The 144,179-nt window shown below is 37.0% G+C and overlaps 1 pseudogene; it reads left to right on the plus strand.

Moving 5' to 3' along the window:
• Window positions 1–636: 636 nt before the first annotated feature.
• LOC118836106 lies at window positions 637–117,463 on the plus strand (annotated as a pseudogene).
• Window positions 117,464–144,179: the final 26,716 nt, after the last annotated feature.

Here is a 144,179-nt window from a genome sequence, read left to right on the forward strand (position 1 = left end):
TGACTGTATAAGGATAACAGACTTTCTTGAAACAGTCTTTAAAAAAAGTTACATTTGAAAACAATGAAATGAAATAGAAGTATAAAGCCTGTTAGTTTCCATCTTTTAGGAGAAACATATATATACAAAGGTGGAAAATTATTGGACTCCGGAAATAGGCAAAAAATAGGGTCATTCAAAAGAATTTTTTTCTAATGTGATGGTGAACTAAATTTTTTTTTACATGCCAGGGAATTTAAAATTGTATTATTTAAAATTGTATTTAAAATAGTAGTTATTTATCCAAAGATAAATACATATCCTTTAACTAAAACTAATAGTAATACTACCAGTAAGCATAGCCTTCCTCATGACAGTGGAGCTTCCTAGGCTTTTTCAACACTAAAATAACCCTCCCTGTCAAGTCCTCCCCCCCCTCCATATTTGCATAGTATTTTCTGATTGGTGTATAACTTTCCCTTGCCTTTTAGGGAGTATTCCTGGTCAACTTAAAGAGATTTGGATGGGGTCTAATGCAATGTCTGCAATTACCAACCAATCATATATTTGCTCAAATGATTCCCCAAAGACTCCTTAGCCAATGAAGGGGAAAGCCCTAAATGCCTATACTTGTAAGAGACAGATTTTCTTACGGTGAAAGGGGAGGGAGCAGCTGCTGCTTTTAGCAGCTCACTTCTAACTTGCCTAGTGACTTTTGTTTCACTGAGTATTTTAGAGGGAGATTCTTCTTTCTGACTGTCAAAATGGTTATCAAAGTTTTTGTTGCTACATCTTCTGGGTCTATAGCGGTGAGTGTTTGATGGCATTTATGAAACTTTCTTCTTATGTTTACTGACTGTACTCACAGAAGGGAGTTTGAAGTTAAGAGGCAGTGGGTATGAGGAGACTGGATTTGGGTTAGGTTCATGCTTCAGCTGTGTTAGGAAAAGGGGTGAATAAGGCTCAGGGGCTCTGCATTTGGGCTGTATTTCTATTTTATTTTGCTAGACTTTGGAGGAGAAATGTGTGCAATATGTAATCTCAGGTAACTTTATATGAAAGGAAACTTTGAGAAAAGATTTGCTGATGAAGAATTTCCTACATTTAGTGTGATTAGCTTATTGTATTTTCTGTTGTATTTCTGTCATTGATTTTTCAAGGATTAAACACGTTCAAAATTGCAAATCACACTTGTTATAAAATATTTGAAGCAGGCTATTACAGTGAATCCTGGGTATAATTTCTTCTTCACACAAAGAAATTGAAATGTGTCACTGTTGTGTCATATAATTGTTCATATGTCATATAGAAAGGAGCAAAAACCTAAAACCTAGTTCTCATAATTTCAAATACTTGAGTAATTCAAGTCAAAACAAATATCATTGTAATAATTTTGCTTAATGTACTTTCAGAAAGGCTTGAATTACAGAGCCCTAATGGCAATTTTTCACTTTCCATTTAAAATAATTTAGAATTTTGGTTTTAATCTTGAAACTGTGACATTGTCAGACAGGCACTCCAAAAGAAGTTAGAAGTACTGTGAATATAAAACAGGGTTGCAAGTTCAGAGGATTTAAGAGCTGAGAGGAGATTGTTTCTTTTTATATCCAGTGCCTTGATGATCTCAGATTGCAACTCTGCTCAACAGTCAGCCATGACTCTGGCTTAACAAACTGCTTGCTTTGTGTATGTGATTCTTAACTATAAACATTGAAAACCTCTACTTCCACCTCCTGAAAATTCAAGTAATTTCTAGAGTGAGAAAGATGAAGCAAAAGAAACTAGGTTTATATACTTTTTAGAACAGTGGTCTCCAAAATGGGGCCATGGTCTTACCTCAGGAGTTATCAACAAACTTCAAGGGATGTGTGATAAACCAATCAGAAGATGGGAAGATCTATATCATAGGGCTAATATCCCACACAAGCATACTTACTCTTATTCCCCAACCCTCCCCACTCTACCTTCTTCCCTACTATGGAAGCCCTCAACCTCTCTTAACAAAGACTCAACATATTTATGCCACTTGTGGGCCTCTCAGGGTAGCTAGGCTACAGAGGTCGTGTTGTAAAAATTCTGTCCTCTTCACCTCTAAGATCATGGAATATGCCCAAGATGGGCCCTGTGCTTAGGGATAGTGACCAGCGATGAAGAGGTCCGCCTCCTCCCTTTTCATTTTGGCTGGGACACCATGAGTTACATAGAATGGGCAGACATGGATTGATTGTAATCTGCATTGCAGAACTCATTACATTCATTATTTTTCCTTCAAAACACGCTTCTCTACCAAAATTTCTCTTACCATTAAAGGCGTGGCCATCCTTCCATTTACCCAGATTTTGACAACCTGTTTCATCTTTGACTCTTCACTTTTCCCCAACTTATATGTTCAATTAGTTGCCAAATCTTGTGGTTTCTGCCTCTTACATCCTCGATATTAGTCCTCTTTGCTCTGTTCATAAAGCTACCCATTACATTCAGTCTCTCATCATCTCTCCCTTGGATTGTTGCAGTAGCCTTCTAATTGGTCTCCCTTCTTCCAGTCTCTCTCTTTTCTAAACCTTCCTCCAAACAGTTGCTAAATGATTTTCTTGTTAATTCTTACCTAGCCTTAATCACTGAATGGGCATTGCCTTAGTCAAACTGAGACCTGGGAAAGACCTTAGTTTAAAAAGGCCAAGGTCTCCTACTGCATCTGGGGCCATCTCTAGTCATCCTGATTGATATCTTGTCACTGGACCCAGATGGCTCCAGAAGAGAAAGTGAGGCTGGTGACTTTGCACAGCTCTCCCTCACTTAAATCCATTTCACTTGCACTTCACCTTCCTGATGCCACGGTCCTCTTCGAGAACGAAAGACAACAACAACAACAACAAATGATTTTCCTAAAAGGCAGGTCTGACTGTGTCACTCCCCTACTTTGCTAGAGAGGGGGTGAAATTCTGAAAAGAAATAGGTGCTTCCTGGAGGTATCATTGGCGCCGCATCTAGCAGGGCAGCTAGCTCTGTCAATCCTCCCCCTATTCTCAGAATACCCATTCCCACTGACAGTGTTAGCCCAAGTCGCAACTGTCCCTGACCTCTTGCTCAGATTTCAGCAGTTGATCTGCACACACTTGTATATTTGTGTGGTGGAAGAGATAGCTAAAGTCTGAAGTCATTCTGGTTGAGGCTCCACCCTCAAGGAGGGATCTAATGGTCCCTGAGACAGACTGGCCATGAGGAGTAGCAGGCTGTGTAGGATAGGAGTGGGGGTAGAAGGGAGGGGGTAAATCCAATGTTTTATAACCATTTCTTTTGGAACTTCATCCCTTCCCTAGCAGATCCCCAGGGGGTGTTGGCTGCAATGCAAATTCATCTTTATGGGATCGAGTATGAATAACTGCCTATCTCAGCCATCTAAAAAGGGCTCGCTGTCTGGAGCCTTTAATAGATTTAGCTGACTCTGTAACAGTAAATCCTCAGATAGTTCCCCAGACCTTTGGAACTCAGTTGTGGAGAGCATCTCAGCATTGGATCCATTAGGCCATGTCCTCAGGAGCCATTATTCCAGTGATTCATCAGGTTTCTGTTTGGACTTCTCATACAGCCTTTCCAGTTCCTTGATGGTAAAGACCCTTGAACCCCCTGCTCCCTCATGGGAGGAAGTAATCTTCCTTTGAGGAGTAGTAATCTGGGGTCCTCTGAATGAATTTCATTATTACTTTTTGAATTCTAGGAATTATTCCTTTGACAATTTGGTGTAGCATTAAAGTTGTTAATTAACTTTGTTAGTGTTGTCATTTTTATGCCCAGAATGAGCATTGAATGTTCTCATAGCTGTTTGAGTTTCTTATTATTTCTTTTTTGAAAACCTTTTCTTTTTAAATTTAATTTATTTTTTGTTACATTAAATATATATTTATATATAATATTTTATTTTTCCCAACTACATGTAAAAACAATTTTTAACATTCATTTTTTAAAAAAAAATTTTGAGTTCCAAATTCTCTTCTTCCCTCCCCTCTCCCTGTACTTTGTTATTGTGTACAATGATCTTCTGGCTCTGCTCACTGTACTTTGCATCAGTTTATATAAATCTTCCCAGGTTTTTCTGAAATTATCCTGCTTGTCATTTCTTATAGCACAATAGTATTCCATCACAATCATATGCCACAACTTGTTCAGCCATTTCCCAATTGATGGGTATACCTTCAGTTTCCAATTTATGGTGGCACCATAAAAAAGAACTGTTATAAACATTTTTGTATATGTAAGACTTTTCCCTTTTTTCTTTGATCTCTTTGAAATACAGACCTAGTAGTGGTATTGCTGGGTCAAAGGGTATGCATAGTTCCAAATTGCTCTCTAGAATGGTTGAATGAGTTCACAACTCCACTAACAATACATTAGTGTCTCAGTTTTCTCACATCCCTTTCAACATTTGTCATTTTCTTTTTCTGTTACCTGTACCTCAGAGTTATTTTAATTTGTATTTCTCTAATCAATAAGTGATTTGTAGCATTTTATATGACAGTAGATAGCTTTGATTTCTTCTTAAAACTACTTGTTCATATCCTTTGACCATTTATTAATTGGGGAATGACTCGTATTCTTATAAATTTGACTCATTTCTCTGTATATTTCAAAAATGAGGCCTTTATCAGATAAACTTTCTGTAAATTTTTCCCCCCAGTTTCTCCCAGGAACATTTTAGCCAAAATACTGAGATTTCAGATTAAAAAAAATACTACTAGCATCTAGAAAGAATTCAAGTGCAGAGGAGCCACAGAAGGTGAAAGATATACAGCCAAGAATAATGTACTCAGCAAAACTGGGTATAATACCACAGGGGAATAGATAGCTTTTAAATTAAACAGAGGACTTCTAGATGTTCCTGATGAAACGACCAAAACTGTGTAGAAATTTCAAATTTCAACATAGTAGCTAAGAGAAACACAAAAACGTAAATATTAAAGAACAACAACAGTAAAGGACTAAAAAAAGTATAAACTATTTACATTCAAATATAGAGAGATGATACAGTGTACCCTCTGAATCCTATCATCAACAGAAGTCATAGGGGGTATGTAATTAGACAAGACCTAGCAGTAATTCTGTTATGTCTTGATCTAAAGAGAAGAATAGAAAGAGAGGGGCAGAGTAATCCACAATGGGAAGGAGGAGAAAGAAATGAAGGTGAGGGAAAATTATCTCATAGAATCAGGGTACACAGCTAAACATCAGGACAAACAAGAAGGAGGGGGTGGAGGGAGTTATTGACACTTGAACCACACTCTCATCTGAACTGGTCAAAAGAAGGAAGAATATACATACAAAGTTGGTACAGAAAAATATCTCTCTAAGCAGGGAAATAGCAGGGGAAAGGAGAGAAGGAAGAAGAGGGACTAGGGAGGGATCAGTACTAATTAAAATTCTAAGGATATACAAAAATACAGCTTTTTTGAGGTAGCAAAGAATGACCATCTGAGGGGGTGCCCATAAATTAGGTAATGGCTGAAGAAGTTGTATCAGAGAAATATGATGGAATATTATTCTTATATAAGAGTCGATGAAGAGGATGGTATCAGAGAAACCTGGGAAGATTCTTGTGAACTGATATGGAGTGATGTAAACAGTTAGGAGAGCAATTTACACTTTCTTTTTTTATCCTTTTATTCTCTTCTTTGCTATCCTCTCTCTAAATTGAGAGTGTTTTGCTTATGCCTAATCCCTCCCTGAATCTATCCTTTTTCTTCTACTACATTTTCCCCTTTTCCTATTTCTATTTGTGTCACTGTTGGAGTGAATGTATTCCTATGCCAAACTCTGTGTGTACCCTCTTTTGACCAGTGTAGATGAAAGTGAAGTTCAAACGATGCCTGTTTTCCCTATTCCTTCCATGTCGCTATATTGTATCCCCGCTCTTTGCTCCTATTTCCCCCAATTATATCTTTTCTATCCCCAACCTTTGGCTTTTTTCTTACAGTATCTTCAAAACATAAAAAAAAAAACTGTTTATAAGTCTTCTGTCTTGATTATCTCTGTGACCCTTTGTGACATTCTGGTTCTAAAAGAATCCTTTTAGCATCCCTCTTCCCCAACTTAGAATGTAAACAGTTCATCTTTATGAAGTCCTTGTGTTCTTTTATTTTTCTCTTGATTTCTATATTTATATTTCAGAGTTCCTTTTCAACCTTGGTTTTTTTCCATTAGGAATGTTTGAAAGATCTGTATTTCATTGAAGGTCCATTCCCTCCCCCCTTTAGTATGATAGTCAGTTTTACTGGGTAAATTATTCTTGGCTCTAAGCCTATATCATTTGTCTTCTGGAATATCACATTCCATGTTCTTTGGTCCTTTATAATGGTTTCTAAGTGTTCTTTGATCTGGATTGTGTTTCCTTGATACTTGAATTCTTCCTTTATGGCTGTTGGCAGTATTTTTAATTTTATATTGAAACTCTGTATTTTGGTAATGCTTTTCTTGAAAGTCTTTGTTTTGAGGTTTTTTTTTTCAGGAGTCGAATAGTGGATTCTTTGTATTTTCATGTCTGAACAATTTTCTGTAATGACTTCTTAAAATACTGTATCCAGATTCTCTTTTTGGTTCTGGATTTCAGATAATTTTGTTATTCTTGAGTTTTTCTCCTTGATTAGTTTTCCAGGTCAGTTTTTAAAATACAAGGTATCTTACATTTTCTTCTATTTTCTCAATACTTTGATTAAATTGTGTTTATAGATTCTTGTTTTCTTCGGGAGTCATTGTTTTCCACGTTGTCCATTATAATTTTTAGGCAGTTTGTTATTAGAGCAAAGTTTTCTTTAACCTCTTCTTTAGCTATTAATCCATGCCTCTCTTTAATTTCTTTTATAATTTTTTAAACTCTTGCATCATTTCTTTGAAGAATTCTAATTGTTCTTGGGGGAAAGCTGTTTTTCTTTGAAGATTTGATTATAGAAGTTTTTGAATCATTGCCTCCTCAGTTTGTATCTTAGTCATCTCTGGCAGCATAAATGTCCATTGAAAAAACAACAACAACTCATTTTTGTTTTCTTCTTTCCAAGGAAACTGAGCTCAACATTGATATGGGGCCCTTCACAATAACTGTCCTGCCCTTGAGAGAGATGTCAGCATTTTCTGGGATGTCAACAGTCTGATTGCTAGAATGGTCTTCATTCTCATCATGGACAGGCCAAGGAACAAAAAGTTTGTTTTTAAAAGCTATTTTTTGGGACAAAGGAAGGATCAAAAAAGGGTTAGACTGTTTCTTGAGGTGGATGAATCATTGAGACCTAAACGATGGATAGAAGGCACCATGGCTTGACTGTCATTTGTATTTTCTCTGCCAAGGAGAATGATCTTTGGATTTAAGAGAAAAGACTAGAAATGGAATAAAAGGGAGTTGATACAGAATATAAAAAAGGAAATAGCTAACATGCACCTATCAGTAAATTCAAGGTACTGATTCATAAATACTTAAAGAACTGGCAGGTGTTGAACCACTATTAGTGATCCTTAAAAGCTCATGAGAAGGCACTTTGGTTTAGAAAAGGCCAAATCCTGTTCTACATTTAAAAAAAATAGTAAGAGCATGGATGACATTTGAAAAGTGTAAGCCAATACAGTCTACTTAGATTCCTGGCAGATTTCTAGAACATCTTAGTAAAGTAAACAAGCATGTAGACAAGGACGAGGTTATTACAGAGACCTAGCATAGCTTCATTAAGAACAGATCATGCCAGAATAATCTTTCCCTTTTATCAGGGTTACTAGATTGGTAGACATAAGTAAATGCTGTAGGTGTAATTTATCCACATTTTATTTTTTAAAAATAAGGTTTATTGATGTTTTTATTTTTATATCACAGTCATTTCTGGATATTGCCCCTTCTCCTACTTCTCCATTCCTCCTACCTCCTCTCCCTAGCATTGAGCCCTCCTTTGTAACAAATAAAAATAACTGATAGTGACAACATATGCAATGTCTGCTTCTGTAGATCTCCACCTCTCTTCTGAAGTGGGAGGTCAGTTTTTTTATCTGTTCTCGGGACCAAGATTGGTCATTACAACTACCTAGAGTTTGATTTCTTTTTGCTTTTTATTCTGTCTACATTCTTTTCCTGGTTCTGCTTTCTTTACTCTTTATCAGTTCATAGAAGTCTTTTCATATTCTTCTGCATTCCTTGTATTCACCATTCCTTTCTGTCCATCATTCCTAATGTTCAGCCATTCTCCAAGCAGTAGGTATCAACTTTGTTTTCAGTTCTTTGGTATCACAAAAATAATATTTAGATATACATTAGGGCTTTATTTCTGTCTTTGACTTCTTTTAGAACATATGCCCAATAGTGGGATAGGTAGGTCAAAGAGTGTGAACAGCTTAGTAACTTTTCTATCATAATTGCAAATTGTTTTCTAAAATTGTTGGACCAATTACAGTTTTCCAATAGTGTATTAGTGTGCCGGTCATTCAATACTACCCCTCTCCCAAGCTGGTTAATTTGTTTTTTGTTAGCTTTGCCAATTTGCTAACTGCGAGATGAAACCTCAAACTGTTTTAACTTGTATTTTTTCCATAATATTAATGATTTTGCATACCTTTTTCTCATGGTTATTGATAGCGTGCAGTTCTTGATTTTAATTATTTTTTCATATGCTGTGGTCACTAATCTATTGGGAAACGGTCCCTGGTCTAATGTAATTGTGTTAACTCTGTACATATCTTATTTACCCAGGTTTTAGCAAAGCATTTGACAAAAATCTCTAATGCTATTCTTGGGAACAAGATGGAGAAATGTGGATTTAGAACCATTGTAACATGAACGATGTCTATTTGAAGTGGGGGTGGGGGACCCTGGGGAATTGTCAAGTTCTGTGGGTTGATTTGTGTATCCCTGCCAGAATGCAGTGGCTGATAGCTATAGGGATTCTGAGTGAGCACGTTTGGGATTATGGATTAGTCTTCTCGGTTGTTAGTTCATTTAAAAGACAGTTCCTGCCTTTGTCTATTTGGAGATATATGCAAAGAAATATATACCAAACAAGCTATACACAGGATAAATAGGAAATAATTTAACAGAGGAAGGCACTAGAATTAAGACAGATCGGGAAAGGATTAACGTAAAAGATGAAATTTCAGTTGGGACTTAATGGAAGCCAGGGAAATCAGTAGACAGAATTGAGGATTGAGAGCACTTTAGACATGGGGGATAGTCAGAAAAAATGCCCTTAGCAGAGAGATGGGGTGTCTTGCTTGTGGAACAGCAAAGAGGCAAGTGTTACTGAATTGGGTACATGTCAGGGAGTGCAGGTATAAGACGAATGCAAAGGTAGCAAGGGGCTAGGTTATGAAGGTGTTTGAATGCCAAACAGACCATTTAGCATTTGCTCCTGGAGGCAATAGGAAGCACTGGGGTTTATTGACGTGTGTGTGTGTGTGTGTGTGTGTGTGTGTGTGTGTGTGAGAGATCATCAGACCTGTATTTTAGGGAAATCATTCTAGTGCCTGAATGGAGAATGAATTGGAGTGGAGAGAGGCAGGCAGACTTACCAGCAGGCTATTTCAATAATCCAAGCCTGAGGTGATGAGGGCCTGTGATAGAATGGTGGCAGTATCAGAGAAAAGGGGCATATACAAGAGATATTACAGAGGTGAAATCAGCAAGCCTTAGCAACAGCTTGGATGTAGGGGTTAAGAGATAGTGAGGAGTAGAGGATAACTCCTAAATTAAGAACCTGAGGGACTGACTGGGAGGATAGTGTTGCACTCTATGGTAATAGAGAAGGTAGGAGGCAGGGAGGGTTTAGGGAGAAAGATAATGAGTTCTGTTTTGGACATGTTTAGCTTAATGTGTGTATCATATGTCTAGTTTGGGATGTCTGAAAGGCAGTTGGAGATGCAAGATAAATAATGCTTTGTGCTTAAAAGAGTAGGACTAATGAAGGTGGATGATAGGCCTTTCTACAGTGGTGGTCAGAGTCTCCCTGTAGCTGAGTCTGAAAGGCAGTTGGAGATGCGAGATAAATAATGCTTTATGCTTAAAAGAGTAGGACTAATGAAGGTGGATGATAGGCCTTTCTACAGTGGTGGTCAGAGTCTCCCTGTAGCTGAGTCCCAGTTGATCACCCTCACTCTCTGAGGGAAACAGATTTTGGCCAACCATAGTGGTCTGAGAAAACAGAGCAACGAGCAACAAAGAAAGACTTAGGGAAGGGATTCTGAACCTTTTGACTATGTTTCTTTGTGTTTTTATAGTTTCTAATGATAAAAAAATTATTTAAAAAATAAATCATTGGTAGCTTTGGAGAGAGTAATTTCATTTGAGCTGTGAGATTAGAAGTCAGATGGCAAAGAGTTGAAGAGTGAGAGGAATGGAAGTATAGAGAATGAGCGCAGACAACTTTTTCCAAGAGTTTGGTAAGCAAAGGAGATTTAAAGCTATCCTGAGCAAATGGCAAGGCCTAGTGAAGTTATTTTTTCAATAGATCATAGTTTTGAGGAGAGGATAGCATAGTTTCAAAAAAGGATCAGGAAAAGAGGGAAGAGAAATAGAACAGGATTAAGATCCCTGGCCTAGGGTTGTAGAATGTTTTCCATTGGACCCCTCTAGCATCATTTTACACCAGCATTCCTGGGAATAGATTCTAGGGAATCCTAGAAGGGGTAAGGACACAGTCCTTTAGTGGAGAAGCTACTAAGTCTTGTGTTATCCTCTATATTAAAGGATCAGAGGGCTTGGAATATGATATTCCGGAGGGCAAAGGAAATAGGATTACAACCAAGAATCACCTACCTCGAGAAACAATATAATTCTTCAGGGGAAAAATAGATATTCAATGAAATAGAGGACTTTCAAGAATTCCTGATGAAAAGGCTAGAGCTGAATAGAGAATTTACTTTCAAATACAAGACTCAAGAAAAGCATAAAAAGATAAACAGGAAAGGGAAATCAGAAGGGACTCAGTAAGGTTAAACTGTTTAAATTCCTACATGGGAAGATGACACTTGTAACTCATAAGAACTTTCTCATTGTTAGAGCAGTTAGACAGAGAGCACAGGTGTGAGTTGAATATGATGGGATGATATATAAAAAATAAAATGAAGGAGTGAGAAAGAGGAATGCATTGGGAGAAAAGAAAAGGGGGAGATAGAATGGGATAAACTGTCTCACATAAAAGAGGCAAGATAGAACTTTTACAGTGAAGGGTAAGATGGAGGTGGCAGGGAATGCTTGAACTTTACTCTCATCTAAATTGGCTCAAAGAGGTAATAATATACAAACTCGTTTGGGTGTAGGAATCTGTCTTGCCCAACAGGAAAGTGGGAGGGGGAGGAGATTAGAGAAGGGGGCAGCAGGACTCATAGAAGGGAGAGTGGATTGGAGGACAGTCAGAAGCAAAACACTTTTGAGGAAGGACAGGGTGAAAGGAGATAGAGAATAGAATAAATGGAGGAAATGGGATGGAAGGAAATACAGTAATCATAATGTGAAAAATATTTTAAGGCAGTTTCTCTGATAAAGGCCTCATCTCTTAAATATAAAGAGAAATATTCAAATTTATAAAAATCAGAACCATTCTCTGGTTGAAAAATGATAAAAAATATGAACAAGCAGTTTTCAGATGAAGTAATCAAGACTATATATATCCATATAAAAAATGTTCTAAATCACTATTTATTGGAGAAATACAAATGAAAGTATTTTGAGGTACTACCTCACACCTGTTAGATTGCCTAAAAGGACAGAAAAAGAAAATGACAAATATTGGAGGAGAAGTGGGAAAATTGAAACGCTAATGCATTGCTGGTGGAATTGTCGACTGATTCAGCCATTCTGCGGAGCGATTTGGAACAATGCTCAAAGGCAAAACCATGCATATTCAAAACCTAGCAATACCACTACTAGGTCTGTATCCCCAAAGAGATAAAAAACAATGAGGAAAAGCTCCTATCTGTACAAAAATATTTATAGCAGCACTTTTAGTCTTGGCAAAGAATTGGATATTGAGGGGATTTCCATCAGTTGGGAAATGGCTAAATGATTTGTGGCATATGGTTGTGATGGAATACTATTGTACTATAAGAAATGATGAGCTAGACACTCTCAGAAAAACCTGGAAAGATTTACGTGAACTGATGCAAAGTGAATGAGTAGAACCAGGAGAATATTTTACACAGTAACAGCAATATTGTAAGATGATCAACTGTGAAAGACTCATCTATTCTCAGCAATACAATGATCCAAGAGAACGCTGAAGAACTTATCATGAAAAATGCTGTCTATCCCCAGAGAAAAACTGATGGGGTCTGAATACAGATTAAAGCATACTTTTAAAAAAAACTTTATTTTTCTTGTTTTTTAAATTTTGATCTATTTTTTTTACACCATAACTAATATGGAAATGTTTTGCATGATGACATATGTATAACCTATATCATATTGCTTGCCTTCTCAATGAGGGGGATGGGGCAGGAGGGAGGGAGAGAATTTGGAACTCAATTTTTAAAAAAATGTTGAAAATTGTTTTTATATGTAATTGAGGAAAAATAGAATACTAAATAAAAAAAATAAAAATCTTGTGTTATCCTGACTGTGGCTCCATGATATTTGAATTGTTTCCTTCTGGCTATTTGAAATATTTTCTCCTTGATCTGGGAGCTCTGGAATTTGGCAATAATATTCCTTTAGGGCTCTCTTTTAGGAGGTGATTCATGGATTTTTTCAATTTCAATTTTACCATCTGGTTCTAGGATATCAGGGCAGTTTTCCTTGATAATTTCTTGAAAGATGATGTCTATTCAAGTAGTCCATTAATTCTTAAATTATCTCTCCTGAATTTATTTTCCAGGACAGTTGTATTTCCTATGAGATAGTTCATGTATTCTTCAATTTTTTCATTCTTTGATTTTGTTTTATTGTTTCCTGATCTCTCATAGTCATTAGCTTCCACTTGCTCAATACTAATTTTTATGGATTTTCTTCAGTGAGCTTTTGTACTTGCTTTTCCATTTGGCCAGTCTTTGAGGAGTTCTTTTCTTCAGTGAATTTTTGTACCTCTTTTTCCAATTGGCCTATTCTGTTTTTTAAGGTGTTGTTTTTCCTCAGTATTTTTGTGCCTTTTTTACTCTTTCTTCATGATTTCCTTGCATCACTGTCATTTCTTTTCCTAATTTTTCCTCTACCTCCCTTATTTGATTTCTAAAATCCTTTTTGAGCTCTTCCAGGAATTATATTAAAGTTGGGTTCTGTTCCTGGAATGGAGAGGGCACTGTCCCAACCTTCAGGTTTTTTTGTGCAGCTAGGTCTGTAAACTCTCAGCTCTTCCAAGGTGGTATGATCTAAGGAGAGGTGTGTTCATTACTCTCCTGGCCTGTGCTCTGGGCTGTGAGTGACCACAAGCAGTCTTTTTTGCCCTGGAACTGTGACCAGAGAACCAGCTCCCCTAGAATCACAAATTTTGGTGTGTTAATGTTCCTTCTCACCCAGATTCAAATACTGTATGAGCAACAGAGTCCTGTACCCAATGCTATCAAAAAGACCTCTGTAATCTCCTTCTGACCAGTTGTCTAACCCTTTCTACCATCTGTTGACTGAGAGTTCTGGAAGTAGCCACTACCACTGTTGATTCAGTAACTCTCAAGGCCTGCTGCTGGTTTGCTTGTGAGCCTGCACTCCGCTCTCACCCTGGTGTGATAGACTTTTCCTGCTCACCTTCTAAGTTGTCTTGGGCTGGAAAATTGTTTTACTCTGTTCTTTTGTAGGTTCTGCCACTCGAGAATTTTTTTGAAGTCTTATTTAAAGTTGTTTGGAGGGGAGAGCTCAGGTGAGTCGCTGCTTTTTCTCTGCCATTTTGGCTTTGCTCCTCAGAAAGAAAGACTTAAGAAAAAGTTGACATGTCAATAGGTTACCTTGATTATATCCCAAGCCCCAGCTTAGAACATTTGAGACTTATCAAATTCTTCCTTGGGAGAAATGCTAGGCTCTTTCTCTTGGTTGAGCTAAGTTATCTGGTAACCAATGGGAGAGCTCATTCACTTTCTATGTTGTCTGGTATATTCTCATCTTTATTACTTCTCTGATTTCTATTTGCTATAGGCTTGGAAAAATGGATTTATTTGCTATTATGTTCTTTGTGGAGCTGGCATTTAGAGGGAAGAGAGTTAAGCCCTGGATATGTAGTTTTGGGGTCCACCTTCCCTCTTAAGGGCTAGCAATCAGAAGCTAGGTTCGAACCTAAAAATTATTTCCCATAGACTAAAAATATTTAGGAGGGCAGATAGATATATAATTCCAATCTGGTACACTTTTTCTCTTTGAGGATTGTGGAGAGGCCAACCACATGGCTATAACATTCTGCTTCCCTTCCTGGCAGAAATCAGTCTCCCTTGGAGAATGATAGCCAGAGGAGACTCTAGAGATAACTGGTCATGTCTTCCTTTGAGCCATATCTAGAAAGACCCATATAAACATACATAACCTACAAAGGCAGCACATAGCACATATATACCACATTCATGGTATTCATAAAAAGCCAAAACAAACAAAAAAGCAAGAAGAAACAATAATAAAAACAATTATATACAGAAAACATAAAAAATATGGGCATCGAACTATGAAAGAAGACATTTATGTACAATTATTTATATTTATTGATATGTTTTTCCTGAATTATATATTTTTTCTCTTTATTTTTTGTTACATTTTAAGTTCTGAACTCTCTCCTTCCTCCCCCATCCCTCATCCCACACTAGAGAAGGCCACCATTTGACACAGACGTATAAATATATGTAAAGCCATACTGTGTATAGTTCTGTTAATCAGTTCTTTCTCTGGAGATTATAGCATCTTCCTTCATAGGTCCTTTATTTATAATACTCTGAATAACTTGGTTGTTCACAGTTCTTCTTGTAACAATACTGTTACTATATGCAACATTCTCCTGGTTCTGCTCACTTTACTTTTCCTTATTTCATGCAAATCTTTCTGTTTTTCTAAAATCAACCAGCTTATCATTTCTTACAGCACAGTAGTATTCCATCGCAATCATATACCGCAACTTGTTCAGCCATTCCCCAGGTGCTGGGCATCCCCTCAATTTCCAGTTCTTTTCTACCACAAAGAGAGCTACTATAAATATTTTAGAACATATTGATTCTTTTCCTTTTCTCCTGATCACTTTGAGAAATAGACCTAATAGGGGCATTTCTGATTTAAAGAGTCTACACAGTTTTATAATTCTTTGGGAATAATTCCAGATTGATATCCAAAATGTTTTAATCAGCTCACAGTTCCACTAACAGTGTGTTAAGATCTCAATTTTTCCACATCCCCTTCAACATTTGTAATTTTTCTATCATGTTAGCCAGTCTGATAGATGTGAGATCATATCTCAAAGTTGTTTTAATTTGCATTTCTCTAGTCAATAATGATTTAGAGCATTTTTCATATCACTACATAACATAGTTTTGATTTCTTTTTCCCAAAAACTGCCGTTCGTGTCCTTTGACCATTTATCTATCAATTGGGGAATGACTCATGTTCTTACAAATTTGACAAAGTTATCCATATATTTGAGATATGAGGCCTTTATCTGAGAAGCTTTGTAAGATATGTTTCCCCCCAAAATGGATTTTGAATGAAATAGAGGACTTTCAAGCATTCTTAATGAAAAGACCAGAGCTGAATAGAAAATTTGACTTTCAAATACAAGAATCAAGAGAAGCATGAAAAGGTAAACAAGAAAGAGAAATAATAAGGGACTTATTAAAGTTGAACTGTTTGCATTCCTGCATGGAAAGATGATATTTGTAACTCATGAGACCTTTCTCAGTATTAGGGTAGTTGTAGGGAATATATGTATATAGACAGAGGGCACAGGGTGAGTTGAATATGAAGGGATGATATCGAAAAAATAAAATTAAGAGGTGAGAGAGGAATATATTGGGAGAAGGAGAAAGGGAGAGATAGAATAGGGTTAATTATCTCACATAAAAGAGGCAAGAAGAAGCTGTTATAATGGAAGGGAAGAGGAGGGAGGTGAAAAGGAATGAGTGAACCTTAGTCTCATTAGATTTAGCTTAAGGAAGGAATGACATACACACTCAATTGGGTATTTTACCCTACAGGAAAGTAGAGGGGAAGGAGATAAGGGGGTGATGATAGAAGGGAGGACAGATTGGGGGAGGGGGTAGTCAGAAGCAAACACTTTTGAAAAGGGACAGGGCCAAAGGAGAAAACTGAATATGTGGGGATAGGATGGAGGGAAATATAGTTAATCTTTCACAACATGACTATTATGGAAGTGTTTTGCATAACGATACATGTATAACCTATATTGAATTGCTTACCTTTTCAAGGAGGGTGGGTGGGAAGGGAAGAAGGGAGAGAATTTGGAACTCAAAGTTCTAAAAACAAATGTTAAAAACTGTTTTTACATGCAACTGGGAAATAAGATATACAGGCAATGGGGTATAGAAATTTATCTTGCCCCACAAGAAAGGGAAAAGAGGATAAGGGGCAGGGGAGTGGGGTGATAGAAGAGAGGGCAGACTGGGGAAAGGGGCAATCAGAATACATGCCATCTTGAGGTGGGGGGAGGAGAGAGATGGGGAGAAAATTTGTAACTCAAAATCTTGTGGAAATGAATGTTGAAAACTAAAAATAAATAAATCTTTTAAAAAAGTTTCCTTCCAATTTTCTGCTTTCCTCCTAATCTTGGCTGCATTAGTTTTATTTGTACAAAACCTTTGTAATTTAATGTAAGCAAAATTATCCATTTTACATCTTGCAATGCTATCTCTTGTTTATTTATAAATTCTTCCATATATCTGATAGGTAATGTGTTCCATGTTCTTCTAGTTTTCTTATATCTCTTTACATCTAGGTCATGTATCCATTTTGACTTTATGTTGGTATTTGATGTAAGATATTCATCTATACCCAATTTCTACCAGACTGCTTTCCAATTTCCCCAACAATAGTTATCAAATAGTATATTCTTATTCCAAAAGCTTATTTACTTTTGTCAGACACAAGGTAGCTATAAACATTTAATACTATATATGTATGTCTACTCTGTTCTACAGATCAACTTTTCTTTTTCTTAACCAATACCAGATAGTTTTGATAATTGCTGCCTTATAATAGTTTAAGATATGGTACTGTTAGACCTCCTTCCTTTTCCCTTTTTTTCATCAATTTCTTTTATATTCCTGGCCTTCGGTTCTTCCAGTTGAATTTTGTTATTATTATTTCTAGCTTAATACATTTTTTTTGGTTATTTAATTGGGATGGGATTGAATAGGTGGATTAGTTTAGGTAGAATTGTCATTTTTATTATATTGGCTCTGCCCAACCATGAATAATTAATATTTCTCCTATTATTTAAATCTGAATTGTTTGTATAAAAAGTGTTTTATAATTATTTTCATGTAGTTCCTAGGTTTATCTTGGCAAGTAGACTCCCGGTGTTTTATGCTCTCTATGGTTGTTTAAATGAGATCTTTCTTGCAGGTACTTTATTTTGGTGATATATAGAAATGCTGAGGATTTGTATAGGTTTATTTTATATTCTGCTACTTTGCTAAAATTATTGTTTCAACTAACTTTTTAGTAGGCTCTCTAGGATTTTCCAAGTATATCATCATATTGTCTGCAAAGAGAAATAGTTTTTATTACTTCATTGGCCATTCTGATTCCTTTAGTTTATTTTTCTTCTCTTATTACTATTGCTAATATTTCTAACACAACATTGAATAATATTAGTGATAATGGGCATCCTTGTTTCATTCCTGATCTTATTGGGAAGGCTTCTAGCTCATCCCCAATTCAAATAATGCTTGCTGATGGTTTTAGGTAGATGTTTCTTATCATTTAAAGGAAAAATCCATTTATACCTGTGCTTTTGAGTGTTTTTTTTAAATAGAAATGAGTGTTGTATTTTATCAGTAGCTTTTCCTGCATCTATTGATATAATCATATGATTTTTATTACTTTTGCTATTGATATAATCAATTGTGTTAATAGTTTTCCTTATGTTCAGCCATTCATGGATTCCTAATATAAAACCAACTTGGGCACAATGTATAATCTTAGTCATATGTTGTCCATAGTCTCCTACCTAGTATTTTATTAAGAATTTTTGCATCCATATTTATTGGTGAAATTGGTCTATAATTTTCTTTCTCTGATTTTGCTCTTCCTGGTTTAGGAGTCAATACCACATTTGTTTCATAAAATGAGTTTGGTGGGATTCCTTCTTTGCCTATTATTTTGAATTATTTAACATTTGAAACAGCTAATGTTTAAATATTTGGTGGAATTCACTTCTTAATCTGCACAACATTGGAAGTGTCCTTCTCTTATCTTATCCCCTTGCCCTCCTATTTCTCTGTAAGTTAAGAAGATTTTTGTACCCTTCTAGATGCATATGTTATTCCTTTTTAACCCGATTCTGATGAGAATAAGTTTGTAGCACTACTAGCCCTCCACCCCGTCCTACCCTCCACTATAAAGTTATTACGTTTATGCCTTGTTTGGATGATGTAATTGCTCTATTTTCCCTCTCCCTACCCAATTTTATTCTTTAAATTCATCCCGTCATACTCAACTGAATCCCAAGTCTTCTATCTATATATGCTCTTTCAAACTACCCTAGTAAGGATAACATTCTTAAGAGTTACAGATATTTTCCCATATAAGTATCTGTCTTTTAAAAAAAAATCTGTCTTAAATCTGTCTTTCATGTTTATCTTCTTATATTTCCCCTGATTCCTGTAGGTTCAATTTTCTGCTCAGTTCTGGTCTTTTCTTCACAAATGCCTGAAAATCCTTTAATTCATTACAGATCCATTTTTTTTTTCCTTTCAGGAATACATTTAGCTTTGTTGGAAACCCAGTTTCTTGTGCTCTTCATAATATGTTCCATGACCTTTGGTCTTTTCATGTAGAAGCTGCTAAATGTTGGGTTGTCCTGACTGTTGCTCTACAATATTTAAATTATTTTTTTCTAGTTGCTTGTATTTTCTCCCTGAAGTGGGAGCTAAGAAACTTAGCTGTAAAGTTCCTATGAGTGTTCTTCATGGTGACTCTTTCATGTAGTGATCAATGGATTTTTTTTTTCAATTTCTCTTTTGCCCTCTAGTTTTAAAAGTCCAGGGCAATTTTCCTTACTAGCCTCTTGAAGTATAATGTCTAGACTGTTTTTTTGATCATAACTTTCAGGTAGTCCAACAATTCTTATATTGTCTCTCCTCAATTTGTTTTCCAGGTTGGTTGTTTTTATAATGAGATAGTTTACATTCTCTTCTACTTTTTCATTCTTTTGATTTTGTTTTATTATTTCTCAATGCCTTGTAAAGTCATTAGCTTCCCCTTGCCTAATTCTAACTTTAAAGGAGTTATTTTCTTTCATAAGATTTTTGATCTCTTTTTCCAGTTGCTTGACTTTCTTTTCATAATTTTTTTGATTTTCTTGCCATTACTCTTATTTTTTTCCTAATTTTTCCTCAACTTTACTTCTTTGATTTTGAAAGTTCTTTTTAAGTTCTAAGAACTTTTTTAGGACTTGTGACCATTTTTACAATTCTCTTTAAAGCTTTAGAAGTGGCTGTTTTGACTTAATTGTCTTCTGGGTTTGAACCCTGATCTCTCTTGCCACAGTAGCTATCTGTTGTCAGGTTCTCTCTCTGTTTTGCTTAGTCATTATTTTTTCTTAGCGGCTAATTCTTGGCCATTAACTTCATATTAGAGTCAGGCTCTAATCCTGAGGCATTGAGGATAATGTCTCAGACTTCAGGTTTTTTTTCCTGTTTTTTTTTTTTTCTGAGTTCTATCTGGGGGCTTGACCTCAGGTACTCCTTGCTGCCCTTGAGCAGAGACCAGGGCCCTCAGCAATGCTGTCACCACAAACACTGTTACTCTCTGTAATCCCTCTAGTGGCTACAAGCTTCATTTTACCCCTCTGCCCTGGAACTGAAACCTGGGACTCTGCTTTCCTGCAAGTGTCCATAGCCGGCAGCACCCCTGCCGCTCTGAGATCACACCCTCTAGTCTGTTCTTGCTCCTTCTTGCCCGCAGCCACAGCCTGGGACCACATCTGGTCAGTACACTTGGGCACCATGTCCAGTGCCAGCCAGTGGAGAGCCTTGCAATCTTGCCCTGATCAAACACCTAATCCCCACACTGTCTGGGGCAAAAATTCTGAAAACTGAGGCTGCTACCACACAGCTGCCTCCAGTGCTTGCTGTTTGTTGATTTGGTGGTATTCATCTAGATGTGTCTGCACTTCAGTTAGTCCAGACCACCATCTGGGAATTCAGGTCTTTCTTAACATCCTCCCAAGTTGTCTTAGGCTAGATGACTGCTTTAACCTGACTTTATTTCTGCCACTCTAAAGTACACTTTGAGGCATTATTTTAAATTGTATGGGAATTTGGGAGAGCCAGGTAATTCCCTGCCTTATTCCCCTGTCTTCCTAGAATCCTCTTCCTTCATCATTTCTTTCAACACAATAGTATCCTATCATATTCATAGGCTATAATTTGTTCAATTATTTCCCAATTACTGCACATCCAGTCAGAATCTGCAAAAAATGGTATTATAACTAATTTTGTATATATGAGTCAGTTTTGTCTTTCTATGAACTCCAGGGATATAGACCTAGTAGTGACATTGCTAAGTCAAAGGCTATTCACAGTTAGTAGCTTTTTGGGTATAGTTTCAAATTGCTTTCCAGAATTACTAGATGAATTCACAGTTCCACAGACCATTTGGTATTTTCTTTTTCTTGTCAACTTTGCCCTATCTGATGAGTGTGAAGTACTTCCTCAGAGTTGTCTTAATTTTCATTGCTCTAATTATTAATGATTTATAACATTTTTTCATATGACCTCTTCCTCTGAAAACTTTGCCATTTATGGAATGGCTCTTTTTCTTATAACTTTGACTCAATTCCCTGTATATCTTAGAAATGAGACCTTTAAGGGCAGTTAGGTAGCATAGTAGATAGAGCACCAACCCTGGAGTCAAGAGGACCTGAGTTCAAATCTAGCCACAGATACTGTATGACCCTGGGTAAGTCACTAAACCCCGAGTGACTGCCAAAAAAACCAAAAAAATAAAACAAAACAAACAAACACAAAAGAAATGAGACATTTATCAGAGAAAATTACTGCAAAGATTTTCCCTCTCAATTTCCTCTTTCTCTCCTAACTTTAGCTGAATAGTTCTTGTTAGGGGGAAAAACCCTCTAATTTTATATAATAAGAATTGTCCAGGTACTTTCTTTAATGCTCCTCTAATTTCTTTATGAAGTAGCTCCTTGTGTCTAAATCATGTATCCATTTTAAATGAGCTTATGTTGGTATTTTTTGTGAGATATTGTTGTGAGATAGTTTCTGCTAGTCTCTTTTCCAGTTTTCCCAACAGCTTTTGTCAAATAATGAGTTCTTGCTTCAGTAGCTGAGATTTTTTCTTTATCAAACACTAGTTAATACGTTCATTTGTCTTTATATAATGTGTATCAGTTTTGTTCCACTGATCAACGTCTTTTATTACTTATACATTATCAAACAGTTTTGATAATTACTGCTTTGTAATATAGTTCTAGATCTAATACTGCTAGATTCCCTTCCCTTTTGATGTTTTCATTAATCCTTTAATATTTTTACTCTTTTTTCTCTCCAGATAGATTTTTTCTCATTTTTTTCTATCTCCATAAAGTAACATTTTTGGTTTGATTGGCATTGAATAATTGAATTAACTAGGGTAGTATTGATATTTTTGTCATTTTGGCTTAGTATTTATCTGTGAGCAATTAATATTTTTCCAGTTCCATTTATCTATCTTTTTGTATAAAAATCTTTTGTGATTGTGTTCATATAGTTTTTGTATATGTTTTGGCAAGTACTCTCTCAGGTATTCTATGTACCATTATATAACTATGTTTATATGCTATCTGTATTTATATTTATATAAATTTATTTTTCTATACTATTTATATACTCTAGATATTTTAAATGGAATTTCTTTTCCTTTTTTCCTTCTGGATTTTTATAGTACAATACAAAAAAACTAATGATTTGTGTGGGATTATTTTATATTTTGAAATTTTGCTGAAGTTGTTAATTGTTTCAGTGTGTTTTCTGGTTGATTTTCTAGGATTCTCTAAGTAAACTATCATGTTGTGCAAAGAGTGATAATTTTGTTTTCTATGCTTATTTCTTTGGTTTCTTTTTCTTGTTTTATTGCAATAGCTAACATTTCCAGCACTATTATTGAGTAGTAATGCTGATAATGGACATTTTTGCTTTACCCTTAATTTTATTGTAATGACCTCTAACTTGTCCCCATTTGTTGATTTTAGATAGATACCACTTACCATTTTAAGGAAAGTTTCATTTATTCCTGTGTTTTCTACTTAGAGAAGTCACACAAATTAAGTGCTCACATGGACATCAGAAGAAGCGATACTAGGACACTCTCAAGGTCTCTCTGAAGAACTTTGGAAATTGATTGTGAGACATGGAGGATGCTGGCACATGTCTGCCCAGCATGATGTGCCCACATGAAAGAAGCTACTGTGTCCTATGAGCAAAGCAGAATTGCAGTAGCTTGAAATGTGAGATGTTTAGAGACATCTCTACTTCAAATGTTCATGTGGACTATTTGTGCCCAGTCTGTTTTGGAGCCTTCTGTGCTTGTTATTGGTCTGATCAGCCACAGTTGGACACACTGTACCTTGGCCTAAGCATACTGAGGTCATTTTGACCCTCTTCAGGCACGAAGGACAACAGCCAACCAACTGTTTTTTAACAGGAATAATTTTTCATCTTGTCATAAGCCTTTTCTGCATCTATTGATATGATTATATAATTTCTCTTATTTTTGTTATGATATGGTCAATTATGTTTATTGTTTTACTGATATTGAACCAGCCCTCTATTCCTGGTAAAAATTCAGTCTGGTCTTCGTGTATAATCTTTCTGATATATTGTTGTAGTATCTTTGCTAATATTTTAATTATCATTTTTTTGCATCATTATTCCTTAATGATACTGGTTTATATTTTTCTTTCTCAGTTAGATTGTCAGTTTTCTTGGCAGATAACTGGGTGAAATAGCCCTGAATGCTTTCTTTTATTTCTTCTTTATTGGTCGTGAATTTGTATTTTTAATTTTTGATAGTGATAGTTTGAATTTTAAAAAAAATCAACTAATGGCTTATGTATTTTATTAGTTTTAAAAAATAGCTCCTACTTTTATTTACTATCTCAATTTTGATTTTTGCTTTCAAAAATTTTGTTAATCTATTTTTTGCTTTGCAGGATTTTTATTTTGGTGTTTAATTTAGAGTTTTTCATTTGTTGTTTTTCTGTTTTTTTTTAAGTTGTCTGCACAGTTCATTGATTTTCTCTTTCTATCTTTTATTTGCGAAAGATAGTATTTAGAGACATTGATGTAACTCTAAATTCGGTATGCTGTGTTATTGTTGTCATTATCTCCAATGACATTATTGTTTCTATAATTTGTTCTTCGTCCTACCCATTCTTTAGGATTAAATTAGTTGGACAGTCAATAAGCATTTATTAAAGTCCTACTATGTGCCAGGCACTGTGCTACATGCTAAGGATACAAAGAAAGGTAAATGACAGTCCTTGTCCTCAAGAAGATTAATGGAGGAGACAATAAGTGAACAAATATGTACAGATTAGTTATGTATTGGATAAATAAGACATAACAGAGGGAAGGCACTAAAATTAAGATTGGGAATGGCTTCCCTTAGAAGATGGAATTTTAGTTGGGACTTGAAGGAAGCCAGGAAAGCTAGGCAGCTGAGATGATGAGAGAGAACATTCCACACATAGGGGACAGCCAGAGAAAATAGATGGAGCCAAGAGATAGAGTATCTTATTTGTGGAATAGCCAGAAGTCCAGTGTTACTTCATTTAATAGAACATGGGGCTGAGAGGCATATGGGGAAGCATAAGGTATAAGAAAACTGGAAAGGTAGGAAGGTCCTATGTTATGGCGAATTTAGGATGTTGTATTTGGTCCTAGAGGTGACAGGGGGCTACTGGAGTATATACATGAGTATATCATGATATGACTGGACTTAGGCTTTAAGAAAATCACTTTTTTTTTTTGAGGATGGATTGGAGTGGGGCTAGACTTGTGGCAGGCAGACCAACCAGCAAGCCACTTCAGTAGCATAAGTATGAAGTGATACACCAATGTGGTGACAGTATCAGAGGAGAGAAGGGGATGTATTTGAGAGCTGTTGCAAAGGTCATATTGCCAGACTTTGGGAACCAATTAGGCATGGGGGGTATATGTGAGAGATAATGAGGCATTGAGGATGACACCTAGGTTGCAAGCCTGGGTTATTAGGAGGGTCCTAGTATCTTCATCAGTAATAGGAAAGTTTGGAATGGGGGAAAGCTTGGGTTGAAGCATAGGAAGTTCAGTTTTGTACATGTTGAATTTAAAATGTCTGCTAGACATCCAGATGGTGATGTCTAAAAGGCAGTTGGATATATAAGACTGGATGTCAGCAGAGAGGTTTAGGCTGGATCAGTAAATTTGAGAATCATCTCAGAGATATAATTAAATCCATGGGAGTGGATAAGATCACTGAATGAAGTGGTATAGATGGAGAAGAGAAGAGAGTCCAGGACAGAGCCCTGTGGGACACCCATAGTTAGTGGGAGCAACCTGGATGAGGATCCAGTAAAGAAGACTGAGTACGAGGGGTTAAATAGATAGGAGGAGAACCAGGAGAGAATAATGTCCTGAAGACCTCAAGAAAAGAGAGTATCAAGGAGAAAAAGATGATTAGCAGTGTCAGAAATTGAAGAGAGGTTAAGAAGAATAAGGCCTGAGAAAAGTTCATCGGATTTTATGATTAGGAGATCTTTAGTACCTTTGTAGAGTTTTAGTTGAATTATGAAGTAAGAAGCCACATTTTAGAAGGTTAAATGAGAGAATGAGGAGAGGAAGTAGAAGGACATTGTAGATTGCCTTTTCAAGGAGTTTTGCCTCTAAGGGAAGAAGAAATATCATGTGACAGTGGAAATAGAAGGATCCAATGAAAACTTTTTGAAGATGGGGAGACATAGGCATGTTTATGTGCAGTAGCAAAGGAGCTAGTAGACGGAAAGAGGTTAAAGATAAGTCAGAGTGGGGATGGCAGAAGGGGCAATCTATTAGGGGAGGTGGCATGGAATTAAATCACTTGTGTAGGTAGAGACATTTACCTTGGTGAGTAGGACTGTCACCTCTTCATATGAGACAAAGGTGAAGGAGGAGTTCACTGGCAGAAGGCATCTGAGCAATATGAGATGAAGAGAGAAAAAAAACAGTGTTCTCAGTGAATGGCCTCAATTTTTTTTCTCTAAAATGATTTTTAAAATTTATGATGAAATTATTTAGTTTCCCCTTAATTTTTAATGTTTTCTTTAGAGGTCCTTTATTAAATGTAATTTTCATTGCATCATGGTCAGTAAAATAGGCATTTAACATTTCTACTGTGTTGCAACTGTGAGATTTTTAGTTCCTAATACATTATCAGTTTTTGTAAAGGTGGACTATACAGCTAAGAAATATGTATACTCCTTTCTTTTCTCATTTGTTACTTTCCAGAAGTCTCTTATTTCTAATTATTCTAAACCTCTATTCATGTACTTAATTCTTTTTTATGTATGTTTTCATTAGATTTATCTAGGTCTGAGAGGGTAAGTTGGGGTATGCCTGTAATAGTTTTACTATTTCCTTCTGTAAATCATTTAACTTTTCCTTTAAGATTTTAGATGCTGTGCCAGTAGGTACATATATGACTAGTAATGATATTAATTCATTGCCTATGATATTTTTCAGTAAAATATAATTTCCTTATTAATCTCTTTTACTTAGGTCTGTTTTTTGCTATTACTTTGAGATCATGATTGCTACCCTTATTTTTTTTTTACTTCAGTTGAAGCACTCCAATACTGTATTTTAACTCTGTGTGTATTTTTCTGTTTCAAGTGTGTTTCTTGTTATCAACATATTGCTGGATTCTTGTTTCTATTCCATCTGTTATCTTTTATGAGTGAGTTCATCCTATTCATTTTCACAATTATGATTGTTAATTGTGTATTTTTCTTCATCTCATTCTCTTATACTTTTCCTTCTCTTTGTTTCCTGCCTTATTTTTAAAGAGTTTGTTTCTTGACTAATCCCCACCTTAACTTACCAGTAAGTTGGTGCAATGGCTACAGGCCTAAACCTGAAGTCAGGAAGACTTGAGTTCAGATCCACCCTCAAAAACATGCTACTGATCCTGGGCAAATCACTTAACTTCTGTCTTCCTCAATTTCCTCAATTGTAGAATGGGGTTAATAATAGCATCTACTTCACAGGGTTGAAGTCCTTTATTGTCAAATTTATTGTCAAATTTTCTACTCAGCTTGGGTCTTTTCATCAAGAAGGCTTAAAAGTCTTCTATTTCATTAAAAATCCATTTCCCCCTTGCAAGATTATATTCAGTTTTGCTGGATAAATTATTTTTAGTTGTAAGTCTAGATTCTTATATAAGATATATACTGAATTGGTAATTTTCTTTCCATATCTTTCTCCCATAACTTATTTATTTTCCCATTTTCCTCTGTTCTCAGTTTGATTCTAAAATAATTTTTTAGTTTAAAAGAGCCCCCAAAAGTATTGTCTCTTTTAGAAATTCTCTTTGGACTTGTGGCCAAACTTTATTTTTCTTTGAGACTTTTCTTTTCAATGTTTTAGATTTATTTTCCTCTTGTCTTAAGATTTCCTGTTACCATTATGTTGGGACTTTTTTTTTTAACTTGCTCATTCTTCCATTCTACTTCTTGATTTTGAACTTACATTATGGCTGGGCTCAGCACACTCCTGGGCTGTATGTCTGGGCTGAGCTTTTGCATTCTAGGTTCTTCTATTGCTTCCTTTGGGGTATTAAGTGGTGTGTTATTCTAGGATCTCAGGGATAGCTCAGCCTGGGCACCTGCAAGATGTTAGATACAAGAGTGATGTATGTGATCCAGGGCAAAGTCTTATTGCCCTACCCCTCTTCTCTTCTTGACTCATATTTGAGTTTGAGCAAGACCTCTATCATCTCTATCATGGTTGGAAGTTTAAGTAGACTGCTGTTAGATTCAGCCACAGTTAGCCCCTAGAGATTTTGCAGGTTCATAGTGCCTGAATTGCAGGCTCCCCTATATTTGTGTTTCTTGCTCTGTTTATTCCATTGTACGCTTTAGCCTGGGCTGAAGGTTTTAACTGAGCCCCTGCTCTGCTTCTGGGGCCAGAGCCACACAATTGCTGTTTGGTTCTGAGCTTTTTCCTCCCTCAGTACACAGCTAGGGCCCATGACTGTAACTACTCCTCTCCTTTTGCCAACTTGGGCTGGAAAAATGACACGTGGTTTTTTCTTGGATTTCCCAATCGTGATTCAATCTGGTGTATTTTCTAGATCTTTGTAAAGGAGGAGTGATGGGGATCCTGACTACTTCTCTGCCATCTTGACTCTTCCTTGTTCCATACATTTTAAAGGGAGTTGCCAGGGGCCCTTATGCATTAAACGATTTGTGTGAGATCACTAATTAGAGGCCTGATTTGAATCTAGAGTTTTCTGACACCGAGTCCAGAGTTGTATTCACCACATCATCTATCTTATAACATATACGCAGATAAATAAATATTCTGTAATTTCAGGAAGAAAAGGAAATTAATATCTTTGGGGGTCAAGATGTTAAATGATTTGTCTACTGACTTTCAGTCAGCTTCCACTATATTATGCTGCCTATAGGCCAGTTTTTCAATCCATTAAAATTTTGTCCCTTTGGAATTTAGAGACATTTATCTTAATCCCTATGGGCCAAAAGGAATTACATTTTTATTCTGATAAATGGTCCCTTTTAAATCATGTTTATAATGGGCAACTGTAGGGGTGGGAGACTGGAGTGGGAAAGAGAGTTTTTTTTTATTTCAAGCTATGTCATGGCAAATTTTAAAGATTGCATTAATTTGGTTTCATATATTGTTTTGTGTTAGGGTATCCTCTGTAAAATAAATTATCTTTATTTTACTTTGGTACAGAATTATGTGTGTGCATTTTATCTTAGTCACATTTTATCAGCATTTCAGAAAGGTGTCCAGTGGACTTTATAAAGAAGATTTTGTGTGAAAATGTTGTCTTCAGGATTTCAGTAAACAGGTTTTGCATTTTATTTCTTGTTGACCTAGGAGGAGTTATTTCCTAGAATGTCTCCTTCACTAAGTGGCATTTATGAATCAACTGGTCATAGGAAGTAAATTTGAAATAAATGTTAAATTATAGCTATTGGAATAATGGGATAAAATAACTGGAACATTAATTAATTCTTCTAATAGTTTTTAAGTATCTACTAAATCAATGAACCTTTATTAAATGCCTCCTATGCATTCTGCCAGGGCCTAATGGTGCAAAAATAAATATGAAATTGTCCCTTTATTCAAGGACCTTACATTCCACGTGTGAAGGTAACATGTATACGTGGAAGCATATAGCAATAGGAAGCTAATGGTGTTTATTGAAAAAGGGGATGACATAGTGAGGCCCTAAGGAAGGTCAGATCTTTAGGAAGATCAATTAGACAGCTGAGTGAAATAAAGACCAACCAGAAGACTATTACAGTAGTTTAGCAAAAGGACATAGATCAAAGAGATCTTGTGTAGACAGAATTGACAAGATTTGGCTACTGACTAGTCAGTCAGCTGCCTCATGTATGATGAGGAAAGAGTGATGAGTAAAGGATGAGTCTAAGTTTGCAAATTCATATGATTGGAATTATTATGATGTACTTGACAGAGACATGGGAAGTTCAGAAGAGAGTATTGTTTATGAGAGGACAAGGTACAATGAGTTGCTCTGTACATGTTGAGCTTGAGATTCCTAAGGGACATATCCAGGCAGAAATGTCTCTACTAGGAAGTTGCTGATGTGGGACTGAAGCTCAGGAGAGAAACCAGCATTGTATATACAGAGCTTGAGGTCATGTGCAAAGAGATATTTGAACCTATAGGAGATGAAGAGACCACCAAGAAAGAGTCTGTGGATGGAAAGTGAAAAGGACCTGGGATGGAGTTTTAGGGTACACCCTAAAGGGTAAGGGCGTGGATACCAATAAAGGAAACTGAGGAGTGTTCAGATAGGTAGGTGAATCAGAGTACACTGTAATGAAAATGAAGAAAGGAAAAAAGGTAGACCAAACATTTGGATGATTTTCCATTTTAATTTAGGTGTTTTGAAAGTAGAGGCATGTAAACATGCTCTATTCAGATCTTTTTCCTGTTTTATATTTTATAGCACTAATATCTATAATGAACATAGTCCCCTTTATCCAAAGAGACTATATCATCCAGCTGAGATGGATGCCTACAATACAGAAGGGAAATCATCATCATATTCTGATCCATGGACTGCTGGGGGCTCTAATTACCCCAATGAAAAGATAGTCTCCTTCTCCCCTTGTCCATGAAGGAGGAGGTCTGTATAACTTCGCATTGAACTTATTTACACACTAGTCAAGTCGTGAAGAATTATGACCAATGGAATGAATCATGAGAAAGAAGAAACAGAACCAAAAAACCCCCAAAAACAAAAACAAAAGAGAGAAAAAAAAGTCAGGCATAAAGTGTGCCTCAATCTGCATTCATACTTCATAGTTCTTTCTCTGGATGTAGATAGCATTCTCCATCGTGAGTCCTTTGGAGTTGTGCCTGCACCTTGTGTTACTGAGAAGAGCGAAGTCTGTCAGGGTTGATCCTCACGGAATCCATACATCTGTGGTTGTGTACAGTGTTCTCCTGGCTCTGCTCCGCTCACTCAGCATTATAGCGTGTAGGTTTTTCCAAGCTGTTATGAAGTCCGTATCATCCCCATTTCTTATAGCGTGATAGCATTCCATTAACTTCATATACCACAACTTGTTTAGCCATTCCCCAATTGATGGGCATCCCCTTGATTTCCAATTCTTAGCTACTACAAAAAGAGCCGCTATAAATATTTTTGTACATATGGGTCCTTTTCCCACTTGTGTGATCTCTTTGGGATACAATCCTAGAAGTGGTATTGCTGGGTCAAAGGGTATGCACATTTGTATAGCCCTTTGGGCAAAGTTCCAAATTGCTCTCCAGAATGGCTGGATCAGTTTACAACTCCACCAGCAATGTAACACTGTTCCAATTTTCCCACAACCTCTCCAGCACTTATCATTTTCCTGTTTTGTCATTTTAGCCAATCTGACAGGAGAGATGTGGTACCTAAGAGTTGTTTTGATTTGCATTTCTCTAATCAGTAGTGATTTAGAGCATTTTTTCATATGCCTATAGATATCTTTAATTTCTTCCTCTGAAAACTGCCCATTCATATCCTTTGACCATTTCTCAATTGGAGAGTGACTTGTATTCCTATATATTTGGTTCAGTTCCCTGTATATTTTAAAGATGAGGCCTTTATCAGAGACACTGGTTGTAAAGATTTTCTCCCAATTTTCTGCTTCCCTCCTAATCTTTGTTGCATTGGCTTTTTTTTTTATACAAAAGCATTTCAATTTAACATAATCAAAATTATCCATTTTGCATTTTGTAATGCTCTCTATCTCTTGTTGTGTCAGGAATTCTTTTCTTTTCCATAAATCTGATAGGTAAACTATTCCTTGCTCTCCCAAATTGCTTATAGTATCAGCCTTTATTCCTTTTTTTTTAAAATTTATTTTTATTTTTAGTTTACAACAGACGGTTCTACATAATTTTGAGTTCCAGATTTTTTCCCCTCCCTCCCCCCTCCCTCCCCAAGATGGCATGGAATCTCATATAACTACCACGAATGACTTCGTATTGAATTAATTTATACACTAGTCAAGTTGCGGAGAAGAATTACGACCAATGGAATGAATAATGAGAAAGAAGAAACAGAACCAAAAAAAAAACAAAACAACCCAAAAACAAAAACAAAAGAGAAGCGAAAAAGGCGAGCATGAAGTGTGCCTCAATCTGCATTCAAACTTCATAGTTCTTTCTCTGGATGTAGATAGCATTCTCCATCGTGAGTCCTTTGGAGTTGTGCCTGCACCTTGTGTTACTGAGAAGAGCGAAGTCTGTCAGGGTTGATCCTCACGGAATCCATACACCTGTGGTTGTGTACAGTGTTCTCCTGGCTCTGCTCCGCTCACTCAGCATTATGTCATGTAGGTTTTTCCAGGTTGTTATGAAGTCCGTATCATCCCCATTTCTTATGGCACAGTAATATTCCATTACCTTCATATACCACAACTTGTTCAGCCATTCCCCAATTGATGGGCATCCCTTTGATTTCCAATTCTTGGCTACCACAAAAAGAGCCGCTATAAATATCCTAGTACATACGGGTCCTTTTCCCGCTTGTGTGATTTCTTTGGGATAGAACCCTAAAAGTGGTATTGCTGGGTCAAAGGGTATGGACATTTTTATAGCCCTTTGGGCATAGTTCCAAATTGCTCTCCAAAATGGCTGGATCAGCTCACAACTCCACCAGCAATGTAACAATGTTCCAATTTTCCCACATCCTTTCCAGCATTTATCATTTTCCTGTTTTGTTATTTTAGGGAATCTGACAGGAGAGATGTGGTATCTAAGAGTTGCTTTGATTTGCATTTCTCTAATCAGCAGTGATTTAGAGCATTTTTTCATATGCCTATAGATAGCTTTAATTTCTTCCTCTGAAAACTGCCTGTTCATATCCTTTGACCATTTCTCAATTGGGGAATATCAGCCTTTATTCCTAAATCATGAACCCATTTTGACTTTATTTTGGTATATGGTGTAAGATATTGGCTTATGCCCAGTTTCTGCCCTACCATTTTCCAATTTTCCCAGCAGTTTTTGTGAAATAGTGAATTCTTGGCCCAGAAGCTGGATTCTTTGGGTTTATCAAAGAGTAAATTGCTATAGTCATTGACTTCTCCATCTTGTGTACCTATCCTATTCCACTGATCCACGACTCTGTTTCTTAGCCAGTACCAAGTAGTTTTGATGACTGCTGCTTTATAGTACAGTTTAATATCTGGTATAGCTAGGCCACCTTCCCTAGCATTTCTTTTCATTAATACCCTAGATATTGTAGACCTCTTGTTCTTCCAGATGAATTTTGTTTTTATTTTATCCAACTCTGTAAAATAATATTTTGGTAGTTCGATTGGTATGGCACTGAATAGATAGATTAATTTAGGTAAAATTGTCATTTTTATTATATTAGCTCAGCCTAACTATGAGCAACTGATATTTTTCCATTTATTTAGATCTGACTTTATTTGCGTGAAAACTGTTTCATAATTATGTTCATATAGTCCCTGGGTCTGCCTTGGCAGATAGACTCCCAAATATTTTATAGTGTCTACAGTAACTTTGAATGGAATTTCTCTTTCTATCTCTTGCTATTGGGCTTTGTTAGTAATATATAGCAATGCCGAGGATTTATGTGGGTTTATTTTATAACCTGCAACTTTGCTAAAGTTGTTTATTATTTCAAGTAGTTTTTTACTTGATCCTCTAGGATTCTATAAGTAAATCATCAAATCGTCTGCAAAAAGTGATAATTTAGCTGCCTGAAGTCTCCTCTTCCCCTGGGGCTGCTCTCCAGCACTGTTGCTCTTCAGCAATGGTCTCAGCTATTTGTTGTTTGTGCTGGTGTCTGGCACCCCTGGGGGTGCAAGGGCTCCTGGTGTTGAGCCCTGCTGGTTCTGCCCCTCTGGGACTCAGGAACTCCCACTGCTTGGCCACTGAAGCCCCACTTCTGTCTCCTCTATTCCAGCATTTTTTCCCAAGGAATTCTCTGGGTCGGGGGGAGGGATTAGAGCCATTTACTTGGCCATTATGTCTCCTGGAAGTTTAAGAAGACGCATTTCAGGAGTTGATGCCTCACTGCCGGTGGCATTGTGCTGCTGCCGCTCATAGGTTCCACAGACTGCTGTCCTGTGTTGGGAGGCCTGGGGATCTCCACCAGTTTCAGGTGCCCAGCTTTCTCCCAGCCTGTCTCGCACATTGGTTTCCGCAGCTGCTTCCATTTTGGTGCTGTCTGGAGCAGCTCCGCATGCCGAGTGCTCTCCCAGCCTACAGATTTGTCCTGTTGGCCTTTTGGACTCTCCTGGCTTGGAAATTTGCCTCACTCAGACTGCTCCTGGTTTCTAACTCTCTCAACTCTGCTCAGATTCACTTTTTTAATAGGAATCTGACAGAACTTGTGAGAGAGCTCTGGTAAGACACTATTTTCACGTGGCCATTTTGGCTCCTATCCTTTTCTTTACAAAGAAGAAATCATGTAAAGAAAAAAAAGAGTTGAATGAGTACTAATAATCTGTAAATTAAATGATTTGCTTCCATTCCAGTGTTTCTCTTCATTTTACCTCATCAAGACCTTAGCCCTTGGTTCTTGCATTTCTTCTAATCATCCCTTTTTATGATTCAGGTCCTGAATTTTACAAAAGAAATTATATCTTTTTTTTATAGCACCTAAATTTTTCCTTGTATTTCTTTTCCTCCTCTCTTCTTGACGTCTTTGGGGCATATGCCCAGTAGTAGAATCTCTGAGTTGAAGAACAGAGATATTTTAGTCACTTTATTTATTCTAGATTGCTTTCAAAAATGGTTGTATTAATGCACAACTTTTTAACAGTTTACTAATGTACATATCTTTCTACAACCATTCCAACATTGACTGTTCCCATTTTTTGGTCATATTTGCCAATTTGATGCCACCCTCTAAAATTGAAGTTTGTTTTCCTTGTAGCTGTTCACTCTACAACTCTCCCCTTCTCTTGACTCCTGTGTTTCCATTTCAGAATTTCAGCCCAACTCTGATGTTTCATCAGGAATATTTCAATGTCTTTTATTCTATTTAAGGACCATTCTTTTCCTCAAGTAGCATTTTACTTAGTAGTGCAGGATAAGTTTTGCATGTTTATAAGGCTTTATCTTTTGCCTTTTGAAATATCATATTCGAAGACTTTTCTCTTGTTTATTTTAGTTGCTGGTTTTTTTTTGTTTGGGTTTTTTTTTTGTAATCCTAGTTATGGTTTCCTTGGCACTTGAATTATTTCTATCTGGTTAGTTTTGGTATTTTTTCATTGACTTGGAAGATCTGGATTTTGGCTATAACACTTTAATGTGTTTTCATTTTGAGATTTCTTTCAGGTGGATTATTTCTAACTTTATCTTCTGGTTATACAGATCTGGGAAGTTTTATGGTTTGTTTGGTTATGTTTTTTTGGGATGGTTCCTAAATTATTTCCTCTTCTAGCGCACTTGTTTTTCATCTAATATCATCTGTTTTTTCAACCTTTTGAAACAGCTGGTCCTGCCTATGAAAGAGAGGAAGGCAGGGAAAATAGGAGAGGAAGGGAGGGAGGTGAAACAGAAAGGAGGAAACCGTAGAAACTACTTGCTTATTACTGTGTTAGTCTTTAGGTGCTTCTTTATACATTTTTCCCTTTCTTGTAATCTGATCTGTCGTCTTTCTCTTTCCCTTTATACACATACCTTCAGCCAGTTTTCAGTTCACATGATTTGAGTTCCTATTCCAAGTTCTTTCCAGAAGAACATTTCCATGTTATGTGGAATTGGTGTTTGATGGCTTCATTACATCAATTTAAAAAAAATTCTTTCCTCTAATCCTTCTTTCACATTTCTCCAGACTTTACTGCTAATATAACCTTTAGTTTCTACCGATGCGTATCCAAACGTTAAAAATATTTTGAGCTTCACAAATATAAGGTTCTGTGAATTTGACCCATAAAGTACAAAGTATTATACTGTATTCATTATTAAGTGATTTTTAAAAATTGCATCAGTTCAGTTCAACTCAACAAAGTTTTATTAAATACCTACAATGTGCTTAAAAATTCAGAGGTTAAGGTATTACCGTGCTAAAGCCTCTGATAAGGGTAAAATATTATTTCAGTATTTTACGCATTAAAAATTAGACAATTTTAGGAGAGGCGCAGCCAAGATGGGAGAGTAAAGGCAGGGACTTGCTTGAGCTTTCCTCCAAACTCCCTACATACCTTTAAATAATGACTCTAAACAAATTCTAGACAGGCAGAACCCACAGAAAGATGGAGTGAAACAATGAAGGTCAACAGGAAAGGTCTGTTGTACCAGAGTGGGAGTGGCAGGCGGACTGGACCCCGGGAAACCAGGAGCAGGCCTTGGGGCGCCTGAATCAGTGGCAACAGGGGCGGCTTCCAGACCTCTCAGCCCACAGATAGTGAGGAGATCAGACAACAGGCCGGAAGGAGATTTACAGGTGTCCCTTTCCTGGCACCAGAGGCAGGACTCTGTTGAATTGCCTATACTTGGCTCTGGATTGCAGTCCTGGGTCTTAGTCCCAGTACGAGGAGATGCCTAGCAGAGCTTGAAGCCCCAGGGGAACAGGGACCCTGGTCACAGTTCCAGGATGGAAAAGAGTGCTTGTGGTCACTCACAAACCAATGCGTAGTACAGGAGAGTGTAAACACACCTCTCCCTAGATCATACTACCTTGAAAGAGCCAAAAACTTACAAGTCTCCGGGATTACCTCTGAAAACAGCTGTACAAAAACCCTGAAGCATGGGACAGTGCCCCCTCTACTAGGGAAGCATAGTACATAGCATAAAAGTGAAGAAATAGGCTAGAAAATGAGTAAACAAGGAAAAAAAATTCTGACCGTAGAAAGTTACTATGGTGACAAGGAAGGTCAAAACACATACTCAGAAGAAGACACGAGGTCTGAACTCCTGCATCCAGAGTCTCAAAGAAAAATATGAATTGTTCTCAGGCCATGGAAGAACTCAAAAAGGATTATAAAAATCAAATAAGAGAGGCAGAGGAAAAATTGGGAAGGGGAATGAGAATGATTCAAGAAAATCATGAAAAAGAGTCAACATCTTGGTAAATGAGGCATAGAAAAATACTGAAGAAAATAATATCTTAAAAAACAGAATAGGCCAAATAGTAAAAGAGGTCCAAAAAGCCAACAAAGAAAAGAATGCCTTGAAAAGCAGAATTGGCCAAATGGAAAAAGATGCAAAAATTCACTGAAGAGAACTCCTTAAAAAGTAGCATTAGCCAAAGGGAAAAAGAGGTAAAAAAGCTCACTGAAGAAAATAATTCCTTAAAAGTTAGAATCGGGCAAGTGGAAGCTAATGACTTCTTGAGAAATCAAGAAACAATCAAACAAAATTTAAAAAATGAGAAAATAGAAGACTGTGAAATATCACATTGGAAAAAATAACTGGCCTGGAAAACAGTCCAGGAGAGATAATTTTAAAATTATTGGACTACCTGAAAATCATGATTAAAAAAAGAGCCTAAACATCATCTTTTAAGAAATTATCAAGGAAAACTGCCCTGATATTCTAGAACTGGAGGGTAAAATAGAAACTGAAAGAATCCACTTATCACCTCCTGAAAGACATACCAAAATGAAAACGACCAGGATTATTATAGCTAAATTTCAGCCTTCCCGGATCAAGGAGAAAATATTGCAAGCAGCCAAAAAGAAACAATTAGAATATCATGGAGCTACAGTCAGGATAACACAAGATTTAGCAGCTTCTACATTAAATGGTTGGAGGGCTTGTAATATGATATTCCAGAAGGCAAAAGAACTAGGATTACAATAAAAAATCACCTACCCAGCATAACTTCAGGTGAAAAAGTGAACATTTAATGACATAGGGAACTTTCAAGCATTCCTGATGAAAAAAAAAACCAGAGCTGAATAGAAAATTTGACTTTCAAATACAAGATGCAAAAGAAGCATAAGAAGGTAAACAGGAAAGAGAAATTATAAGGGATTCAATAAGATTAGTATTTATATTCCAAAATGGGAAAATGGTATTTATAAATCTGAAAAACTTTCTCATTATTAGGGCAGTTAGAAGGAGTGGACATAGACAGAAAGCAGAGGTGTGAGTTGAATGTGATGGTATAATTATCTAAAAAAAATTAAGGGAGAGGAAGAAGAATGCACTAGAAGAAGGGGGAAGGGGGAAGTAAAATGGGGAAAATCATCTGACATAAAAGAGGACTGAAAGAGATTTTGCAGTGGAGGAGAAAATGGGGGGAGTGGGGAGTAAGTGAACCTTACTCTCATTGGAATTGGCTCAAAAAGGGAATAATATTCACACTCACGTGCACAAATCTATCTTGCCATACAAGATAGTAGGAAGGGAAGTGGATAAGAGAAGGGCAGGATGGGGGGAGCTGATAGAAGGGAGGGCTGTTTGAAGGAGGTTAAAAGGGGGAAGCAAAACACTTTTGAGAATGGACAGGGTAAAAGGAGAGAGAGAGAGAGACTAGGATAAACAGGATGGAGAGAAAAACATAGTTGGTAATCATTATTGTGAAAACTTTTTTAAAATGAGTTACTCTGATAAAAACTTTATTTCTCAAACATATAGAAAATTGAGTCAATTTTATAGAAAGAATAGACATTCCTCAATTGATATATGGTCAATGGATATGAACAGACAAAGTAATCAAAGCTATCTATAATCATATTTAAAAATGCTCTAAATCACTATTTATGACAGAAATACAAATTTAAACAATGCTGAGCTACTACCTCACACCTGTTAGATTGGCTGATATGATAGAAAAGGAAAATGACATGTTTTGGAGGGGATGTGTGAAAAGTGAGACATTAATGCACTATTGGTGGAGTTGTGAATGTATTCAACTATTCTGTAGAGCAATTTGGAACTATGCTCAAAGGGCTATAAAATCATGCAAAGCCTTCGATCAAGCAAGACCACTAGTAGGTCTGTATCCTACAGAGATAAAAAACAAAAAGGAAAAGGACCTATGTGTACAAAAATATTTATAGCAGCTCTTTTATTTTTAAAATAATATTTTTCTCCCAATTCCATGTCAAGACAATTTTTAGTATTCATTTTTATAAGATTTTGAATTCCAAATTTTTCTCCCTTTCTTCCTGTCCTCCCCTAAGTGATAGGTAATTTGATATAGGTTATGCATGTGTTATAATGTAAAACATATTTCCATATTAGTCACAGTTGTGAAAGAAGAAACAGATCAAAAGGAAAAAACATGAAAAAGAATAAAGTAACTGAAAAAATATGCTTTGATCTGTATTCAGAGTTCATCAGTTCTTTATCTGTATGTGTATAGCATTTTCTGTGAGTCCTTTGTACTTGTCTTAGATCATTGTATTGCTGAGAAGAGCTGAATCATTCACAGTTGGTCCTCACACAATGTTGCTGACAATGTGGACAATGTTTTCCTCATTCTGCTCATTTCACTTTGCTCCAGTTCATACAAATATTTCCAGGTTTTTCTGAAATTTGCATGTTTATTATTTCTCATTGCACAATAATATTCCATTATATTCATATGCCACAGCTTCTTCAGCCATTCCCCAATTGATGGGCATCCCTTCAATTTTCAATTGTTTGCCATCACAAAGAAAGCTGTTATAAGTACTTTTTTACATGTAGTTTCTTTTCCCTTTTTTAATGATCTCTTTGGGATATAGACTTAGTAATGGTATTGCTGGATCAAAGAGTATGCATAATTTGGTTGCCCTTTGGGCATAGTTCCAAATTACTCTCCAGAATGGTTGCATCAGTTCACAATTCCACTCACAGAGCATTAGTGTCCCAGTTTTCCCACATCTTTTCCAACATTTACCATTTTCCTTTTTTGTCATATTAGCCAATCTCATGGGTGTGAGGTGGTACCTCAGAGTTGTTTAATTTGCATTTCTCTAATCATTAGTGATTTAGAGCACTTCTTCATACGCATATAGATAACTTTGATTTCTCCATCTGAAAACTGCCTGTTTTCCTTTGACCATTTACCATTTGGAGAATGGCTTGTACTCTTATAAATTTGACTCAGTTCTCTATATATTTGAGCAATGAGGCCGTTATCAGAGATACGTGCTATAAAGATTGTTTCCCAAGATGGCAGCTGGAAAGCAGGAACTTGCCTAAAGCTCTCCCCCAGAACACTCCAAACCCCTATAAAAATGGCTCTGAACAAATTCTAGAACTGCAGAACCCACGAAAGAGCAGAGGGAAGCAGGGCTCCAGCCCAGGACAACCTGGATGGTCGCTTTTCTCCCCATTTCTATCCTCCAGCCCACTCCAAGACGGCATATATTCTGGTTGCCCCGTTCCCCAGTCAACCCTCCCATCTGTCACCCCACTCCCCTCCCATCCCCCTTTCCTTTCTTCTCTTGTAGGGCAAGATAAATTTCTATGTCCCATTGCCTGTGTATCTTATTTCCTAGTTGCATGCAAAAACTTTTTTTTGTTGTTGTTTTTGAACGTCTGTTTTTAAAACTTTGAGTTGCAAATTCTCTCCCCTCTTCCCTCCCTGCCCACCCTCCCTAGGAAGGCAAGCAATTCAACATAGGCCACATGGGCATCATTATGTAAAACCCTTCCACAATACTCATGTTGTGAAAGATTAATTATGTTTTGCTCCTTCCTAACCTATTCCCCTTTATTGAATTTTCTCCCTTGACCCTGTCCCTTTTTGAAAGTGTTTGTTTTTGATTACCTCCTCTCCCTGTCTGCCCTCCCTTCTATCATCCCCCCTTTTTATCTTCTTCCTCCTTCTTTCCTGTGGGGTAAAATACCCAACTGAGTGTGTATGGTATTCCCTCCTCAGGTCAAATCTGATGAGAGCAAGATTCACTCATTCCCCCTCACCTGCCCCCTCTTCCCTTCCTAGAGAACTGCTTTTTCTTGCCACTTTTATGCGAGATCATTTACCCCATTCTATTATCTCTCCCTTTCTCCCTCTCTCAATATATTCCTCTCTTATCCCTTAATTTGATTTTTTTTTTAGATATCATCCCTTCATATTCAACTCACCCTGTCCCTTCTGTCTGCCTGTCTGTCTGTCTGTCTCTCTATGTATATACACACACACACACACCCCTACATATATACATACATTGATACACACATATGTATATATATGCATACACACACACACATATATATTACATATATATGCATATTCCTTTTGCCTACTATGATACTGAGGTCTCATGAATCATACACATCACCTTTCCATGTAGGAATGTAAACAAAACAGTTCAACTTTAAGTCAACATAAGTCCCTTATGATTTCTCTTTCTTGTTTACCTATTCATGCTTCTCTTGATTCTTGTGTTTGAAAGTCAAATTTTCTATTCAGCTCTGGTCTTTTCACTGAGAAAGCCTGAAAGTCCTCTATTTTATTGAAAGTCCATATTTTGCCTTGGAGCATGATACTCAGTTTTGCTGGGTAGGTGATTCTTGGTTTTAATCCTAGCTTCACTGACCTCCGGAAAATTGTATTCCAAGCCCTTCGATCCCTTAATGTAGAAGCTGATAGATCCTGTGTTATCATGTTTGGTTTTCCACAGTACTCAAATTGTTTCTTTCTGGCTGCTTGCAGTATTTTCTCCTTGATTTGGGAGCTCTGGAATTTGGCAACAATGTTCCTAGGAGTTTTCTTTTTGGGATCTATTTAAGGAGATGATCTGTGGATTCTTTCAATTTCTATTTTACCCTCTGGCTCTAGAATATCAGGACAATTCTCCTTGATAATTTCTTGAAAGATGATATCTAGGCTCTTTTTTTGATCATGGCTTTCAGGTAGTCCAATAATTTTTAAATTATCTCTCCTGGGTCTATTTTCCAGGTCAGTGGTTTTTCCAATGAGATATTTCACATTGTCTTCCAGTTTTTCATTCCTTTGGTACTGTTTTATAATATCTTGATTTCTCATCAAGTCACTAGCTTCCACTTGCTCCAATCTAATTTTTAAGGTAGTATTTTCTTCAGTGGTCTTTGGGACCTCCTTTTCCATTTGGCTAATTCTGTCTTTCAAGACATTCTTCTAATCATTGGCTTTTTGGAGCTCTTTTGCCATTTGAGTTAGTCTATTTTTTAAGGTGTTGTTTTCTTCAATATTTTTTCCAGTATTTTTTGGGATCTCCTTTAGCAAGTCATTGACTTGTTTTTCATGGTTTTCTTGCATCATTCTCATTTCTCTTCCCACTTTTTCCTCTACTTCTCTAACTTGCTTTTCCAAATCCTTTTTGAGCTCTTCCATGGCCTGAGCCCAGTTCATGTTTTTCTTGGAGGCTTTTGATGTAGGCTCTTTGACTTTATTGACTTCTTCTGGGTGTATGTTTTGGTCTTCTTTGTCACCAGAAAAAGATTCCAAAGTCTGAGCCTGAATCTGAGTGCATTTTTGCTACCTGGCCATGTTCCCAGCCAACTTACTTGAGCCTTGAGTTTTTCATTGGAGTATGACTGCTTGTAGAGCAAAGAGTACTTTGTTCCAAGCTTGGGGGGATGCGCCATTGATTTCAGAGCTATTTCTATACAGCCAACTCTGCCACACCAGCACTCCTGCTTCCCCAAGAACCATCAACCGGACTTGACACAAATCTTAAGCAGGCTCTGCACTCCTGCTCTGATCTGTGGCCACTTAATTCCTCCCACCAGGTGGGCCTGGGGCAGGAAGTAACTGCAGCTGTAGTTCTGTAGCTGCATCATCCCCGCTGCCCCTGGGGCGGTGGCCAAACTGCAAACTCTGTCCCCTGCAGCTTTTCCCACTAACCTTCTATGTTGTCTTTGGTGTTTGTGGGTTGAGAAGTCTGGTAACTGCCATAGCTCACTGATTCAGGGCGCTAGGGCCTGTCCCGCCTGGCTCCTGGTCTGGTTGGTCCTGCCGCCACCCACTCTGAGCTCCGCTTCCCTCTGCTCTGTGCACAGTAGGCCTCATCCAGTGACCATCCAGGCTGTCCTGGGCTGAATCCCTGCTTCCCTCTGCTATTTTGTGGGTTCTGCAGTTCTAGAATTTGTTCAGAGCCATTTTTTATAGGTTTTTGGAGGGACCTGGCAGGGAGCTCATGGAAGTCCCTGCTTTCCAGCTGCCATCTTGGCTCCACCCTGTCTTTCTGTTTGTTTGTTTTTTTCTTTAATTCCCTTGATATTCTTGACCTTTTTTCCTTCCAGATGAATTTTACTGTTATTTTTTCTAGCTCTATCAAATAATTTTTTGGTAGTTTGATTGGTATGGCTGAATAACTAAATTAGTTTAGGTAGAATTATCATTTTTATTATATTGATTAGTCCTACCCATGAGCAATCGATATTTTTCCAATTGTTTAGATCTGACTTTATTTGTTTGAAAAGTGTTTTGTAATTGTGTTCATACAGTTCTTGGGTTTGTCTCAGCAGGTAGATTCCCACATATTTTATATTGTTTACAGTTATTTTAAATGGAATTTCTCTTTCTGTCTCTTGCTGCTCGGCTTTGTCGATCATATAAAGAAATGCTGTTGATTTATATGGGTTTATCATAAGATAAACCATAAGATAAATCCTACAACCTTGCTAAAATTTTTAATTATTTCAAGTAGTTTTTTAGTTGATTGTCTACGGTTCTCTACGTATACCATGATATCACCTCCAAAGAGTTTCCTCATTGCCTATTATAATTCCTTCAATTTCTTTTTCTTTTCTTGTTGCTACAGCTAAAATTTCTAGTACTGTATTCAATAATAGTGGTGATATTAGGCATCCTTGCTTCACCCCTGATCTTATTGGTAATGCTTCTACCTTATCCCTATTACAGATAATGCTTGCTGATGGTTTTTGATAGATACTGCTTATCATTTTAAGGAATGCTTTTATTCCTAAGCTGTCTAGTGTTTTTATTAGAAATTGATGCTGTGTTATGTCAAAAGCTTTTTTTTTCCATGTAGGGTAATTGGGGTTAAGTGACTTGTCCAAGATCACACAGCTAGTATATGTGTCAAGTGTCTGAGGTCAGATTTGAACTCAGGTCCTCCTAACTCCAGAGCCAGTGCTCTACTCACTGTGCCACCTAGCTGCCCCATCAAAAGCTTTTCCAGTGTCTATTGAGATAATCATATGATTTTTATTGGTTTTGTTATTGATATGGTCAGTTCTCTTGATAGTTTTCCTAATATTGAACCAACCCTGCATTCTTGATATAAATACCACCTGGTCATAGTGTATTATCCTGTTGATATATTGATGTAATCACCTTCTAGTATTTTGTTCAAAATTTTTGCATCGATATTCATTAGGGAAATTGGTCTATAATTTTCTTTCTCAGTTTTAGGTCTTCCTGTTTTAGGTATCAGCACCATATTTGTGTCATAAAAGGAATTTGGTAGAACTTCTTCTTTGCCTATTTTCCCAAATAGCTTATATAGTAGTGGAATTAATTTTTCTTTAAATGTTTGGTAGAATCCACTTGTGAACCCATCTGGCCCTGGGGAATTTTTCTTAGGGAGTTCAATAATCACTTGTTCAATTTCTTTTTCTAAGATGGGGCTATTTAGGCATTCTATTTCCTGATGTCTTAAGCTGGGTAATTTATATTTTTAAAAATACTCATTTCACTGAGATTATCAGGTTTATTGGAATATAATTGGGCAAAATATTTCCTGATGATTGCTTTATTTTTTTCCATTGGTAATTTCACCCTTTTCATTTTTGATACTGGGGATTTTTTTTCTTCTTCTTTTTTCTTTTAAAAATGAAATTAACCAATGGCTTATCTATCTTACTGGTTTTTTCATATAACCAGCTCCTAGGTTTATTTATTAGCTCAATAGTTTTTTTTACATTCAATCTTATTAATCTCACCTTTGATTTTCAAGATTTCCAATTTGGTGATCAACTGGGAATTTTTAATTTGTTTTTTTTCTAGTTTTTTTTAGTTGCATGCCCAATTCATTGATCTGTTCTTTTTTTATTTTGTTGATAGATATTTTTGTTGTAAGAATTTAGAGAAATAAAATTTCCCCTAAATACTACTTTGACTGCATCCCATGCTATGTTGTTTTATTGTTGTCATTCTCTTTAATGAAATTATTGATTATTTCTATGATTTGTTCTTTGACTCACTTATTCTTTAGGATTAGTTTAATTTCCAATGAATTTTAAATGTCTTTCCACTGTCTTTTGCTGAATGTTATTTTTATTGCATTATGATCTGAAAAGAATATATTTACTATTTCTGTCTTTCTACATGTGATTTTGAAGTTTTTGTGCCCTAATACATGGTCAATTTTTGTGTAGGTGCCATGTGCTGCTGAGAAAAGGTATATTCCTTTCTGTTTCTATTCAGTTTTCTCCAAAGGTCTGTCATATCTAACTTTTCTAATATTCTATTTACCTCCTTAGTTTCTTTCTTGTTTAGTTTTTTTGGTTGGATTTATTGAATTCTGAGAAGGGACAGTTGAGGTCCCCCACTGGTATAGTTTTGCTGTCTATTTCTTCCCGTAACTCACTTAACTTCTCCTTTAAGAATTTGGATACTATACTACTTGGCGCCTACAAGTTTAGTATTGATATTGCTTCATTGTCTATGATACCTTTTAGGAAGATGTAGTTTCCTTCCTTATCTCTTTTAATTAGATCTATTTTTGCTTTTACTTTGTCTAAGATCAGGGATTGCTTCCCCTGTTTCTTTTTACTGCAGCTGAAGCATAATATATTCTGCTCCAGCCCCTTTCCTTTACTTTGTGTGTGCCTCTCTGCTTCAAGCGTATTTCCTATAAACAACATATTATAGGATTCTAGTTTTTGATCCACTCTACTATCTGCTTTTGTTTTATGAGAGAGTTCATTCCATTCACATCCACAGTTATGATTACTAACTGTATTTCCCTACATCTTATTTTTCCTCCTGTCCATCCTTTCTCTCCTTTGACCCTTTCCCTCCTCATCAGTGTTTTACTTCTGTCTACCCACTGCTCCCATCTGCCCTCCCTTCTGTCAGCCCCACTCCAACCTTTTACTTAATCTCCTCCCCTCCTACTTCTCTGTCTGGTAAGATTGATTTCCATAGTCAACTGATTGTGTATATGATTCCCTCTTTGAGCCAATACTGATGAGGGTAAAGTTCAAGTGATTCCCATTTCCTACCCTCCCATCTTCCCCTCCAGTGTAATAGGTCTTTTATGCCTCTTCATGTTAAATAATTTACCCCATTCTGCTTCTCCCTTCCTTCTGCATCCAGTGAACTCCTCTTTCTCATCCCTTAATTATTTTTTATGCCATTCCCTCAAATTCATGCTATACTCGTACCCTCTGTCCATGTATGTTCCTTCTAGCTGTACTATTAGTGATACACTCTTTTAAGAATTACAAGTATCCCCTTCCCATTTAGGGATGTAAATAGTTTAGCTCTATTGAATCTCTTATGTTTTCTTTTCTTTTTTTTAACTGGTTTATGCTTCTCTTGGGTCTTGATGTTGGAAATCAAATTTTTTATTTAATTCTGGCCTTCTCCTTATGAAAGCTTGAAATCCTTCCATTTCATTCAATGACCATTTCCCCCCTTGATGTATTATGCCTAATTTTGCTGGGTAAATGATTCTTGGTTGTAGTCCTAGCTCCTTTGCCTTCCTGAATATCATGTTCTATGACCTTGGATCATTTAATGTTGCGATTGTTAAGTCCTGTGTGATCCTGATTTAGGATTTGATATTTGAATTGTTTCTTTGTGACCCCTTGCAGTAATTTTTCCTTGACCTGATAGTTCTGAAATTTGGCTATAATGTTCTTTCTACTTTTTTATTTTGGCATCTCTTTCCTGAGGCGATTGGTGGGTCCTTTCAATGATTATTTTGCCCTCTGCTTCCAGGACATCAGGGCAGTTTTCCTTGATAATTTCTTGCAAGATGCTGTCCAGATCCTCCTTTTGTGGTTGTCCAATTATTCTGACATTGTCTCTCCTGGATCTATTTTCCAAGTCATTTATTTTTCCCATGAGGTAGTTTATATTTTCTTCTATTTTTTCCATTCTTTTGAATTTGTTTGATTGATTCTTGATATCTCATAGAATCATTAGCTTTCACTTGCCCAATTCTAACTTTTAAGGAGCTGTTTTTCTCAATTAGCTTTTGTACTTTCTTTTCTATTTGGCCAGTTGTACTTTTTAAGGAATTGTTTTCTTCATTGGGTTTTTGTATCTCTTTTTCTATTGGGCAATTCTACTTTTTAAGCAATTGTTTTCTTTTTCCAAGTTGTTGACTCCTTTTTCCCTGAATTCTCTTAGATCATTCTCATTCCCCTCCCTCCCCACCAATTTTTGTTCTACCTCTCTTATATGATTTTAAGCTGCTTTTTGAGGTCTTTCATGAGTTCTTTCTGGGCTTGAGACCCCTTCTCCTTTTCCTTGAGGTTTTGCCCATAGATGTTTTGACATTGTTGTCATCTTCTGAGTTTGTATCTTGATCTTCACTGTCACCATAATAACTTTTTATGGTCAGATTCTTTTTTTGTTGTTTTTGCTTATGGTTTTTTTTGGCCTTTTTCCTTTCTTTTTAATTTGAACTCTGCTCCTGGGGGTGGAAAGGGCACTGTCTCCAGCTCCTTGTGCCAGGGCCTTCAGTTTACCTGGCCGTTTACCTTGTCCTGCACTGATATTGCCTTGAGGCCCATGGGGGACCCTCGTGTTAGGTACTGTGCTAAGGTGGTAGGGTGGGGGGTAATTGGCACTGCTAGAGGCCCTAGGAGTCTGGCAGCTTACCTGGTGCTAAATTTGAGTCATAGTGGTGGTGTCTTCTGGTGTGTGTTGAGCCTGGTGGGTGTTTCTGAGTTTCCCTAGGGATACACTGAAGCATGTGGGCATCTAGTCAGTGGAGGCCGCCTGTTTGCCCAGGCTTAGGACTTGTGATGAAAGATACTGACCATATCCAGAGAAAGAACTGGTAGAGCCTGAATGCAGATCAAAGATACCTTTACTTTCTTTATTTTTCTTGTTTTGTTCCTGTGTTTTCTTTCACAGAATGACTTACATGGAAATGTGTTTTGCATGTGTAACCTATGTCAAATTGCTTGCCTTTTCAATGGGGGGGGGGCGGGAGGAGGGACAGAGAGAATTTGGAATTCAAAATTTGAAAAAAAATGTTAAAATTGTTTTTACATGAAATAGGGAAAAATAAAATACTAAATAAAATTAAAAAAATTATTGTTTGCATGTAATTTTAAAAAATTAAATGAAAAAAATTAAAACTTAGACAATTTTATATGACTGCTATATAAAGCCAGCATAATGCTTATCATCTCCTCCCTGCTTTTAAGCAGATTAGGAAGAAACAGCAAGAAGTAGTGGGCTTTTTGGAAGCCAATAAGATTGACTTTAAGGAACTTGATATTGCCGGTGATGAAGACAACAGGAGATGGATGAGAGAGAATGTACCCGGAGAGAAAAAACCACAAAATGGAATTCCTCTTCCTCCACAGATCTTTAATGAAGAACAATATTGTGGGGTAAGAAGTCATTTTTACCATTTGAAGGATAAAAATATTCATGAAGTTCAAAATTCTGATGCATGAAAATTAGTCATCACCTAAAACTAATATATTTAGTAATACCAGTTTAAAATGCTTTGTATTTCTATTGATGGTTTCAAGAGATGTTTCTATAGAAGTCAAAATAAAATACATAGTAATTTGTTAGCATAATAGAATCTTGTTTATATTTATATTTAACAAATATATGTATGTATATACATATGTGTATATTTTATATATATATATACATACAGATTTGAGCACTGAGGAAGATTAAATGATTAATAAATAAGACATGAGTTCTTATAAGAGCTTGACTTGGTGATGTATTGACAGTGATAAATAATTACTAATCTGATAAAAGGATAATTAAAATATAGATTTTTTTTGCATTTTGAGAACTTTACATTTAAAATAGTTCATTTATACATTTTATACATAAAGATTAGACAAGTTTATATGACTGCTTTATAAAACCAGCATAATGCTTATCTTTCCTTCTCTCCCCTCTAACCAGATTAGGAAGAAGCAACAAGAAGTAATGGGCTTTTTATTGCCCTTTTTATAGTGAGTTTTTATTGCAGTACAGTAGGGGAAAATGAAGGGGTTTGACTAGATGATCTTTAAATTGCCCTTCAGCTCTAATATTCTGTGCATCTGAAGAGTTCATGACCAAACAAGGATAGAGAAGATCACAGGAGATAAAGTCTGATTACATAAAATCAAAAAGATTTTGCACAAACAAAACCAACAGTTAAAATTAGAAGACAAATAGTTAACTGGGGAAAAAATCTTTGATATCCAAGGTAGACAAAGAGCTAATTCAAATATATAAAAACAAGAGCCATTCCCCAATAGATAATTGATCAAAGGATATGAACTGGCCGTTCTCAAAAGAAGAAATCCAAGCTATCAACAGCCATATAAAAAAAGTACCAAATAACTAATATTTAAGGAAATGAAAATTGACAGTTCTGAAGTTCTATCTCACATTCACCAGATTGACCAAAGATAACCAAAAATGGAAAATGACGATTGTTGGAGTTGTTATAGGAAAACAAGCACACTGTTGGTATATCTGTGAATTTGTCCCAGACTTTCTGAAAAGCAATTAGAAATATTTCCACTAAGTCGCTAAAATGCATATCCTGTATGACCTAGTAATAATACTGTTAGGCTTATATGCCAGAGATAAAAGAGGAAATAGACCCATGTATACAAACATTTATAGAAGCTTTTTTCTTATTGCAAAGAACTGGAAACAAAGGGGAAATACTTACCAATTGGGGAATATGTGAAAAAGCAGTATGAGGAAAATTAATATCGTACAGTATCATTTCATATTTAATATTAATCTGTAATGTACCCTTTTCTATCAAAACCCCCATCTTTTTGCCTAGCTCTTTTAGCCTAGCTTTCCCAAACTAGCTGAGGAACATAATTACTTCTAGCCCCCAAAACTTCAACCTGGCACAAGTGGTAGGTGAATATAATGGAATATTATTGAGCTGTAAGAAATGATAAGAAGAATGGTTTTAGAGAAACTTGGGAAGGTTTGCACAAACTAATGTAGAACCAGGAGAATAACTTATAAAATGACTACAACACCACAGAAAAGACTATCATAAAAGACTTTAGAACTCTAAAAAAGGAAATGGCAAACCTGAGGGCAGATGTTGGAGCATCTACTCGTCTCCTGACAGAGGGGTGATAGGCTCAGATGATGGAATTAGTCATACGTATGGGCACTGTGGACATTTGTTTTGCTTGACTACCTATATATTTATGACAATTTTTTTCTTCTTGCTTTTCAGTTGGGGAAGGCAGGTGGGAAGGAGGTGGGAGCTAGAGATAGGATGCCCAAAAGAAAGAGAAAAAGCTCATTGAAGCTTTTGAAAAAAAATGCACAGAAGAGAACAGAAAGCAAGACAGAAACATGAACAAGCAGGGCAGCTTTGAAAATTGTATGTTAAAGTTATATCCTTAAGAGGAAAAACAAGTTGTACTTAAGAGAGATGCACAGTTTCATATACAATCCTCTTTCATATGTTTATCACCCTCATGTTAGCTGTCTTAATATGTAAAGGGTATGTTTTGCCACACAGTGCAACTGTTTTACATCGGCACAAAGGAGTATGTGTCAGGAATAGCTATTCAGGGTAGCTGTGTGGCCCTGAATTCACATATAGATAATTCACATATAGATAAATAGAATTTGTTTAACAAAAACAAAAGTAGCAATTTTAGTTTTAAACTCTCAAGTGAACTGATAAGATCTGAAAACCAAACTCCTTTTGCTCCTATCCCTTCTGTGTCTATTTTTCCCACATCCACCTGAAGGATTTTTCTAGGGAAGTTCTTTCAGTGTCTAGGTTTCAAGATCACATTCTTCCCCAACAATCTTACTGCTCTCAAGGGGATTTTCATCTTGATCTCTTGGATAGCCTCCAAGCAAATTCTCTGTTCATGTATCAGCTTTTTTCTTAATGCCTTTCATTGGTGTTACTGCCATCCTGGAAACCCCCCCAAATCAGACTCCTTTTCAAGGTTGGGTCCTTCTCAGATAAAGCCAGAGGTGGGATTCAGGCCGGTTCACACCAGTTCGGCAGAACCGATACCTAATTTTATGTTTAGTTTGGCGAACTGGTTGTTAAAAAATGGCACTTGTAATCAGCGTTCTCTCTAAGGTGGGTGTCTGGGCAGCCACCCAATGGGGAAAACACAAGTTTACATTCCTTACTCTTTTTTTAACGTTCATCTGCGCAACAGCGGTTTTCTAAGTGCTTCTTGCTTCCCCAAGTGAGAAACTTGTTTGATCTTTTTTCCTTTCCATAGTCCCTTCTCCTCCCTGCCTTCCCCTCCCATCGTCTCCTTGGGGTAGCTCCTGGCTTCCAATTCGTCCAGTTGTGGTCACAGCATCTCATTATCCCAGGTGTACAGGCTCTCATTGGTTGAACCCAGGTCTCTGCGGGGTGGTGCTTTGGGAAGGGCTGTTCCCTGACTGTGCGACCCAGGGCAGCGGTGCTTTGATTATGTCAGACTGCGCTGTCACATCCTCCTTGGATGCTTGGAGTGGAGAGGGAATTGTTTCCTCTGGCCAACTGATGGGGGCATTTTTGTCTTCGCAACTGTGGGTCAAGGTTCCGTAGAGGCACAAGCATCATTGTTTTCCACCCACCACACTCTTACTTCTGGTCGCTTTCCCAAGACACGGGGTGGAGTGGCTGAAAGGCCGCCCTGCCTTGCTTTTTGCCCTCCTTGTCATCCTCCTCGTCCTCCTCGTCCTGCTCCTCGTCCTCCTCCTCGTCCTCCTCGTCCTCGTTCTTCTCCTCCGCTTCCTCCTCCCCACCCCCTAAGCAGTCTTTCCGATAGGTGCCAAACAACTCTGAGCTCAATAGATCCTTTAAAAATGGGTGAATCAATGAAGCGTGTTGCGGAATTTTTAAGGCTAATGGTAAAAAGTTGTCAGGCTTAACTTTTGGTTTGGTTTATATTTAGTGAGGGGAAAAGATGCCAGCACACTTAGCACCGCCCCCCCCATCTAAGTAGGCTCTTTTCAATACAAATAGCCTACTTTCTCCCCTTCTTTACTTCTTGCTTAATAGTGTCAGAGTCTATTGTCTCCCAACAGGCGGAGGGTGCAAAATGGGCAAAGGGAGGGAGGGAAAGGATTATTTCAAGGACTCCTAGGATAAATGATGGTAGGTGTTGTGCAGAAATGAAAGTGTCCTAGATATTCTTAAGAATAGCCTTAACACCAGCTCTCAGTTTCTTCCTTAAGAAGGTTGGGCAGGGCTATTTACAGGAGTTAAATCAACAACTAGATATTAAGATATTTGTTATGTGTCCAGGACTGTTGGGGAATACAGAAATAGAAAATAATCCCTTACTTCAAGAAGTTAAGATTCTAGTTAGTAGAGACAAGACAATGGTACCAACAATGAGATGAATAAAAGATAGTCTATAATCTAGCGCTAAGTAGTTAGGTAGGGAACAATGTTACATTTTTAAACAGGGCTAGGGCATGACTTTGAATGAGTCATTTAACTTAGCCAGACTTCAGTTTCTTATCTGAATAATATGGGAGTTGGAGCTGATGATCTAAGAGGTTCCTTCCAGATCTAAATCTCTGATCCCATGATGGTAATGACAGTTTAGGAAGGTTGGCTCATTTAGCAGTTCGCAGGATGAATTAGAGGGAAAGAAGTGGGAGAAAAAACTGGCCTGGGAGACTAGTGAAGAGAGAACTTTACTTCTATCTGTGATGGAAAATGGCTCAAGCATCTGCTTCTGGTGGGACTTCAATGTTTTTCGTTATATTCTCAAGGCATCCAGATTAGCTAGCCACTGAGGTACCTACTAATTCTGAAACTCTGTGAAGTGTTAGAGTCCAGATGATGTCAAATATAGGATGAGCAAAAATAAAAAAAAAACTGAGATCTTCTCCCTACTCACATGGTTAGTGACTTATGCATGACTTGGAATGAGGTTGTCCAGTACTTAATAAATGCTTACTAAGAGACTGATTCCAAAAAAACCCCAACCCCCCAAAACTGTCTTTAGGGCAGAGAACCGGTTGTTAATTTATTTGAATCCTACCACTGGATAGAGCCTTTGCTCTGGCATTGACAGTGTCTTCTTGATGATGTGAACTCACATTGCCTTGGGTACTTTGTTCCTTTGATGCCATTTTAAGGATGACTGGGTTGCTAATTATATACTTGAAGCAGCTCTTGCTTGGAATTTAAAAATGAAGGCTAGAGAACAAGAGAAGATATAGAGAGAAACAGAGCTGAGCTGACCAGGGTGGAGCTGGTTGAATACAGTCTTAGCTTTCTAGAGGGCAACCTGAGTGACACCTGAGCAGTTTCGGGCAACTACATGATCTCTTGAGATGAGAGAACCAAGTGGCCCCAGAGATGGAAGTGGATGGAACTGGCCGTGGACCATGGAGGAGTTATCAGACTAGTCTTGCAACTGTGGGAATAAGAGCTGATGGGGGTAGAGTGGTAGTGATAGAGTAAAACAGAAGTTCATGGACAAATGGAGGAATTTTGGGGTAAGCCTTTTGGAAACAGTAGAGAAGTTCATGGAACATGTCCACTTCAGACAAGGGTTATTGAGCAATTCTCATTTGGAAAATAGGCAAGGGTGCATTTTGAACACAATCCTTGTTCCCACTTCATATTGTCCTATGGAGAAGCATAAGCCATGTCCTTTCACTCACTTCCTCAAAGTCATACAGTAAAGTCTCAAAACAGCCGGTGTTGCATGATCATTTACAATCCCCACATGTATGGATTACAAAGTTTTTCACAAATAAACCCCTCATGTATAGATTAAAAAGTTTTCATATTCAACAAGACAAGAAGCTAATTTCACAAAATGTACAAAATGTACAAAATATTTTTTCTTGCTTAGCCTTCTCCTTATAGGAGAAGAACCCAGAAGCAAAAGAAAGAGTAAAGACAAACAAAACTGGCTTCCCATCTCTGGCAGAAACCTATACCACACTGATCTTTCCAAATTACCTGGAGCTGTTCCAACAGGAGTTTGGGATTTGATGCTGGAGTCAACTAAGTGTTACTCCTTTGTCAGTTGTCCAACTGGAGTCTGGACAAAAAGTGTCCCTTTCTACACAAGGCACATTAGAATTCTCTAGTTCTTGTTCCATTTGTGGTTCCCATTGAAGCCACGCAATTTCTTCTGGGTCCTTATAATTCCCCTCCTAGATCCTTGCCACTGCAAGGGTAAACCTTACTGAGAAGAAGACAAATTGGCTCAGTTAGAGAAGTAGCAAAGAACGTCAGCTACTTGGGGTTTCATAGGCATTATTACCCCCCCAATTCATAGAGTGTTTTGCTTTCACAAAAAGTGAAATCTGTTTAAATACAAAAATAACAATGAGAGCACTTTTTACTAGACAGAAGCAAACTAGTGATTCCAGATTTCTCACATTAAACATTTATAGCGCTCAGTAATACAGGAAGTACAAATAGTTACATCAGCAGAACTGATTTGTGAGGGAACACACACCGGGGAAAGAAAAAAAATTGACTATATAATTACGACCTAAATTTTCTTTGGCCAATTTTTATAGGCTCTTAGTCTAAGGCAACCAGAAGTAAAAGTCTGCCTTTACAAGCAGAGAATATCTTCAGGGGTTCCTGCATATGCAAAGGGCCCAATTTTATTCCAGCTAAGGCCCCACATGTAACAGTGACTACCCTGGCTTCCACTGCCTGGAAGCCAGATAGGTTACATTTTACCCCTATCCCAGGGTTCTTTGGTACCCTTAAGAAGGTTTTGGGGGTGTTTAGGTTCTTTGTCCTTAGCTTCAATCCCCACCAATGGCATTCTTCCAATTTTAGGAGGTCCCCTGTAGCCCAGTTCTATTTAACTCTTACAAGCATGTAACTTTTACAAAGGAATATTTACTTAAATATACTATAACAAATATACAAACATACTTCCCAATATGTGGTACATAATCTCTTCCCCACTCATACCATATCATTTTCTTGAGTACAAACAGGGAATAGGTCCACAGTTTTAGCTCATTTCCTATATAGCACAGTCCGCACAGTCCCAAGGTCCAAGTCTATAGCTCCCCTTGTGCTTGAGTCTCAGGTACTCAGACTTCTCAGGGCTTCCCTGCTAGGTACCCTTACCTCAAAGGTTGCTGTGACTTGAAATCCTAGATCCAGCGTGGATTCTACCACTGGTACTTGGAACTTAAAAGGATAAACAAAAAAGATCAAAATTTAATCCCAAAGCTATTTCTCAGGCCCACAGGATAAAAGGGGAGCAAGAGTTAGTAGCCCTACCTCTTTACAGCTCAGTTCATGGTATCTGAGCCGTGGGTGAACTTGAATTTTCACCCTCTCTAGCAGAAAAGAGTGACAGCATTGTTTAGTGTAGAGTGTTGAACTTAAGAGTTAGAGTTCCTGGGTTCTAATCCTACTTCTGATATTTACTGGTTGTGTTGGTGATCATTTAATTTCATAGAGCCTCAATCCTCATATATAAAATGGGGGCGAAAAATGCATATACTTCATAGGATCCTTGTGAAGAAAACACTTTGCAGACCATACAGTGCTATATAAATGTGAGTTTTTTGGTTTGGCTCTATGATTTCATTGGTGTGGGAAATTCCAGGGAGAAAATTCCCTTTACCAGTGAAGATTGACAACTGTTCAGCAACTTATATTTGAAGAACAGATATTTCTAAGATATTTGCTTGGGACACTGAGAAGTTGTCACAGAACCAAATAATTTGAGAGTTTAAAGGGACCTCAGCAGCCCAGTCAATATACAAAAGGAACCTCCTGCCAAATGGTCATCCAGCTTCTGTTTGAAGACCTCTAAGGAGGGGTGAACATACGACCTCTCTAGGCAGGCAGTCTATTCCATTGTAGGATCATTCTAATTGGCTTTGTTCTAGACTGAGCTTTAGTTAGGCCAGTTCTCTGGTAGATTGAGTTTGATATTGGAACAAAATAAGACACGCATACATCATTCATTCTTCTCTTTCACTTATTGGACACATCTAAGAGGCCAAATCATGCCATTTCTGTCTCCACAATATCTTTCACATCTGCCTTCTTCTATTTAGGTAAGCCCAGCCATCCCCAAAGTTCAGGTGATTATTCATCTCCTTTTACCTGGGGTATTACAAAAGTTTTCTAATTCATCTCCCTGCCTCCAGTCTCTCCCTTCTTCAGTTCATACTGGTGTAGCCACTAGTGTGATTTTTACTGAAGTGCCAGCCTGACCATGTCACTCGCTATTGAACCTTATTGGTATTTACATCCTTTCATAACTATCCAAATACTCTATGGTCTAGCCCTCCTTGCTGTTCTTCACACATGACACTCCATCTCCTGTCTCCAAACACTTTAGCTCTCTCTCATTCCTCTCATTCATTCATTATTTAACTGCCTTTTTACAATCTCTTGTTTCTCTTAGGATTTAGCTCAAATACCACTTTTCATGTGAAGCCTTTCCTGATCCCCACCAGCTTCTATTAAATGCTTGATCATTAAGACTGATTGCTAGATGTGTGAAAGCATACTAAGCCCTCATCCCTTACTCCTCACCCCTTTTAGGCTACATATTACAAAATAATATTAGGACAATAGTCTGAAGTTCTTAGTCCCACCTGAATGAGAAACCCCTGTTTTTTTCTTTACTGGTTCTGAAACAATGTCCTACACTGAAATCTTTATACTTGTTGAAAGCCTAACCAGTTTGTAAATCGAGAGACATGGTTAACCCAGGAAGTAGTCCTCCTTGAAATGGTTAGGGGTAATAAATCTAAAAGAAATAAATCTTTGATTAATTAGGAAATGGATGTATCTCTTGGATTTAAGTCTAAGTTAAAAGGAGAGTCCTTGGTGGGAATGGTTAAAAAAAGATTTCATGATCTGGAAATATTACTACTAGGTCTGTTTTTCCAAAGATATCAAAAAAAGGGAAAAGGACCTATATGTAGAAAAATATAGCACCTTTTTTTTTGTGGTGGCGAAGAATTGGAAATTAAGGAGATACTCATCAGTTGGGGAATGGCTGAACAAGTTGTGGCATATGATTGTGATGGAGTCCTATCATTATGTGGGAAATGAGGAAGAGGGTGGTTTCAGAAAAACATGGCAAGACGTATATGAACTAATGCAAAGTGAAATGATGAGAACTGGGACACCATTGTGCACATTAACAGCAATGTTATAATGATTATAAGGACATCTAAGTGCTACAGTGGGGGCAGCCAGGTGGTGCAATGTTTAGAGTGCCACGCCTGAAGTCAGAAAGATGGCTTTTCCTGAGGTCAGATCTGGCCTTAGACAATTACTAGCTGTGTGACCTTGGGCAAATTAGTTTACCTCAGTTTTCTCACTTGTGAAATGAGCTGTAGAAGGAAATGGCAAACCACTCCAATATCTCTGCCAAGAAAACTCTAAAAGGGGTCATGAAGAGTCAGATATGACTGAAAACAACTGAGTAGAAGCAGCAATGATGATCAACAGTGAAAGATTAGGCTACTCTGATCAATACAATGATTGAGGACAATTACAAAAGACTCATGATGAAAAAATTCTGTCTACCTCCAGAGAAAGAGCTGGTGGACTCTGAGTATAAATTGAAGTGTAATTTTCTCACTTTATTTTTCTTGCTTATTTTTAAAAAATATGGCTAATGTGGAAATATGACTTGCATGATTTCAAATCTATAATTGATATCATATTACTTGTCTTCTCAGGGAGTGGGGAAGGGGTTGGCAGGGAGAGAATTTGGAATTCAAAATTTAAAAAGAAAAGAATATTAAAAATAAAAAAATTAAGATTATTTTTTTCCAATTACATATAAAAACAATTACTAATATTCGATTTTTAAAAAAAATTTGAGCTCCAAATTCTCTCTTTGCCTCTGTCTTCTCCCATCTCCTTGGGAAGGCAAGCAATTTGATATATATTACACATGTGCAGTCATGCAAAATATATTTCTATATTAGCCATGTTGTGAAAGAAAATGGACCAAAAATTATGCTACTATCTGCATTCAGATTCCATCAGTTCTTTCTCTGGAGGTGGTTAGAATTTTTCACCATAAGTCCTTCAGAATGGTCTTGGATCATTGTATTGTTGAGAGTAGCTAAGTCATGCACAGTTGAACATCTTACAATGTTGCTGTTACTGTGTACAGTGTTCTGGTTCTGCTTACTTCACTTTGCATCATCAGTTCATATATGTCTTTCCAATTTCTTCTGAAGAATCTTGCTTGTCATTTCTTCTAGCACAATAGTATTGTATCACAATCATATACCACAACTAGTTTAGCCATTCCCCAATTGATGGGCATCTCCTCAATTTTCAACTCTGGCACCACAAAAAGAACTGCTATAAATATTTTGTACATATAGATACTTTTTCTTCTTTTAAAAAATATCTTTGGGATACAGATCTAATAATGGTATTTCTGAGTCAAAGGGGATGCATGGATCTATAGCCCTTTGGGTATTACTCTCCAGAATGGTTCAAGCAATCAGTTCACAACTCCACCATCTGTACATTAGAGTCCAAATTTCTCCAAATCATTTCCAATGTTTGTCATTTTCCTTTTCTGTCATATTAGCCCATCTGATAGGTGTGGGGTGGTATCTCAGAGTTGTTTTAATTTGTATTTCTCTAATCAATAGTGATTTAGAGCATTTTTTCAAAAGACTATAGATAGATTTAATTTCTTCTTCTAAAAACTGCCTGTTCATTTCATTTGATTATCACTTGGGGAATGACTTGTATTTTTTTCCTAGATTTGACTCAGTTCCCTATGTATTTGAGAAATGAGGCCTTTATCAGAGAAACTTGTAAAATTTTCCTCCTGGTTTTTGACTTTCCTTCTAAGCTTGGCAGCCTTGTATTTGTTTGTGTAAAACCTTTTTAATTTAATGTAATAAAATTATCCATTTTACATCCCATAATGCTCTTTATCTCTTGTTTGGCCATAAATTCTTCCCTTATCCATAACTCTGGCAGGTAATCCACGTTCCCTTAATTTGCTTATGATATCATCCTTTATGTCTAAACATGTATGCATCTAGACTTTATCTAACAGAGTGAGATGTTGGTCTATAGCTACTTTCTACCAAACCACTTTCCAGTTTTCCTAATAATTTTTATTAAATAGTGAGTTCTTGTCCCAAAAGCTTGGATCTTTGAGTTTCTCAAACACTACATTACAATGGTCATTTACTACTGTGTATTATGTACCTACTCTATTCTACTGATCCAGCTTTCTATTTCTTAGCAAACGCTATCTTGTTTTGATGATTATTGCTTTGTAATACAGTTTGAGATCTGGTACTTCTAGGCCACATTCCTTCATATTTTTTTTCATTGATTTCCTTGATATTCCTGACTTTTTGTTCTTCCAGATGCATTTTGTTATTTTTTCTAGCTCTATGAAATAACTTTTGATAGTTTGATTAGTAAGTAACTGAACAAGTAGATTAATTTAGGTAGAACTGTCAGCTTTGTTATATTGGATTGGCTTGTCCATGATCAATTAATATTTCTCTAACTATTTAGATCTGACTTTTATTTGTAATTGTGTTCATAGAGTTCCTGAGTTTGTCTTGGCAAGTAGATTGTCAAGTATTTTATATTGCCTACAGTTATTTTACATGGAATTTCTCTTTCTCTTACTGCTGGGCTTTGTTGGTTATATATAGAAATTCTGATGATTTTTATGGGTTTATTTTTTCCTGCAACCTTACTGAAGTTAATTATTTAAATTAGTTTTTAGTTGATTCTGTAGGATTCTCTAAGGATGTCATCCTATCATCTTCAAAGAATGATAGCTTTGTTTCCTCACTGCCTATTCTAAGTACTTTAATTTCTTTTTCTTCTCTTATTGCTATAGCTAACATTTCTAATACAATATTCAATAATGGTGGTGATAATGGTCATCCTTGCTGTATCCCTGATCTCAATAGGAAGGTTTTTAGCTTGTCCCCATTTCAGGTAATGCTTGCTGATGGTTTTATATAAATATTACTTATCATTTTAAGGAAAGCTCCATTTATTCCTTCCTATCCTTTCCAGTATTTTTAATAGGAATGAATATTGCATTTTGTCAAAAGCTTTTCTGCATCATTGAAATAATTATATGATTTTTGTTGTTTTTGTTATTGATATAATCAATTATACTAATAGTTTTCCTAATATTGAACCAGCCCTGCATTCCTAGTACAAATCTCACCTGGTCATGGTGCATGATCTTTGTGAAATATTGCTCTTTGTTATTATTTTACTTAAAATTTTAAAAATCAATATTAATTAGGGAAATTGGTCTGTAGTTTTCTTTCTCTGTTTTTGCTCTTCCTGGTTTAGGTATCTGTACCATATTTGTGTCATAAAAGGAAATTTGGTAGGAGTCATTCACCCATTTTTTTCAAATTGCTTATATAGTATTGGAATTAATTGTTCTTTGAATGTTTGGTAGAATTCACTTGTGAATCCATCTGGCCCCAGAGATTTTTTTAGGGAACTCATTCATGGTTTGTTCAACTTCTTTTTCTAAGATTGGATAGTTTATGTATTTTATTTCCTCTTCTGTTAATCCGGACAATTTATATTTTTGTAAATATTCACCCATTTCACAAGGGTTGTCAGATTTATTGGCATATAATTGGGTGAACTAGCTCCGAATAATTGCTTTAATTTCCTTTTCATTGGTCGTGAATTCACCCTTTCCAGTTTTGATACTAGTAATTTGGTTTTCTTCTTTTTTTTAAAAAAATCAAATTAACCTGTAGTTTTTCTGTTTTTTTTTCTCATAAAACTAGCTCTTATTTTTATTTATTAGTTCAATGGTTTTCTTACTTTCAATTTTATTAATCTCTCCTTAAATTTTGATGATTTCCAATTTGCTGTTTAACCGGGGATTTTTAAATTTGTTCTTTTCATAGTTTTTTTTAGTTGCATACCCAGTTAATTGATCTGGTTTTTCTCTGTTGATGTAAGCATTTAGAAATATAAATTTTCCCTTTAGTATTGCTTTGGTTGCCTCCCATAAATTCTAGTATATTGTCTCATTGTTGTCATTCTCTTTAATGAAATTATTGATTGTTTCTATGATTTATTCTTTGAGCCACTCATTCTTTAGGGCTACAGTTTTGAGTTTCTAATTAATTTTTAATCTATATTTTTATGGCCCTTTATTGAATGTAATTGTTATTGCGTTATGATCTTAAAAAAGATATATTTAATATTGTGAGTCAGAACAGCTTGTATCAGAGAGACTTTTCAAAGGCAATATGGATTTTATTTCTCTCTAAGCAGAGATTCTTAGAATTAGAGTAATTGAATTAATAAAATTATCTCTGGCAGGCTTCCACCCAAAACACATAGTACAAGATTTTTCCCCCACAACATGAATTTTCAAATAAATGAGATTGCATCCAGTCACCTATGTCTGCAAAGAAGAGAGAAAAGTGTATTCTCTTATTTCTTCTTCAGTACCAAACTTAGTCATTTCGACTTTGATGTTGCTGTTATTCTTTGCATTTACATTGTATTTACTATGTATGTTGTTTTTCTAGTTTCACTGGGTTCACTTTACATCAATTCATATGTATTTCCACACCTTCTTGTATTCTGCATATTCTTTATTTCTTATGGAGCAGTATATTTTATTATATTTATGTATCACAATCTGTCCATTCTCCAATCAATGGACATCTACTTTTTTACATTTCTTTGCCACTATAGAAAGTGCTGCTATAAATATTTTGATGTATATCTTTCACCTCCATAGGATATGTGCCTACAGATGTGATGTCTTAGTCAAAGGGTATAGACATCTTAGTCACTTTCTTAGCATAATTTTAAATGGTTGGACCAATTCCACAGCTCCACCAACAGTGTATTAGTGTGTCTGTCTTCCCATGTTTTCAGAATAGGCTATTCCCATCTTTTGACATCTTTGCTGATTTACTGGGTTTGAAGTAGAACCTCAAAGTTATTTTGATTTGCATTTCTTTTATTTTTAGTGATTTAGAATAACATGTCATATAGTTACTAATAGTTTGTAATTCTTTTGAGAACCATTTGTTCATATCCTTTAACCACTTTCCTATGAATTTTGGTGTTATATTTTTGTGTTAATTCCCTTTATAGCTTGGATAGCAGAGAGAGGCAACATTTTAACAAGTGAGAAACGTATTCCTTTTTTGTTTGCTTATTCTTTTCATTTAATTTAGTTTTTTTAATTAGCAAATATTTATTTTCTCTATTTTCTACTTTCTCCACCACAATGAACAAAAGAGAAAAAGAACAGAAAACCCTTATAACTGATATGCGTAGTCAGGTGAAACAAATTCCCTCATTGGGCATATAAAAAATGTTTCTTTATATGTTTTGAATCCAACACTTCTCTGTCAGGAGAAGCTACCCAGCTTGGTTTATCTTCAGCCTTTTGGCTTCAGGGTTTGTTATTACAGGGCTCAGAACTGTCTTTCAAAGTTGTTTATAATGTTGTTGTCATTGTAGACATTATCTTTGTTTTGCTTCTTTTCTCCATATCACTTCATTCAGTTCTTCCTGTTTCCTGTGAAACTGCCCCTTATGTAATTTCTTGTGGCATAAAAATATTACATGGCATTAATATACCATTATTTATTTAGCCATTCTTCAATTGGTGGTTGTATTGTTAATGTATTTTTGCTTAATGGGAAGATCTTTCCCATCCATTAATAGGCTTATGTGACTTGCTTAAGTCACATGGAAGCCTAAGGCACATGAGTTTGGGTCACATGAACCTGGGTCACAAGGGTTGTGATGCCCTCTGACCCTGAAGAAGTATATATATATTCTGAGGTTGGCATTTTGCTTTGGGGCTCACTCATGGGAAGAGTGTTTGTATGATGTAGCCAGATGAGACTCTGGGTAGCCATTAAAGAGCCCCCTGGCTTTGAAAACCCAGATGTTGGTGCTTCTCTCTCTAGTAACTATGTATGTATTGCTATGGTCCAACAGTTAGAAGCCCTGTCTGTTTGTCTTTATTTCTCTGTTTATATAATTTCTGCTTGTAATTTCTGTTTGTATTTTCTCTGAAGTTCAGGGTGATGACTTTTCCCTTGAACTAAGTAAACTAAGCTGCAAGTAACATTGTTGTTACAGTGGCTAACCCCTTATTTTCCATTTTTTGTTATGAAAAGACATGTAAGTACTTTCGTATATGGTATCAGTATTTTTATATATGGATATTTTTCCTATTTTATATCTCTGAGGATATTGTTGGGTTAAATGGTATAGTAACTTTTGGGGCATGGTTCCAAATTACTTTGCAGAATGGCTGTACCAGTTCATAGCTCCACAGACGTACATTAGCATGATTCTTTTCCTGCAGATCCTCCAACATTTGTCATTACCCTCTTGTATCAGCTTCACCACTGTTTTGGATGTGAGTTTGGAGCACATTTTCATATTCCTGTTGATACCTTCCTTCCTTTGTATATTGCCAATGTGATACCCACAGTGGCTGCTATGAATATACAGGTGTATTCCCAGGTTTGAGTTGAAAGATATAACAGACTCTCTTCATTGAAGATGAAACCAAGACATTTATTCAAACACCAGAAAGCCAAATCCATCATAGTAATAAAGAAGTCTATACACGTAGCAATTCAGGGGCCACCTCCATCCTCAAGCTTTCCCTCTGTCAGACCTCCCCATAAACAAGCTCCCTTAGGCAAAATGCCCCTCTCTCACCCACACTAGGGGCTCTGCTCTCTCTTTCTGCCTCCTCTTTCTCCCCCAGCTCCACCACAGTCACACTTCCTGCTCTACCCCTTTCTGCTCACCTGTTTGGCAAGCTCCTCCCACAATGAGCTCCATGTGACACAGGCTCATGTGACTCAGGCTTCCATGTGACTCCAGCTCAAATTAGGTCACATAGGTCTATTAATGGATGGGAAAGGATCTTCCAATTCCCATTAGCATAACATTTTGAAAAGTACCTCTTCGTGGAAAAGAATTCCTTTTTCAAAGAAAATTGTACTATGGAAAGAGTATTTTAAAAATGGATTTTGGAAATGTCCATTATTGCATGATTTTATTGTCAAATCCAATGTGTGTTTCCTATAAAAATTCAACTTCACATTTGAAAAAGGTAGAAGCAGAATTTTTAACTTTTTAAAAATCTTCCAAATGAAGAGTTTCAGTGGGGTTTGAACACATTTGGTAAAATATTAAAATGAAATAGCCTTGTCTTAGTTTATAAAAATAATTGGCTAATATCAGGGAAAATGGAAATTTGTCAGGCAAAATTCAACAAAATTCTTTTCATAATTAGTTAAAATTTTTGTAATTGAAAAATGAGTATCATAATTTAGTAAGAATACTCAGGTATTCACTTTTCAAAGACAGCTGTCTTTTTAGAGCACCTTTTTCTATTCTGACAGCCATTAAAGCCATGTATTTGATAAAAAATTTAGCTTAAAGGCATGTGCATGTATATAATTTATAAATATATATGTGTGTGTATATGTATACAGATACATTAATTTATTGGGGAGGGTATGCTCAAAATTTTTACTGATTAGGTCCTCTCTCAGATACTCAAATAGATCTATAATCTCATTGATTTGGCAATTCTCTCCAGCAATTCTCATCCTGAGTGATTTGTGTCCATATCTTCCCAAAAGATGAGGTCCAGTCTTCCTTGATTTCTCTGTACATCATGAAGGTACCAATTGTGTACTCTGGCTGCCTACCTATTATCCTTTCTTCTGACCAAATAGCCTTTTCTCTTTTTTGTCATACAATTCTTTGATGACATCCTTTAAATTCATTGTTTGGAATTCTTTTTTAAGTGTTGCAGCCTGTTTCCACGTTAACAGGCACCCTTTCATTGTCCTTAATGTGATGCTCATCTTTTGCTCTTTGAAGCAGTGGTTTCCAGGTCTCATTGTGTATTAGGAGGGCAGAGTTTATAATCTCAAAGAGGATCATAAACATGTCTGAAACGTTCGGAACCGCCGGATATAAGAAACTCTCAAAGTAGAAGGCAAAAGAATCAAAACATATATTTAGGCTCCACAGTAACCAACCCATGAACCAGCAACCCCATTTTGATATATTGATCAAAAGCTTCCAGGCCCAATAAGTACGCCTTGAAAGAGTAACCAGGAGGCTACAGAGAAGCATGATTGCGTAAAGCAAAATCATGCTTCCCCCTCTATGGTAAAAAGATTACCCACTGGCCTGAAGTCTTTGTTCAGCTTCTTCCCGTAGGTCAGCTCTGCTACTGGCAGCTCCTGCTTCGGCTGTGGCTATAGCTATAGCAGCCTCTGGCTCCAACAGGAGCTGCTTTTAACCATCTGGCTTTTGCGGGGATGTAAGGTACGCCGGGGAAAGCACAGGTTCTTTCAATCTGCTTAAGCAAGGTGAAGAGGTTGACTGGGAAAGCACAGGTTCTTTCCATCAGCTTAAGCAAGGGAAGCAAGGTGAAGGGGCCGACAAGCTTACTCCAGTCCAACATACAAACAGCATTCAGTTCAGGGGAAAAAGCCAAACTAGTCAAGGGCACTTGTTGACTAAGTGCTAAGGAGCCCATTTTTGGTTGCCAATACACTCCACCCCTTGTTATAGGATACATAATCTAATCAGCCATGTATCCTAGAACATACATCGTGATCCAATTACAAAGGAAACTAAAACATATCATTCATTATAAAGCAAAACATATCATTTGGTGACATTCCTAAATATTGGTTTACGATTCAAATGTGATCCACCCCTAGGTCCCAGCAAGATAATCTCTTCAATCAATCATCCCCAAAATAATTATTAATAATTCAAATGTCCACCCCTAAATCCTTGTATCCATTACATAGGATCAATAATATCATAACAATAAAACAACACAGCAAGGATAACACAAAATAAGTAAACAGAACACTATCATCATTTCCACCCCCCTTGAACGATTGGGGCTCAAAATCTTGGGGTGAGGGGTGAAGGTCTCATTTTCCATAGCTTCTTCATGCTGAAATTGGATGTAGAGATGGCCCTGCCCCCAAAAAGTCCCATTCCAGAGGTCATTTCTTTAACGAGCTGGCAGGAATTCCAAGAATGCTATGTGCTTAGGCAGTCACTGGAAAGTGCAGGGTACTTAAGCCTAAAGGAGACAGAACTAGCAACAAAATTAACCAAAACAAAGAACAAAAAGAGTAGGCAAGTATGGACTATTATTCTTCAGATAAAATCATCCAATATCAGAAGCCAAACTCAGATGGGAAATGTTTCTTTTCAAAAGGAACATAATGAGGAAGCCAAGAGGATCCCACCCTAGATAGAGACTAAGATTGTCCTCTCAGCCTTTCCCCAGATGTACAAGGAAACACAATGGGAAAATTAAACTAAGAGGATCCCATCCTAGGTAGAGACTAGGATTGTCCTCCCAGCCTTTCCCCAAATGTACAAGTTTTCGTCCGTTAATCACACAAGGTCACCTTCAGTCTGAGTGGCTTGTGGGCTTGCAGGAGCAGTTCTTATTTCCCTATTTCTCCTGTTATCAAGTCCTCTATACATTCTGTATAATTCATTGGTTGGAATTCCATCTATCATTTCAAAACCTACCCCTGCTCTCAATAAAGCAGTAAACATTTCTTTCCTTGTTACTCTCCTTTGGCGCCAAGTTTGCTGGTTATTCACCCTTCTCTCTCGAGGAGATCTATCCCTTCCCCAGTCACCTAAGTCATGTAACTGTAAAATCTTATTTATCACTGTTGTAAGACGGCTCCCTACTTCTCCAAGTAATAAATTCAAAATTAGTTGTTTATAAGCAGGGGGAGCTGTCCTAATTATTAAATTCCTATGAGGCAGTCCCATTGGATCATTGTAATATTTGTCTGCAGTTCCTATCATAATGGCAGTCTTCATTACCTCCTCCTTTAGTCTCATGATACAATCTCTAAGTGAATACCAGGGTCTGTGCTCAGTGGGCCACATAGAATCAGTAGCATATCTCTTATTGCATCCCACAGCGGCTAATGCCAACAGAGTAGTCCTGCTATCACCATCTCCTTGCTGATGATGTTCCCTAAAAGCTTGTTGAACTAGAGGATCATGGCTGATACCTATGAATCTCATGCAGTCTGTCCTATCTACTGATATTCCACTGGCCCCTTGATCACTGAGTCTTACCATCCAAGATATCAATGGTTCTCCTATTCTTTGGCTGAATCTACTCAAAATATCTGTGACCTCTTGCGGTGAGAAATCTTCCTGAATTTCCCTTGTAAATGAATCTTCACCTCGGGTTTCTGTCTTCCTCCTTTGTATGGGTCGAGCCCTTGTCTGATCATTTAACCATCTCCTATTCTCTGTGTGAGGCACATCCTGAATCCCAGTAGTGTTTTGTGCCTCAGCCCCTACCATTGTCTCATTTTCCCCCCACTCACTTCCTCTGCCACCATGGCTAGGACGAAGCAGGCAGTCAGGCTCTTTCTGGGCTGGGTTGAAATGCACTCTGGGCTTTTTTGGTCTCCTGTTGCTCTTAGCCACATTAATAGAAAAGTTCTCATTTGAGTCAGTTTGGTCTCCTGCTATCTGAGATTCCCCTTCTTGCTGTGGGGTAGGAGTGCCCCCATGTCTTTCACTTAATCTCAATCTTTCGTATACTAGCCGGTAGGCTGATAACACTAGCCAGCTTTGCCTAGATAGTGATGCCCCTGACTGAATCCCAACTTCTTGTAAACACTTTTCTAAATCCCTAGGATCTCCTCTCCGTAGCCTTGGTTCCCAGTTTTCACAGGGTCCAGCTTTTTTAGCCAATTCTTTTGCTAGGGAGGAATAAAATGGATCCTCCCATCCTGGGATATTCATCTCTTCCTCTGGAATTGTTCTGCTTCTAAATAGAGATCTTATACCTAGCGATCCCATCCTCGTCGCCAAATGTATTAGGAGGGCAGAGTTTATAATCTCAAAGAGGATCATAAACATGTCTGAAACGTTCGGAACCGCCGGATATAAGAAACTCTCAAAGTAGAAGGCAAAAGAATCAAAACATATATTTAGGCTCCACAGTAACCAACCCATGAACCAGCAACCCCATTTTGATATATTGATCAAAAGCTTCCAGGCCCAATAAGTACGCCTTGAAAGAGTAACCAGGAGGCTACAGAGAAGCATGATTGCGTAAAGCAAAATCATGCTTCCCCCTCTATGGTAAAAAGATTACCCACTGGCCTGAAGTCTTTGTTCAGCTTCCTCCTGTAGGTCAGCTCTGCTACTGGCAGCTCCTGCTTCGGCTGTGGCTATAGCTATAGCAGCCTCTGGCTCCAACAGGAGCTGCTTTTAACCATCTGGCTTTTGCGGGGGTGTAAGGTACGCCGGGGAAAGCACAGGTTCTTTCAATCTGCTTAAGCAAGGTGAAGAGGTTGACTGGGAAAGCACAGGTTCTTTCCATCAGCTTAAGCAAGGGAAGCAAGGTGAAGGGGCCGACAAGCTTACTCCAGTCCAACATACAAACAGCATTCAGTTCAGGGGAAAAAGCCAAACTAGTCAAGGGCACTTGTTGACTAAGTGCTAAGGAGCCCATTTTTGGTTGCCAATACACATTGCAATATAACAATATTGGTAAAATTTTTATATTGGAAAGATGAACCTTTGCTGTTATGGGAAGCTTGAGGTTATCAAAGTGTTTTGAAATTTACCAGATGTAATCCAGCCTGTTCTCTCCCTTCATTTTCAGTTCTGGGCCCAGTTTATTATCCATTTGAATTATTTGTCACAAGTATACATACTATTAGAAAGCTCTATAGTATGTCCATTCAAATGCATGCTGAAATCTGGGTAATAGCTTTCTTTATCCACTTTGACTTTCCTGTGTGAATACACAGGCCAAATTCCTTTAAGTGATTACAGACCTCTGCCAAGAGGCTCCTGGAAGTATCTTGAGGCATGATGCAATCAACACATTGTTATCTACAAAAGTAGCATCTGTAACACTTCACCTTCTTTAAGAAACTCCTCCTGGACCTTGTCTGGGTTGGATCTCCTCCATCAGTGGCAAATACTTTTAGGGAGTTTACATCTTCCTGTTTTACTGTGTTCTTGATGTTTATAATTTATTTTAGTTGTTATAGCTTCCAAGGAATTTAGAATGATCTTCATATATAGATGAGAGACAGCTTGTAAAAGAGCCCTTGTTCTACCAAGAGCATTTTATTCTACCAAGTACAACACTCTTTCATAAGTCAACAAATAATAAACTCAAAGGGATTTTATACTCTCTACATCTTTCAGGCAATTGGGAGATGATAAAAATGTGGTACTACATTGAATATCACTTCTTGTGTCCTATTAGTATCCTCATTGAAGATGTCCTGAACTTGTGTATAAATGATCCTCATTGAAATTTCGCAAAGCTCAGAGATATGGGAGGGTAGTTATTATCTTTTCTCAAACACTTTTTAAGAAATCGATAAGATCCATTTATTTCTCCATGCATTTGTTATTTTCCTCTTTTTTACGTGTCTTGTAAATTGAGGTTACTGGAGAGAGACACTACCACCACCAAAAACTATGCACTCACAATTGTATTGCCTCCAGCACTAATCTCCTTTACATACATTTAATCCCTTCTGGCTGTTTTTCCACCTTTTTTTTTTTAAAATGCCATTTTTAGTTCCTTGGTAAGCTCCTGAGTAATTGTGAGTAGAACATTAAATATTGTGGTTTTACTATCCTTGGTGGAAAAATAATTTGTTGTAACTTTGCATTTTTTTTGTTTGTAGTCCTCTTTCAGTTTTAATTCTTGAATACTATTGGGATGACTTTGCTTGGTTCAATATCTTGTCAAGCTTTCTTTAAGCTGGTTTTACCCTCCATTTCTCTTTGCTTTGTGGGGTGATATTGCTCATGGTTGTCAACCAGCTCTGAGATTTTAGAAAGGAATTTATATTCTAAACCAATGTTGCCTTTGGAACACAGCTCTCTGAGTTTGGCAAGTAACTCCAATATTTGCTAAATAATTTTTGCAACTTTTTGTTGCAATTAGCTTCATTGATTTAACTTTTTGATTACATTATAATTGGTATTGGTGTCACTTCTGTTGTTCATTTCCAATTTTTAATTTTCAATTTCTTTCTTTCTTTCCTTTCTTCCTTCCTTTCTTCCTTCCTTCCTTCCTTCCTTCCTTTCTCTTATAAATTCTGATCTTGGCTCCAATGAGTTAGTTGTCTGTGTGTAGATAGCTGACTCAAGATTGACTCTCACATCTTGTCTTCCTATCTTTTGTTTGTTTGCTTTTTGGCAGGGCAATTGGGGTTAAGTGACTTGCCCAAGGTCACACAGCTAGTACATGTGTCATGTGTCTGAGGCCAGTTTTGAACTCAGGTCCTCCTGACTCCAGGGCCAGTGCTCTACTCACTGCACCACCTAGCTGCCCTGATGTCTTCCTGTCTTTTAAAATGTATTCAGTTTCATTCTTTGAATGTAAATGTGCAGAAAGAATAATAAAAAAGCTCTGAGACTATTGCTGGAGGAACTTCTGGTGAGTAAATTCCCTCTACCAATTCAGACCAGCACCAAGTTGCTCCCTGCTTTATAGTTTTAGTGAGTTACCTGGGACACCAAGAGATTAAGTGAGTGACCTAAAGTTGCCCAATCATTTATGCCATAGATAGAATTTGAAATCAAATCTTGCTTCTGAGGCTAGCTATCTTTCCACTATATTATGCAACCTCTTTGGTGTAAGGTATTTGTTCAGAAATATGTAAATAAACTTTGACCAGTTTTTTCCTTTTATTTAAGGATTTTGAATCTTTCTTCTCTGCAAAAGAAGAAAATATTATATATTCGTTCCTTGGTTTGGCACCTCCTCCAGGCTCAAAGGTATGATTTTTATGTCTTACTAGTGCTTGATAAATTTAAGAATGATTGAAAGGGGATAATGGGTGCAAATATTAAATAATGAATGAAGATGAAAGGTAAATAAGATCTTTGTAAGGAAGCGATGGCTTACCCTGCTCCACTCTCTCAGCTAAGAATCTTGGCTCAGATTTTACTGAAATAACTAAGCCCACTTGCCAAGAGCTCCCTCTTCTCTCTCTTCTTCATCATATATCAATCATATACCTTCTGCCACTGTCTCCTCCTTCATCCCTGCCTCACACGAAGAGGTGTCCTTACACTTTGTCAAGGCTATTTTACCTGCATAAGTGATGCCATTCCATCTCATTTCTTTCAGAAGATTGCCTGTCATCCCCACTCTCTCACTTATCTTCAATTTCTCCTTCTAGTGGCTTCTTCCGTACTGCCTACAAATATGATCATGGCACTGCTCTCCTTAAAAAACCTCCTCACTTGATCCTTCCCTCCTTGCTATTAACCCCTATTTCTTCTACCCTTTGTGACTAAATTTCTTGAGGTCATCTACAATAGATGTCTCCACTTCCTCTCTCATTTTCCTCTTAACGATCTTTATTCTGTTTTCTGACTCCATCATTCAACTGAAACTGTTCTCTCCAAAGCTTCCCATGAGCTCTTAATTTCTAAATCCAATGGTCTATTCTCAATCCTCATTCTTCCTGAACTCTCTGCAGCCTTTGCCATTATAGTCACCCTATTCTTGATACTTTTTTCTCTTTAGGTTTCCCAGATACCACATTTTCTTGGTTCTCCTTCACCTCTCTGACCATTCCTTTTCAGTTTCCTTCACTGGTTCTTCACGCAGCTCACATCTACTAACTGTGAGTGTCTCTCTGGTCTCTCCATTAGACCCTCTCCTCCTTTCTACTTCACTTCTTGATCTAATTAGCTCCTATTAATTCAGTGTTGATGATTCTTAAATCTGCTTGTCTAGCCTTAACTTCTCAGCTGACTTCCAAACTCAAATCTCCAACTATCTATTGGGCTTTTCAAACTAGATGTATAGCCTATATCTTAAAATTCAACACATCTAAAACTGAACGAATTATCTTTTCCCCTAAAACCTCACCCCCTTCCAAACTTCCCCATTACTGTCAAGGATGCCACATCATTCCAGTCCCCCAGGCTCAAACTTCTGTGTCTTCCATGATTCCTTGTTATCTCTCAGCCCACCCCTACCTCCACCATCACAATATCTAATCTATTGCCAAGGCTTGTTATTTCATCTTTGTAACATCTCTTGAATATACCTCTATCTCTCCTCTGATACTGCCATCATCCTTTTGCAGGCCCTCATCTCCTCACTCCTGGAGTATTGCCTGATGGATGGTTTGCCTGCCACAGGTCTCTCCCCACTCTAGTCCATCTGCCAAAATTCAGCTGCCAAAGTGATTTTCCTAAAGCCCAAGTCTGACCATATCACTTTCCGACTCAATAAAAACCCAATGACTTCTAAGGTTAAATAAAAAAATCATTTTTGGCATTTAAGTCTATTCATAACCTGGTCCTCCCCAATGCTTCCAGTTTTCTTTTAACTTACCCCTCCCACCCAGCATGTACTCTCAGATCCAATGACACTGCCCTCCTTGCTATTCTATGAACAAGACACTCTATCTCTCAGCTCCAGGCATATTTAATAGAGAGCCATTGAAGTTTATTGAGTAGGAGAAAAACGACATTATCATTGTTCCATGATTCCAAATGGAGTTTGAAATGAAATTACTTCATAGCTCCACCAACAGCATATCAAGGTGCATCTTTCCCTGAAGTCCCCCTGACATTGACTGACATCTTTTATCATCTTTTTCAGTTTGCATAGAGTTAGGCAACCCCATCAGCTCCTACGAGTTCATCTTTATGCAGATGATTTATACTTCCAGACTTAGTCTTTCTCCTGAACTTCAGTCTTGCATCACCAATTGCCTAGTAGACATTTCAAATTGATGCTTTTTTTTGGTATCCCAAACCCCTAAACTGAATTTATAATTTTTTTTTCCAAATTTGACCCTCTTCCATATTTCCCTATTTCTGTTGGCAACACCACTAATATTCCATTCATCCAGGTTTGCAACCTTGACATCACTTTCAATTCCTCATTCTCATTTACTCTGTATATCCAGTTGGTTCCCATGTCTTTGTGTTTCTATCTCTACAACATCTCTTAATGTCCTGATCCTCTTCTCTCCACTCAGAGTCATCACACTAGTTTAGGCCTTTAATACTCTATCTGAACTATTGGACTAACCTCCTAATTAGTCTCCCTGCCTCAAATATCTCCCCTTTCTAAGCCATTTCCCACATAGCTACCAAAGTGATTTTCCTAAAATACAGATTTGAGGATGTCACCTCCCACTCAGTAAACTCTAGTAGCTCCCACCCACCTGTACGATCAAATATTGACTCTTTTTTTGAAAAGGCATTTAAAGCTCTTCAAACCTGGCTGTATCTTACCTTTCTATCCTTATTACATGTTACTCCCCTTCACTTACTACATTCCAGGCTTCCTGACCTTTTTGTTATTCCTCTCACAGTGGCTGCCCCCCATTCCTTGAATGTTCTTTCTATTCATCTTTACCTCTTGGAGCCCCCAGTTTCCATCAAGGTTCAGCTCTAGCACTACCTTCTAGCATTACTTTTCTTAGTCTGCCCAACTGCTAGTGCTTCCTATCCTACCCCAACTTTACCTTTCATTTGCTTTGTGTGTGTTCTATTTGCCAATATATGTGATAGAACCAACATTTCTTTAATGTAGCTTCTTTCTTTTCACCTATGACATGGGGAGGCTTTACCCAGAAGAAGACAAAGCTGCTCCACTGACCTGATTGGCCTACTTAATTGGCCTCAGGTTCTCCAAGGCAGCTTCCTTCCTACCCCTCTTCCCCTATTGTCAACATTGGTCAGGCCTAGGACAAAACTGTCCCTAGGACTTGATTGACCCAACTTTCCTGATGCAACTTCTTGGTGATCTCCCGCCCACATGGAATCTAGTCTTCATGGACTTAGAGTATTTTTGAAGCCCACTAGTAATGTTATTCTGCCCTGTTTCTACTCCAGAAAATGATATGGTATGGGTGGGGAAGAGATTATGTACCACATGTTGAGGAGTATGTTTATACATTTGTTATGATACCTTTTAAGTAAATATTCTTTTGTAAAAGTTAAATGGCACTGGGTGCAGGGGACCTCCTAAAATTGGAAGAATGCCATTGGTGGGGATTGAAGCCAATGACAGAGAACTTAGACACCCCCAAAATCTTCTTAAGGGTACCAAAGAACCCTGGGATAGGGGTGAAATGTAACCTCCCTGGCTTCCAGGCAGTGGAAGACAAGGTAGTCACTGTTATATGTGGTACCTTATCTGGAATGAAATTGGGCCCTGTGCAGGTTCCCCTGAAGATATTCTCTGCCTGTAAAGGCGGACTTTACCTCTGGATGCCTTAGATTAAGAGCTTAGAAAAATTGACCAAAAAAAATTCAGGTTGTAATTATACAGTCAGTTTTTTCTTTCCCCAGTGTGTGTTCCCTCACAAATCAGTTCTGTTGATTTAATTATTTATACTTCCTGTATTACTGAGTGCTACAATTGATATCGTTTAATGTGAGAAATCTGGAATCACTAGCTTGCTACTGTCTAGTATTGCTTGTTGATTGCTTGACTGCTTTTCAAATTTCAAAATTGCTTTAGTTTGTATTCCTCTTACCATTAGTGATTTGGACCAGGTTTTCATATTTCATTCATTGGTTACTAATCTTTTGAAAACTGTTCATAATCTTAGATAACAGACTATAGTGTTTCTTTTAATCCCATCTTCCCTGATGTTTATTTGTTCAAAAACTGTTTAATTGCCAAAACTGTCTATTTTATCTTTTATGATCTTTTCTATCTTTTGATAAGGGCTCTCCCAGCAATAGTTGTTAAAGGTATTAAATTTCCTTATTTTATAATTTAAAAAAATGATGTGACTTTTTAAAAATTCATACTGATTGTCTATTTTGAGCTTATTTTGTTGTACGGATAGGGGCTGGACCTGTGATTTCATTGCTATGGGGAACTCCTGGATGAGGAAACTTCCTCCATCAATGCAGATAGGTATTTTCTCTCTAGTCCAGGATCACACAATCAGTTTGTCTCAGAAATGTAACACCTTTCCTGGCTCTGAGGCTAGCTATGCCATGCTAGCATATGACACATATAGAAAGATTCTGGATGCAGTTTACCTGAGCAATACTAGCTCAAACTTAAAGCATTTTCTACATACCAACAATCCCATAAAATTCATTTCCAGTTGTAGCGTGACCAGTGGTTAGATGAGTCTGTATCTCTGTTATCATTGGATTAGGTCAAGCTGGTTATTTGGGTGTTAATTTTTCACTGTCTGGCTTCCTACAAATCCCACTGTATACTCAAGCTCCTGGGATTTGGATGGCTTGCTTTCCTTACCGTTTGAAGCTCACAAGATCATAACCATCTCTAATACCTTTCACCTGAAACAAGAAAGAATAGATACAAAAGAGATAGAAGCCATTGCAGAACTATGCACTCCTGTACTGCATTGTGGCATCCTGGAGGGGAGATAAAAGCATGAGGGCTCTCTTCTCATTAAAGGCTTTTAGCACTTGTCTTTTTACTGGAACATGGCCAGGCAGGAATGAGAGTAAGGCTTTTGTTTGGCCTGTTAGTGCCTTTTGAATGCACTCTAGTTCTGGCATTGCAGCCAATAAACAGTCCATCACTTCACAACATGATTAGCAGACTAAAACCAGTTACAGAATGTCTGCACATGTTCTAAATTGGGAATCAGGATCATTCCATTATATGTCATCATGAATTCCTGGTCCCAGGCTTCTCAGCATCTTCTACATGGGGATTACAGTAGCTTAGCATGCTACAGAGGCTCACCAAACTCCTGATACACATAAAATGTTCGTCTAATACTTATTTGTGCCAGACTGCTTTCTAGTTTTCTTTGCAGTTTTTATCAAATATGAAATTCTTCCTCCAATAATTTATATATCTTGGGTTTACTAAACATGGACTACCTGTCTTCATTTATATCTATTTCTTGCTTATCCTGAGTGTTCCACTGATCCTTTCCTATTTTTAATCTGTAACAGTAAGTTTTGTTATTTAGTTTGAATTCTGGTAATGTTATGTGCTTTTCATTCATGCTTTTCCCCCCTCATTATTTTCCTTGAGATTCTATACTTTTTTTCCTTTTAAGTGAATTTTATTATCATTCTGTGTAGTTCTTATAAAGCATCCCCTCAATAATTAGATTATCACAGAGCAAAATCTACAGATTAGTTCAGGTAGTACTATACTGTTTTTCTTATTATATTGGCTCAGCCCAATCAAGAGCAGCAAATATCTCTCCAATGATTTGTCTCTTGATTTTTAAAATAGAGTTTAACAGGTTGTGTTCATTTATGAATCTCTTTTATGTCTTAGTGGCTGTGGCAGCCCAAAGCATGTCCCACTGGAAGGGCCCTGGCTGCAATAGAAATGCTACAGTCTTAGTCCCAGCTATACTCTCCCTCCACTAGAATATTTGCTGTCCTCAGCGAATCAGTTAGGTGCATTTAGCACATTTGTCTGTATCACCAGATGTGGAAAGTTTTTCTTAAGGAGCCTCACACTTTGTCTTTCTGAGTTCCTTCTCCAATGCTTTGCACAAAAGAGTCTCTGCAAAGTCTTATGGCACAGTTCTATATGGCCTTATAAATGTCATTCAGTGTCCCAAGTAACTTAATCTGCTCAGTACAGTTCTCAGATGATCTCAAAATTAACAATCCTTTATGAGTACCCAGACCTACAAGGCTGTTGGACCTGGCAATTAGATTTACAAAGTTATACAAATTCAACAATGAAAGAATATTTCATAAAGTTTTAACAGGCTCTCCTCTCTCTTTCATACTGCCTATTTCTACCTATTCCAACCCAATATGCCCTAACCTAAGAACACTAGGAAAAATATTATAATTAAAATAAAACAATTAGAAATAGTGAAAAAATTAAAAGGAAAGGAAAAGCATGTTCCAAATGAACTCCTAGTGCATTTTGCTCTTTGCTTCCAGGGATTGTGGCCTTATGGTTGACTGGAAGTCATCACCTTACTCAAACTGTCCTGGATAAAGATGCTAACTTGAGTTCTTCCAGAATATGGGGCAATGTATACCTTTCTCCTTCGGATTCCTTGCCAATGGATATAAAGGATTGAAGATGAAATATCTCTTGGAGATCCTGAAATACATACTCAATACAAAACTTTGATAGTGGATTCTAGCAAAACCATAGGAAATTTCAAATGTAGGTCTGAAATCAGCTAATGATAGGACAAGCAGGTTAGCTCAAAAAGAAGGCAAATAAACTCAGATGAGTCCTGACACATGCGATGCTCCTAAAAAGGGATAAAGCATTTGGCATTGATTGGAATCAACCCACCAAATCCTAGAGAATCTCCAAATATTGGAGGCCTCTACCCACAAAAGGTGGGTTCAGATAGACTGAGCTGAATTTTGAGGAAGCCTGACCTAAAATAGAAGGCAGTTAGTCTTTCTTTCCACACTCTCAATTTCATCATTTCTCCTCATTTTGGGAAGATCTTTTAAATCTATCTTACAAATAGCTCATATCTAAGGTCTTCTCAAAGAGGCATTAATTAGGTCCTTTCAAGAAAAGGTATTCATGTGCAGCATGGTAGATATCAGATATAGGATAGCTATTTATTTCCTCCACCAAAAATTAAATGTTAAAACACAAATGACTCATAGGTTCATACTAAGACATATTTGAAACATTAACTATAACCTACAACCTTTATCATGCACTTCTGGGGGTAGGAAGAACTTCCGAGAGACTTTTCCCACTGTTAAACAGATTTTATTTTCATCTCATCAGCACTGTCCAAACAATATCTCAAGGTCCAGCTCTTCTGTCCAGCCAAGGTTATGACCCATCCTCCTGGCAGTGGTCATTACATCCTCCAAGGAGGATGTAGTTACAAAAAAACCCACTTTTGTTGTCAGTCAGCACTCAATTCTAGAACTTCCTCACTCTGTAACATGTGGCACCCTTCAAGGCAAGAAAAATCCATTTAAGGATTATTTTTTGGACATATATGCTTAGGGAAATCTATTTCTTAGGGAAAGAAAGACAAAGAAGAATAAATAGTCAGGGACTTGAGAGCCATTCTCAAGCTCACCTAGGAAAGCACATGTTCTTCCTGCCATATGCTGGTAATCATCATAGCTGCAGCTGGAGAATAGAGGAGTTAAAAATACATTTTTCTCCCATTGAGGTGAGGTGGAAAAGTGCCAAATGACACAAAAGAAAGGAAAAGAGAGTGAGGCAAAATCTTTTTGAGGCTTTTCTTGGCTGCCAAACATCTTAGCACATCACCCTGTCATAAGAGGTTGAAAGCTAGACTATAGAGTGTTAAGAAGTATGGATTATAAATGGCCTTCTTAAGGAATTTAGCCACAAAACAGAGGAAAAATATGGGATAATGGCTAGTGGGAATACATAGATTAAGGGAGGGTTTTTTGAGGAATGGAGGAGTCAGGGACATGTTTGAAGGCAGTGTTGGAAGTAGCCAATAGACAGGGAAATATGGAAGATAGGTGAGAGAGTGGAGGTGAATGAGAGAACAAACTGCTGAAGAAGATGGGATAGAATGGATTTGTTTTGGCAAGGAGTAGGGTCACCTTTTCATGTGAGATATAGATGAAGGAAGAGAAAATGGAAGAAGACATCTGGGTGATGTGGGATAAAGGGGATCAGAGAAAATCGAGCTTTTAGCAAAGAGCTTCAGTTTTTTTTCAGTGAAATATGAAGAAAGGTTCTCAGTTGAATGAGTGGGTAGAGGAAGAGCTATCACTTCCTTCAAGACACAAACACTGGTGGAGCTAAGATGGCAGATTAGAGTCAGCAACTCGGCTGAACATTCCCCTCCAAACGACTTTAACATAATGCCCCAAATAAAATTTTCAAGTGCAGAGTGAACAAAAGGTCAGGGTGAGACATTTTTCCAGCCTAAGAAAACTTAGCATGCACACAGGAAAGGTCTGGGGTAGAGGCCAGTCCAGAACATGCGCACGCAGTGGCAGCAACAGTAACAGTGGCCACATTAGCAGTAGCAACTTTGGGAGCTCTTAGCCTAGAGATAGTAAGGGATTCAGACAACTGGTTAGAAAGAGATTACAGGGGACCTGTTGCTGACACTGGGTACAGCTGGTGCTGATTGGCAACTATATTGCCCATATGCAGTTTTGGGTCACAGTTCCAGGGCAGAGAGGAACATTTCGGATCGGTCATGAGGGAGTGTTGGCTCTGGTCACAATTCCAAGGTAAAGAGGAGTGTTAGTGCTTGAAGCTGTAGGGGAGCAGGGGCCCTTCCAGGGTAAAGACCAGGGAAGAGATGAGGAGAACAGTGACCAAACCTCTCTGTGGATCACATCACCTTGGAAGCATCAAAAACTTGTAGACCCCCAGAACTAGCTCTGAATACAGCAGCATGAAAAAGCCTGAAACTTGGGAGAGTGCTTCACCACCCCCAGGTGAGCAGAGCCCAACTTTAAAATAAAGATCAAAGTTAAGAAATAACCTAGGAAAATGAGCTAACAACAACAAAAAGAACTTGACTTTAAAAAACCACTAGATGGCAGGGAAGACCAAGACACAAACTCAGAAGAAGATAATAGTAGGAGAAGAGCTACAACCAAAGCCCCAAAGAAAAATGCTAACTGGACCCAAGTCACTGATGGTTACTATTAGTGTGACCACGGGCAAGTCATTTTACCTCTCTGGGCCTCAGTTTCCTCATCTGCAAAATTTAGGGGTTGGACTAGATAACCTCTGTGAGCCCTTCCATCTCTAGAGCTATGGTCCTATAATCACTTGTTGATCTCATCAGCTCCCATGGTTTCAGTTATCATCTCTATGCAGATCAGTCTCAATTCTACTAGTCCCAACATCTAATCTCACATTTCAAGCTGCCTATTAAACAGGTAGATGGTGCAATGGCTTGGGCCTGAAGTCAGAAAGAACTGAGATCCAATCTAGCCTCAGATACTTGTTTGATGTGTGACCTTGGGCAAACTACTTAATATCTATTTTTAAAAATTTCTTCAACTATAAAATGAGGCTAATAATCCTACCTCCCAGGCTCATCATGAGGATCAAATGTAATATTTGTAAAATGTTTAGCATAGAGCTTGGCACATAGGTGTTTAATAAATGTTTCTTCACTCTTACACACACACACACACACACACACACACACACATGCACCCCGGTCCACCTTCTCCTGATCTCCAATCTCATATCTACCTTCAACTGCCTATCAGACATCTTGAATTGGATATTCTATAGACATCTTAAAACTCAACATATCTCAAACTGAAGTAATTATATTTCCCTCCAACTCCTCCCCTTTTTCTAACTTCCCTATTACTGTTAAGAGTAGCATTATCCTCTCTGTTACTCAGGCTCACAATTTAGGTGTCATGCTCAACTCCTCACCCTTCCCTCCCTTCACACATTCAATCAGTTGTAAAATCCTGTCATTTCTACCTTAACAACATCTCTTATAGAAGCCCTCTTTTGACATAGTAGCTACCCTGGTACAGGCCCTCATCATCTCATGCCTGGACTTCTACAGCAGGCGGGTCTCTCCCCACTCCAATTCAACTGTCAAACTGATTTTCCTAAAGTGCGGGTCTGACCATATCATCCCCACCTCCACCCATTCAATAAACTCCATTGCCTTCCTATTACCTCCAGGATCAAATCTAAAATGTTCTGTTTGGCTTTTCAAATACTCAATAATTTAGTCCCTTCCTATCTTTCCAATATTCTTATTATACCTTACTCTTCTTCATATACTCTGGGATTTAGTGACATTTATCTCCCTGCTTCCTCTGATATTACACTCCACCTCCCTTTTCTGGAATTTTCTCTGGCTGTCCCCTATGCCTGGAATGTTCTCCTTTTAGCTTCACTGGCTTCCTGCAAGTCTCAGCTAAAGTCCTACCTTCTGCAAAAAGTCTTTCCACACTTCCCTTAATCTTAGTGCTTTCCTTCTGAGACTACCCTCAATTTATTTTATATATATGTGTACATATATGCACATATATGTATACATATACATACATACACATGCATATATGTGTGTATATGTATGTATGTATGTACATATGTATTTATCTATCTATCTATATTTTGTTTGTATATAATTGTTTGCATGTTATTTAACTCCTTAGACTGTGAGCTCCTTGAGAACTGAGACTGTTTCCCCAGTGTCTGGGATATAGTCGGCTTTTTATAAATGCTTATTGACTTGCTCTTGAGGAATCAGAAAAGGAACCATGGAACAGGTATAATACTAAATGAAGGAGGATAGTGGAGAATGTTGGAAATTTTGGTTTAGAATTTAGAAACAAAAGAGGGTCAAGAAGAGAGTTGGTAAGCACTGAACAACATCCCAGAAAATGAAATCGACTGTATCTTAATGGAGTGGAAATAACTGGTTACTGATATAGGAGTTATTTCTAAATCAACTGTGTCTGTGCAGCCAGACCATTGACTCATTACAACAAAGATCTTCAAGGTAAGCACCAAATTAGAAGGATAAAACTGAGAAGATACTGTGTGTGTTTACAATAGTTTCTTGGTGATTAAAATGGAAAGTGCAACAGGGAAAAGGCTGACATGGATGATCCCAATTTCCTACAGAAATTAGTGAATGTAAAACTATTACAATAATAACGCAAACAGAGTACAGAAACTGACTTACACAGCAAACATTTCCCAAATTGGAGGGAGAAATAAGTTTTCAGAAAGCTTGACATGAGACCTAGCTAAACTAGGTCACTGCAAGAACATTTAATGATGGAACTGGAAGAAGGGCAGCAAGCAGATAAAAAATGAAATTGGTAGGTCAGCATTTCTATAATAAATTATTTTCTGAGATGGTGGAACCAATCCATCATCTCAGTCCCTGATGTGTTAAATGTGGAAGTAGAAGTGGTTGTATAGAAGATAAAGATGGGAAGAGTAACTAACCCTGAACTAAGAAGAAATACTTTCTGGAGGTGACATAATTTTGAGGGTTTTGAGAGGTCAAATCTTTTTTTGTTTTGTTTTTCTATCTTCCATTTTATTTTTCAATTATCAAGTAATAACTTTTTTTCCTCCTACCTGCTTCCTTAGGGAAAAAAAAGAAAACACAACCTTTGTAATAAATATGCATAGTCATGAAAAAAAAAACAAACTTCTGAATTGTCCATGTTAAAAAATGACCCATTTTGCGTATTTAACCCATCAACTGTCTGTCAGAAGGTGGATAGTATTCCTCATCTTTGGTCCATGGTTGATCATTTTTAGTTCAAAAAGTCTTTTAAAATTGTTCATTTTCACAGTGTTGTTACTATGAAAATTATTCTGGTTCTGTTCACTTTACTTTGCATGAGTAGTCAATAAACATTTATTAAGTATATACTATGTGCCAGGCACTGTGTTAAATTCATGCAAGTCTTTCCAAGTTTTTCTGAGATTTTTCATCATTTCTTTTTAAAAATAATTTATTTGTTTATTTTTAGTTTTTAATATTCATTTCCATAAGATTTTGCATTTTAAATTTTCTCCCCCTTCTTCTCCTCCCTTCTTTACATCATGACTAATGTGAAAATATGTTTAATATGAATGTATAAGTAGAGTCTATGCCATCTTGGTCAGTAAAAATTAGAATTGGGCAAATAGAAGCTAATGATTCTATGAGGCATTCAGTCAAATAAAATAAAAAGAATGAAAAATAGAAGAAAATATAAAATACCTCATTAGAAAAACAACTGACCTGGAAAATAGATCCAGGAAGAGATAATTTAAGAATTATTGGTCTACCAGAAAGCTATGACGAAAAAAAGAGCCTGGACGGTATTTTTCAGGAAATCATCTGAGGTCCTAGAACAAGAGGGAAAAAAAGTCATTGAAATAATCCACCCATCACCCCCTGAAAGAGATCCAAAATTGAAAACTCCAAGGAGTATTGTAGCCAAATTCCAGAATTATCAGGTCAAGGAGAAAATACTGCAAGCAGCCAGAAAGAAGCAACTCAAATATCATGGAACTACAGTCAGAATCACACAGAACCTTGCAACTTTTACATCAAAAGATCAGAGGGCTTGGACTATGATATTCCATAAGGCAAAGGAGCTTAGATTACAACCAAGGATCAACTACCTGGCAAAATTGAGCATAATCTTTCAGGCAATGAGATGGACATTCAATGAAATAGGGGGACTTCCAGAACTTCCTGATGAAAAGACCAGAGCTAAATGGAAAATTTGATCTTCAAATACAAGACTTAAGAGAGGCATGAAAAGGTAAACAGGAAAGAAAAAGAAAAAAAACCATGTTATTCAATAAGGACAAACTGTTTAAAACCCTACATGGGAAGATGATACTTGTAAATCTTGAGAATTGTATCTTTATTATGACATTTAAAAGGGATATACGTAGGCAGAGGGTGTGGGTATAAATTAACTGTGTAATGGGAGAAGAGAAAAGCAAGAGGCAGAAAAGGGTAAATTATATCACATGAAGAGGCACAAAAACATTATAGTAGAGGGAAGGAAGGGAGGGAGATGAGCATTGTCTGAACTTTACTCTCATTGCATTTGGCTCAAGGAGGGAATAGCATACTTAGTTAAGTATAGAAATCTAACTTGCCCTACAGGCAGTAGGAGGGGAAAGGGGAAAGAAAAGGGAGGGGGTGGTTAGAAGGGAAGGAAGAAGTAGTAAGGGAAAAGGGAAAGAAAATAGAAGGGGGCTGATAGGAGGGAAGATTGAGGGAAATGTTGGTCAAAAGCAAAACTCTTTTGAGGAGGGAAAGGGAGAAGGGAGAAATAAAAGCATAAATGGGGGAGAGATTAGGGGGGAGAGAAAGACACAGATAGTAATCAATAACTGTGAATGTGAATGAGATAAACTCTCCCATAAAATGGAAGCAGATAGCAGAATGGATTAAAAACCATAATGTTTACAAGAAACACATTTGAAATGGGGATACACACAGGGTAAAAGTAAAAGGCTGGAGTAGAATATATTATGCTTCAGTTGAAGTGAAAAAAAAAGCAGGAGTAGCAATCCTAATCTCAGACAAAGCAAAAGCAAAAATAGATCTAATTAAAAGAGATAAGGAAGGAAATTATATCCTGCTAAAAAACACATAGACAATGAAGTAATATCATTACTAAACATATCTGCATCAAGTGGTATAGCATCCAATTCTTAGAGGAGAAGTTAAGGGAGTTACAGGAAGAAATAGACAGCAAAACCATACTAGTGGGGGACCTCATCCTCCCCATCTCTGAACTTGATAAATCTAACCTCAAAATGAACAAGAAAGAAGTTAAGGAGGTGAATAGAGTTTTAGAAAAGGCAGATATGGTAGACCTCTGGAGAAAATTGAATGGGGACAGAAAGCAGCATACCTTTTTCTCAGTGGTACATGGCACATGCACAAAAATTGACCATGTACTAGGGCATAAAAACCTCACAATCCATTGCAAAAAGGCAGAAGTACTAAATGCATCCCTTTCAGGTCATGATGCAGTAAAAATTATACGTAATAAAGGGCCATGGAAAGATAGACTAAAAATTGATTGGAAACTAAATAATCTAATTCTCATGAATGACTGGGTCAAACAACAAATCATAGAAACAATCAATAACTTCATTCAAGAGAATGACAATAATGAGACAACATACCAAAACTTATGGGATACAGTGAAAGTGGTTCTTAGGGGGAAGTTTTATATTTCTGAATGATTACATGAATAAAATAGAAAAAGAGGAGATCAATGAATTGGGCATGCAACTGAAAAAGCTAGAAAAAGAACAAATTAAAAATCCTCAATTAAATACCAAATTAGAAATACTGAAAACCAAAGGAGAGATTAATAAAATTGGAATTAAGAAAACTATTGAACTAAATAAAACCGAAATGAAACTAAGAGTTGGTTTTATGAAAAAAATAATAAAATTGATAACCCTTTGGTCAATTTGATTAAAAAAGAAGAAAACCAAATTCCCAGTATCAAAAATGAAAAGGGTGAATTCACCAACAATGAAGAGAAAATTAAAATAGTAATTAGGAATTATTTTGCCCAACTGTATGCCCATAAATTTGAGTCTTAGTGAAATAGATGAATATTTACAAAAAATATGAATTTCTCAGATTAACATAAGAGGAAGTAAAATACTTAAATGACCCCATCTCAGAAAAAGAAATTGAACAAGCCATCAATGAACTCCCTAGGAAAAAATTTCCAGGGCCAGATGGATTTACATGTGAATTCTATCAAACATTTAAAGAAAATTAGTTCCAATACTATATAGACTATTTGGGAAAACTGGTGAAGAAGGAATCCTACAAAATTCTTTTTATGATAAAAATATGGTACTGATACCTAAATCAAGAAGAGTCAGAACAGAGAAAGAAAATTACAGACCAATTTCCCTAATGAATATAGATGCAAAAATTTTAAATAAAATATTAGCAAAAAGATTACAGAAACTTATCACAGGAATAATATACTTTGATCAGGTAGGATTTATACCAGGAATGCAGGGATGGTTCAATATTAGGAAAACTATCAGCATAATTGATCATATCAACAACAAAACTAACAGAGACCACATGATTATCTCAATAGATGCAGAAAAAGCTTTTGATAAAATACAATACCCATTCCTAATAAAAACACTAGAGAGCATAGGAAAAAATGGAGTCTTCCTTAAAATGATAAGTAGCATCTACCTAAAACTATCAGCAAGCATTATATATAATGGGGATAAGTTAGATGCATTTCCAATGGGGATCAAGCATTATATGTCATGGGGATAAGCTAGATGAATTTCTCGTGGGGTGGGGGGAACAAGGATTTCCATTATCTCCACTCTTATTCAATATGATACTAAAAACGTTAGCTTTAGCAATAAGAGAAGAAAAAGAAATTGAAGGAATTAGAATAGGCAAAGAAGAAACTAAGTTATCAGTCTTTGCAGATGATATGATGTTATACTTAGAGAATCCTAAAGAATCAAATAAAAAACTACTTGAAATAATAAACAACTTTAGCAAAGTTGCAGGACATAAAATAAACCCACACAAATCATTGGCATTTCTATACATTACTAACAAAGCCCAACAGCAAGAGATAGAGAGAGAAATTTCATTTAAAGTTACTGTAGACCTTATAAAATATTTGGGAGTCTACCTGCTGAAATAAACTATAGGAACTATATGAACACAATTACAAAACATTTTTCACACAAATAAAAGTCAGATCTAAATAACTGGAAAAACATCAGTTGCTTATAGGTAGGTTTAATGGTAATGTAAATTTGAAGATCTTTCCCACTTGTTAATAGGCCTATGTGACCTGCTTATGTCACATGTGGTGGGAGGAGCTTGATGAATGAGTGGAACAGGAAAGGGTGGAGCAGGAAATGCTGAGAGTGAGTTAGAATCATTGGAGGAGAAGGACACAGGCAAGGAGTGAGCTAGGATTTGTGAGTGTTTGTGGGAAGGCCCAAGCAGGGGGGCAGATGGCTTTGGGATGGAGTTGTTCTCTGCTGTGATATTGTGTACTAACTTTGCTGCTATGATGGATTGGACTTACTGGTTTTGGGGTTTGGTTCTCTGGTGTCTGAATAAATGTCTTACTTCTTCCACCTTGTATATGGCGAGTCTCTTATATTTTGCAATACAGAACTACACAGGCATACTCACAATTACCAATGATGTTGTGACTATTGCCTGGCTGATACAATAGGCTGAGCTAATATAATAAAAATGACAATTCTACCCAAATTAATTTACCTATTCAGTGCCATACCAATCAAACTACCAAAAATATTTTATGGAGCTAGAAAAAATAAAAACAAAATTCATCTGGAAGAACAAAAGGTCCAGAATATCAAGGGAATTAATGAAAAGAAATGCTAGGGAAGGTGGCTTAGCCATACCAGATCTTAAATTGTATTATAATGCAGCAATCACCAAAACTACTTGGTACTGGTACTGGCTAAGAAATAGAGGGGTAGATAAGTGGAATAGGTTAGGTGCACAAGACATAGTAGTCAATGACTATAGTAATCTACTGTTTGATAAACCCAAAGACCCCAGCTTTTGGGATAAGAACTCTCTTTTTGACAACAACTGCTGGGAAGCTGGAAAATAGTATGGCAGAAACTAGACCAACACCTGACAACATATACCAAAATAAAATCCAACTGGGTACACTATTTAGATTTAAATCCTGATACTATAAATGAATGAAGGGGGTGAAGAATAGTTTATCTGTCAGATTTGTGGAGAATGGAGGAATATATGACCAAACAAGAGATAGAGAACATTATGAAACACAAAATGAATAATTAAGATTAAATTGAAAAGCTTTTGCACAAACAAAGCCACCGCAACCAAGATTAGGAGGGAAGCAGAAAACTGGGAAAGGATTTTTACAACTAGTATTTCTGATAAAGACCTCATTTATAAAATATATAGAAAGAAGAGTCAAATTAAAAAGCATGCAAGTCATTCCCCAATTGAAAATGGTCAAAGGATATGAGCAAGCAGTTTTCAGAGGAAGAAATTAAAACTATCTACAGTCATGTGAAAAAATGCTCTAAATCACTATTGATTAGAGAAATGCAAATCAAAACAACTCTGAGATACCACACCACACCTATCAGATTGGCTAATATGACAAAACAGGAAAATGATAAAGGTTGTAGAAGATGTGGAAAAATTGGAACACTAATTCATTGTTGGTGGAGTTGTGAACTGATCCAGCCATTCTGGAGAGCAATTTGGAACTAAGCCCAAAGGGCCATAAAAATGTACATACCCTTTGACCCAGCAATACCACTTCTAGGACTGTATCCCAAAGAGATCATACAAATGGGAAAAGGACCCACATTTCCAAAAATATTTATAGCAGCTCTTTTTGTGGTGGCTAAAAACTGGAAATTGAGGGGATGCCTGTCAATTGGGGAATGGCTGAACAAGTTGCGGTATATGAATGTAATGGAATACTATTGTGCTATAAAAAATGATGAACATGCAGACTTCAGAAAAAACTGGAAAGACTTATGTGAACTGATGCCAAATGAAGTGAGCAAAACCAGGAGGACATACTACCCAGTAACAGCCACACTGTATGATGACTGACTTCAATAGACTTAGCTCTTCTCAGAAATGCAAGGACTTAAAACAATTCCAAAAGACTCACAATGGAAAATGTCATCCACATGCAGACAAAGAAATGGGAAGTCTGAATACAGATTGAGGCAGACTATTTTCTTTTTTTTGTTTTGTTTTATGTTTTTCTTTCGTATGCTTACTCTCATTCGTTCTAATTCTTCTATACAACATGACTAATATGAAAATATGTTTAACAGGAATGTATTGCATGCTGTCTGGGGGAGGGGAAGAAAAGGGGAGGCGAGGTAGGGGAAGAAAATGTAAAACTTATTGAAGCGAATGTTGAAAACTAAAATAAATAAGTTAACTTAAAAATAAATATTTTTGTACACGTGGGTCCTTTTCCTGTTTTTACGATCTCTTTGGGATACAGCCCTAGAAGTGGTATTGCTGAGTCAAAGGGTATGAACATTTTTATAGTCCTTTTGGCATAGTTTGAAATTGCTCTTCAGAATAGTCGGATCAATTCACAACTTGACCAACAATGCATTAGTATTCCAATTTTCCCACATCTTCTCCAACATTTACCATTTTCCTATTTTGTCATCTTAGCCAATCTGATAGTTGTGATGTGGTATCTCAGAGTCATTTTGATGTGCATTTTTCAAATTAATAATGATTTAGAGTATTTTTCATATGACTATAGATAGCCTTAATTTCTTCCTCTAAAAACTACCTGTTCATATCCTTTGGCCATTTATTAATTGGTGAATGACTTGTATTCTTACAAATTTGACTCAGTTCTCTCTATATTTTATAAATGAGGTCTTTATCAGAAATACTAGTTGTAAAAATTCTTTCCCAGTTTTCTGTTTCCCTCCTAATCTTGCTTGCCTTGGCTTTGTTTGTGCAAAAGTTTTTCAATTTAATTTTAATTATCCATTTTGCATTTCATAATGTTTTCTATTTCTTGTTTGGTAATAAATTCTTCCCTTCTCCATAGATCTGACAGGTAAACTCTTCCTTGCTCTCCTAGTGTGCTTATAGTATCAGTCTTTATGTCTATATCATGTACCCATTTTGACTTTATCTCGGTGTAGGCTATAAGATATTGGTCTATGCCTAGTTTCTGCCATACTATTTTCCAGTTTTCCCAGCAGTTTTTGTTAAATAGTGAGTTCTTTTGCTAGAAGCTGAAGTCTTTGGGTTTGTCAAATAGTAGCTTGCTATAGTTGTTGACAATATATACCAAAGCAAAACACAGTCTTAAAGCTTTTTCTCTAACAGGGTGTTTCTCAAGCATGTGCTGAGTTCATACAACATTAATCAATACATAAAAAAGAGATAACTTTGTTCAGTAATAGTCTATCAGTGGGAGAATTCTATTGAAAAATTTTTTCTTGACACAGGAAACAGAATGTTAAGAGTTGTCACAGGCCATCAAAGGTCATCATAATCATAAATAAACATTAACTATGTCTGATAACTGGAGTCTTGAAGACACTTATAATCTGCTGACAGGTGACAAATAACTGGAGGGGTTGACAGAGGAGTGATGTGGATGCTGCTGGCGTCAGAATAAGCAACATATTTATTAGGCTTACAGATTCAAGGATCATGTAAGTTCTTGTGTCCTCAGTGCCCTTACCTAGAGGTTAACTGGGTACATAGCAGATTTATACCTGAAAGAAGAACCCCAGGTATTGTGCTTAGAGCTTATATGTGGTTTCAGTTACTGGATGTAGATTCAGCCTCAAGCCCACCAATCAGGTAGCAAGAGGAACAAAACAGGTTTATGGACACATGTGATCTGCCTCATTGGATGGAACTCCTGAATCACTGGTTACAGATCCATTTGAGCATTTGAGTAAAAGGTGCTGGTATCAACCATTTTCAGCCAAACTGCCACTTTGTTTTCCTAGGTCTTATTGAATAGAGGATCTCTTCTCCAATAGTTTGTATTCTTGGGTTGATGCTACATTAGACTACTATTTGTATTTGCTTCTAGTGCTCACTTATCTAATCTGTTTACCTGATTACTTTTTTTAAATTAAATTTTATTTTCAGTTCCAAATTCTCCTCCTCACTCTACCCCCTCCCCAACCCATTAAGAAGGCAAGAGAAATAACATACAAAACAAATTTCTGCATTAGCCATGTTCTAAGAGGAGGGGAAGGGGAAGGAAAGCAAAGAAAAAGGAAAGAAATAGAAGAAAATATGCTTCAGTCTATACTCTGAATCTATTCTTTTTCTATCTGGAGGGGGATTGCATGTTTCAATAAAAAGCTATTAAACCCTTTGTCCCAATGATATCACTACTAATCTTGTACTCTAAAGAGATCAAAGAAAGAGGAAAAGGGCCCATATGTTTGAAAATACTTATAGCAGCCTTTTTGTGATAGCAAAGAATCAGAACCCACATGGCTGTAGCACCAGTGGAGGGACTAGGCGGTGACAGAAACAGCATGAGCCTTGAGAACTCTAAAGCCAGAGATGGTAAGATGACATGGCAAGTGGCCAGAGAGAGATTACAGGGGACCCTGGTCCTAATCCTGCATGCAATATCTGACACTGGCAAATCCATTGCCTATATACATTTCTGGGTTCAAGGGCAGAGAGGGGCACTTTTCATCAAGAGGGAGTGGATGTCCTAAGAAGTGGTATTGCTTTTGGTCACAAAGGATCAGTGACCGTTCGGAACAGTATTACTCCCAGTAACAAGGGAGCAGGGTTCTTGAAGAACAGTATTACTTCTGGTCCCAAGGGAGCCGCTGTCAGGATCAGGTAAGATTTAGCAGCTACCATATTAAAGAAGCAAAAGGCTTGGAATATGATATTCCAGAAAGCAGAAGAGTTGGAATTACAACCAAGAATATTTTACTCAGAACAACTGAGTATGCTTCGAGGAAAGAAATGAACACTTAATGAAACAGAGGAATTTAAAGTATTCATGATGAAAAGACCAGAGCTGAATAAGAAATTTGACTTTCAAATACAAGTATCAATAAAAGCATCAAAAGATAAAAAAGAGAAATCATAAGGGATTCAATAAGGTTAAAATATTTTCCTTACTATATGGTAAGATGATACATGTAACTCCTAAGGATTTTATCACTATTGGGACAGTTCTACATAGAAAGAGGGCACAAGAGTCAGTCAAATATGTTGGGATGATGTAAAAAATGGATAGGCAAGAAAGAGAGATGCCCTAGGAGAAGTGGAATGGAAGACAGGAAGAATGGGGACAATTATCTCACATAAAAGAGGCATACAAGGAAGGAAGTGTGGGTGGCAATACTTGAACCTCACTCACATTTAAATTGGTTCAAAGAGGGAATACATTCACACACACACACACACACACACACACTCAAGGGGTAATAGAAATCTATTTTATCCTGCTGGGAAGTAGGAGGGGAAGGGAATAAGAAAAAGGGGGAGGTGATAGAAGGAAGGGTAGATAAATGAAGGTAGTGGTCAAAAGCAAAACACTTTTGAGGAGGGACAGGATAAAAAGAGAGGATAAATAAAAAAAATAGGATGGGAGGAAATGCACAGTTAGTAATCATAACAGTGAATGTGAATGAGGTGAATTCACCAATAAAATGAATTTAGATTACAGAATGGATTAGAAACCAGAATCTAACAGTGTGTTTTTTACAAGTAACACACTTAAAAGAGATAGATACACACAGAGTTAAAATCACGGGCTAGAGTAAGACCTATTATGCTTCAGCTAAAGTACAAAAGGCAGGGGTAGCAATCATGATCTCAGACAAAGCAAAAGCAAAAAGAGACCTAATTAAAAGGGATAAGCAGGAAAGTTACATCTTGCTAAAAGGCATGATAAACAACAAAGTAACATTGATGCTAAACATATGTGCACCAAATGGAATAGCATCCAAATTCTTGAAGGAAAAGTTAAATGAGTCACAGGAGGAAACAGCAAAACTATTCTAGTGGGGGACCTTAACTTTCTTCTGTCAGAGCTAGATAAATTTAATCATAAAATAAATAAGAAAGAAGTTAAGGAGATGAATAGAATCTAGAAAAGTTAGGGTAGGCCTCTGGAGAAAACTGAATGGAAATTGAAAAGAATGTAACTTTTTCTCAGTGTTACATTGCACCTTCCCAAAAATTGACCATGTATTACAGCATAAAAACCACAACCAAAATGCAGAAAAGCAGAAATATTAAAGGCATCCTTTTCAGATTGTAATGCAATAAAAATTACATTCAATAAAGGGCAGTAAAAGCATAGATTAAAGTGTAGTTACAAACTAAAAGAATGAATAGGTCAAATAACAAATCATAGAAACAATAATTTTATTAAAGAGAATGATAATGAGGCAACATTCCAAAATTTGTGGGATACAGCCAAAGCAGGACTTAGGGGAAAATTTTTATTTCTAAAAGCATAAAGCAGTAGAAGAAAGAAAGAGGAGATCAATGAATCAGGCATGCAACTAAAAAAAATCCTAGAAAAAATAAATTTAATGATCCTCAATTAAACACCAAAATGGAAATATTGAAAGGCAAAGGAGAGTTTGATAAAATTGAAGGTGAAAAAAACCATTGAACTTGTACATAAAACTAGGAGCTGGTTTATGGGGAAAAACCCAATAAAATAGACAAAGCATTGGTTGATTTGCTTAAAAAATAAAGAAGAAAACCAAGTTACTATTATCAAAAATGAAAAGGGCGATGTACCACCAATGAGGATGAAATTAAAGCAATTATTAGGAGTTATTCTGCTCAATTATATGCCAGCAAAACTGACAATCTAAGTGAAATGGATGAACATTTACAAAAATATAAACTGCCCAGATTAACAGAAAAGGAAATAGAATACTTAAATGATGCTATCTTAGAGAAAGAAATTGTATAAACAATAGGTGACCTCCTTAAGAAAAAATCCTCAGGATCAGATGGATTTACAAGTGAATTCTACCAAACATTTAAGGAACAATTAATCTTAATACTATATAAGCTATTTGGAAAAATAGGTGAAGAAGGAGTCCTACCAAATATCTTTATGACATAAACATTATTTCAATACCTAAACCAGGGAGAGATAAATAAAACTATAGAACAATTTCCTCAATCAATATCAATGCAAACATTTTAAAGAAAATATTAGCAAGGGATTATAGGAATATATGACAAAGATCATACATTATGCTGCAATTTATACCAGGAATGCAGAACTGGTTCAATATTAGGAAAACTTTCAGCATAATTGACTATATTAATAACAAAATAACAAAAATCACATGATTATGTCAAGAGATGCAGAAAAAGCCTTTGACAAACAGCCATTCCTGTGAACATGAGAAAGCCTAGTAATACCTGGAGCCTTTTTCCAATGATAAGTAATATCTATCTAAAACCAAGAGCAAGCATTATCTTTAATGGGGATAAACTTGAGGTCTTTCAATAAGATAAGGCATGATGCAAGGATGTTTATTATCACTACTATTATTCAGTATTGTACTAAAAACGCTACCTATAGCAATGAGACAAGAAAAAGAAATTGAAGGAATAAAAATTGACAAAAAATCCCTGGTTGAAATAATTAAAAACTTCAGCAAATTTAAGGATATAAAATAAGTCCACATAAATTATTAGCATTTCTACAGATTACCAATAAAACACAGCAGGAAGATAGAGAAGTTCCATTTTAAAATAATGGTAGACAATATAAAGTACTTGGAATTCTGCCTGTCAAGATAAACCCAGCAACTATATGAACACAATTACAAAACACTTCACCTAAATAAAGTAAGATCTAAACAATTGGAGGAATATAAATTACTTATGGATTGGCCAAAATGATATAACAAAAGGGACAATTCTACCCAAGTTAATTTACTTATTCAGTGACATACCAATCAAACTACCAAAGAATTATTTCATAGAGTTAGAAAAAATAGAAACCAAATTTATCTGGCAGAACAAAAGGCCAAGAATATCAATGGAATCAATGAAAAAGAATGTGAAGGAAGGTGGCCTAACAGGCTAACGGATTTCAAACTATATTACAAATTGATAATCATCAAAACAATCTAGTGCTGACTAAGAAATGGAGTGGTGGATCAGTGGGATTGATTAGGTACAAAATGCACAATATTAAATGATCATAGTAATGTAGTGTTTGACAAACCCAAACATCCAAGCTTTTGAGGCAAGAGCTCACTATTTGACAAAAAATTCTGGGAAACCTGGAAAACAGTTGGGCAGAAACTAGGCATATATCAATATACCACAGTATGTAATTTAGACCTAAAGAGTGATTTTATAAGTAAATTAGGGGAGCATAATAAAATGTACCTACCTGTCAGTTCTACGGATAAGGAAAGAGTTTATGACCAAACAAGAGATAGAGAGAATTATGGGAAGTAAAATATATAATTTTGATTATATGAAATTTTAAAAAAAACTTTTAAACAAGCAAAAGTAATGCAGCCAAAATTAGAAGGAAAACAGGAAACTTTGAAAAAAAAATTGCAGCAAGTTTCTCTGATACAGGCCTGGAGAACTGAGCCAAATTTATAAAAATAATAGCCATTCCTCAGTTGATAAAAATGGTCCGAGGACATGAACAGGTAGTTTTGAGAAGAAGAAATCAAAGCTATCTATAGCCACATAAAAATGTTCTAAATCACTACTGATTAGAGAAATGCACATTTAAAAAAAACTGAGATGCCACCTCACAGCTATCAGATTGGCTAACATGACAAGAAAAATGATAAATGTTGGAGTAGATGTGGAAAAATTGGGAAATTAATGCATTGTTGGTGGAACTGTGAACTAGTCTAACCATTATAGAGAATAATTTGGAACTATACCCAAAAGGCTATGAAACTGCATACCTTTTGACCCAGAAATATTACTACTAGGTGGATCAAAGAAATCAAAAGATCAAAGAGATCAAAGAAAAGGGGAAAGGACCTATTTGTATAAAAATATCTACTTCAGCTACTTTTGTAGAGGCAAAGAATTGGAAATCAAAGGTTTACCCATCCATTGAGGAATGGCTGGACAAGTTTGGTATGATTGAGATGAATACTATTGTGCTATAAGAAATGATGAGCAATGGTTTTAGAAAAACCTGGGAAGACTTATATGAGCTAATGCAAAGTGAAGTGAGCAGAACCAGAAGAACATGATACACAGTAACAGCAATACCATAATGATGATAAACTCTGAAAGACTTAGCTATTCTGATCAAGAAAATTCCAAAGAACTCTAGAGGGAAAGATGAATTCTGAATGCAGATTGAAGCATACTTTAAAAAAGTTTCATTATTTTTTAGTTTGTGTTTTCTTTTGCAACATGGATAATATGGGAACATTTTGCGTGACTGCACATATATAATCAACATCATATTGCTTGCCTTTTCTGGGGAAGGGGTGGGAATGAGGGGCACATTTGGAAAAGAGAAAAAAAATAGATGCACATTCAGTAGACATGGCAGTATACAGAGTATCACCAGGAAGAATACTACAATGCAGACACACCTACCTACATACAGGATGTAATATGCACATTTGGAAGTACGTGCATATCTATATACATAGTAGCCCAAAGTAATAAGCATGGCTAACAACAAAGCAAAGCTACGTAACTTCAGCAGTAACACTATCAGTAGACCTATAGACAAAATGCAACTTACCTATATTAAGGTTGGTAAAATGCCTTTTCTCATTTGATCCTTACAATAACATTGTGAGGTAAGTAGTACAGGTTACTGTTTCCATTTTTATGGATGAAGAAACTGGGGAATAGAGGGATTGAGTGATTTGCTCAGGTTTACAGCTAGTAAATGTCTAAGAAGGTGTTTGAACATAGGTTTTCCTGACTCCAAGTTCAGTTCTGTACCCACTGTTATCATGTGATATTTGCCAAGGAGACTGGCTTTACTGTTATGGAGGGATCTCTGAACCATATGGGATGTTGGCTTCCCTGTGATTTTCCTTAAGGATTTTCTTCCTCCTCTCTAACAATGATAGCTTTTATTTTAGTTCCTTGAAAGCAGGGAGCAATCGCCCTATTTGTCCCTTCTTTACACCACGTGATTGGCCCACATCTTTTCCTAGTCACTAGAAATGGATATTTGGTGAATTGTAAAGAGCATCGTAGGATTTGAGTTCAAAGTATATAAAAAAATCTTGCTTAATTGGATTATGGTTCCCAAAATATATTTTCTGACTTTCTATTTTATTTTTCTTTATATCATTGACCTTCCCATTTTTTTTTTATCATTCAAATCCACCTCTCTCTTTTTAGACTCGTTTCTCTCCTTATTTCTCTAGTTCACCTGCCTGAAAGTCATAGGAAAAGTGACTGAAAGGGGTTGACCTGAAAAATAATTTTGTCCAACCCCTTCATTTTACTACAAATGAAGATAATGAGGCACAGAGAGATTTAGTAACTTGCTAGATTTATACAGATAGTAAGTAGGAGAACTGAGATGATCTTAAAATTACTGACTCTATATTCTGTCCTCTTTACAATGCTGCCTCTGTACTACTCTTATACAGTTTTTGCAGCTGTGGGATTTTGCTGATAAATCACTTCCTGTCCCTCAATTCTTAAAATACTTAAAGAAATCAGACTGATTGGATGATAGTAATTTTGGCTTTACATCACTTCTTTTTAAGGTTTGAGGGGAAGAGTCTATAGTCACTCATTCTTGCACCTTTAAATGTCCTTTTTTCCCCCGGCAACTTGTAAATATTACTTTACTTTTATAGAATTGTCTACTTTTTAAAGTTTAAAACTGTGACAAATAGCCACCTGTCTTATTTTATTTGAATTTTTTTGACAGTTGCTGCATTTTGTGACTATCTCCTCTAGGCTTTTACCTATTTGCTCTTCATTTGGTCTTACAAATATTTATTTATCTGACCTGACTGCTTTATTTCAAATTTGCTTATCGTTCTAAAATCTTAATAGGGTTTTTAAGGTGATTGTTTTGCTTTGCTTCAGATATTACCATTTGTTTTAGAAATGGATTTGGCTATGGAAAGGGCTGTCTTTCACTGTTTCTCAATTAAATTAAACATAAGTACATAAAGCACTGGGTTAGACTTAGAAAAAATTTTAAAATGACAAGTTCTCTTCTCAAGGAACTTAAATTCTATTGGAGGAGGCATGTGTTGTGTAAGGCATATAAAGCAGAAGATGATGGGGTGAAGGAGAGGTATTGTAGAGAAAGAGAGAGCAATTTGAAGAGAACACATTCACCTTGAGGATCACCTTGAAGAAGTCTTGGAGTTTCAGAAGATAAGGATTCTTCCAAAAGGCAGAAGAGCAATGAGTGAATTCACATTAGAGGCAGCTAGGCAGTGTAGCAGATAAAGGGCCAGGCATCTATCTACCCAGTTGGTAAACATCTACCAGCACACCCAGACTATGAGGCTTTTATTTTATCCTTCTATTATTGTTCAGTTGAAAGAAAGGGGAAATGGGAGTAACAAAAATAGCCCAAGGGGCTCAGTTTTATAGAAATATTCATAATAATGTAAAACAAATTATACTTACAAAGCACCCTAAAACTAAGACTGAAAATGGATACCTGTATAGATGTGCAGACTCACAATCGATTGTGCTTCACACATTACTAAGTGTATTAAATTATTTTAGATCAATAAAAAACAACTTTTTATTCACATTATCTATTCTAACTAATCTGAAATGGCCTCTGCATTGACTGACACTTTGTGTGTGACTAGCACAAAAAAAATCAAAGAGGAAATGTTTGTTGTATGTGTTTGCCAACCATTACAACTTTATTATTTGTGGAAACCCTTTATTTAGTGGAACTCAGCATTCTGTAGAACATAATTCGAGAAATGATGTTCTAAAGCTGAGGGCACTTACCTTCTCTATGTTTTAAAAATATATTCAGTATGTTATACTTGAAAATTGTTAAGCTAGAGATGAAAAAATCAGTTACAAATTCAATTGATTTTTTTATAAAAAGGTGTTACCTTGCTAGTGTGATCATCACAATGACAACATGTATCTTTACTGCGTATCATATGAAATATTGGATACATCTTTGGACTGAATTGATAAAATTAACCAGTTGTTTTGAAATTGGTTAGATATAACCTTTCAGTGTTTTCTCTATGTGTAAAAAGCACTTTACAATGAATTATAATAGCTCGCTGCCAGTTTTATGTTGAGGCTTATAAACTGATAATATATATGTATATATATATACACACATTTATCTCTCTCTCTCTCTCTCTCTCTCTCTCTCTCTCTCTCTGTCTATCCATCTATAAATTCACTGGGTCAGAGAATACTCAGAAATATGCATTGTGAGTATTAATGATTCTCTTACTCAAATTTTACCAAATTGAAATGGAGAGAGAAAAGAGGAATGGCTAATTCGGTATATGTTTTAATATATGTCAATGACTTCTCAGTTTTATGGCATATTCATAGGCCTAGAAACAGCATGATTTATTCAAAATAGTGTTAAATATAAATTGAATTCTAGTCCTGGTTGCCTGCTAAGTAGATCTGTGAGTTGGAGCAGATCATCTTACCCCTGCAACTTCAATTTCCACATCTGCAAAATGTGGATAATAGCTGCCTCACCTATCGATCTCCTAGAATTTTTATGATGAAATGAGATATGATAAAAGTAAAACATTTTGAAAAACATTTAAAATGCTATATAAATGTAAGGTATTGGTATTCCTTTCTAAAGTTTTCCATATTTTCAAGTGTTTTTGGTTTTTATCTGACACAGGTGGCAGGAGCAACTGAGGAAACATCAGCTCTTCTGAATGGTGAAGTTGTAGGAGGGGAGCAGAATACAACAGATGTAATATTTTTTGTACCCTTTCTCTCAAACCTCAACCTGTTCAGAAACTATTTTCCCAATTTTTCCATTTGTTAAGTTTAAATATTTCTATGGTTGTGATCTTTCTATCCAACCTGGTTTCTTGGATCGTATCAGTTTTCCCAAGATTTATCTCCTAGTCTTCAGGACGTCCTCTGCTATCTTATGACAATCACTTCATTTAAACTCCTGAAAACTTTCTTACCCTTGACTCATTTTCTCTAACCTAGGTTGATTTGATTAAAACTAGTATAGTAGCTTAATATAACAGCTAGTTTTCTGTCTATTAGGTAAGGTTTTAGTGTCTCCACATTACCCTAGACAACTATCTTGGCTCTCCTCTGCTCTCCACCCCAATCCTTACTCTTACCTCCATATTCAGAAAGCCACATGGTCCAGAACCCCAAGGTTTCAGGATTCCCCTTCATGAATTGTGAAACCCTGGGCAAGCTACTTAACTCTTACTCCCATAGGCACCTCTGTATAAGTTTCAGAGCAAATGCCGACCTACAGTGGTGAAGGAATTTTCCTCGTCAGGACTGCTTTGTGCCAATAAAATTAAAGGTCTGATAATGAAAAAATACAGATAGTTTACTGGGATGAAGGACTACACGCTCTACTCTAGACATAAAGATTAAGAAGAAAAGATTTAATATTAGCCAGATAGTCTTTTATCCCTGGAAATGATCATACTTAATTACCAGTTCTCAAGATCTTCTCTGGCTTAACATGCAAATCAATTTGAAACAAAATAAAAGTAAGTAGAGAATGCAAGACACCTAGCCCACATTCTTGCTTTTGTTACATTTCTTTCAGCAGCAAAATCTTATAACTTTGGTGGTATATTTTAGCCAGAAAAAACTTTGTTATCACCTTACACATGTAATAAGTAAGAATAGAACATTTTCCACTTTTTGACCCACATAAAGGAATAGTCATGCCATTATATCCAGCATTTTGGTAGTTTACCTAAGCTTAACTATACTGTATGTTTCCTCTGTGTTCAGGGAACAGACAGTGCTGAAGTGAGTGGAAAGGATGAAGTGCCAAAAGAAGACAATGAAGATGCAGACAATCCTCCTGAATCAGAAGTCAAGCAGGCAAGTGGTTTACCTTTCCCCACTTTTAATTTTCATTTTAAAAATTCATGTTGATATGGAGACATCAAATAGTTTTTAATCTTCAGGGCCATATTTTCCTGATAAGGACTGGGCATTCTCTCAAATTTGGAAGCTGCTAATTCAGAAATTGTGATAAATTAGACCCTCTAGGGTTTCTGGTTAAGTATAGAATCCCAGTTCCAACTTGGAATTGAGGATTGTGTTTCATGGTGACATATACCTTATTAGCTTGAATGTGATCCAGACCTTACTCCCAGGATTTCCCCCCCCCACCCCATGCTTCCCCTCCTTTCCCCTCTTCCCCAACAAATACACAAATATGCAGAATTTGAACATAAAAATTTGAACATAGTCTGTAATTATGCTTTTAGTATCATAGGTGAAGAAACCATAATTAAAGGTAAGATTTTCGAAATTTTGATAGGTGTATATTTAAATAACTTTACAGTAGTCACCTGCCTATCTAGCCGAGTAGTTGTCAAGGTTAAGTCTAGAAGTTTGTGCATGATTTATTTATTTATTAAATTTTATACCAGATCTCTAATTTCATTGGCATAGGGGAGTTTCAGTGAGGTGACTCCTTCTACCAATATAGATTGTTATCTGCTCGTTTTAGAGTCCTTCGAATTGTCTGGGGGCACCGAGAAGTTAAATGACTTGTCTCTGGTCACACAGCTTGTAGGTATCAGAAGCAAGGTCATTCGGAACCAAGGTCAATGAATCAAGGTAATTTTCACTCCTAGGACAGTTCTCAGTACAACCCATCGTGGCTGCCTCCATGAACATGTTTTGATATGGTAAATAGGTAACCACATTGAAATAATATCACAGAGTCATGTATTAAGACACAGTTACACAAATTTTAAACCAGGAGCCACTGACAATACTAAAATTACAAATAGTAGTAGGCAGAAGAAAAAAATGTCTCAGAATGCCATTACTGAACAGAAAATATTATAAGGGTCTGAACATGGTAGAAAAAAATTGAGATTGATGAGTTTATGTATTATTCCCTCTGATTAGAGAGGATAGAAGGTAGATAAGTTAGATAGTGCTAAGGTTCTCTCAAATTCTCTGTTTAAGGAGGGCACCAGTGGTGGCCATCTCATCATTTTGCACACAGCTACACTTTCTGTACCTCATTTGCTAGGTGGCACAGTGGATAGAGCACTGTGTCTTGAGTCAGGAAGATCTAAGCTCAAATCCAGACTCAAAACAGTTAGTAGCTGTGTCATCCTGCACAAATCACTAAACTTCTCTTAGCCGCAATTTCCTCAACTCTAAAATGGACATCATAATAGCACCTACCTTGAAGATCTGTTGTGGGGATCAAATGAGATGGTATTTTTCAAAATGTTTAGCATATCCGAGAGAATGCAGTGCATGTTTACTGGATAGCTATCTGTTCCTGCATGAAAGTGTATCTTTCTCTTGAAGCAGGAAAGTGTGTATACTGTATGTGACTACCTGATTAAAATGATTTTGTTTGCCCTGTTGTTTTGAATGAAAAAGACTCCTTATCCAAACAAGCTGAAAAATATTAGGCTATAACGACTGAAAAAGGACCATAAATCAGTTGCAATGTCGAGCCTGTACCATCTCCTCCCCTGCTTTTTTCCTTTGTGGATGTATCGGTGTCAGATTCAGTCCCTTATTTCCTACTTTAAGTATCTAATGAAAAGATATTGTAGGGAATAAAAATAATGGATTACGTTTTGGGGAAGGGCTCCAGTTGGAAGAAGGGTAAGCATGTTTCTGAATACTTCACGACCAATCCACTGTAATATTACTGTATAAAATACAAATGAGACGATTTGTTGTCCATTGTGCTATGACACATTGTTTTGTATTGTTTGTTCCAAATATCTTAATTTTTTGTAAATAAAGAATAAACAAGGAATTATTGGCCTAAAAAAAGAGAAAAAGAGAAAATGTTTAGCATAGTGCCTGGCAAGTAAATGCTTATTCCATTCCCTTCCCCTCATTTTTTCCTCCCCTTCTTTTTCTCTCAGAGTAACTTCCCTAGATTTTCCCCTTCCCCTTGCCTCTCTTTTCAGCTTCTTTCACCATTAGACTGTGACCTCCTTGAGGACAGGGACTGTCTTGCCTTTCTTTCTTTGTATCCCCAGAGTATAGCCCAGTGCCTGGCACACAGTAGGTGCTTAATAAATGCTTATTGACTGACTGATTTGCAAAGCGTCTTGTCACTTAATCAAAGAGAAAGTTGCCTAAAGCACTGAGAGGTTAAGCCAGTATATATTAGAAATGGGACTTGAACTCAAACACTCCTGACTCTAAGACCTGCTCCCTAGATAAGAAATAGATGACCTAAATAGACCACCAACCTCAAAAGGAAAAACCAAGAAGAGCCTTCTTGCAAAAAGACACTAAAACTAGATAGATCCATAAGATAATTCTACTAAACTTTTAAAGAGCAAATTATTCCTATGTAGAAAAGTACAGATGGTTTCAAAACATAGCTACTATAGAAAATAAATTAACACTATAGTCAGGGACCTCCATTCAAGTCTTCAATATTACAAGTCTGTATAGCTACCATTCCTACTCTCCCAAACCCTGCCCCAAACATTAAGAGCTCTCAATTAACAGGCTTTCCCTTTAATGCCCAGATATTTATTATTGATTAATTCTTCACTGAGAATTACTCAAACCAAGGCTGTCAATAACTATTTTAACAATAGTACTAACGGCCAAGGGCCCCCAGAAATCTCACAGCTGGGATTTCTGAATGATATGATTTATTAGTAAACACATTTAAATCTAAGTTAAGTGTCTGATTAAAATTACAACACTCATCTACATCCTCAAGTATTAACCTTTCTTACATGAGAAAAGCTTCATATAGTATGGGGCATGGTTTATTCAGGCCTTTTCCTTTCCAAAACAGCAAACATGAAACAGAAGAATGTAATTCAATATTTTGTTCTTATTATGAAAATTTAGAAATGCCTATGTGATAGTCATAACTGAAATACAGGGATGATTTGATATAAGGAAGTCAGTCCCCTTCTCCCATCCCAGAAGTCCCATCACATTTATAACTATGAGGCATTAAGAGGCCCTTCGTGACATGTGAATACTTTTCTCTAATGGAATTAAAGGGATCAGCCTTATTGGACAGCAAAAATTACACAAATATTTTCAGGGTTTTAAATAGCTAAGACTGAGAGGCATTAGTTCAAGGCAGTGCCGGCTTAGGAGCTTTATGGAAGAGGCCCCTGAAGAGTGGGAGGAAAGTATTTCTTGGGTCAGCCAAAGTGTTAAGCAGTTACATAGTAACAGAGAGATAATCCATCCAGCAGTTTAAGAGTTAATCAGTTTGAGAAAGTTTGATACATAATTGAGGGGGCAGAGACTCACACAATTGACACAGAAAATCAGTCAATTGAGAGAGAAAGCAGCTTTGAGGAACAGGACCCATGGCAGCAGAAAAGTGAGTCATGGAGAGGAGCAGATACTGGGAACAGAGCTGAGGAATCTGCCCAGCAAAAACTTGCATGAGGACTCTACAAAGACAGAAAGTACTTCTACACCCTTCAGTATCAGGAGTTGTAAGTGCCTTTCCCTTTATCTATCTCATCATGTGTATTTCATTAAGATTGTACTCTAAGTTTAAGACTCCTTCTGATAGGGGGAGTGTGCATTTATGGGACAGTGTGCCCCAGTTTTATGGGGAGAATATTTTGGTTTACTTTGCCATCTGATTAAATGTATTGGTTAAGAGCTAATTATGAGTGTTGGCTGAGAAATGAAAAACTCACTAGTGGTGGCTTAAGAGCAATTGTTTTGGAAGAGCAGCCCTAGAACCTTACAGTAGAAGCTTCCCTCTGGATGCCCAGCCTATGAGTGTTAGTGCTAGTTGGAGAGAGTAGTTCAGGAGTGTTACATAATAGATTGTCTCTATAAGATAAAAAATCAAGTCTACATGATTATCTTACATGAGGAGAAAAACCTTTTATAAAACACAGCTTGAAAAGTCCGTGTGAGTAATGAATCAGATGTTCACATTTTATGTGTGATCAAAAGAGCTGGGATCATTGGCCAATCCCCCATTACATTAATTCATACAAAATATTTAGATAAAAGGTAGTTTGAGAGCTAGGACACTAGCAACCTGGATGATCAAGACGTGCTTCATGTAGAAGTTGATGCTTAGGCTGTTTCTTGAAAGAAGAGAGGGATTCTCTGAAGCAGAGGTGAGGAGGGACTACACCCAAGGCATGGGAAATGGCCAGTGAAAAGGTGTGCAGATGGGAAATTGAGTTCTTTGTATGAAGAATAGAGAGAAGATCAATTTGACTAGATCTGAGAATGCAGATGTGAGAGTAATGCTGGAAGGATGACTGTAGGACCATGTTATGAAGGGCTTTAACAGTTTAGCTGTTTTTATTTTATCCTAAAGACAGAAAGGAGCCTCGGGAGTTGGTTGAGTTACATGGTCAGATTTGCACATAAAGAAAACAATTTTGGCAGCAGCGTGAAGGAAGGACTGAATTCTGAAAAGATTTGAGGCAGGCAGACTAGGGAGACAATAATTCAGACCAAAGGTGATTAGAGCCTGTAGTAAGGTTGCAACTGTGAGGAGTCAAATGTGATAGATACTGTGGAGGTAGAAATCGCAAGACTGGGCAATTGACTGAATGTGTGGAATGAGGGAGAGTAAGAAGTCACAGATTATACAGAATTTATGGACCTGGGAGACCAGCAATGGTGATGCCTTCTGCCAAAATAGTGAAGTTTAGAAGGGGGGAGGAATTTTGGGGAAAGATAATGAGTTCAGTTTTGTACATGTTACTTGAAATGTCTTTGGGACATCAAGTTTGAAATGTATAGTAGGCAATTGATGAAGGAGAAGGAGTGGTCAGAAAGATGGGGGAGAACTAGGAGAGAATGGTGTCATAAAAACACAGAGAGGAGAGAGCATCCAGGAGAGAGAGTGGTCAACAATATCACAGGGGATGAAGACAGAGAAAAAAAAGACCATCTAATTTCGTTCAAGTGATGGATTAAAAGCAACATATTAGAATGCCAGAAACCTTCAATGGCTCCTCATAGTCTACCAAAAAAATATAAACTCCTTAGCTTGTCATTTATAGCCCTCCACAGTTTTCCATCAACCTACTTTTCCATTCTTATTTCATCATACTCTTTTTAGTCCATCCCATGTTCAGACAAACTAGACTATCCACTGTTTTCTTTTCTTATTTGCTTCCGATTTTTTGTTGTTCAGTCATTTTCAGTCATGTCTGACTTTTAGATATTGGAGTGTTTTGCCATTTCCTTCTCCAGCTCATTTTACAGATGAGGAATTGAGGCAAACAAGGTTAAGTGACTTACCCAAGGTCACACAGCTAGTGAGTGTCTAAGGACAGATTTGAAATCAGGAAGATGAGTCTTCCTGACTTCAGGCCTGGCACTCTATCCATTGTGCCACCTAGTTGCCTATATGTAGCTTGTTTGTACACATATTTTTCCTTGTCTTCCCCTTTAGCCCCTTGATGTCAGGGACTGTCTTTTTATTAATTACACCCCCCATCCCTTAGCACAGTACCTGGCACATAAAAAGTACTTAGTAAATGTTTATTGACTGACTAACTTCTATTTCACCTTGACCCCTCCTGCCTTTGTGCTTTGCTCATGCTATTATCATTCCTGGATCAGATTCCATTCTTCTTTTCCTTCTAGCCTCATTCTGGTTTCCATGTCCTCTATGAAGTTTTACTCTGGTATATTATTCCTGTTCTTATATTGTCTTTTCCCCTTATGAACAGAAAAACTCTTTTTAAAGGTCTGTGTGTCTGGCAGTATGAAAGGAAAGAGGAAATGATCCCTAGATTCAAATCCAATTTCCTTGTCAGTGGCAGAAGAAATGAAAAAGATAATTAGGGATTTGGGGCAAGGCAGATCTCTGATTCTAAGGTGCTAAAGAAGCAGGGACAAAAAAAGTCATGAGTCCGTATGTGTCAAACCAAGTCTTAAATAAAGATCAGAGAAGGTATAAAAATTAGTAAAGGAAAAATTTCTGTAGCCAAAAGCAAATGTTTGAAAAGGAGCTGCTGTCCCCAGGAGGCTGATGCAGTTTGGCAATGTCTTAAAGTAGTATGAGTTGGAATCATGAGAAATTTTAAGAGTGGAGAGGGAAAATTGAGAGAGTTTGTATCAACTTGCCTTATTCTCAGTGAAGTAAGAGGCTAGGCCATCTGCTATTAGTAAGAGAAATACCTTTGGTTCTTAGAGAATCAGCAAATATGAAATTGGATGGCCAAGAGATAAATTCTAAGGCTGATGAAATTACTGACTTCAGTACTTCAAGGAACCATGATCTCCTTGAGTTGGGTATTTCTATAAATATAAGGAACAGCAAGAAAGAATTGGATAATATTGGTTGCCCAGGAATAAGAATGAACAATTCTGGAATGGTAGAAGGTTACTAGGATTAGGGCTCTAGGATTATGACTACTGAATCAACAAAGTGATTAAGACCAGATAGAGAATGGGTGAGAAATTGAATAAATAAGAATAGGTTTAGTGGGAGAGGTGAGTTGATAGAAGGATGTAAGTGGAGAGTAGAATTTTGAAATTCTAGTTGAGTCTTGGAACTGGTACAATTCTGTAAAATGGGGAAGCCTATAAAGGTGGCTATGTTGGTCGTTGCTGAAGTAGGGTAGAGAAGTTTGTATTTGGATTTGAGGAGGTTGAGGGATCATGTAATCAGAATGTTAAAGGTGTTGTGAACATTAATATTAAAATCTGCAAAAATGATGGCAGGAAATTTGTGTTTGTAAACAATGGTAGCGGTGCTAAGCAAACTTATTTTAAAACTTTTAAATGTCCAGTCTTATTTAGGACTAATTACTGACTGTATAGATTATTGATAACTCTAGTCTATTGGTTGGCTTTTTTGCTGTAGAATATAGTTGATCCTAAATTGATTATGCTTTGTCAAATACAACAAAATGCTAAGTTTCTTTTACTGCCTCCCATTGGTTGCTCAGTTTTCTACACTATAGTAATGATTTTTCTTTTTTTTTAAATTATTTTTCAATTACATGTAAAACATTTTTAACATTTGCTTTTTTTAAAAAAATTGAGTTCCAAATTCTCTCTCCCTCTCCCTTCCCTCCCTCCTTATTGAGAAGGCAACCAGTTTGATAAAGGTTATACATGTACAATTATACTAAACATATTCCCATGTTAGTAATTTTGTGACTCAGATTTTTCTAAGCAAATGATCTGGGTAAAAGGATTCTCTGACTTATGTAGCTGATTTGTTAATATTATGACTCAAAACTGTATTTTAAAGAAAAACAAATGAAACACACTGGATTTATTTATCTTAGAGGCATTAGGCTGCATTCCCATGTAGTAAAAGTCCACATTGTGGACTCTTATTTAAAAGGGTAAGGGAGACTTATTTTTGTACATTTTTGGTCAACATTTTTTTAGTTCCCTTTACTACTTTAATTTTGATGAATATCTGTAAATAATATTATTATCCTTTATTTAAACAAGGAGGGGACTACAGAAGAGGAAGAAAAAGAGGAAGCAGAAGAGGAAGAAAAAGAGGAAGTAGAAGAGGAAGAAGAGGCAGAAGACTCTTAGTTCTTTTCATGCTTCATTTCTTCAAGTTTCTCAGGTATTTATGTGCTTGAAAAAATTATTCTAAGAATAACTGTGATGAGCCATTGATCTTAAATTTCCAGAGTCAGAAAAATGAATCTCAACATGGGCCATTTGAATGTGTCTTGGTCTCTTTTTCCAAGGCACTTGTTCTAAAATTCGAAAGGTCACACAACCTTCTTAATTGGGTTCACTACAACTTTATGTTACCTAATCTCAACTGAGCTCTCACTGCAACAAGGTATTTCTTTTATTCCTCCCTAACTGAATCCCTGAACGTTCCCCATAACAGCTTTTCCCAATTTTATCTTCTCTCTGCAACCTTCCAGACTTCCTGTCTTCCCCTTCCACTTGGCAGACCTTGCCTTAAACTATACTGAGAAAAGAGGGCATTTATAGTGAACTTTCTCTTGTCCATCTCAAAACCTCTTATCATCACCTGCCATTTTAACTTTACTCTTTGAGATAGAGGTCATCCTTCTCATTGACAAAGCTTCTACTTATACCCTTGACCTTACACGCTTTCTGTCATCTCTAGCAGACTGTTCTCTCTCTCCCTCTCTTTCCCTTTTCCTTCTCCTCCTTTTATCCTCTCCTCCACCCCTACTCACCAATCTCTTCTCCCTCTCCCCCTTCCCCTTCTTCCTCTCACCTACTCCCCCTCTTCTTCTTTCCTCCTCTTTCTCTCTGTCTTTCTCTCCTTTCCTTCATCCCTACCCCTATTTACTCTCCCTGCAAACATGCCCAGGTCTTCCTCATCTTTGAAAAAACCCCTCTGATTTGACCCTAACATTTCTTCCAGGTATTGTTCTTTCTCTCCCAACCTCTTCTCAGTCAAACTCTTAAAAATTGTCCATACTCATTGTCTCGACTCCTTTTCATCTTAATATCTTTTCAACTCTTTCCAATCTGGTTTTGGACTTCATAACTCAACTGAAACTACTGCCTCTAAAGTTACCAGTGATCTTTTAACTGACAAATATGATAGCCTTTTTTTTTTCCAATTCTCATCTTGAATTCTCTGAATCCTTTGACACTATTTATGACCTTCTCCTACTGGAGCCTCTCTCCTCTCTGGGTTTTTGTGATACTGCTGCCTATTGATTTTCCTTCCTGAAAAGGAAAGAAATATGACAACTCCTTTCCATTCTACTTTTCTGGATCAGCATCCATATCACATCCTATATATGTGAGTATGCCCAGGCTCTTTCCTGGGCTCTCTTCTCTTTTCTCTATCCTCTCTGATCTCTTCAACTCATATGGATTCAGTTATTATCTCTATGTAGATGTCTCCCAAATCTCAATCTCTCTCTCTCTCTCTCTCTGTATATATATATATATATATATGTATATATAGATATGGATATGGATATAGATATAGATATCTACCCCTCATCTCTCTCCTGAGCTGCAGTCTCACATTGTCAACTCCCACTGAACATTTCAAACTAGATATTTCAAACTCAGTACATCCAAAACAGAACACAAAGTTTTTTCCTCAAAACCCTCATCTCTTCAGAACTTCCTTATTTCTGTTGAAGGGACTACAGTCTTTCCAGGATATCACCTTCAATTCCTTATTCTCACTTTCCCCATATAGCTAGTCAACTGACAAATACTGTTGATGACTCTACACATTTCTATCATTTGTGCCTTTCTCTCTACTCTCAAGATGATCACACTAGTTAGGCCTTTGTCACCTTTTGTCTGGATCATTGCAATATTCTCCCAATTACTATCCATGCCTGTCTCTACCCATTCCAATCCATCCTCGTCACAGCTACCAAAGTGCTTTTCCCAAAGTGTCATCGTGTCACTCCCCTACTCAATAAACTCCAGTGGTTCTTTATCACTGCAAGGATAAAACAGAAACTCTTCTGTTTGTCATTTAATATTCTTTACCACTTGGCCACATATTACTTTTGCAGTTTTATTACATAAATCTTTAATAGTTTAAAACCATGCTAAGACTTTGGGGATACTCCCATATTTCTCTGATTTATACACACTACAGACTAGCCACACTGACCTCCTTACTATTCCACACACGGCACTCCACCTCCCATTGTGATGCCTTAGCACCAGCTGTCCCCCAGTCCTAGAATACACCCCCTCCTGTATTCCACTTCTTAGAATCCCTAGTTTTCTTTAAGGTTCAGCTCAAATCTTACCTTCTACATAGAGTCGTTCCTGGTTTTCTCACCTGCTAGTAGGGAAGAGAATAAACATTTCCACAGTGCCTACTATGTGCCAAGAACTGTATGTACTAAGTGCTTTTTACAAATATTCTGTCATTTGCTCTTCACAACAATCCTGTGAGTTAGGTGCTGTTATTATCTTCCTTTTATAGTTGAGAAAACTGAAACAAATAAAGATGAAGTGACTTGCCCAGGGCAACACAGTGTTGTGCAGGGTAACTTGCCTAGGGTTAGGGTAACACAGGGTTACTCTAAGGTAACAGATGAGGTTGGATTTGAACTCAGGACTTCCTGACCCTAGCCCCAGTGCTCTATCTACTATATTACCAGCTATTTCTAGTATCTATATTCCAACTTTTCTTACATTTATTTTGTATCTATATTGTTTATACCTAGGTAGTAGAGTTTTAAAGACTACCCTAATGTGTAGCCTAGGTGGGAAGTTGAGAGGAATATGTATTACAGTCACATCAGACCCTCACCCTTTAGCTTGCTATATAATAAATGACATTATTTATTCTCATTTAATCACTGAATAGAAATATTTATATTTATTCATAAATTAATAAAGTACTAACATCCCATTAATTAGTAGCTTTGAGACCCACTCCAGTTTATTAACTATTAGTTATCAAATAAACTTGAGAAATTTTTTTCACTATAAACTCTTTTTACAATAAACTTTTACTCATCTCTCTATATATCGAGTCTCTTATTTTCCTAGGCTTAACTAAACATCCAGTACAACAAACAATAAAACAGACATAAATAATTATTTATAGTATTAGCCTCCTGTGCTAAGGAAAACTATCACCAGGTCCAAAATGACAAGAAGCAAGGGAGATATCCTGTCATGAGAAGATGACAGAGAGAGAGAGAGAGAGAGAGAGAGAGAGAGAGAGAGAGAAAGAGAGAGAGAGAGAGAGAGAGAGAGAGAGAGAGAGAGAGTCAGAGTCATGAGTAATAGCTAAGTTTGAGATATTCTGTGACCAGAAAATGCCAAAAAGATCAAGATAAGCCAGCAAACATTTATTAAGAGCCTACTATGTGCCAGACATAATGCTAAGCACTGACAATAAAAAGAAAAGCAAAAACAGGCCCTCTCAAGGAATGCACAGTCTAATGGGGCACAGGAGGTATATGGCAGAGCTGTGCTGCTAAAACCATTTGGACTCCTGATACTGGAATTGTTGATTGATCATGTGCTCCTCCTTTCTCTCTGTCTCCCAAAGGGGAGTGTCCTGGTCTTCCCAAAACTTATCTTCATTTCTTGGGAGGTCATTTACCCTTTATGCTTAGCTGTGTTTAAGGTCAGCTTTTATGATAAAAATGACTAACCATTTTATTGCTAGCCTAAGTGTGGGATTGCATGAATACAGCACAAAGAGACAATAGCGGACCACCCAGGAGCAGAGAGAGACACTTCGTTATTCCAGCAAAACACTATATTTCTTTGTCTGGGGGCACAGGAGCAAATGAAAAAGAATTATTTATTCATATTTATGACTTCACAGAGCAGAAAGAAAGAGACTCTCTTAAAAGCAAACTTTAAAGAGAGGTAAGCAGAAAGGGGAAACAAGCTCTCTAGGGATGAAGATATATTTCAGGAAGATAGATTCATTGCCCTTTGGGACTAACAGAGGGAAAGGGAAGTGGGAGAGAGGAATCAATTGCTCCAATCTCACGAGCAATAAAGCCCTGACTGGTGACTTTTGTTTTGTTTGGTCACACAGCTCCAGTCCTAGACTCTTGACCTTTTACTCTTTGTGTATCTCAGTCTCTCAGTCCTTACTGCTGCTGTTAGTGATGGTGGCATCCCAGTCTGCGCATCCCCCTACATCCCTTCCCTTAACATGGATGGGACTAATTTCTTTGTAAAAGTCATGCCAAAACTATGCTAAACACATAACTACGTTCCAGTGAAAACTGATTTTCATAATGATTCTAAGACACTGAAGGATCTTGACATTATGTCTAAATCATAAACTATGAATTAAATTATATTCTTTAGAGCTTGAGTATTAAAATATTTTACCACTTTATCACATTTCTGAAAACTGTATATGTATATGTATATTTCTATGTACATTCATGAGTCTGGAAGTAGAGAATCTGTATTCAGTTCCCACTGCTGAAGCCTACTACTTCCATAACCTTGGGAAAGTCACAGCCTTTCTGTACCTCACTTTCCGCACCTGTAAAATGAGGGGAATTATACTAGCTAGCCTGTGAGGACCTCAAAGCTTTATGCTTATAATCTATAATTCTGTTTCTGGACTTTATTGAAAAGCAAAGAGTTTAGTTATTCATGGTAAGCTTGTGCTACTTTGTGGTTTTAAATAACCATTTTCCTTAAAAAGAAGAACAACCTCTCCCATTGTTTACAAGGGAGTTTAAGTTTCCGCAGTCATATGATATATCATTGAAGGGCCACATTGGCAGAACAGAGAGAGAAGCCAGGGAACGTTGTGTTCAAAGTTCTGCCTCGGTTTCTAACCTGCATTGGTAGGAGGAATTCCCTCATCAGAAGCTTCCTATATTGATGAAGTTACAAGTCTCAATGGTAAAATATATATATATATATATATATATATATATATATATACGTATATATATATATACGTATATATATATAATATCTGTATATGTATATATAGTTCACATAAACACACACACACACACATATATATATATATACATATATACATATGTTCACAAATTTTTAAAGTAGTCCTTCACATCAGTTAACACTGATGACTTGGAGAAATATATAAGTAAAATGAGTTATATTCTATCTTGTACCCTCCTGAAATCAGCAACTCTGCTGCCTGTTCCCTAGAACATAACCTTGGCAATACCAAAGTTCTAGTGACCATGTATAGGCCATATAAAACCTCCATTTGAAAAAATGTAATAGCAACTATGTGCTTTTGACAACAGAAAGAACAACACTTCTATTTTGTTAGTCTAGTGAGTGATTCATTAATCAATAAGCATTTTGCATTGTGCTGGGCTCCGGATATAGCCCAAAGACAAAAAAATTGCAACAGTCCCCCAAGGAGCCTACATTTCATTGGAAGAAACACATTTACATATTAGAATGAAGCTCATTGCAAGTAGGTATCATTTCATTCTTTGTACTTATATCCCTAGTGCCTAGTATAGTACCCAACATAGTAGGTGATTAGTGAATACTTGTTTATTTAATTAACATAAGTATATGCAAAATAAATCATGATAATGCAGAATAGTCAGATCAGTAAATGTCTTATGTAGAAGATGATGCTTGAGCTAAGTTGTAAAAGAAACTCAGAGAGGTGGAAGTGAGAACAGAATGTATTCTAGGGATTGGAGGTCAACCTGCAAAGCCAGGGTTGGGATGTGGAATGTTGTGTGTGAGAAATGGCAAGAAGGTCAGTTTGGCTGGAGCATAGGGTGAAGGTAGGTTAGAACATCTGAAGGACTTAAAATGCCAAACAAAGGAGTTTATATTTGATCCTAGAACTGCTAGGGAGACACTATAATTTATTGATAGGGGATTGACATGGTCAGACTTGTGCTTTCAGGAATACCACTTTGGGTTTGTGTTGAGAAAGCAGAGATTTAAGGAAGTCAATCAGTTTTCTTATCGTTAATTAGGTGATGATAAGAAAACAGGGATAAGGACCATATAATAGGCTTGCAGAAAATGTTGACTGAATTAAGTGAAGATAAGAGGATTGTACAGAAAGAGCAAAGATAAAAACCAAAAGACTTGTGATTAAGTTTGGGAAGTTATGCTAATAAATACAAATTTTGCTAATAAATACTGGAACTATCAACCTGCTATTTGGAACCTATTTGGAACTGGTATCTGAACATTTTGAAACCCTCTTGGAAACTCAATGACTTCTCATGAATGTTACAACTCTGTTTTGAAAAACATTGCCTTAAAGAGAGCTATTATATTTTCTAAAAATCTTGGAAATCTTGGTGACTGTCTTTTAGATTGTTACTAAGTGTACCAGTAAGGCAATAAACACAACATCAACGATAGTTGTGAATATGCCTATGTAGTTCTGTATCGCAAAGTATGAGAGACTCTCCATAAAGAAGGTAAAAGAAGTAATACGACATTTATTCAGACACCAGAAAACCATATCCTATAAACAAATGTTCAGCTCCCACAGCTAGTCAGCCCACTTTATCATAATAGCAACAAACTTAAAACACCATGTCACAGCCTGTAACCTCACCATCTCAAAACTTCTGTGGGGTCTTCCCCAAAACAAAATCACAGTATAGCTAAGTTAGCCTGTTCAGCTCTAACAATCATGAGGGCGGCCATTAGCAGCCATAACTGCTCTCTCTCTCTCTTAATTTCCTGTGACATAACTTCCTTTTCCTATCAGGAAGTTCCTCCCACCACATGTATCTTAGGCTTCCTATGACATAAGCAGTTCACATGACCTATTAATGGGTGGGAAAGATCTTCAAATCCAAATTGCTACTACACTAAGATAAGGTCATATTATAAATATCCCTGGAGGATACAGGTAAAGCAAAAGAAACACAAGATATCACCTAGTTCAAGATTTTCATTTTATAGATAGGTAAACTGAGACACAGGGAAGCTAAATGATTTGCTCAAGGTCTTACAGCTAGTTACTGTCAGAAATGAAAATAGAATCCATGTCTTCCATGCTATTTCTTAAAGCCATGTTGCTTCCTACATTGAAACTAATTTCTGGGAAAATGGAAATTGACAGTTGACCTGAAGAAATTAACTGGGAAAAAATATTCCATCACTCAAATGTTGATAAAACAAAATGTGACTGTATGTTTTCTTTCCCCAGTTATTAATAATATAAAATGCAAAAAAATCAACAAGATGCTCATAAGCATCATTCAAATCTCCTTAACCAGATATTTTCATTTTATAAAAGTGACATTCCTTTTAAAATAGTACTTACTTAAAATGAGATTTTAACATACATCATAATAATTCATTAATTATAAAATAATATAGCCTAAGCATAAACTTGATTTTTGCCTAATTCTTTTATAGCCTAATCCAGGAGAGAATAAAATCTAGCCTGAGGGCCATATTTGGCTCTCTAAACCAGTTAGCATACTTTTGATCATACCTGTATCAATAAAATTTTTTTGAGATCTTACCTCTAATATATGCTTATTTGTTTATTATATACAATTTCTGTTGTACTCATATATAACGTATATTATAAAGTATACACAAAATAGGAATTAAGATGAGAAAATGAAATAAAGTTTTTCAAAGAAATTTTTTATTAATAACTGATTCCAAATCCCTTTTTCCTGTCACTAAAGTATTCTTTTCACTAAAACAATATTAATACTTTTAGTGATAGAAATGTTATTCCATGTTTCATTATTTTTAAGAATCTTGGTTTAACATTCATGATACAGTAATATATCACAATATGTCAGAAGTGAAAGAAGGACTGAGGATACCAATGTTAAATTCTTCATTTTACAAAACTTCCATTCTTTTCTCAAGATATATTGAATGACATACATAACATGTGGCTATCTGATGCAATGAACTTAAGGAAGGTATCAGTATCAATATTTATTTTAAATAGTAACAAAATATAATTTGTTATTTTTTAATTTTTATGAAGATTTATAATTTAATTTTCCAAATTGCATACAGATGTCTTGCTTCTGTCACATCTTGTTAGTCAGTAGCAACTGGTTTTCTGTAGAAAAGCACCGGGAGCTAGGTGAAACACTTGGATATTTCTGTTGGCCAATGGGAAGCACAGTGTATGGGACCACATTTCACTTGGTTAAGGATGTCAGGTTAGAATTCTAGGCCAAAAAGAATGATTGATTGAAATGAGCCTCTTTGATTTGTTGTATCAACTATTGTATAAAATACCAAAGTAAGCATATTGCAGAGTCCGTGGTGGAACACATGATTTAGGGTTTGCTTATAAGCTTTTCCTGCCTTGTTCTTTGTTTACCTCTTTAATTCATCCATAAATAATAAAGCAACCATAATTCCTCAGACTTCTTTCTTTTGAAAATTATGCTTTCCTGCCACAATTTTGAAGTTCTTCCTCTGTAAAATTTTTGCATATATCTCATTATTGCTTACATTACAAATTTTCTTCTTCAGCCTCACAGAATTTTGTAGGAACGTTTTCATCTTGGATTGTCTTCCCATTTTCTTGGATTTGGGGTCCTGAGATATCTGAGCTATGTCTGGAGCAGGGGTTCTAATCCTGTATTTTAGCATAATAGGTTTTCTTTGTAAGCCTATGCATTTTTAATGCAATAAAAATTCTTAGAAAGGGTTCAAAGGCTTTACCAGGCTGCTAAAAGGGTCCATGATAAAAAATGGTTAAGAATCTCTATGTTCAAGTGTTATCTTCCTCTTTTATGAGGAGTATCTAAATTTCGCAAGTCTAGCTCTTTGTCCTAATGGTCCACAACTGGTTGCAATGGGGAGTTAATTTTTCTCTTAAGCCTTTGAGAAACATGGCCTGAGTCCCTCTGTGTGGCTCTGGATAGCTGGCTACATTTAAGATCACATTGGAGACTATTCTCAAGGGCATCTTATCTGTATACTCAGCCATTAACACTTTCATTTTCTTTTGTTGCATCTGTAGGATCTCTACACTCATTCAGCCACCACATTTGTTGGAGTGATAGAAGCAATTCTTGAAGAGCTGGGAGAAAGTCAACTTAGAGGACTGAGATCTGTTTAGGAGATGAAAACTCAATATCTCACTTTTTTCCTCCATAGGACAAACATGTTCTGTGGTTACCTTCAGATCTGTGGACACTAAAATCTGTCTCTTATGATTTTCTAACTTAATTTATTGCTTTTTTTCCCATATCTTGATATCCATCCTAGTTAGAGATATTCTTTTGAAATAATTTTCCCAGTTTTGGTTCTCTTCTCAGGTTTTTCCATTGTTGTATCTTGTTTAGCATTTACAGCCTTTCACAACCTAGCCCCAATTTACCTTTATGGCCTTGTTACACATTACTCTCTTTTATATGCTCTTCAGTCCAATCAAGTTGACATTATTCCTATTCCTTATATCCTCTGTCTCCCATTTCTATTGGCCTTTCATCATGCCTTTAATATGCTCCCTTCTCATGTCCACCTCTTAGAATCCCTACTTTCCTTCAAAGTTTAGATCAGCTCAAACTTCTACATGAAGCTTTCCCTAATCCCTCTGGCTGGTAGTACCTTCCTCCTGCCCAAATTATCCTCTAGCTATTTTGTTTATATTTCTAAAATAATATGAAAGCTTCTAGGGACTAATGAGGTAACCATTCCTCATGGGGAAGAAATTTTCAATCTTGGTTGTTTAAGATTTAGAGACAAGAGAATATGAGATCTTGTGGGTGGAGAGAGAGCAAGGAATTGAATGAGAACAATACCTGCTCTCAGGTTTTGAGAGTACCAGCAAACAGTTATAGTGAGAGATCTCATTTCCTCCACAACTAGGATCACTAACTCACTACTCCCAGGAAACTATCTCCTTAGTCCCTCAAGGCTTGGGAAAGGTGCTAAGTTCCTATATAGCCTGTTTCACTTTTGTCATTGTATCTTTGCACCTAGTACAGTCTCTGTCATATAGTAGGTGACTAATAAATGCCTGCTGATTGATTAGCATCTTCCACCAATCCACTAGGTCCCCTTGACTTGGCTTGGCTGCTTCTAGGGGCAATTCACTTTACTTCCTTGTCCATTGTGGCCACCTCCGACTTTGTTACTGCCACCTCTTACATCTGTCAGTATATCAATTAGCCTGAATGTAACCCCACTGCCACTATAACTTTCCAGCCCTTGGAGATAGGGAGTTATGGAGGAAGGATAGATGAGCCAATTGCTATCATATTCAATGATGCTGCTATTGCCCACCAGTGAGAGCTGCTTCAATCAGAAAATGGTAGTGGTGGGAGCAGGAAGGTGCCTTGCCCATATTTTCTTCTTGCACTCCCATGGATCATCTTAAGAAACCTCTGGGGTGCATATCTCTCCTTCTTTGGAGACTACTGCTCTAGTATGGTGCTTACTGAAAGTAGATACAATTAGATATAATTCTAGGCCAGTATTTTACAAGAAAAACTCAATTCTCCTCCCTTGTACTTTAGTGAATGTTAGTTCACAGCACAGAAAAATATTTAATGCATGTGAAATAATCAATACTTTAATAAACATTCAAAGAGGATCCTAAAAATATTCTTCTCCCTAAATGTTTTCCTTTCCCTTTAGGAAGTGAAGTACAAGCCATGCCACAATGTTTCATCAGTATTGCCCCAGCAAAATGAGATGGCCTGAGGTTTAGACACATTTCTTAACATATCAATACTACATTGAGAAGTTGCTGCACCATTTATGTGGGTAGATGTATATTGTCTATATCTATATGAAAGGAAATATAGATATATACACATAAATTTATTATGTTTGTTTCAAATAGATAAGTTTGCTATGAATGAGCACACCTTAATAGTCCCCTTAAAAATTTATTCCAAACTATGGAACTAACTAAATTCAGCCCCAGAGATTCTAAGGATGTTCCCTGTACATGTGCCTTATGCTGCTTCTGTCAGAACAATTTTGAATATGTTACAGTGCACAATAGTCTAAATAAAAGCTTTTGATGTAAAATCATGCCTTTGTCCAGAGAAGCCTCATTTTCTTACTTACAATCTCAATTGCCAGTACTTTGGTTTACATGTTGTATAACCATACAAAGGGCTAATATTTTCCATAGATATTGTGAAGTTTTAAATTTTTCACTTACTACTGTTTTGCAGATATTTAATGTATACACAATATCTATTTTAATCCTTTATAAGTGACTATTATTCTACATGTATAAATGTGGTAGAAAAGATGGATGTGACCTGTGTTGTCTTCTACATGAAGATCTATTGTTTTATCACTCTAGCTGTAGATTGTACTAGTATTTCTTTTTTCCTATTCTTTTAAAAATACATATATGTTTACATCACAGTCTTTTTTAGAGAAAAAATGAAAACTTTGGCTCCTTCTCTCATGAACCCATTTGAACCCTCCATATATAATATATGGCCAAGACCTATTGATTTGACCTTTATAACGTCTCTCAAATATGTCCCATTTTTCCTCTGACACTGCCACCACACTAGTACAGGCTTTCATTTTCCCAGGCTTGGACTATTGCAAGAGTCTGCTGGTGGATCTATCTGCCTCAAGTCTCTCCCTATTCTAATTCACCCTTTATTCAGCTACTAATGTGATTTTTTTCTAAAGCACAGGTCTGAATATGTGACATCCCTATTCCTTGAATTCTGGTGGCTCCCTATCACCAGCAGGATTAAATATTAAATCTTCTATTTGGCATTCAAAACCCTTCATAACCTAGCTCCCTCCTACATTTCTAATCTTCTTATACCTCACTCCCCACCACATACTGTTCAATTCAGAGACATCGGCCTCCTTGAGGTTCCATGAACAAGACACTCCATCTCTTAGTTCCAGACATTTTCTCTGCCTGTTCTCTATGCCTGAAATGCTCTCCCTCGTCATCTCTGTCTACTGGTTTCCTTGGATTCCTTTAAGTCCCAACTAAAATTTCATCTGCTATAGGAAGCCTTTCCCAATATCTCTTAATTCTAGTGCCTCCCCTCTTTTAATTATTTTCTATTTATATAGAATATCTTTTAAAAAAAGTATTTGTTTGCTCATTGTCTCCACCATTAGATTGTGAACTCCTTGAGAGCAGGGACTATTGTTTACCTCTTTTTGTATTGTCATCACTTAGCACAGCACCTTAATAAATGTTTATTGACAGACTGGAGTAGACAGAGACCTGAAGTAGGGAGACCAGCCAGCACACTTTTGCAATAGACAAAGTGTGAAATTGTGACAATCGGCCCCAGGATGGTGGCTGTGTGAGTGAAGATAGAAATTACAAGCCATGGCAATAGATTGGATATATGGGATTAGAACAAGTGACAAATCATGGATAACAATGAACATATATGAGTGAGAGGATGGTGGTGCCTTAGATGGTAATTGGGAAGGCTTAGGAGGAAAAATAATGAGTTCTGTCTTGGTTATTTTGAGTTGGAAGATGTTTGTGAGATATCCAGTTTGAGATGTTCAGTAGCCATTTGGTGATGTGAAACTGGAGGTCTGGAGGGAGGTTAGAGTTGAATAAGTAGATGTGAAAATCATCAACAGAGACAGATAATTGCATCCATGAGAGTTGGTAAGGTAGTCAAGTGACTACTATAGAGGAGGAAAAGAAAGAGCACTGGGGCAAAACCATGGCTAGTGGGCATAACATGGAGGAAGATCCAACAAATAAAATTGAAAAAGAATTGTCAGGCAACAAGGAGAACTAGAAGTGCATCCCAAAAAATTAGAAAGAAGAGTTTGAAGAAGAGGAGGGAGATTGACAGTGTCAAGGGCTAAATGATTGGGAAAGGTTATTAGATCTGACAATTAAGAGACCCTTGGTAACTTTTGAGAGAGCAGTTTTAGTTGAATGATGCGGTTGGAAGCTAGACTGTAGTGAGTGAGAGCAGAAGATATGAGGGCATTGATTGTAATTAGGAGTCTCAAGGAGTTTGACCATGAAAAGCAGGAGAGATATAGGAAGATAGCTAATGGGGATGGTCATTTAAGCCTTTTTTAAGGATGGAGGTGACATGGTCATTTTTATAAGCACCAAAGGAACAACTAGAAGTTAGGGAGCGATTTAAGATTGGTTGAGAGAGTGGGGATGATAGATGGGGCAGTCTGCTGGAGATGACAGAATAGAATGGGATCACTTGTGCATGTGGAGGGTTTTACTTTTTCAAAGCAAAGGGTCAACCCTTTATGCCAGGTAGGGGTGAAGGAGGAGATAGTAGAAAAGCCATTTGAGTGATGATAAATGTCAAAAAAAGTGAGTTCTTAGTGAATGGCCTCAATCTTTTTAGTAAAATATGAAGCAAGATTTTCAACTGAGTAGGTGGGAGAGGGGCAGGGTTTCCATGAGAGCTTTAAGAAGGGATGAAAAGGTTTGAAACAGTTGTAGACAGTGGCATTAGGGAGGCATAAATGATTGCTTTGTTGCACTTTGGACCCAGCTGAGATGTGATCTTAATTTGTATTAATCGAATCCATGAGCATCAGCATGGTTTGTACTTTCTTCAAGTGAGTACGAATGAAGACTGCAGATGGTAAAAGTAATACAAGGTTGAGTCTTGACAAAGTGTTATCAGCAAGGTATTTTAGTGCAGAAGGGGTTGAGAGAGGGAAAGGAGAGTCTAGCCAGTTTGGGGTTGATGGCCTGGGAAAAACTAAGAAGTGGAGGAATTAGAAGTCATGTTGAGGATGAAGAACATGTTAGGGGTCACAAAGAATAGAGAAAGATGGAATGATAAGACTATGATCTGATAAGGGTATAATCATCTATGTAGGTGGAGTGGAGGTAGGAGTAGGAGATGAACCCAAGGAGATTGGTATCAGAAAAACCCAGAGATGAGAACTATCCAAGAGAAGGATTCAAGAAGTGTCCAAGAAGTATCATTTTGTAGGTACACAGAGGACAAGAAGGATGAGGACTGAGAAAAGGCCATTAGATTTTGCTTAATTAAGAGATTTTTGATAACTTTGGAGAGAGCAGATTCAGTTGAATGAGAAGGTTGGAAACTAGACTACAGAAGATTTAGAAGAGAGTGAAAGGAGAGAAAACATTGATTATAGATGGGTTTCTCAAGCAGTTTGACCGTGAAAGGGAGGAGAGATATAGGATGATAGCAGGGATAGAAAAGGGAGGTTTTAGGGGAAAATATGATGAGTTCTATTGGCCTTAGGGGCAGAGCCAAGATGGTGGTATAAAAGCAGAGACTTGCTTGAGCTCTCCCCCAAATCCCTCCAAATGCCTGTAAAAATGACTCTAAACAAATTCTAGAGTTACAGAACCCACAAAATCTAGCATGAAACAAGATTTCAGCCCAAGATATCCTGGATGGTTACTGGGAAAGGTCTATTGCACTGTTCTGGGAGCAGAGCATAGCCCAGCTTGGGCCACACTGGCACAGACCAGGCTAGAGCAGACCGGATGGAACAGGCCTCAGGGCACTGAATCACTGAGCTGTGACAGTTTCCAGACTTCTCAACCCACAAACACCAAAAACAACTTAGCAGGTCAGTGGTAAAACTCTGTTGGACCTGAGTGAGAGAAGGGCGTGGTTTGGCCCCAGCCCCATGGCTGCAGAGGTGGCTGCAGCAGTGGTGGCAGCTGCAGCAGTGGCTACTTCTAGAGCTCCAGGCCCACAGATGGAAGGGGGAATCAAGTGGCTGATCAGAGCAGGAGTGCAGGGATCTCTTTGCTGGTGCTGAGGCAGGATTCTCTTGCTTTAACCTGCTTGGATCTGGGTCGAAGTCCTGGTTGGCAGTCCTGGGGTGAGGAGGAGTACTGGTGTGGCAGAGCTTGTGGTGGCTGTGGAGAGGGAGTCCTCCCAGTAGCTCCAAGAGAGAAAAGAGTGCTTGAGGTCAATCACAGAACAGAGCACAGGCCAGGAGAGGAGTAAACACCTCTCCTTGGATCATACCACCTCAGAAGCACTGAAAATTTACAGGTGCCTAGAAGTAGTCCTGAAAACAGCAGCACAAAACCCCTGAAGCTTGGGACAGAGCACTCTCCACTCTGGAAGCAGAGTCCTACCTTGACAAAGAGCTCAAAAGTCAAGTAATTGGCTGGGAAAATGAGCAGATGGTGTTAAAAAACCTCAAATTATAGAATCTTACTTTGGTAACAAAGAAGATCAAAATATACAGTCAGAAGAAGACAACAAAGTTAAAGATCCTACATCAAAAGCCTCCAAGCAAAATACACATTGGTCCCAGGCCATGGAAGAGCTCAAAAAGGATTTTGAAAATCAAATAAGAGAAGTAGAGGAAAAATTGGGAAAAGAAATGAGAGTGATGCAAGAAAATCATGAAAAATGAGTCAACAGCTTGCTAAAGGAGACCCAAAAAAGTGAAAATAACATCTTGTAAAATAGACTAACCCAAATGGCAAAAGAGGTCTAAAAAGTCAATGAGGAGAAGAATACCTTAAGAAACAGAATTGGTCAAGTGGAAAAGGAGGTACAAAATCTCACTGAAGAAAATAATTCCTTAAAAATTAGAATGGAGCAGATGGAAGCTAATGAATTTATGAGAAATCAAGAAAATATATAACAGAATCAAAAAGAATGAAAAAATAGAAGACAATGTGAAATATCTCATCAGAAAAATCACTGACCTGAAAAATAGATCCAGGAAAGATAATTTAAAAATGATTGGATTACCTCAAAGCCATGAACAAAAAAGAGCCTAGACATCATCTTTCAAGAAATTATCAAGGAAAACTGTCCTGATATTCTAGAACCAGAGGGTAAAACAGAAATGGAAAGAATCCACTGATTGCTTCTTGAAAAAAGATCCCAAAAGGCAAACTCCTAGGAATATTGTAGTCAAATTCCAGAGTTCCCAGGTCAAGGAGAAAATATTGCAAAGAGCTAGAAAGAATTTGAGTATTGTGGAAGCACAATCAGGATAATACAAGATTTAGCAGCTTCTACATTAAGGGACTGAAGGGCTTGGAATGTGATATTCTGGAGATTAAAGGAGCTAGGATTAAAACCAAGAATCACCTACCTAGCAAAATTGAGTATAATACTTCAGGGGAAAATGGATTTTCAATGAAACAGAAGATTTTCAAGCATTCTTGAAAAAGAAAAGACCAGAGCTGAAGAGAAAATTTGACTTTCAAATACAAGAATCAAGAGAAGCATGAAAAGGTGAACAGGAAAGAGAAATCATAAGGGACTTATTAAAGTTGAGTTGTTTACATTCCTACATAGAAAGATGATATTTGTAACTCATGAGACTTTTCTCAGTATTAGGGTAGTTGAAGGGAATATATATATATATATATCCATATATATATATATATATATATATATATATATATATATATATATACATACACATATAGACAGAGGGGACAGGGTGAGTTGAACAAGAAGTGATGATATCTAAAAAGTAAAATTAAGGAGTGAGAGAGGAATATATTGGGAGAAAGATAAAGGGAGAGATAGAATGGGGTAAATTATCTCACATAAAAGTGGCAAGAAAAAGCTGTTATAATGGAAGGGAAGAGAGAGGAGGTGAAAGGGAATGAGTGAACCTTACCCTCATTGGATTTGGCTTAAGGAAAGAATACCATACACACTCAATTGGGTATCTTACCCTATAGCAAAGTCGGGGGGAAGGGAAAAAGGTGGGATGGTAGAAGGGAGTACAGATTGGGGGAGGGATAGTCAGAAGCAAAAACTTTTGAAAAGGGACAGGGTCAAAGGAAAAAATTGAATAAATGGGGGATGGGATAGGATGGAGGGAAATTTAGTTAGTCTTTCACAACCTGACTATTATGAAAGTGTTTTGCATAATGATACATGTATAACCTATATTGAATTGCTTGCCTTCTCGAGGAGAGTGGGTGGGGAGGGAAGAAGGGAGAGAATTTGGAACTCAAAGTTCTAAAAACAAATGTTAAAAACTGTTTTTACATGCAACTGGGAAATAAGATATATAGTCAATGGGGTATAGAGATCTACCTTGCCCCACAAGAAAGTAAGGGGAAAGAGGATGGGGTGGAGGGGGGAATGGGGTGATAGAAGGGAAGGCAGACTGGGAAAAGGGGCAATCAGAATACATGCTATCTTGGGGTGGGGGGGGGAAGAGAGAGATGGGGAGGAAATTTGTAGCTCAAAATCTTGTGGAAATGAATGTTGAAAACTAAAAATAAATAAATAAATAAACAAACAAATAAATAAATAAAAAATAAATGAATAAATGAATGAATGAATGAATGAATAAATAAATGAACATGATGAGTTCTGTTATGGATATGTTGAGTTCAGGATAACTACAGGATAACTACCATGCATTGTTAAATTTGGAATGAAAGAATTGAAATATTTGCAGCCTTCTTTATGCCTTAAGAATATTCTTTTCTTTCATTCTCTCTCTTTTTCATCCTATATCATGAGTTTATAAAGACAGAGATTTTGGAGTACAGAAATCTCCTTAAATTCTGTACTGATTTTATTTTTTTCCCTCTTTTGTGATAGACTAATACTCATGATTTGTGTTTTCACAGAATCGATGGTTGTATTTTTATTGCTCTGTTCAGAGCAGAAATGTAGAATGTGAAATGTATTATCTGAACCTGTTCAATTTATGTCCATCAGGTGACTAATGTTGCAACAATGAGGCTAGCAGCTGCTGTGGGGGTGTAAAAGCAACAACAACCAGCACACAGAATGCTGCAAGCCCAAGTTCTTTTGATCTGCTTTACTAAGGAAAGCAACATTAATCTTACTTTAATCCAACATACAAATATCATTCACTTAGTTCAGGGGAAAAAGCCAGCACCCTGAACTTCAGAGCAAATACAAACAAATTACAAACATACATTTATAAACAGACCAAATACAATTCATAGTTCCCAGGGAATCATCAACATCTGAGTTCAGCAAGGACCTCAACAATGGCTGGCCTAGAGTCATTCACCACTCCTGCTGCCGCTCAGAGCTCCAAAAAAAGAAAACCAACCTCTGGTTTTATATATCTTGTTCAGGGTCAAAGGTGAGTCACACATGTGACTCACCCACGTGACCTAAAATCGGCACAAAAATGTGACTTAAACCCATGTGGTCTAAAAGCCTCTGATGTCAAAAACATGTCACTCAAGCCCATGTAAACTAGGCTTTCATTTGAGGCAAGGAGGTCATCAAAGACTCCTAATTTAATCAAGGAAACAAACACCAAACTCTTCAAGGGCACTTGGTTGAATAAGTGCTAAGAGCCCATCTTGATTCCCAATACAACTATCTAATTAATTCAGCTAATCAAGCCTCATTTTGCTGAACACAATATTATGTAAATTCATCTTCGAACTGAAATTTCCTCAATGTTAGTAAAGTATCCTTTATTTCTAATTTTTGTACTCTTGTTTTTAAATAAAGACCTGTAAAAATATAAACTGCTGACTGTAGTCTGCTTAATTCCACTATCACCAAAATTAAATGATAAAGAATTTGTGAAACTTCTACGATATGTATAAAATACATAGGTACATGAGGTCTACCCTGGCTCACCTCTTCTCCCTCCAACCCCCAGCAGTGTAATGTTTTGTCTTCATTTGCTGATACTCTATGTTCATAATCTGGAAAAGTGTGTTTGTTGTGATTTGAAGCTGACGGGTACACATAAAGCATGGGCTTCGGGGACCTGCCTGCGCACCTCGCCCACACTCTGTGGACACTTCTTGTTGTTGAGTCGTTTCAGTTGTATCCCACTCTTGGTGACTCCCTTTGACATTTTCTTGGCAAAGATATTGGAATGGTTTACCATTTCCTTCTTCAGCTCATTTTACAGATGAAGAAACAGAGGCAAATAGGGTTAAATGACTTGCTCACAGTCAAATACCTAGTAAGTGTCTGAGGCCAGATTTGAACTCAAGAAGACTGACTCTAGGTTCAAGACTCTATCCACTGCACTGCCTACACACCCTGGACCCATGTGCTTAAGCTATAACTGAAATTAAAAAGTAAGCAGTCTTGAAATACAAATTTAAGTCTGGGCATACTGAATGTAAAAATAAAAATAAATAAAACAGACAATCCTGATATTTTAAAATGTAACTCCTATAACAGTCAATGGCATTGTATAAAGTACCTTTTGACTTTCTAAACTGCAGGAGAAACATTTTAAAGAAAGTATTAGAGGTGTTATTCCTAGCACTTTAAACAATACTAGCTTCCAACCAACTACAACTTATAAGTCATTGCGGCTAAAGCAGCAAGGCAAACAAATAGAGGAACAAGAGGTAGCATATTCCAGGCCAGTTATAACACTTGTCACCTCTACCATTACTTCACTTTAGGTCCTGATAGAGACAGTTCAGAAATCAATAACTCCAGGAACAGTGGTGCTTCCCAGGACACCATCCAGCCTGACCCCCATAGCTGTCATTCAAGGGATTAATCCTTTCTGAGACAAAACACTGAATTTGATTTGTAAATATTTGAGTGTTCTAAATCTATTTAATTTTTTTAAAAACAAAATAAACTATTCCTGCGTATTTTTCTTTAGCCATTGCTCAACTATGCCCTAAATCCATACAGATGAAAGGAAATAAATATTTATTTGTTTCTCCAATGCCCTTGACTCTCTGAAGTATTTTGAAAATGGTTCTTCAGGTTGAAATGCCCATTTGGTGTAAGGATAAATGATTTATGATGATAGAATAGATTTTTGAATTGCACCTTAAATTGTGGAAAATAGAACTAATTAGAAAAGATAAACAGGAAAACTATATTTTATTAAAAGGTATCCTAGACAATGAATTAATAGCAATACTAAACATGTATGTACCAAATGACATAGCAACTAAATAAATGAAGTGAGTTACAGGAGGAAATGGACAATAAAGCTACAATAGTGGAGGACCTCAATTTATTTCTCTCATACCTAGATAAATCTTATTATAAAATAAACAATAAAGGATTTAAAGAGACAGAATATTAGAAAAATTAGATATTATTAATCTCTGGAGAATACTGAATGGGAATTTAAAGGAGTATACCTATTTCTCATTTGTTTATGACCCATTCACAAAAATAGATTTTGCATTAGGGCGTAAAATTCTCATAAACAAGTACAGAAAAGTAGAAATATTAAGTGAATCTTTTTTTCTGATCATAATTCAGTTTTAGAGGAGGAATATGGTAAAAAGAGGATAAGTATAATAGAATAAGATAGAGGGAAATACACATTTAACAATCATAACTATGAATGTGAATGGGATCTCACCCATGAAACAGAAGATGATACCAGAATTGAATAGAAATTTGAATCCACAGGAAACACTTGAAACATAAAGATTCATGTAGAGCTAAAATAATAGGTTGGAAGAGAATTTATTACACTTCAGCTGAAGTAGAAATGCAGGTGTCATAATCATGACCTTAGTCAAAGCAAAAGCAAAAATAGAATACTATTGTGCTAAACTCTTAGTGTAATGACCAACTATAATGATGAAACATGCTACCCATCTCTTGATAAGGAGGTGAAGAGCTCAGAATGCAGAATGAGACTAATTTTTTTTGGACATGGCCAAAGTGAAATTTGTTTTGATTGACTATACATGTCTATATGGTGTTCTCAAGGGGGAGAGAGGGAAGATCGAATGTAAAAGTGAGAAGCAGATTTTGGCTGATTAAAATAAGAAAAAAAACATATACAACATAAGGTAGTTTTAAGAAGGAAGCCATTAAGTGCTAGGGAATCAGGAAAGATTTCATGTAGAAGGTAGTACTTGAGTGCTGAAGGATTCCAGGAATCCCTGAGGTAGAAGTGAAGTGGTAGTGAATTCCAGGTATCAGGGGCAGGCATGGAGATGGGAGACAGAGCTTCAGCATGAGAAAAGGCATATAGGGCAGAATGATTGGATCATAATGGTACATGAGGATAGGAATGTGTAAAAAGACTGGAAAAATAAGAAGGGTTGTGAAGAGCTTTAAATGTTAAACAGAAGTTTATGTTTGATCCTAAAAGAACTGGGGAATCCTGGAGTTTATTGAGTATTAGTTGAATATTTTTTAGACCTATTCTTTATTAAATCAATTTGGTAGTTCCATGAAGGGTGAATTCTACCAGAAACTATGGTAAGTCACTTCTTTAAAGCCAGAACTGCACAAAAAGTCAGCCCGAAGCCCTCAAACAATAGAAAAGAGCCAGCCAGGGTCAGTGCAAATATGTTGGTAGCCTCTCAGCAAGATGAGACTGGGGGCAGAGACACATAGTTTACATAGTGTCCAGAGCCAAAAAGAGGAGAGGGCTCCAATAAGAATGCTTCAAGAGGATCAGAAGCCAAGGAAGGAGGAAATCTTTGGAAGCTACTAGGAGCAGCAATAACCAGTTCAGGAATTGCATGCTCACAGAGACACCCCAGGGCCCTGAGGTCCCTAACATTCTGTCCTGAGAAGCCACAGAGACCCCTAAAGATCAAGGACTCTGAACCTCAAAGATTCAGGGGGATCTAAAACCAGAGGGTGGAGAGCAGTACAATAATCTAAATGATCTCCACCCAAAAGCACAAAGACCTCGTTTACTATGTACCTACCCCAGGTAAACTGAATAAACTAAAGAAGACACTCATCATTATAAAGTATTACTATCAATCTAGAGGCGCCCCCAAATCCAGACTCACAGAGAAATTCTATAACTACCACCATAGGGACTCAAAGGGATAAGTGGACAAGGACTATATGAATACCTAGAAGAAGTAAAGCAAGAGATAAAAAGTGATATAAACGCTCTGGTGGAAAGAAACTTAGAACAGGAAATGGTAAACAACACAGGGTTGTGAGGATTGGAGAAAATATCTAGTTTGGTATCTTGTTGGTCATGTGACCTCCACACCTAGATCTTCTGGAGTCTAGGCCAAAGCCCTTTGGAAAGTTTAGCCACTCATATTTGGTGATCCCAATCTAGGGTCCAACCCAATTGATTGATGACCTTGGCAAACCAGATCAATTAGCTGACTGTATCTACTGGCTGGCCATAGACACCAGATCATGCTTCCTTTTTACATTCTTTACAAGCCATCCACCCAGACCATCTTAATAGTTTCCTGCAAGCCTCACCCTACCCCTTTTCATGTTCAGGAACAAAACACCCCTTGATGGGCAGCATTTCCCAATGTATATTGGCTTTTGCATTGTAATGTAATCTTCTGAAGGGTAGGGGCAATGCTTTTTCATTAATTCAAAAATTCCTTTTATGATCTGAGATATTAACTTCTCTGTAAAGGCCACCCTTTTAGATCATTTTTAAGGACTATTGGCAGTAGTATGTCAGCTTATATGCCATTAATATGCATTCTTTTAGTCAAATGTTCTTTGAAATTGGGTAGATGAGGATGTTAAAATTCCTATTCTGTTATCAATAATTCTGTTGTGTAGAGTGGAATGTTTGCAGTAGAAGACTTAAACAGAGCAAGTATCATGTAATTCTCATTTTTCCTAAACACATCCCTTTGATGGTCCTTTCTTTCAGGCAATAAAAGATGACAGTGTTGTAAGGAAACAAAACTCTTCTACGGAAAAATATAAAGCAATTGAATATATGAGAATATATAAGAAAGCATAAGGTTTTCTAATACCCCGAAAACTTTTTTTTATTCCATCCAACCTTGAATTCATAAATGAAATCTTTCAAAGGTGCCTAGCAGTCCCAATTTTACTTTCACTAAAACCTTAGTTTTATTTTAGGCCCAAACTAGACTTTCCCTCAGGTGAGCACATCATATTAACATTTAGTGGTATTTTTGTTATTTTTTACTCTGTGCTTCCTGGTAGTATTGAAATTTGTGCTGACTCAGTCCTAGTATCCCACTGTCTTGTCTTGCTTGTCCTCCTGTGTTTTCAGTCTGCTGGGAGAAGCATCAGCCAGTCTGAGGCGTGTACTTTCATCCTCTCCCACTTACCTCTAATCGCACTGTGCTATGATGCAGCAGTGGTGGAAGAACTAAGACTCAACAATCCATTTCGTTTTAGAAACTTGTGCTTATCAGGATTTTTATAGTCTACTGAAAAATTGTCTGTAAAAGTAGTTCCTGGTGTGAATGCCAAGTTGGTCTCAGTGGCCAGCCCACCAATGGTTTTTTGCTTTGTTTTTAATAAACTCCTTTTAAACTTTCTTTTCCTGAGTGTTGCCTCTTTAATCAAGGCAAAGCTCGAAACGTAGCATTTTCCTTTTAATATTAGATTAATTCATCTAATCTATCAACAAATATTTATTAAGTGCTTATGGAACACTAGGAGAAATACAAAGTTTGGATAAGAGATGGATACTATGCTAATGGAGCTTATAACATGGTAGGAGTTCTTAACCTAGAATCCATGAATAGATTTCAGGGGATTTGTGAACTTGGATGGGAAAATACTGTATCTTCATTTTTGGGAAATATTTTTATTTTTAATAGCCATAACTGGAATTCAGCATTTCCTTTAATTATGAATTAAACATTCTGATTAGACAAACGTTATTAAATAAACATTCTGAGGAGGCTGGGGGATTCACCAGACTACCAAGGGGTCCATAACACAAAAAAGGTAAAGAACACTTGTAATGTAGAAATATGACACAAATATAAATAAATATGGAACACAATATCAGACAGCAGGTAGGTGATATGGTGAATATAATGCTGTTCTTGAAGTTAAGAACACCTGAGGCTGAATTCTGAAGGATGTAAATGTTAGTAATAATGATGATGATGGTGATGATGATGATGGTGACGGTGATGATGGTGATGATGATGATATCCCACATTAGAAAACTGCAATATTTGGAGGCAGGAAAAACCGAGGTTTGAATCTCACCTTTAAGCAAATCAAAATTTCTCTGAGCCACAATTTCTTCATTTTTAAAATACAGATAATGGTAAGTGTTATTATTACAACAGCCAACATTTACATAGAACTTACTATGTGCCAGGCACTGTGCTGAGCACTTTACAAATCATTTGATCCTCACAACAACCCTGTGAGGTAGGTGCTATTATTTTAAATTTTACAGATGAGGAAACTGAAGCAAACAGAGGTTAAGTGACTTGCCCAGGGTCACACAGCTAGGGAGTATCTGAGGCCAGATTTGAACGCAGGTCTTCTTAACTCCTGGTCCTGGCTCCATGTAAGTAATCCCTCACAGTACTGATGTAAGATAATACATGTGAATGTTTTGCAAACTTTAACGTGTTTTATAAATAAGAACTTTCTATTATTAGAGACTAGTGTAACTACGGCAACACAAATCTCTGACATCAGTGCTATGTTGGTTTTCAATTCAATTTAATAATTGAATTTGTGTGACCTTGGACAGGGCACAGTCTAGCTCAGCTTCAGTTTGTAAAAACAAGGAATTGGATTAAAGGATCTTAGCTTCTCCCTAGCCTTAATATTGTGATCCTGTGCATATGACAAATGTAAGACTCCATCCTCCCCCAAGAAGATAGTGATTTACTGGTATGAAAAAGGACACCATTTCCCTTGCACAAATGTTTTGCTTAATTTTCTTACCTGCACACTCTTGTAACTGATTATAAAAATGAATGTTTCTAATTTTCCTCTCATTTACAACTTATTTGCATATTTTATAGCACTACAAGGTGCTGGAAAAATTTTTATTTTTATTTTTAGAACATTTGTCAGTGATGTTATATAGTACTTGATTGTGGATGGGGATCTTGGTAACTATGGAAACAGAACTGCCATAAATGAAGTGGTTCTCAGCTCAAGACACATCACATCTGAAAGTATAATTCATGCAACAAAGGTTTTCTGTATTAAAATGGGGACAGAAAACCCAGTTGATTTTTATATTAGCCATAAAAAATCTTCAGCCTGATGATCAATGAGGGAAAATGTGAGTTTTATGCATTCTGTCACCAATTCTTTTATGAAAACATTAACTAAAAAAATGGTTAGTAAACTCAATGAATAGATGCATGCAAAATAAATGACTATGAAACAAAATGTTACTCGTTGCTTCAGTAGACATTTTATTAGGCAAATATATTTAGTTAAGTTAATAAGCATTAAGTGTTTATTATATGCCAGGCCCTGCACTAAGTTTTGGGGATAAACAAAGGCAAAAGAACATTCTTGCCTTCAAGGAGTTTACATTTTAATGGAGGAAGATTATATATATATATATATAAAACTGGGTACTTACACGAATAGATGGGAGGAACTGCATTAACAGCTGGGGAAATCAGAAAGCTCTTTTCCTGGTGGCGGATTTGAATTACATCTTGAAGGAATTCAAGGAACCTAAGGGGTTGAAGCGAAGGGGCAGCTCTATTCAGATTAATGGCAATGAACAACACTGGATCTAGAGGAGATGATTAATTATACCTCTCCTTAGTAAGGTATTAAACTCCGGATGCTAAAGTCTGCATACAATGTCAGATGTGATATGCCAATTGGTCTTAATGGGCAATTTTTCTTGGTGACAAGAGATAATTTGAGAGGGGTGGTAAAGAACTGAAGAGAGAAATGGGAGAAAGCTCTGCGAAGTAAAATAAAAAATTTAATAAAAAGATTGGATTTTAATTACTTCATATTGTACTATCCAAGAAAACATCTCCCTCTAATAGACTTAGCTGTTTATTTAACTTAGATATTACTGCAATTTAGTGATTTGAGTTCCATCTTCCCTTCTAAGTGCCATCATGTGATGTTAGAGTCTGGGTATGGCAGCGTTACCATTCTTGACTTTAACAAAAGTTTGTTATAAAACTCTGTACAGAACTTTTCCATTTTTCTTGTCTGTTGTATTTCTTCAATTTTCATTCTTTATTTAAAGTATGTCATCCTAAAGTATGCCTTGTAACCACAAAACTCTAAGTATCTAGAAATTGAATTATGTAATAGTTTTCTTTCATAGCAATGGTAATGTCAAACTTTGGTTTTCCCAATAGGTTAAGGGGTCAAAAGCTATAAAAACAAACATTTTTCAAGAATTATAATATTAAAAATTATAGGGTGTGTGTGTTGCCTATATAAGTTATGTATATGTACACCTCTAAGTTGTCTAAAAACTATCTAAATGTGACCTGAAAGGATATATTTTCTCTGGAATCTTGCTCATTCTTTTGAAAGGAGGCTGTGATTCCTCTTGGAAGGAATGGATAGGGGCCAAAAGGCTGGCATACTGTGATCTTCTCAAAGAAGAGATTTGTTGTTTAATTTAAAATTCTTGCATCAATATTCATTAGGGAGATTGGCCCATAATTTCCTTTCTCTGTTTTGGCTCTTCCTGGTTTGGGTATCAGCACCATATTTGTGTTGTAAAAGGAATTTGGTAGGACTCCTTCTTCACCTAATTTTCCAAATAGTTTATATAGTATTGGGATTAATTGTTCTTTAAATGTTTGGTAGAATTTGCTTGTGAATCTATCTGGTCTTGGGGATTTTTTTCTTAGGAAGTTCATTAATGGTTTGTTCAATTTTTTTTTCTAAGATTGGGTTATTTAATAATTTATTTCTTGTGTTAATCAGGGTAATTTATATTTTTGTAGATATTCATTCAATCATTTCATTTAGATTGTCAAATTTATTGGCATATAATTGGGCAAAATAGCTCAAAACAATTGTCTTAATTTTCTGTTCATTGGTGGTGAATTCACCCCTTTAATTTTGGATACTAGTAATTTTGTTTTCTTTTTTCCTTTTTAAAAATCAAATAAACTAATGGCTTATCTATTTATTGTTTTTTCATAAATCTACCTTCTAGTTTTATATCATCCTTTCATATTCAACTCGCCCTGTGCCCTCTGTCTATATGTATATATATATATACATATATGTATATATATGTATATTCCCTTCACCTAACCTAATACTGAGAAAGGTCTCATGAATTACGCACATCATCTTTCCATGTAGGAATGTAAACAAAACAGTTCAACTTTAGTAAGTCCCTTATGATTTCTCTTTCCTGTTTACCTTTTCATGCTTCTCTTGATTCTTGTGTTTGAAAGTCAAATTTTCTATTCAGCTCTGGTCTTTTCGCTAAGAAAGCTTGAAAGTCCTCTATTTTACTGAAAATTCATATTTTGCCTTGGAGCATTATACTCAGTTTTGCTGGGTAGGTGATTTTTGGTTTTAATCCTAGCTCCTTTGACCTCCAGAATCTCATATTCCAAGCTCTTCAATCCCTTTATGTAGAAGCTGCTAGATCTTGTGTTATCCTGATTGTGTTTCCACAATACTCAAATTGTTTCTTTCTGGCTGCTTGCAGTATTTTCTCCTTGATCTGGGAGCTCTGCAATTTGGCGACAATATTTCTTTTTGGGATCTTTTTGAGCAGGTGATCAGTGGATTCTTTCAATTTCTATTTTACCCTCTGGCTCTAGAATATCAGGGCAGTTTCCCTTGATAATTTCTTGAAAGATGATGTTTAAACTCTTTTTTTTGATCATGGCTTTCAGGTATTCCAATATTTTTTAAATTGTCTCTCCTCGATCTATTCTCCAGGTCAGTGGTTTTTCCAGTGAGATATTTCACATTGTTGTCCATTTTTTCATTTCTATGGTTCTGTTCTATGTTTTCTTGATTTCTCATAAAGTCACTAGCTTCCACTTGCTCCAATCTAATTTTTAAGGTGGTATTTTCTTCAGTGGTCTTTGGGACCTCCTTTTCCATTTGGCTAATTCTGCCTTTCAAGGTATTCTTCTCCTCATTGGCTTTTTGGAGCTCTTTTGCCATTTGGGTTAGTCTATTTTTTAAGGTGTTATTTTCTTCAGTATGTTTTTGGTTCTCCTTTAGCAAGTTGTTGACTTGTTTTTCATGGTTTTCTTGCATCTCTCTCATTTCTATTCCCAATTTTTCCTCTACTTCTCTTATTTGCTTTTCCAGATCCTTTTTGAGCTCTTCTGTGGCCTGAGACCAATTCATATTTTCCTTGAAGGCTTTTGATGTAGGCTCTTTGACTTTGTTGACTTCTTCTCACTGTTTGTTTTGATCTTCTTTGTCACCAAAAAAGATTCTAGAGTCTGAGTCTGAGTCCTTTTTCGCTGCCTGGCCATGTTCCCAGCCAACTACTTGACCTTTGAGATTTTTGTCAGGGTACGGCTGCTTGTAGAGTAGAGTGCTTTGTCCCAAGCTTTAGGGGCTCTGCTGCTGTTTTCAGAGCTACTTCTACTTCACTGTCACCACAAGCTCTGCCACAGCAGTGCTCCTCCTCTCCTAAGAACTGCCAACCAGGATTGTGACCCAGATCCAAGCAGGGCAAAGCAAGCTCTGCACTCCTGCTGTGGTCTGCCACTTGATTCCTCCCACCATGTGAGCCAGGGACTCCAGAAGCATTTGATACTGGAGCTCTGGAAACAGCTGCAGGAGCTTCCTGCTGCTGCTGCCACCACTGTTCACCACCTCCGCCACCCCCAGGGCTGGGACCAGATGGCTTTCGAACCTGATCTAGCAGTTTTCCCACTAACCAGCTACGTGGTCTTTGGTCTTTGTGGGTTGAGAAGTCTGGTAACTGCCACAGCTTAGTGATCCATGAACCTAAGGCCTGCTCTGGGCCGATTCCCGTTCTGGTCTGTCCTGACATGGCCCATGCTGCGCTCCACTCTGCTCCCAGCACCTTGCGATAAACCCTTTCCAGTGACCATCCAGGCTGTTCTGGGCTGCAGACCTGCTTCCCTCTGCTATTTCATGGGTTCTGAAACTCTAGAATTTGTTCAGAGTCATTTTTTACAGGTGTTTGGAGGGATTTGGGGGACAGCTTAAGCAAGTTCCTTCTAGCTGCCATTTTGGCTCCACCCCCTTAATTCTCAGAAGTATTTCCTTCAGTGAGCTTTTATATTTCCTTTTCCATTTGGCCAATTCTATTTTTTTTTAGGGAGTTATTTTCCTTGGTAAATTTTTGTGTATCTTTTCCCATGCTACTGACTCTTTTTCAAGATTCTCTTGCATTACTCTCATTTCTTTTCCCAATTTTTCTTCTACTTTTCTAATTCACTTTTTAAAGTCCTTTTTAAGCTCTTCCAGGAATTCTTTTTGGGACCAAGATCAAATTACATTTTTCTTTGAGGCTTCACATGTAGTTATTTTGATACTATTGTCCTCTTCTGTATTTATGTTTTGAGCTTTTGTATCACCATACTAACTTCCCCTAGTCAAGCTCTTCTTTTTTTAAACTAATTTTTCTTCCTTTTTTGTGACTTAGTTTTTTAATGTGAGAGTTGGACTCTGTTCCTGAACTGTTCCAAGCTTTTTGTGCTGGGGCTCTGGGTCTTACTGCTAGCTTTTACTGGGCTTTAGGACTTAGCTGCTAGCTTTCTCTGGAGAGGAGGTATTCCTTCTTGCTTTTATTGGGGGGTGGGGCCTCCCTGGGTGTGGGGTTAGGGTCTGGCCTACTCCAGGGGTGGAGCCTTGCTGCTGGGTTGCAATCATAACAAAGTCTTTCTGGTGGCTAGCCCTGGAGGAGGGATCTTATTGCTAATCTGCCTGAGGGGTGGGGCTCTGCTGCTGGGCTGCTATGGAAACAGGGCTTCTCTGCTGGTATGCCCCAGGGGCAGGGTCTTGCTATTGGCTGGCTGTTGTTGGGAGGGGCTTCACTACAGGTCAGAAATTGGGTCTAGGCTTAGCTGGTGGCTTGTCCTGGGGGTGAGGTCACTGGGGTGGGGCCTTGCTGGGCTGCACAGACTGTTCACTTTCCTAGGGGGGGCTGCTGGTTTGCAGGAGGGTGGATTGTCCCAGGCTTGGAGCCTTGCTGCAGGCCCCCTGTTGTGAGGCTGGCTGCTGCTGCTGCTGTTACCGCTGCTCTTGGAATTCGCCTTACTCCCACCTCAGTGGGACAGACCTTTCCTGCTGTGCTGGTAAGCTACTTCCCTCCTCCTAGACTAATTTTGAGGCTGTTTTCTTGTTTTTTGGAGGGGAATTTTGGAGGGCTTCAAAGGGTTCCTTCCTCACTCTCACATCTTAGCCCCAGAAGTTGTCTAACAATATTTCTAATACAATGAATTGTCAAATTAAAATTAGGCACTATCTTTATACACATTACATATAAATTATATATACATATATCTTTATAGGTAGATAGATATAAAATTTAATAACCCACTGCAAAAGATTTTGGAGTGACAGTATACAAGAGATATTAAAGATCATACCTGGGAACACCTTGCTTATCAAATTTCTCCCAACCCTCCATTTCAGTGTGTATTGCCTTTCAAATAAAACTATAAAATGTTCATTCTCAATCTTTCTACCTACGTGGAAGTCAAACTTGCTCATACCTTCTAGACATGATTAGACTATTTGAAACTGGCGCGGAGAGCCCCATGGGGCACCTGTCCAGAAACAGGAGGGGTTTGGAGCTGTTGCCCACCTGCTGTGTGCAGGGGGTGTCTCCCCTTTGTCCCCAAACCTTCCTATCTACCTTCCATATTTTCCCTCCAGCCTTTATTTCTCTTTCCAAATCTTTTAAGCCCATTACTCAAACTACACAACTTTCTTTTACATTTCAGCCATATCCCAGAGTGCACATAATGATATTAAACCAAAGTCCTACTACAACCTTGCTTTCCCAAGCTATAGAGTTAATTTAAACATAAAATGCTGAAATTCTAAAATGATTTCATTTAAGGCTGCTATAGAAAATCCTTGACCAATGTGTGTTTTAAAAGACAAAAATTTATTTGTACATTGGTCTGATGGGGGTGGGCAATTTGCAGAGAACAGAGTACCATCAGAGAGCAAGGAATTCTGAAATCTGGTTAGGAGATCTTGTCTGTAATAGTTCACAACAGGATTTTAGGGCTAAGAAGGAAGCATGAAATAAACTTATCCACTAGCTGGTGGCTCTCTGAGTTACAACAAAATTCGTTTCCACACTCAGCTTCAGGTAGCTAACAGCTATTAAATTTCTACCGAATACCTTGTCATAGAAAAAGAGTGGCTATTTAACCTTTAAAACTGGTGAAGGGTTCATCTGGAGAAACGGTGGGAATGGGATCTGATCTCTCCTCCCATTCCTGCCCATCCTTTCCTTTCTCCTGTCCCAACAGACAACCAACCAGGTTATCTGTCATAGAAATGTTTTTAACAAATGGATAAACTAAAGGGATCTAGCCTTAAAGGTTAGCACTTTTGCATAGCCTATTGTAAAAATGGTTGGGATTCTCACCATTCTCTTATATTCTTTCCTGAAACTTTCTTACTTCTCTAGGAGGAGAGATCAGAAAGTAAGAAATGTTCATACCATCTAATAAAAATCACATTAGCCATCTTAGACAAAGGGAAAAGTTTTTAGTAAATTTTCATTTTAATTTAAATTTAGATGAAATTCCTTCCTGAGGGGCCACGAGACTTAGGAGGCTGTCAATTAATTTCAATTAAAACTACAAATTAAAGGTATAGGACACAAGAACAGGGAGGGGCTACATCTGGAGGTCTTCTTTTTAGTTTTAAAATGACAAATCTGAATCTGCTGTAAAAATGAGAAATCTCATAATTTCTAGCAAAATTTCTAAGTTCAAAATGTACAACAATTCAATTGTTTCCTACTTCACTTTAATTTGCGAAACTCCAAAGCATACAATTAAAATTTCCAACATTTCCTTACAAGCTTACCTTTCTTTGGTAACTAAGATTGTCTTTTCTCTTCTCTCTGTAAAAGCAGGAACTGTTTTTTTTTTTTTCTGGGAAAAAGTTGTTCTTATCTCCTTTGATTCTAAGACTGTCAAACTAATCCTCACATTCCCAAACTAGACCTATTCAGGGAAGTCAAGGGAAAAAAAGGTCTTTCTGAAAGCTCAGAGCTTATCAGAATGGTTAACAAGGGTGTGCACAATTACTTTGACAAAGACTTTGAGAATGGAGAAACACAAACACACCCACAGGTTAATGGACAAACAGCAAACATTCAAAGGTTTGTGATAGTGACTTTAGGCAAAGGCTAGATTGATTTTAAATACAGATGACAGGACAAAAAGGACACAGAGGTGTTGGAGTTTAAATCTTTGCTTTGATAGGCACTCTGATAAAAAAGGCATTTCTAGGCTAGGCACACATCCACAAATATAGGACTGTTAACAAGTCACACGGCTAATGAATTTCTCAGACCAGATTTTAACTCTGGTTTCTTTGATCCGTGCATTTCCCAGCAATGTCATACTTTAATGCCAAATAGCAAATGTAGTTTTACATTAAGTTCTGAATTATCACAATTATCCTAATAGGGGAGCACACTTAGACCACATTTTGATTTCCTTCAGGACAGACTTCAATCAAATCAAATATGGATTTAGAATCACTAATGGTACCATTTAAATCTCAGTTTATCTAAGAACCTTTTCTGTTGCCAAGATATTAGGAGACACCCAGTTTTCCAGAGCTAAGGCCCTGCAAGCAAACCGTGCCCTGAGCTTGGCGTAATAACAACCCTTTACGCTCACCCTCTGTATGATCTCAGTCCCAACAAAATCCCAGAATTGTTTCACATCAGCATCAGGTGGTCTCTGAGCTTGGACAAGCACCTGCAGTGCCTGTGTTCCGGTCATAAAGTCCTGCTATGAACCAGACGTGTCACTGTTACCCCTCATTGTCAGGACTATGGCTCACTGCGCAGTTGTTGGTATATGTATTGAGATCTCCCCATACTGCCTCAGTGCCCCCCATTAGGGGCAGGGCTCCACCACATGTGTCCTAGCTTGCAAGCTGTCTTCCCCACTTTGAAATTAAACTTGTGTTTGATTGCTGACTCTCCTTTGTCTGGCCTGCTTTGTTTGGCTCTGGCCACCCACAGGTTAGAGACCAGCTCCTGTCTGGTAGACACTATTAGTACTTCAAAAAAAGAGAGCCCATGATCATCAATATAAACTCATTGGCAATTCCCAGCTCATTATAGCATTTTCCTATTTCATTTCAGACTACCCAGTGAGCCTGATCAATTCCCCTTTTTGTCCATGAAATAGGTCTAACCCTTTTTCATATCTGCGCAAGGCCAAGCAGATCAGCAATGACTTCAAGGTGGGGCCAGCTTTAATTTTTAAATTTCTTAATGGTATAAAGGCAATTGCATCTACATTCCTCCTCGAAGTATCAATTACTCGACAATTTCCAAGTAGGACAAAGAGCAGGTAATGCAAAAAGCTGCAGATTTGGTATTGGCTTCCCAACACAACCCACCCCAACACTGATTGACAAGGAGCCTGGGAACATGGAGTCAACATAACTTTCAATAAAATCTGGAGTAGTAAGAGATGTGATGAAGACTGTGTTGGGTCATATCCAGACAACCAATGTTGGGAGGAAAGTAGAACAGATTTATTATGAGGTTAGCAAATTATAATCACCCATAGTACTGGTCATAGGTCATCAGGATGGGTCTATGATTATGATTACGGTCAGGGAGATGGGCTTTTATACACAAAGGTTAAAAAATGAGGGTTTTTCCACATGTTTCCAGGCTGTCTCATGTTTATTTGAATGACACACAATTAAAACATTATAGGGTTTGGGAAGAAGTGACATTGGTTAGTAATTGCTTAGGCCATAAAAGGGGGAAGGACCCAGAGGTGGATAAGGACAAGGACGAGATGGAGGAACTTTACAAGATGGTTTGGTTACTTTACTACTACAGTTATCAAGGGTTCATTGAGTGCACCAGCAAGGGAGCCCCAACTGCATAGGTGGAGACTCCCTGAAGGAACAAAAGGACAAAGCTTATAGTATAGATTTCAATTTAGGCAGGAGGTAAATTGGGTATGGGACACCTCTGGATTGGACAGGGCCTATTGCTGGGGTTAGTAACAGGAAGGGCACTTTTTCAGGTTAGCTATCTCTTATATTGTTGTTATTTAATTGATTGTGTCTGACTCTGTGACCCCATTTGGGATTTTTTTTTGGCAAAGATACTGGAGTAGTTTTCCATTTCCTTCTCTAGCTCATTTTACAGATGAGGATAGTGAGGCAGAGTTAAGTGACTTGCCCAGGGTCATATAGCTACTAAAAGTCTGAGGCCAGATTTGAACTCAGGGTTTCTTGACTCCAGGGCTGGCAATCTATCCACTGTAACATCTACCTGCCTGTTATCTCTTGTGACCCTGTCCAGATAGGACTGTCTTTCCTGTTTCAGCAGAAAAGAAGATTGCATGGTGTGGGGTTGGGTTAGAATCACAGAGGATGTCAGAAACGAGATAGGGGAATTACAGACAAAATGGAATTGTGTTAGTTTTCTTGTTTAGCCACAGCTGTCAGCCCCTCTTATTTCTTCCCAGTCTTTACTTTTAGCAGCCTGAAGTTGGTCTCTTCCATTTTCCCCATTAAAATTAGAAGCCCCAAGAACCTGAAGCAACTGGGCTCTTATAGAGTTGCCAAGAAGGCAGGAACTCTTCTGGTCTCACAGACTCCATTCTGTCCCTCATATAGGACAAGAAATTCAACTCTACCAATAAGGAGAGAGTCCCATACCAGTGGGCTTTGGGATGGTGGTTAAATTAGAATGGCTGTATGGAAGCTAATGTCTCCATGGGATATTAAGAAATTTTTTTAAAAAGCCAAAAGATGAAAAAAAGTGAAGAAAATGTGAAATATCTCATAAGAAAAACAATAACCTGGAAAACAGGTCGAAGAGCTAATTTAAGAATTATTGAATTACTTGAAAGCCACGTGGGAAAAAAAGAACGTAGTCATCATATTTCAAGGAATTATAAAAGAAAACTCTCTGGAAAGCCTAGAACCAGATGACAAAGTAGAAATTGAAAATATCTACCAGTCACTTCCTGAAAGAAATCCCCAAATGAAAATTCCCAGGAACATTAAGGCCAAAATACAGAGCTCCCAGGTCAAGGAAGAAAAATACTACAAACAACGGGAAAGAATTCAGATACTGAGGAGCCCACAATCAGGATCATACAAGATTTAGTAGCCACTATAATATGAGCAGAGGGCTTAGAATATTGTATTCCAGAAGGTAAAGGATATAGGCTTACAGCTAACAACCTACCCAGCAAAACTGAGTATAATTTCATAAGAAAAAATGGATCTATAATGAACTAGAGGACTTCCCAAGCATTCCTGGAAAGACCAGAGCTGAGGGGAATACTGAACATACAAACATAGGAGCCAAGGCAGGCATAAAAAGGTAAACATGAATGAAAAAAATCATAAAGGGCTAAGTTTAAACTCTATTTTCTTATGTGGGTTGATGATACATGTAGCCCCCTCAGAACCCTGTCTGTACCAGATGTCATAAAGACAGCATAATTAGATTCTGAAGAATCTATAGGTGGGGGGAAAGAATGCACTAAGAAAGGGGAGGAATGAAATGAAGAATGGGGAAAATTATCTCACATAAATGGGGTGCAGAAAGAGGAGTTCATACAATAAATAGAGGGTAGTGATTCACAGACTGGACAACACCTGAACCTCACTCTCCTCTGAACTGGTTATAAAAAGGAAGAGTACACATACCCACACAGCTAGATACAGAAATATATCTTACTCAAGAAGGAAATAGGAAGGAAAGAAGTTAGGGAAAAAGAAGGATTAAGAGGGAAGATAAAAAAAGGAAGGCATTAGTCAAAACTGAATAGACTCTTTTAAAAATAAGTTTCTATTATCTTCTATTTTCCACATTACCATAGTATCCCAAGTATCGTTTCTTCTCCCCTTCCCAGAAAACCATCCCATATGACAGTATTTTTTTAGAAAGAAAAAAAAGTGAGCACAACTGATTGATACCTTGAAAAAGTCAGAGAATTTGGTCAAAATATAACACCTATGGACCTCCCACCTCCATGAAGGGGCGGTATGGAGAGGTGGGGATGTATCCTCTCTTCATTCAAATCCTGTTTGATCTTTTAAATTTTTATTTTACATTTACCTTTGATGTTTTTTTGGTGTGCCATGTTTACATTGTTATGGTTACTGAGTATATTTTTTACTTGATTCTGCTTATTCTACTTTATACTTCACTCCTTCATGCTTCACTACTTCATAGTTCATGTAGATCTTTCTATGCTTCTCTGTATTTATCACACACATCATTTCTTACAGCACAGTAGTATTCAGTTACATACACGTGGCATAATTTGTTTATCCATTCCCTAATTAATGGACTTCTACTTTGTTTCTGATTTTTAGTTGTCACAAAAAAAGCTGCTGTAAATATTTTGGAGTGTGGGGTACTTTTTTCTTACAGATGTCTTCCCTGTTGTATAAGTCCAATAATGAAATCTCTGGTTCAAAGGGTATGGTTATTTTAGTTAATTTATTTTCATAATTGCAAATTGCTTTCCAAAATAGTGGTACAGTTTCATAGCTCCACCAACAATGTGTGCCTATCATTCCACCTTTCCCCCTCAATATTCTTTTTTTAAAGATTAATTTATTTATTTTTAGTTTTAAACATTCATCTCCACAAGATTTTGAGTTAAAGATTTTCTCCCCATCTCTCCTCTCCCCCCCTCCCCAAGATGGCATGTATTCAGATTGCCCCTTTCCCCAGTCTGCCTATCCTTCTATCACCCCATTCCCCCACCCCCATCTCCTTCCCCCTTACTTTCTTATAGGGCAAGATAGATTTCTAAACCCCATTGCCTGTATATCTTATTTAGCAGTTACATGTAAAAAATTTTTTTAACATTTGTTTTTAAAGCTTTGAGTTCCAAATTCTCTCCCTTCTTCCCTCCCCACTCACCCTCATTGAGAAGGCAAGCAATTCAATATAGGTTAAATATGTGTCATTATACAAAACACTTCTGTAATAGTCGTGTTGTGAAAGACTAACTATATTTCCCTCCATCCTATCCCGCCCCCCATTTATTCTATTTTCTCCTCTGACCTTGTCCCTTTACAAAAGTGTTTACTTCTGACCACCCCCTCTCCCAATCTGCCCTCCCTTCTATCATCCCCCCCTCTTCTTATCCCCTTTCCCCCTACTTTCCTGTAGGGTAAGATACCCAATTGAGTGTGTATGTTATTCCCTCCTTAAGCCAAATCTGATAAGAATAAGGTTCACTCATTCCCTTCATCTCCCCTCTCTTCCCTTCCATTATCCCCTCAACATTCTTGATATTATGATATGGTGCTGTGAAGTATAAACAAAAAGTCAGTGTTGAACTTTTGTCTATGAACTCATTCAGAGTACCCTAAAATATCTATATTTAATATATTATTTTTTCACAGAATCCAGGAGTGACTTGAGTTCATACTCTTTCAGATAGATAGATAAGTAGCACATAATATAATGGCAAGCAAAGTGAGACTTTTTGCTGTTTTTTCTTTTGGAGCACTTCTCAGCGTTAAGGCAATCAAGTGCCTTTGATTGAGTCTTGCCTTTGATTGAATCAAGAGTCTTTGATGACCTGCTTAAGTCACAAGAAAGCCTAAGTCACATGAGTTTGAGTCACATGGTTGTGACACCCTCTGACCCTGAAGAAGTGTATGTATACTCTATCTATCTGTCTATTGGAAGAGTGTTTGTGTGATTTGGCCAGATGAGACTCTGGGTAGCCATTAAGGAGCCCCCGACTTTGAAAACCCAGATGTTGGTGCTATGCACACACACACACACACACACACACACACGCATATATGTATACATATATATATATATTTATATAAAGGGCTTTTATAGCTCTAGGTACTATGCTAAGTGTTAGGGATACAAAAACAAGAAAATGAGATGGTCTCTACTCTCAAGGAACTTCCATTCTAATAGGGAAGGGCAAAACATAAAGGGGTTCAGGAAGGGGAGGGTAGAAATGTGGGCT

This window comes from Trichosurus vulpecula, chromosome 2 (assembly GCF_011100635.1).
Source record: "Trichosurus vulpecula isolate mTriVul1 chromosome 2, mTriVul1.pri, whole genome shotgun sequence".
NCBI classification, from domain to species: domain Eukaryota; kingdom Metazoa; phylum Chordata; class Mammalia; order Diprotodontia; family Phalangeridae; genus Trichosurus; species Trichosurus vulpecula.